The sequence below is a fragment of the Dermochelys coriacea genome, chromosome 26, assembly GCF_009764565.3.
Source record: "Dermochelys coriacea isolate rDerCor1 chromosome 26, rDerCor1.pri.v4, whole genome shotgun sequence".
Classification (NCBI taxonomy): Eukaryota; Metazoa; Chordata; order Testudines; family Dermochelyidae; genus Dermochelys; species Dermochelys coriacea.
The window spans coordinates 3,249,618-3,393,796 of NC_050093.1; the positions used below are offsets into that span (position 1 = coordinate 3,249,618).

The following is a 144,179-nucleotide window of genomic DNA, read 5'->3' on the forward strand; positions in this document are numbered from 1 at the left end:
AGACTTATGGAAAGGCTACAAATTCTCCTGCTTCTAGGCTTAAGCCAAACTCTAATTGATGGGGGTTGGGAAGAAACTTCCTCATTGGGATGGTTTTCTGGTAGTTGCCTACTGACGGGTTTCTCTGTTACACCATCTTCTAAACATCAAGGCCAAGAAAGGTACCAGGGAAGGTATTTAGTTTTTCCAGGTGTCTGGGTGGGGGCTCGAGCCAGATTTATTTTGTAATTTTAAGAGGAACCCCTAGATATTGAACCCAGCCCTTGCTGCTGCCAACAACAGCTGGCAGAAGGGTTACATTTTTGGAAGTTAGGATCTGGGCCCTAGTACTGGTCTCTGTGAGACACAGAATAGTGTCTAGATAAACCACTGGTCTGATTTACCATGCTAATTGTCATGGTCTTCAAAGTCCTCAATGGGTTGGATCCCCTCTATCCCCTGCCATACCAGCTCTCTTTATTGGATGCTGAAGCTGACAGTGCCAAGGGTGAAACTTGCACAAGCAGGGATTTCTCAGAGTCTGGCCAACTGCTGAGGAATGCCTTCCAACAGCAATCAGAAAGACCTGACCATTTCTGGAGAGAAACATAAGCCATGTCTCTTTCAAATAGCTTTGCCACAATAACAAACTTATAGATCTTCCCTGAAGATAGTAAACACTCTTAATGCAAAGTAATTATAATAATATTCACCTGAACATACTTTCATAATATGGGGAGGGGGAATGGCATAATATGAGGGAAGGGTGAAGAACACAGACTTTCGGATTTATTGTGAGCTTTGCAAACGTTGATGCTAGGATACCTTAGTCTGTGATTTGTGCATTAGAAACGCATTGATTGGTGGTTGAGTGTATATGGCAATAGATAGATGTACAAATTAACCATTACATTTACTCTGCCTGAGCACATGGAGCAAAATCATCCCCTGCTGCTTTATATTGCTGAGAGCTGGGTGTTTTCCTCAGGGTTTAGATGAAGTCATGGCTCTGGGTGTGGGCAGAGAGAGATTAATTGACCAGCCAATCAGCCATGACTAATACTCTTGGTGGTCATCTTCAGAAATAGCATCTTTCTGAGGGGTTTGAGAGAGGGTGGCGGAGTGGACAGGGGTATCTGTGTCAGGGAATATGCTCCAGTGAGAAAGTGGCTGTGGTGGGAGTGGGTCCTACACCCAGAACCCCTGGCCTGCTTGCAGGATGTTTGGTCCTGAATCAGTAGTTTTCCGAATTGGATCATGCCTGGATATTTAAAAAAACAAAGGACACCCGAACTTTCCAGTCACTCAGCATATTATGCGGTCTTGGCTCTACATTATAATTTGTTCCAATTTGCTAACGAAGACTAATTATCCAAATAATTCAGCATGACTATCTGTTCCTGACCACTGCACATTGCCCCGCTGTTCCTCAAAGCCCTGTTTGTTCCCTTTCCCTTCTCTTATTTTAAACCCCTGACTGTTCTGAGTGCCTTTTATTTAAAGAAAAATTGGATACCTATTGTGTAAATTTCTGCAGGGAGCCCTTTAATGTAGACTGTTGCAATTTTCGCCAGGAATATGCTAATAATTACGACTAGGGACTTGGACTTTGTTATTTGAGGGAGGAAAAACACTGAAGAGAATGATAAAAAAGGTTATTTGTTAAAGTACATGCAGGAAATATAAAATAAGATTAGAGAAGGTGATGTGTCCATGGGGCCTTCCTCAGGCGATGGGCACAGGAGGGGGGAGAAGGGGAGGAGGGCCAGAACACAAATCAGAGAAGAAAGGAAACAGAGGTAGAAGATTATCCAGTTCACTGCTCATGGAAAAGCATCTCTGCAGCTGGGTGGAGCGTCCATCTTGGTGAGCTGGGACTAACCACAAGGCAAATAAAAAGAACCCCAAATGTATTTTTTTTAAAAAAATCTCATCATTTTAAGCCAGTCTAATGCTGTTTTGTGCCCTGACTCATGATTTTTGAATGCTTGGGGTTTCCAATGCTGCATTAAGTTGGAGCCCCGTATACAGCATTGAGAAAGGATCCAGGTGGTATCAAGGGTGAAATTCCATCTGTCTGTCAGTCTAGGTTTGCTGTCTGCCCATCATTGTGGCATCTGACACCTCAATAAACCAAAAGAAATGTTTTTTTTTAAACATGACTGCCTGCAGCAAAAAGAGTCTGGTTCTGCAGTTTGCCAGAATGTTCTGTCATTCATGCCATATTCTTGGTATCAGACCAGACAATTCCTGGGACAGAATATGCAGCTCAGTTTACAGGACTATCTTCTGCGGTTTAGGATATTGTAGCATGGCTTATCCCAGGTTACCAAAAAGCATGAATCGGGCCTGCCAAAAATCACAGGATTGGCTTAAAAATCATGTGATTTTTTAACAATAATACAGGTAGGGTTCTTTTCATTTGCATTCCGGATATTTGAGCCTTTAGGGTTCACATTTTCAAACTTTTCTCTGCTACTGTAATGGCTACAAACTGAAATGAAGGCTGAGATTCAGGACTCCGGAAATTGAGGCTGTAAGGAAACTCAGTTACGTGAGCTTCCTGATAAAATCATGAGAGTGGCTAAGGGTTTAAATCCTACAGGACTGGAACTCATTCTCTGTTCTAACACTGCAAAGGAATAACAGGTGGGGCAATATTCACTCCTGTCCACGGGGCCTGGGTTCAATCTCATTCCAGGAGCAGCTGCAGTAGAAGTTACTCTTATCTCTCTGTGTGTGAGCAAGCTATTGCTGAAAGCATAATGACACTCATGTCTGCTTGCACAGTAACTGTACTGTCAGAGCCCTACACTTGGCTTTGGAATAACTTGAGCCTGGACAGAGTATTAGAAAACCAATGTCTCTTCAAATCTCACACAGATAAATGCTTATGTTCGAAAGAATCTCAAGTTCTACCTTTATTGGAAGGTAGGTATCTGACAGCTGGTAATTTAGGTGCTTTCCTGAATCTGAACCAATCTATCCAAGCCTCCAGAGTCTGCCAAGGGGAAATGGCATGAGTATGGCCTTTTGTGAACTATCCTATTGGGAAGCAGTGGAAAATGTTGAATACCCTTGAACAGTTCAACATGAGTTAGATTGTAAGCTTCTTATTTTGTGTTTGTGCAGTGCCTGATAATAATGAGCTCCTGTCCCTGCACACTCCTGTAATGTTGTTATTCCTGGTACTTGTTTTATAGTAGTGCTTACACATCTCAACTGAGAGCAGCAGTGCATTGTACTAGGTGCTGTAAATATACATTGTGAGAGACTGTCCCTGCCCTAAAAAATTCATGGTGTAAACAGACAAGACAGATGAGGGAAAACAGAGTTAAAGTAACTTAACCAAGGCCAGACAACTTGTTATTAGCAAAGTTGGAGCTAGAACCCAGCTCTGCTGTACCTTAGACTACTGCCTTAATCACTAGACAGCACTCCCTCTCTGACATAGTGCACCTTAAATTGATCTCAGCTATGTGAGCCTCAGATCTCAGCTATAAACTTCAGGTCCTCTTCAATGACTCAGCAAATCTAGCATTATGAAGGCACATACAAACAATTGGCAGGGAAAGGGTTAACATACATATTCTCTGACTAGCAGAAAGCCCACAGCTGCCTCCACTTAGAGCAGGGAATGTAGGGGCAGCAAGGCTAAACTAGCTGTTGTTAATTAAGTAATTAGCCCAGCACTCTTTGAGGAAGGTGCTTTGGAGGAAGAGGGGGAAGTATATCCTTTAGGTAGGAAATGCTTCTTTTTGCTAGCTATGTATCTTGGGTGTATCTTTTGAGCTGCTTGTTTGCTCCCTGATTTTGGAGATGCAGTTTGTTCATTTGACTAGGGTTTTGAATTGACCTGGGAAAACCCTGAGGCTGGGAAATTATTTTGAATGGATTTAAAAAAGTTATGTGAACCTCTGATATCTCCTCTCAAGCCTGGCTCCTGCTCGCTTGACTCCTGCTACTGGGGGGAAATCCAGGGGAAAAACAGTATGAGAAAAATGGAGCATAGTGAAAAACAAAAGTGAGGCACAGAAATGAATAGAAAAACACATCCAGTCTCTGTATTGTATTCAGGGCCTCCTATAGGTGCAAAATGAGATTAACAGAGGGTGGGATCTTCTCTCTTCAATTTAGCATAGTTTTCTTGACAAAAGAAAACCTATGTTAAACAAAAATGGATAGAATCAGCGTTGGGGGGGGGGGGAGAGACAGAAATTAATTTAGTGAAATGGCTCATGAATTCTTCCAAGATGCGTCAATCTCAGTAAAAGTGTGGTAGGGTTTCCACCTCCAGAACCCTGCTAAGGTTTCTCATCCGATCCAAAGCCTGGAAGTGCATAGGGTGCCCAAACCAGTGTGATCTGAACATTTAAACGTAGGGCCTTTGAAATGTACCCAGTACGTTTTCATTCCAGATCTGGGAAAGGGGTCAGTGCTGGGATGAGCATATTACTGGTTAAGCCGTGACTGGGACTGGAGAGATCTTGATTCAAGTCCTAGCTTGGTCACAAACTTCCTGTGTGACCAAGTCACTTTGGCTATTGTCTACACTGCCACTTTCAGCTCTAAAACTTTTTAGTCATTCAAGGGTGTGAAAAAACACCGTCCTGAGCAACAAAAGTTTGTAGTGCCAAAAGCACCAATATAGACAGCGCTTTATCAGCACTCATTCATGGTGTTTTTTTTAAATCGCTGGGCGAGCGCTGTAATGTGGGCAGCGTAGACATACCCTTTATCTCTCTGGGAAGCAGCTCCCCATCTGTAAATGGGGGAAACTAATCCCTCCTATGTCTGCCTTGTCTATTTAAATTATTAACTCTTCAGAGCAGTAAAGGTTACCACATTCATGTACGGCATCTAGCACAATGGGGCCCTGATTTTGGGCAGGCCCTCTAGGCATGCCTGTAATATAGAAGAGAATGGATATGTTTATGAAACCCGGTTCAGGATTTTGGTATTCCATCACAGCTTTAAAGGAGCTTGTGTGTGTGTAGCAGGATAGAGGTGGATATTTGGCAGTGAGTGAAGTCTGGTTTTGGCACAGGCAGCTTTAGAGGACATACGAACCAACAAAGCTGTGTTGATGACCTGTCTTTTATTTACTGTAACAGCCATAATGCATTCATTTATTTTGCAAGAACAGTGCTGCCTGACAATGTGTACAATTATTGGGAGCAGGAGAGATGAGAGCGGAAACACTGATTTCTGTCCCACTTTGTAATTCTAACTGGTATTCATTTTTATGTGACTAATTTAAAAAAAAATAGAAAAATGTTATAAAAGCAAAATGGGGCAATAAATTGGGATTGACTCATATTCAGCTGAAAATCTCCACAATTTTAACACCAAAGCCCAACAGAGCCATGTTCTCTCACATGAAAATTACAGCTACCTCCCCAAATTAATCATAGGGTCTATCACATTTCAGATATTCTGAACCTTTTGTGGTTAGAAGCAGCTTCTTCAAAAGGTGCCTGAGTATTAAACAGTGACTGTATTAAGCTCTGCAGTGAAGACATAACCTAACTCAAATTATCTATACTCCAGTTACTCCTTCTGAGTTAGCCTAACTTGAGTGAAAGCAGACAGCCTGCAATGCTGGAGCGGCACAAAAGTGCAGCGTAGACATAGCTTTAGGCAGCTGCTCGGTTTATTTGGTTAAACATCCTGCTTCCCTATTGTTTCTGTCTGGAAAAAACATTCATGTTTTATTGGTATTAATGCTATTCAATAACACCCTTAATTACATTGTAAGCGGGGGAATAGTCCCGCTATTGTGGGGAACTTTCCTGGCTTCTGCACTACCTGGGTGAAGTAGGCTAGCAAAAGATCTGAGTCATCACTCTCACTTACTTTACCCAGTGGCCTCCCTGCCCTCAAGGACTCCCCTTTCGCTCTCCTGCCTGGCAGAGTCCTTGAAACCCCAACAAAACTGGGCCCGGGATTCTTTGGGGGCTCAACACCCAACCCTGCTGTGGTCACCTAGGACAGAGGCTAGGGTGTCCCCACTCCGGGGTACCCTCTCTGCACTGGGCGCTTCTCTTACCCACTGACCATTACATACAAGTTAAAGAAAATGCAAGTTATTTAATTAACAATTAATTTTAAAAGAATAAGGAAAAATGGGAAAGGTTAAAGGAAACACGTCAGCCTGCTCTGTGGCAGGGAACATCACAGACAGCGTCTCTGGAACGGCCGGGCACTTCACAGTCTGCTCCTTGTCAGTCCCAGGCCTCCTGCTCCGGCCCTGGCTGGGCTGCAGGGATGCTGCGGGTTGGACACTCGCTCTGGTGGTGGCCACACGCTCTCAGGCTCTAAGTGGCAGGACCCTTCTGCCCAGTCTCACCCCCGCACTGTCGGGGTTATGATCCAAGCCTGGCCTGCAGAGCCCTTGGCTGAGGCGTCTCCCTGTGCTGGGCCTGCTGCCCAGGGTCTCCCTCGGTCCCCCCAGCTGCTCACGACACCGGGCCCCAGACTGCTCCAGCTCCACCATTATGTCTCAGCACTGCTGCTGCTGCTCTGCCTCCACCTCCCTGGGCTGCTTCTTTGGCCCCGGTTGCTGCAGGTCTGCTCTGCAGGCTGCTTCTGTGACTCTGCTCCCAGCACTGCCCTGCTTCCTGGGCTGCTTTTCTGGCCCCTCTGGCTCTGGTGGCTGCAGCTCTGCTCCTAGGCCAAGTCTGCTCTCTCTCGGCTGGGCCTCTGGCTTTGGGGCTGCAGCTCTGCTGCCAGGACAGGGTCTGCTCCTCAGCTCAGCTCAGGCCCCGCTTTCTCCTTAGCGCAGCTCCACTTTGTCTCACCCAGGCAATTCCAGCTCACATGGAGGACGGGACCTCCCTGACTTCCTGATTAGCCTGCCCGCCCTGTCATTCAGGCTGACTGGGAGCACTGGCCTCTCCGCATTGTTCCTGGGGACTATCAGTCTCGGGGCCCTGATTCCCTTTTGACTCTTCCCCCTTTTTAGTACTGGGAGCTAGCAACTAAAACACCCCCACTGAATATTAGTAAGGGGGCAACAGTCCCCTTACAACATTATCACATGTGTCATAGTCCCTCTACCGCTCCTTGCCTCATCCCCTGGGATAAATGCTTTCATCACCAAACCGCAGTTGAGCTAAAGGAGAAATGGTAGCAGTGAAAGGCTTTTCTCCTCTATGTCGGCCAGCCACTAAAGGGAAACTTGATAACACAAACACTTAGGTGTCACGCATTCCCCAACATTAAGGTAAGCTCCGAAGTCCACAGCAATTGAAATACACATCCACAGCACCATGTTGTAAAGAAATACATCCACACCTCACCCTGCCACAACTTGGCTTTCTTTCTGAACTAAGGGTCTGATTCAGGAAGGCATATGAGCACACGCTTAGCTTTAAACATGTGTTTGAAGTCCCATTCGCTTCCAAGCACCTGCTCAAAGTTAACAATGTGGTTAAGTGCTTTTCTAAACAGGGATTCTTCCCCAAATTATGGCTCAAAAGCACAAACCCCAAGCACTTGAGCTAGCAGAGTAACTTGGCTGGTTGAACAGCAGTAGGTTCTTACCCACTATGTGGCTTATGCTCAAACACATTTGTCCAGTGGGAAGTAAATGTTTGCAGGATCAGGCCCTGTATTTGCAATTCAGTCATTTTTCCTCTGCCATAAAGAACCTGTATTTCAGCTTTAGTGGTGGTAAATGTATCATCTGAGTTTCTCTGTTCCTGGGCCCCTTGCATGCTTTGTGAGTTCTGTTCTAAGCAGTTCTTTTTCATGTATTCTCTAGTGCTGCTGAAGATTGCCCGTAACTGGCAAGAACCTATCTTCTTCTTATTACCCATGGAAGCTCTGAAATTAGGGTAAGTTAATTGTCACACTGTAGTTGAACAGTAAAATAAGAAGAAAAAATCTACCTTGGGAAGCTCTGAATTGGTTTGTGTGGGTGTATGTGGGGGGATAATGTAATGATGAGCCAAATGCGTGGCTAAAAGAAGATTTAACAAGTTTCCCTTTCAAAGAGGGATAACAGACTCATCCCGCTAACTCTCTGTGAAGAGAAACTCCAGAGATATTCCCAACAGAGACAGCTGCAGGCCCCTTCTGCTAGAAAAAGGCAGTGCAGCAGATTTGTCACTGAACCGATTCTGTGAGCTCTCCTGTTTTATTTTATATTATGCAAATAGGACTTCTCATCTATTCTAGTTTTTTTACTCGAGGCTTGTCACTTAATACTTATAAAAAAAAATTTCAAACCTCCGTAATATGCTGCATATATGTAATAAAAGGAAAGGACTGGCAGAACTGAGACCCAATTTCCAATGATTTTTTCCAGTGCAATAAGGAATTAAAGAATAATATTCACCGAGTAATGCCATGATTAGCAACAACATGCATGTTAACAAATAGATAATTTGGCTCCCTGTGTCTGTGTGTAGGGGTTCTTTCACAGCACTGCTGCATATGGGCTCTCCTGAGCTGTTATATTTAGTCTGCCCTGTCTGTCATTCAGTTCCCTTCCGGGCAGCCATTAATCTTACTCCTTTTGCATGTTTCTTTGGCTACCTCTGAAGTGCACACTCTATCTCATGTGTGCTGAATTATCGATTCACTTTGCCACTAGCCCCAGCAAATGCTGGCGTCTTTGCAGTCAATTGGATCCCCTGAGATATCAATCCATCATGTTGGGGCTTTTCTTTCCCTTAGGTATCAACCCATTTTAGGTGCCTTGTAGTTTCCTATTTATCAACTTTGCACCAAAGGAGGGTCTTGGGATTCTTCCAAAGTGCATATTCAGCAGAGTGGGAAGGAGCAAGCCAGAGGGAAGGAGAAGGCACTAGCTGGATTTTCATTTCAAGGAGCTGAATAAACAAATGTAAAAACCAGCATTTTAAACAAAGGGCCCTCTGAGACCTGCATCTGAAACAACCCTTCAGAATCCTCTGTATTAGACATCAGGAATAACACTACAAGGAACAAGAGAGCGAGTAGGGAAACAACCTCTGAAAAGCGCTCCGACAGCTCAGTGATGATTGCAGTATACAAACTGAGAGAGATGGATGGATAGACAGTAAAATGTGTTTCCAATAAAACACACTTATCAGACCAAAACAAAGGAGTTTAGGAGACTGCATAGTTTGTTGACCATATCTGATGCTTCCATCATTCACTGTATGGTCCTGTTCTTAGTCCAAGTAACTGTCCCCAATAACATGATTCTTCTTTGTTACACTAGTAATTAGGAGTAACTCCAGTGAAGTCAACAGAATGGATATATGGAAGAGCAGAATCAGCCCTGAATGCCTTTTGAATTAGAGCCTCTCAGTGTACAAACACCTCTATACGTACTTGCCCAATTTTTCATTCCTGTTAGCCCCACAGAGTCAGCACAGCGATGGGAGAATGACCTGAATTCCTTTGGCTATGTCTTCACCAGAAAATATTGGGTTTTTTTGTTTTGTTTTTTAACATCAAGATAGCTATCCCAATGTATAATCATAGTGGAGATAAGGCACTCTAGGATTTTACCTTGATGTAGCCAGTTGAGGTGAACCTCAGGCGGGAGGCACAGGGTTGACCTTACTTAATTACACCACCGTAAAAACTACCCAGGCCTTGTCTCCACTAACAAATTTATTTGAGCATAAGCTTTCGTGAGCTACAGCTCACTTCATCGGATGCATTGCATCGGATGAAGTGAGCTGTAGCTCACAAAAGCTTATGCTCAAATAAATTTGTTAGTCTCTAAGGTGCCACAAGTACTCCTTTTCTTTTTTGCGAATACAGACTAACACGGCTGCTACTCTGAAACTTGTCTCCACTAGGATTTTATGTTGACAACTATTTCAATAAAAAGGAGGACTTGTGACACCTTAGAGACTAACAAATTTATTTGAGCATAAGCTTTTGTGAGCTCAGACTACACAGATGCTACTCTGAAAACTATTTCAATGTAAAAGTGCACCTATATTTTACAGTGAAGCCGTAACCTTTGTGCATTATCAGCAGAATCAACACCTTGGTTCTAACTAATGAATATGTCCGTTCTGGTTGTGATATCAGAGACAAAATGAAAAAGTCATCTTGGTTTTCAGATCCCAAAGAGAGTTTGTGATGGCAGAACTTTGGAAAGTCTTCTGGTTTTATTTGTTTGTTTTTAAATCATGCCAACTGAGCTAACAGGATCTGGACATCCCAGAGAGAGAATAATTATGGGATCATTTTTGTAGAGTCGTATTTTCTTTGTGTCTGCCAGATCTTTCGCTGGCTATTTTTGCCTGTCTGTGTTATGCACTTAGGGCAGGCTAGTGACCTGCCCTTATGGTGAGTCATGCAGAAGAGTAAAGGGATACTGCATGAGCTACTCATGCCACACAGCACTGCATGAGGAGGAGAGTCGCTTCATTAGGGCAGCTACTCCCCCTCCTCAGCAGTTGGGTAGTGAATGGTCAGGCAGGGTGGGGGAAATGGGTGAATGTTTGGCTGAGCAGGGTGGGGTTGGTGGAATACTCTGCTACGGAGAAGAACAATTAGCAGTTTACTATTCCTCTGATGCGAGGGAGCAACCAGAGTTGTGGGTGTGACTCTGGGAATCAAAATGTCTACCCTGGTCTGGCACAGCTATTGTAGTGTCTCAGTCTGGCTCTTGGGCCCAGCACCAAGGGTCCTATATACTGAACAGGTCCTCTAGGTTCCATTGTAATACAACTAAAATAATAACTTCCCTGGCCTTCTATACACTTAAAAAGGAAAACAATCTGAGAGGCTCCTCTCCAAACATTCATGTGGTGCTATATTGTGGGAAGAAGGGAGCATTTTAGGGGAAAAGTTAATAAGAACCACAATCAATAATTCTGACCACTACAAAAGTGTCTTGGGTTGTAGGTTGATGGACAGAGAAATATGATTTTGAGATTATATACAATTTCATTTCTTTTGATTCCTAATCCATCCTCCGTCTGGGGCATTTTAGGTTCAGTAGCATATCTGGCTTTATAATCCTATCTCTTCAGGGGATCCCACGGAGGGCTTTTTAAGTAGGTGTTTTGGAAATAAAAAGGGTATAGTGATCTTCCAGAAAGGTTGGCTCCAAATCGCACCCAGCGCAGATGCCCAGAGAAGCAGAGACCAAAGCCAACCCCTATTCGTACTCGTCAAAGTTTAATTTTGAGAACGTTGGGTTTTAATTTGGCACACAGCATGCTTCCCAACCACAGAATGAAAGTCTGGGCAGGGGACTCAAGTCTCAGCTGGCATCTGTAGCTTCTCAGCTGTGGAAGCAAAAAAATAAAATGCAGAATGGAAGAGACAGGAAGAGAAGCACTTTAGTGCTGAATTTCCAAGTCTGTTCTGCTTTCTAATCCCATAGTTTAAGGGGCTTCTAAATACTTTGAAGCTTCTGCCTGTTGAGTGTTTTCCTTTTGTGGTTTCAGAGATTTGAGGCTTTTATTTGAATATATAACTAGAGATCTTATTTTGTTATGTGCAAGAACTTGTAACTTGAGTTCAATCAGAGGTAGGTTTAGTGCATGCCTGAAATCTGAAAATTCTTTCAATGATCTTCTCATTGAAGGAAGACAGATCGAGGATGTAATTAGGTCCTCGTCCTGCAAGATGACTTGGCAAGGGTGGGAAGGGATCATTATAACCATGCAGATACCCTTTGAAACAAGTAGGTGGCTCTTCACAGATGCCTGCATGGATCAGCTTGCAGGATCAGGGCCTGTATATATAGCACCTTTATTCTGATATTCTTTTGTGCCAGACTTTGTGCACCGTCTCTTATAGCACCTGCTGAAAATTTTGCTCAGGTGTTCAATTAGTTATTGGATTTAGAAGAGTCAATATCAGAGACAAAGTCCAGCATTGAGATGCTAATATGTTCTGAAGACAGCAGAGTCTGGACACCTTGAAAAGTCACTTTGTGTGGGACACCAAGGAGAGACTAGAAAGATCAGAGGTGTGCATTTTTTCCTCGTCCCCTCCCAGTGGAAGTGCCTATTCCCCGAAATTAATTGCAAACTGTGGGAGAATACAGAGTGTGATCGTAATGTGTTCCCTGCATGGAACACCACTTAATATTAATAGTAATTAATTAGCAACAGAGACATGCAAACAGTTTTAATTTAATAGTAGTGCCTGCCTTCTTCTGGTTAAGGGCTTGTCAGGGTTTATTACTTTAATTAAGCGAATATAATGCTGCTGGCAGGTATTGGATTGACAGCTCTGCTGAATGGAACCCTCTGTTTATCCGTCAAACAAGCAGCAGTAACAGCATGGATGTCATAGACACTCTACTACCTTTAAAGCCCATTGGACAGGGGCAAACCTCCAGCTGGAGTTTTTGGATAGGAATGTGGGCTGCAGATTTTAAACATTAATTTCAAAGAAGTATTCATAGTAGGGATAGTCACACTTGTTTTATAGGGTGTGGTTTAATGGATAGAGCACTGGACTGGGACACAGGAGACCTGAATCCACCTGCATTTTATTTCCAGTTCTGCCACTGACCTGTTGGTCACCTTGGCCAAGTCATTTCGGCTCTCTGTGCCTTAGTTTCCCCATGTGTAAAATGAGGATAATGATACTGACATCCTTTGTGGAGCACTTTGAGATCTACTGATGAAAAGCGCTCTATCAGAGGTGGTGGTATTATTATAAGACTCACATTTTAAAGTCAGGGTAATGAAGTGTTGGAACAACGTACTAGGGAGTAGTGGATCTGCTATCAGCTGAAGTCTTTAGATCAAGACTGAATGTCTTTCTAAAAGGTATATGAGGGGTCAAACAGAAGCTATGCAGGAATTACCGAGAGAAGTTCTGTGGCTTGTGTTGTGCAAGAGGTCAGACTAGATGATCATAATGGTCCACTATAGCCTTCAAATCTATTAATCTAATTATCAACTCAAGTGCAAACCGTTTCAAAAGTTGGACTGGGACATAAAGTCTTGGTACTTATATGGACCCTTATTTTTATAGTATCCAAGTACCTCATTTATGCATTTACTTTTACAGTAGGGAAGGATTATAATCTGCATTATATGGAGAAATAGCAAAATTAAGTGATTTTCCCAAGGTCAGACAGAGAGACTGTTATAGAGCCAAGAACTGGACCTAAATCTTCTCAGTACTAGTCCAATACTTTGACCACAAGATCATCCTTCCTTGGATTCTCATTCTGTTTTGGAAGGACAGTGAAGAAAGGAGCAGAAATAAAAATTCTCAAGAAAAAAATAAATACATCTATATATCTTATACTGTGGTCCAACTTGTACTAGCGGGGCATCTTTTGGACTTTGTTACCCTATAGTTCTGGGATGTGTTTAGCAAACTGAATCACCCTTGGAGGGAAAAACTGGGTTTAAATTAGAGAATGAGGGGCTAAAAAAAGGTTCATGGACATACTCTAATGCTGCAGACCTAATTCTTCTCACCCCCAAAAAAACCAACCCAAACAAACAGCTGGAACTTCCGTGAGGTTCAGCCATGCCTAGAGAAGTTCCAAATGTGTACAATCAGAGGCAGACTTGGAGGCTGCTGGAACAAGAAGAAATGTGTCATTATTTATGGTGACAGGTTAGGAAGTAAAACAAAGAAAAGAGGACAGCCTGTCACTGTGTGTCTGGGCACTTGTACTGTCACTCATCAGTTTCTTATCTGTCACTTCTCCGTTCTCTGGGTTGATGTAGTACCAGGGGACTGAAACAGAGTTCATGTCTTTTAGCAAAGGAAGTTGTTGAGGGTCCTTTGTAAAGCAAATGAGGGAAGGAGCTTGAGAGGCCTTGTAGTGTCGTGCACAGGACTACGATACCTGCTTTCTGTTCCTGGCTGTTCCACTGACCTGCTGTGTGACCTTGGGCAAGTCACTTCTCTGTGCTTGTTTCCTCTCATCTATTTAGATGATAAGCACCACGGGGAAGAGTCTGTCTCTTACTAGGGTATTTTATAGCACAATGGTGCCCTGATCTTGACTGAAGCCCCTAGATCAGTGGTTCTCAAACTTTTGTACTAGAGATCTCTTTCACATAGCAAGCCTCTGAGTGTGACTCCCCCTTATAAATTTAAAACACTTTTTAATATATTTAACACCATTATAAATGGTGGCTGCAAAGCGGGGTTTGGGGTGGAGGCTGACAGCTCATGACCCCCCCATGTAATAATCTCGGAACTCCATAAGGGGGTCCCGACTCCCATTTTGAGAACCCTTGCCCTAGATGCTATTGTAATTCAAATAATGATAAATAGGAGTGGGGGGAAGAAAGGGACAGGTGGGGCTGAGACAGGAGCAGCTTTAGCAGAAATAGTGTAGAAGAGACTCTTAAAACATGTATTTAGATCAGCTGGTTCATTCTGTCTCCCAACCTAAGGAGGAAATGGGACAGCATGGTGGAGGGGGAGTTTAAAGTGAAATGCTTTCTGTGAGTGCATTGTCATGCCTCCCTAACAGGCAGTGCCGGGGAGATGGGAGGAGACCCAGTTGAGGGACTGATGGATGGCATTTGACTGAAGGACGGAGAGAGAAGGCACTGCGTGTTTTCCCTTTGTAGCAGTTACATGCCTAGAGGGGAAAAGGTGCCTCTCAAGCCCACCACTGCTGCAACTGCCTCCATCAGGAGAATGCTCTCTCGTGCCTCATCTAGGAGGCAGTGCAGTCTAGGGCTTTGTTGTCACTAGGAAGAAAGGTTTGTGTGTACTACACGTTAGCTAGTGCATGGTAAAATGCTGATGTGGACAAGGCAGCTGTAGTTTTCACATATTAGCTGGTTGAGTTAAATCCACAATACCAGTCTGGGTAAGGTGTCAGCAGCAGGAATCAAACTCAGGACTTCTGTATCTAAAACTATGAGTCACTATGTTTTGAGCTAAAGACCCAGCTCTGTAAGCACCAAGACTGCATGGGGGCGGCAAGAAGCCACACCAGGTAAGCATGGGTTACGCTATCAATGCCCTGATGATGTTCCATTCAGTAATTTCCTGAGTCTCAGTCTTGTTCCCTGTTGAAGAGTAGCCACATCACATCATAATCGCCACCTGTGGTAACTTTGCTGGCAGTCTACAGACAAGCCAAGGATTGAAAAAGTCAAGGAGACTGAACTCTTCTCTAGCCCCTGCAAGTCAGGGTTGATACTAATTGATGGCATGCCTTCAGAGGGACATGCACCTTCACTGCCCATGCTGTGAGTGTTCTGTGTATGGAGAACTTCCATCTGCATGGCTGTCATTTGACAGCTTCCCTGAGCATTAATGGGGGAAAACTCAGTAGAGGGCCAGTATAAGATCTATACACTACTAAATGTTCACTTAACCCTGGGAGTTAGTGTTTCATAGACTTTCCATTGAATCTTTGCATAGGAGGAAATGGTATCACCAATTCGTATTTAAAAGTTTGCAATATTTTTAAAAGGAAAAGGGATAGCCCATTACAAACTCTCTACAAAGGCATAAGCACAGAATAAAAGCATGAAGAGGCTGATAATGATTGCAGGAAGCTGCCCATTTGCAGCACTGTTTTGCTTTACAACTAAGGGAGCATGAGCAGAAGATTTGCATTGTTGTTGTTCTTATTGAAACAGATTAAAAGGAGGGAAAGAAACACCATCTTTTCATTAAAATAAAAAGAAAATATGTTTGTAAATGACCTCAAAACCACCTCACCTCCCGATTTCCCTATCAGCACCAATGTTTTGTTGTTTCCGTGACTGTAACTAAATCCATTTGCTAATTTGCACTCCAGGTAATACTCAAGATGCCCTGGCAGCTGTAAGTTCTACACATGAAAGGCTTCACATTTTCATTTAGATGCAGCTTACGTGTTTAGGAGAAAGTCTTTCTCCTGTAGTAGCCAATTCTGGCCTCCCTTTTTTAATCACTTCTCCACGTAATCATTGGTGAATAGTGCAGGTGATTATGTGCATAATCTCCCCGCACATGAATCTCCCCGCTCTCTTGAATAACACTGTCCGCTTTCGCTTGGTGCTTGTCATCCCAGATGTGGCAGAGTTAGACTCATGTTTAATTAAAAAATGGGGTGCCATAGCCTATCCCCAAAGCAAACTTTATCTCTCTCTTGGATACATTGTCTTCTTTGATAATGCATTTCCATTCCATATGTATATATTCAGACTCACCTTTGCTTTCCCATAGTTTTTAAAGAGGATTGCGGTGGAGGAGAATAGGCACTGCATATAGAAAGGAATCTCATAATTCTGGGGGAAGAAATAGCTGTGGAGACAACTTCTGTGGCAGTTAGGGTCCCTTTTTTTGCGAATACAGACTAACACGGCTGCTATTCTGAAACCAGTCCCTTTTGGGTACTGTATGCATCTGCTGTTAATTCAGTGGACAATGGTATGTCAGCAGTAACGGATTGATACTTTCAGTCATCCTGGTCTGAGGCTACATCTGTTGGCCTTTATCCTTGTCCCCCTGCTCTAAGGGCAGGGAGTATAACACTTGCCCTCATACCTTGTAGGCTGCCTGGGATACTGATGCTAATTTGGCAAACAGTGGAACAGAATGGAGCACAGGGAAAGGAAGATGGGACAGATGAGAGGGGAGGTGGAGCGGAGAGAGGATGCTACCATACTTACCATATAATTCAGAAGAACTCCTGAGTTTTAAAGCGACAGTGATGGACGGTTTTAAGAATACGTGACTTTCTTGGCCTAAGTAGGGTGAGGACACAACCTTTAACCTTCCGTTCTGCTATTACAAATAGGTGTAATCATCACCTCTCCCAGTGTCTGTTTTAAAACCTGATGGCTCAACCACCTTCCAGAGACAGCTACTTTTGATAACAAAGCCAGACTAGAGATGAGAACATTGGATTTGGCCTCTGAGATCTGGGACAGGCTATTAGAACTCTACAACATACATTTTCCAATGAGAATGCATTTTAAAATCTGGCATTGTTGTTATGATCATTTCCATTTTCTCTCCTGTCTTTTTGGAAGAAAGAACAAACACTCAGTTTTAAATAATGAATGAGGGTATTTGATGCAAAATGAGGAATGACTGAAGCCTGTTGCTATGTCATAGCCCTTCAGAACTGCTCCTGGTCAGCATGTGTACTCTTATCACTCCCTGTTGATTTTCCCCATAGTAGATGCAATTAAAAATTCATCATTCCCTTATTACTATTAATAATTATATGTGCTGTGGTAGAACCTAAAGGCCCCCCAAAAGGCCAGGGCCCCATTCCACTAAATATGGTTCATATACATTGTAGTAGACAGTCCCTGCCTCAGAGAATTTACACTCCAATTAGGTAAGACGAACAAAGGAAATATTCTCCCCATTTTACATCCTGGAGACTGAGGCAGAGAAAGATAAAAGTCTGAGGGAGTCGCTCTGATCATCTGCGTCAGAGCTGGAAACAGTATCCAGATCTCCTGAGCTTTAGTGCAGTGTCTCAACTGCAAGACTATCCTTTGTCTCAACATTTGTTGTTCTTGGGTGCCTCTCAGTAACCTTATTTGTGCTTATCCTGGGAAGGTACCGTAGTCACTGTAAAGCAGCAAAATAGTCATTACCATGGAAAATTCAGCATTACATTACCCAATACTTAGCATTACGCCTGGTCAAAAATGCGGAATATTTTTCATGAAAATATTTGATGTTTTTTTTAAAAACAAAATTTAGAATTTTCAAAAAAATGTTCAACCAGCTCTAAAATGGCCCCAAAACAACAACAATGACAAAATTTGAAAAATTCTGGTCAGCTCCAGTAGCCCCAGAATGGCAGCTGAGGTGGCACATATGGTCTCTCCTTTTGTATGGAATGGGAAATAATTCCAGAATGGTAATGATTTTTCAGTGGTGTCCGGTGTCTGTGTCGCTCCACTCAAGCCTGGTCTACATTTTAAAGTTTTACCTGAATAACTATTTGGGTGAGGGGGGCCATTTATTTATTTATACCAAAATAATTATATCTGTACAATCCCTGATGTGTCTTCAACTACAACCATATAAAGCTGATTTATACAAGTAAAATTAATCCTTCTCTTATATGGGAATAATTATACCCAGATAAATCACCTTTATACCAACATAACTGCATGCACACTAGGAGGCTGTACTGCTTTAGTTGCATCAGGAAAGTGCTACAACTTTTCAGTGTAGACAATCCTTCAGTTGAATTCTGACTGAAAGGGTCACACACCATCCCTTGAAAACTTTACAGTTTTGCTAACTTCTTGGAGAACAATCATCCCAACCCCATCTCAGGGTTGAGATTAGAGGGCTCTTCTTTGCAAAACATTCCAGATAGCCTGCTTTTGTTTTTATAGCACCTTTTTCATCTCCGATCTAAAAGTCTGTCATAACAAGGCTCTATAAATTACTGCCAGTGCCTGCCACTTACCACCTACAGTCTTTCTGTAATGATATATGGCCCATAAATCTTACTGACACCCTGTTTCCACTGCTGTCTCTAATATGCTCTTTCTCTCTACTTCCCTCTCCCTCAAACTAAGAAGTCTGGTGTTTCCACGAAAATGAAAAAAGGGATACAATGGCATGTAATCAAATGTAATCAGAACTCGTGCGGAACCCAAATATTGTAAGTCAATCAGCATTGGCTGTGGAGTTCTGCTTCTTTAAGTACTTCACATCTTAAGAATTGCTGAAAGATTGGCCAGTTGACGCATGACGCATTCTTTAACAAAATGTATGCAGCAAAGATGATTCTGGGAGCTCTCACAGTCCTGTTCACTGTGTATTCTCCTTGTTGTTGGATTTGTATCTTGGGGAGGTGGTCGCTTCAGTCTGAATCAGATTCAACACTGGATTAACTGGGTGTTGCAAGAGCTGCACTTGGTTATGATAGCAATGAATCTGACTCTGTAGATCTATTTCAAGTTCAGAACATACACACTATAGACACACACAAAAGTATATGAAAATTAATTTTATTGCACAATACATACTGTAAAAATTACTGAATGAAAGATATTCTCTTAGCAGGAAAAAATTACACAGAAATGATTTGTACAATAATTACCCAAGGTGTCTTCTCATTAATTAGCCTCTGTCACTTATTTTTTATTTATTTTACTTTTTTGTTCTTTTTCATTTTTTCTATTTTGACAGCAAATGCCTCTGCTGGCTGCAGCTAGATCAGTACCTAAGGCAGGATCTAAACTTAAGTTTTACCAGAATTACTATGCCAATATTTTTTACCAAAATAAAAATATTGGGATAAGCCCTGGTGTGGCTGCAGTTATACTGATATAAAGGTGACTTAGGCCAGGCCCAGACTAGAAACACTTTACCAGTATAGGATTACTAGTGTGCTATACCAGAAAAGCCCTCCTAGTGTGGACACAGCTGTACCAACAAAGCTGCACTTTATACCAGTGTGGTAAAACTACCCCCATGAGTGAAATAAACTGGACAAGTAAAAGTGCAATACCCTATGCTACACTACCCTGGGGACTGCTGCCAGAGCAGCCATGTCCATCAGAGATAACCCTTTATCATGCCTCTGACCAGCGTAGCTAAACTGGGACCATCACAGCTACAACAATGCTGCATACAATATAGCTAAACTGTCAGAAGTCTGTAGTGCATCCATAGCCTCATATTGGTATAATTATTTCCCCTTCCCATACAAGAATAGCTATACCAATATAAAGCACATTTATACTGATATATCTGATCACATGATGGGCATTGTGCCACTTTAACTACATTTGGATACTTTTTTTGTTCTCCGTTCAACTTCTTGTAAATTCAACTTGGTGCGAAGAAAAACGAAAACAGAAACAAGATCTTCAAAACTCTGAAAATCCAGTTTGCTCAAATTCATTCCAGGATAATTCCATCCCCAGGGCTTTAGTCTCCAAGAAGTAAGATCAATTCATGGTAATCACACCTACTTTATTTGCATTGGTGCACTAGTAAAAGACTCCTATTGTATTGAACAAAAAATGCCATTTGGGGAACTTGCCTGAAGAAGATAGAATCAATAGCTCAGTAAGATGCTGAATTGCTGTTAGTCAAAATGTACACTGGATTAATTTAACCCTTTACAATCTGCAGCAGCCAGTAATAATAAATCTTAGTCTGAACCACCTTGATATAGCAACAATAGTTTTGCCATGCTGTTCCCTGAAATGTAGAAATAACAAAGCCCAAAATAGTGCAGCAGGAAGTTGATCATCCTCTTTTATACAACCCCTGTTAGACGTCACCTGGAATACTGCATTCTATCTTGCATACCTCAATACCAGAAAGACACAGACTAAATGAGAGCAGTTGACATAGGAGGAATCAGTTATTTGAGACACATTAAAGGTACTTAATATGTATAACTTGGCTAAGGAACAACAAAGGAGTTGGAAGGGCTTAGAGAATATAACCAGACTCGGAAGCTGCAGAAGGGAGTAAAGAGGAGTAAGGCATCATCTCAACCCAATGCCCAGAGTATGCGACTCATGGGTACCAGTGTATGGAGGAGGGCAGCTTGCATGGGGCTCCTACATTCCCCACCACCTGTGCAAATGGACTGGAGTCAAGACTTTTTCTCACAGCAGGCATAGCTAGACTGGTGTGCTGGGGTATGTATGCTATACAGATATAGGCTCACCTCAAGGTACTACTGTATTAATTTAGATGGAATAAAGGGGTACAGAGAGTCAACAGTGTAAATATGACCTTGAAACTGTTCAACATTAAACAGTGTTAAACAAGTTTCAGTATACAGAGACCTCACTCTGCTTAATACCATGGCAAACGCACCCACTAAAAATCCTTGTAACCCTTTATTAAAGGTATAGGAAAGCAGTGAAAACAGTTAAAGCATTTGAAATGTAAAGTATTAATTAAGGCTTTCACTGTAACAACACCCCTTGTTTCCAATAGCTGTAGAGATTATTTTTGGGGGACAGGTGGAATCTTGTCTGACTGTCTCTTAGGTCATATTAAAGATGACAATAACTGTCCCTTTGGGGGGAAAAGAGAAGAGGCTAGTCAGATGGGTTGGAGGTGTTATTGTTAACGTCCAATCCCATTTCCTCGAAGACAAAACAAGACACACACACACAAAAGGAACAGACAGAAGAGCAGCAAAGATTGAAAATGCAGCATTTGTCTCTGGTGCTGACTTTCACTTGCAGCCTCACTTCTGGGAAAACACAGTGCAGGGACATGGTATATCAGCCACTTAATGCATCTGATGAAGTGAGCTGTAGGTCACGAAAGCTTATGCTCAAATAAATTTGTTAGTCTCTAAGGTGCCACAAGTACTCCTTTTCTTTTTGAGAATACAGACTAACACGGCTGCTACTCTGAAACCTTTCAAGACTTGACAAACTTTTACCAGCATCAGCCTTTTTAGGGCATTGTGTTTAGCTCTCTCTTTCCTGTTACAGGCTTATAGCAGTGTTGCAAAATATAAAGACTTGGCTGGCTAGGCCAGACTTTTAGTAGACAGAAGGAAAAAGGAGAGGCATAGGAAAGAGATTAAATAAAATGGGGAAGCAAAAAGTACCTGCTAGGTGGAGCTGGGGTGTGACAAAGTCTCACATCCAAGGCAGTTTTAGGGATTTGGCTGAAGCCAGTAGAGACGGCAATGTCATCTGGCTCCCTCTCGCTGGCCCAGTATGCTCAGCACATCTCTTAGGATTAGGATGAAGATGGTCTGGCATCTAGGAGACAATGGGGATGATATCCATGATGGTGAAGCTTCCTCATTCCCCTTGTCTTGTCTTTCAGTCAGCCAGCATTTTGGTCACCATCTCCTCATTTCCCCAAAACGACTCTTCTGTAAGGACCCCAAAAGGGAGTGATGGGTGGAAGAGCCTATCCTTTCACTATTTTGTCCATTATCTCTGACACCAATTTTGGTCTCCTTGATTTCTAGTCCCCCATATATTTTGATTACGGGCATACAATCCTTAATGCAATCCTTGAGTTATATCTGGAGGCCTCTTTATTTGGACTAATTCAGTCTTCTTTTTGTCTTTGTTTTGCACCTTTTCCCATCAGTGTCTATCGTGATAGGTTATTGTGGCATTTTCTGAACTTTTATTCCGTTTTTACAGTGGAGCTCACAATTAGGGTAAATTTGTAGGTCCAGTTATCACAACAGCACTTACCCCATGAAGCAGAGATTCAGAGACATAGTGTGCTTCCCAGGCTGCTCCTGGGGCAGCACAATAACACACTCCCCCTTATCTGGCACTCATGGTAAAGCCATGATGGAGCAAAAAAGATAGGGAGGAATTTTTTAGGGTGACATGAGGGTGGAACTAGGAGGGATGGACTTAAACTAAGGTAAGGAAAAATATAACCTGACTGGGGAGAACTTCCCAAGTGTCAGAGTAGCAGCCGTGTTAGTCTGTATTCACAAAAAGAAAAGGAGTACTTGTGGCACCTTAGAGACTAACACATTTATTTTCCCAAGTGTGAAATCTATCTGAGCGTGAAAGTCTCCCAAGTGAAACAGTGGAAGCCACATGATTTGAGAAACTGAAAAGAGATGAATATACTATGAGAACAATCTTGCAGTGAGACTTGAGATGGAATCATGGATCTCTATAGCTCTGTAATAGGTTGGCAGGATTTTCCTGCTGCAGGTGCTGGAGCCCTGCAAGGAGCTGAGGAGTAATTGTCAGCTGATTGGGAGCAGGTGTGGGACATTGTGGCTGGGTGAAAGGGGATGGATCACTTGCTGATTACCTGTTTATTCCCTCTGAAGCACCTGGCATTGGCCCCTGTCAGAAGACAGGATATTGGGCTAGAAGGACCTTTGTTCTGATCCAGTATGGCCATTCCTATGTTCATTAGACTGTCTAGAAGGTGGAAGTAGCTCTCCGTCAGAGGAGAGTCTCTGGGACTGCTCTGGCAGTGGAAAGAGAATTGAAAGTGGAAAGGCCCCTTTACCCTGCAAGAATAGAGTAAAGGGGCCTGTCAAAAATATAAAAGGAAGGGTAACCACCTTTCCGTATAAAGAACTATATGGAAATAAGCTTATGGAGGAGATGATATGATGGGATAACATGATTTTGGTAATTAATTGATCTTTAAATATTCATGGTAAATAGGCCCAACGGCCTGTGATGGGATGTTAGATGAGGTGGGATCTGAGTTACTACAGAGAATTCTTTCCTGGATATCTGGCTGGTGAATCTTGCCCATATGCTCAGGGTTTAGCTGATCGCCATATTTGGGGTCGGGAAGGAATTTTCCTCCAGGGCAGATTGGAAGAGGCCCTGGAGGTTTTTCGCCTTCCTCTGTAGCATGGGGCATGGGTAACTTGCTGGAGGATTCTCTACTCCTTGAAGTCTTTAAACCACGATTTGAGGACTTCAATAGCTCAGATAAAGGTGAGAGGTTTGTCGCAGGAGTGGGTGGGTGAGATTCTGTGGCCTGTGTTGTGCAGGAGGCCAGACTAGATGATCATAATGGTCCCTTCTGACCTTAGAATCTATGAATCTATGAATCTATAAAATCCCTCCTGGCCAGAGGCAAAACCCTTTCACCTGTAAACGGTTAAGAAGCTAAGATAACCTCACTGGCACCTGACCAAAACAACCAATGAGGAGACAAGATACTTTCAAAGCTGGAGGGGGGAGAAACAAAGGTTCTCTCTGTCTGTGTGATGCTTTGCTGGGAACAGAAAAGAAATGGAGTCTTAGAACTTAGTAAGTAATCTAGCTAGAGATGCGTTAGATTCTGTTTTGTTTAAATGGCTGATAAAATAAGCTGTGCTGAATGGAATGTATATTCCTGTTTTTTGTCTTTTTGTAACTTAAGGTTTTGCCTAGAGAGATTCTCTGTTTTGAATCTGATTACCATGTAAGGTATTTACCATCCTGATTTTACAGAGGTGATTCTTTTACTTTTTCTTTAATTAAAATTTCTTCTTTTAAGAACCTGATTGCTTTTTCATTGTTGTTAAGATCCAAGGGTTTGAATCTGTGTTCACCTATGCAAATTGGTGAGGATTTTTATTAAGCCTTCCCCAGGAAATGGGGTGTAAGGCTTGGGGGGATATTTTGGGGATAAGACGTCTCCAAGTGGGCTCTTTCCCTGTTCTTTGTTTAACACGCTTGGTGGTGGCAGCATAGGATTCAAGGACAAGGCAAAATTTGCACCTTGAGGAAGTTTTTAACCTAAGCTGGTAAGAATAAGTTTAGGGGGTCTTTTATGCAGGTCCCCACATCTGTACCCTAGAGTTCAGAGTGGGGAAGGAACCTTGACAGGGCCTCAGGGTATGTCTACACTTGGAGCTTAGGGTGTGGTTTCTAGCTCGTGTAGACATACTTGTGCTAGCTGTCATCGAGGCCGCACGCTAAAAATAGCAGTGTAGCCGAGAGCAACACAGGCAGTGGCAAGCAGAAGCACAGGCTAGCCACGCGAAGAACAAGACTGCCTGAATCTTATGAGTATATACCCAGCATGGCTGAACCATGCCTCTGCTTCCAGTGATACTGTGGCCACGCTGCTGTCTGTTAGCATGCCAGCTTGATGAGAGCTCGCGTGCGGATGCCTACGCGAACTGGGAATCACACCCCCAGCTCCCACTGTAGGCATACTTACAATACACCTGAGACTCTGGCTCACAGATCCTTAGGGATGGATCCCTAGAAGCAGCCAGGCATGGGGAAAAGACTGAGGGTAGATCTACACATAAAACATCACAGTGGCACAGCTGCAGCACTTCAGTGAAGACTCTATCTATGCGGATGGGAAGCCTTCTCCCATTGGTGTAGATACTCTACCTCCCCAAGAGGCGATAGCTATGTCAACAGGAGAACTCTCCCATTGATTTAGCGTTGTCTACACCAGGGGCTAGGTCAGTTTAACTGAGTTGCTCAGGGATGTGATTTTTTACACCCCTGAGTGACATAGTTATACCAACCTAGTTTCCGAGTGTAGTCCCGGTCCTAAGCTGGGGGGTTGCGTCATGTTAATTTTCAATTACTTTTTAAAAAATCAAATCAGATCCTGATCAAGATGTGTGACAGAAGGTTCTGCAGAGATTTTATTTCCTTTTTTTTTTTAAATCAAGTTTATAGTTCCTAAAGAAAAATCTATTACAGGGCTGCATTGTATATTTTAACCAATCATCTGGAGGGACACAAATAGGGGAGCACAAAATTCAAATCCATCATTGTCAATGGCTGGAAAAAATGTGACCATTCTTGATTTCTTCCTGAGTAACTTGAAAAGTTAAGTGGATTCCAAGCAGAGCAATTAATGGGGTTGATGTGACTGCGATAAAAAGTAGCCAATTCCCGTAAAAGAAATGGACTATTGTTAACAATTAATAAATAAATAAAGGACTCTAGAATGGTCCTTATGGGAAAATCAATTCAAGGGAATAATACCAGCGTAGGCGCCAGGAGAAACTATTAAATTAATTGATGCCTAATTTTATAAATAATTCATGACCTGGAAACTGGACAGCAAAAGGGAGGTTCACAATTCCTAATTTAAAAATCATCTAGAGCATTTCTGGATTGTTGTGTTGACTAGCCAGCTAGCTGAGCAAGCAACATACAGGATGGGAGTTCTGTGTAAAACCTTTCTGAACCTGCAATGAAAGGATCCTGTGTGTTGGTGGGAAAATCCACATATTAGCTGTGGTCGTTTGGCAGCTTCCTAGCAGCAGTTCTCTGTTTATTTTGTTGTGAATTAGCATGACTAAATCAGCACCGCAGTATAATTAAAGTGGTACAATGCCCTATATTGCCGGTGTAGCTACAGTTATATTTGTGTTTTATACTATATAAAACATGGTATTAAAAATAAAGCTGGTTGAAATTTCCCAAATTTCCAGTTTTCAATCATTTTTCTGGTCAAAAATTTGATTATTGACCAAAAAAACCTCCAAACCCAGGAAGGTGTTCAGGCTAATTGAGAATAAGGGGCCATCACATACAGATGTCCTTACTGTCCTTCTCTGACACACACAAGCTTTTTCCCCCTCCCCTCATCTCTCCCCAGATAGATTTACAGCAACTCTCTGCATTTTACTTTAGCCCGTTTGGTCTCGGCATGGAGAAATCTGTGTTTCAGTTTTTAACAAACGATGCTGTAAATTGATGTGATATTAATCTTGAGGCAATTAAGAGGCACAATGATCATGCTTAGTGCTACCCATGTCTTGGTGAGAACCAAAATTCAGGTACCCCAAAATTATTAAAAGAGAAGATGTCTATGCAAGTTTAAAGCACCTTTTCAATTGACTGCAGACTGGACACATTCATATTGCTAACATTGACTGGTCTTTTAAATCTCCATTCCTTACCAATGGGAAACAAAATTCTAATGCCATTTTGAGTGATATTTCTTTGAACTATACAAACCCTGTTCATTCTGATGAGAGCATAGTCAGTTGATCTGGCAAACGCTGGGTGTCATGATTAATCTAACCGCAGAGCTATTTTTGTTACTGTTGTTGCCCCGAACAGTTAATCAAAGTTCAGAGCACTGGGGATGTTTCAGTTGTGAGTAGAAATTGATAATAGTATCTGGTATTTTCTTTGATGCAATCTTGTTTATTTACAAGGAATATACAAAGTCCTGCTGCCGTGAATGCAGACAGAACCCAAACCAAAATAAAGTTGTTTCTTTACTTGCATCTCCAATTCTGTTTAGCCAGCACCAGACCCAAAAGTTCTCTGTCTAGCTTCTTCCAGGTTTATACACCAGACTGCTGCTTGGCTTTCCTTCTCTGCCCCTGAGTCTGTTTCTTTTCTGCCCGGCACACCCCAACAGGAGTCTTCCACACCCACAGACACACACACACAGCTGGTCAGAACAATACCCGGTGGAATACTCCACCTAGATATTGATAGTTTTGAGGCAGACTCCATTATGCCTCGTCTTAGGTGTGGCCCCATATTTTTCTCTTTTTTTTTTTAATAACTGTCTTAAAAGAAGGACGTGGTCATACCTCTGTTGCAACAAGGTTATAACTCAACCAATAACAAAGTTTAACCTAGCTCACAACAATACAATGCCCAGAGTAGAGTAAGGGAAAGCAAGTACTTAAATGTTTAACATTATTTTAAGCAAAGGAGCATTAGCTGGGCAATGAACGCATTATAGATCTCTCTCTGAAGTTTGTGCACATATAGCAATGGAAAATGTTTAGCAGGAGGTTGTATAGCATAATCCTTTGCATATTTGGGGGAAATTACAGGGTTTTCTCCTTCCTTTTTTTCTGGAGCTCTGGGGGTGGGGATGGGGACTTGGGAATCATATTTACTTTTATTTTGCGACTGAGGCAGGGGGGACACCTGATAAGTCTTCAAATATGTTAGGGGCTGTTATAAAGAGGACTGCGACGGATTGTTCTCTATGTCCACTGAGGGTAGATGAGGAAGTCAAGGGCTTAATCTGCAGCAAGGGAGATTTAGGTTAGATGTGAGAAAAACTTTCTAACTCTAAGAATAGTTAAGTTCAGAAATAGGTTATCAAAGGAAGTTGTAGAATCCCCATCATTGGAGTTTGTCTAACCTGTTCTTAAAAACCACCTGTCACAGATGGCGTCAGTTTATTTAGCTCTGCCTAAGTGCAAAGGGCTGGACTAAATGACTTCTTGAGGTCCCTTCCAGCCCTCCATTTCTATGCTTCTTTGATTTAGAAAATGGCAACATTCTAGCTTGTCAGATAAAGAAGAGCAAGATTACATGGAAAAATTGCCACAACATCCTGTCTGTGAGAGTTAAAGCAGTTTGCACTCGTATCACTGATTTTTTTAATTCACTTTGTTCAAACGCTCACATTTTTTTGCCTGTTACCACTCTTTACTTGTAAAGAGAGAGGTGCCGTTGTCCACTGGCCTACATAGAGTTCAGGAGCTCTGGCTCTAGACTGTGTCCTTGAGTAAGTCACTTACCCCCTGAGTTTCTCAACCTTCTTTGAATCATGCCCCACATTAGGTTTTTTTTAAAAAAATTTTACATGAAGCCCACGCCCCCTTACAGTAGTGAGAGGGATACTGGCACATAACATTACCAATGTGTCTGTTCTGGAAACACAGTGCAAATCACTCAAAAAGCAAGTCAAATGGTACAACAAAAACACGTGACCTATATTAATGCTGCCAATGTCAGTCAGTGAGAGAATTGACTGCATGGCTTTGCAGCCTGGCACTTGGCTGGCCACTTTTACTATAATTACAGAATTATCAGAAGGTGCACCATGCCCCCCTAGAAAGTTTGAGGCTCCTCCAGTTGAGACCTCTGACTTAACTTCTTTGTTTCCTTATATGTAAAATGTGGACAACAACCCAAATGTTCAAAAGTGACTTGTCATTTTGGGTTCCTCAGTCAATGGGTGGCCACCTTAAAGGAACTTGGTTTCCAAAGGGCAGATGCCCTAATTAGGCACCCAAAATGACAAGTCACTTTTGAAAATGTAGACCGACAAATAAATTCGATCTATCCTCATATGGCACCCAGTACTGTAGCATCTAAGCACCTCACTATCTTTGATATATTTAACTTCACAATCTCCCTGTGAAGTAGAGAAATACTATGGGAGAGAGAATAAGTGAGCTTAATTGGTTAATGTTTTCAAAACACATTGAGAGTGAAAAGTGCTGAGGAGTATTATTAAATCCTTTCTAAGAACCATCTGTTCTCACTGCACTCTGATGTCCACTGCTCTGCACCAGTGAATTAAACAGGAGTTTGTGATTACTCACTCAGCTTTATGGCATGTTTTTGGTTTGATGTTTTTAGTAGTATTATGTTGCTTTATTTAAATTCTTCAGACTCTCTCAGTGCCAAATTTGTAGCTCTTAGGGTCTTCTTCAGATTATCAAATTTAAACAAATAAATTAAGTGCCTACCCCAAGTACTAGGCATTATTTAGGATTAAAATCCACAACCAGATAAATGTCTTAGCAGAAGGACTATATATCCAAACACTGCAGAACAGAGCCTATCTAATAGTATTACAATAGTATGTGATTCCTAGATTCGAAGGCTAGAAGGTGATCCAGGTAGTCTGACCTCCTGTATAATACAGGCCACAGAACTTCCCCAAAATAATTCTTAAAGCTGATCTTTTAGAAAAACATCAATCTTGATTTTAAAATTGTCAGTGATAGAGTATCCAACATCACCCTTGATAAGTTGTTCCAATGGTTAATTACACTCCCTGTTAAAAGTGTATGCCTTATTTCCAGTCTGAATTTCTCTAGCTTCAACTTCCAGCCAGTGGATCATGTTATACCTTTCTAGGTGAGGTTGAAGAGGCCATTTTAAAATATTTGCTCCCCACATAAGTACTCTGTAAACTATAATTAAGTCACCCCTTAACCTTCTCTATACTAAACTAAATAGATTGAGCTCCTGGACTCTCTGACTCTGAGGCAGGTTTTCTAATCCTTTAATGATGTTTAAGGCTCTTCTCTGAACCCTCTTCAGTTTATCAACATTCTTCCTGACTTCTGCTCTGAGGAATGAAAATGGTGAGCTATATGGATGGAAATTCATTGTAATGCTACATCTACAAATGCAAAGAGAAAGTAAAGATGTGGTCTACACTTAAAACTTACAGTGGCATAGATGTATTGGCCAGACCCCCTACCCAACACATCTATGGCGAGAAAATCCCCAGTGTAGATGCTGCTATGCCAACAGAACAGTGCTTCTGTTGGCATAACTAATGTTGTTTGGGGAGGTGGTGTTCCTACACTGGTAGAAAAACTCCTTTTGTTGTTGGGAGGTTGCATTTACACTAGGAGACCATATTGGAATCGCTATGCCAACGTAACTATGCCAGCATAGGCTCTGTGGTGTAGACATAACCTATTAAGAGTCACTAGTTAGTCTCAAAGGTGCCACAAGTACTCCTTTTCTTTTTGAGTTGCCTTAGACCACCACTCCAGGACCTTCTGCTGAGATCATTAAGGGTCAAATTGTGGCTCTTACTACATTCCTGCAGCAAAAAAACATGCATGTAAGGAGTCCCTTTATTTCTCTGCATGGGCTACCTGCAGCATAAGTAGAAGCTGGGGGTGGAGGGAAGGATGGGGGAAGCAGCCACAGCTGGGCCTGCTGCTTCCCCTCCCATACAGGTGGGCAGGAAATGGGATGTCAGGGAGTCGGCAAAATCTTGGCACTGTCCCTACCAACATGCTGTTGTGTGAACAATTTGATCTCTACCCAGCTCCTGTATTTAATGGGGAGGAAAATCTGCTGGGCTCTGACTGCAACTCAATGCCAAGAACACATGAAGGGAGCCAAGGCCACTCTGAGACTCGAATAGGATGGCAAATAAATACCCCCCTTGTTCAGAGAGTGAAATGAGCAGAGAGTTTAGAGTGAAACTAATGGGAAGGCCAGGAAAGAAAAGCACCAATTGCCGTTGCCATGACAAATAATGACAAAAATGACTGAAGTATTTTAAAAGTAACGTTGCAATAACAAAATATCCTGTGAGTCACTTGGCTATAATCAGACTGAGCCCTGTTAGTGCTTGTTAGAGCTGAGAGCAAGCGCTCCATAGCCACATGAGCAATGTGTGCACTGCGTGATTTATAGAGAGGGCGGTAGAGTTCTTGCAAAAAAAGGGAGAGAGAGAGAGGTATTTAATTCCTGTCAATATCATAAGGACAGGCTGTGGAGGCTAGTGGTTAAAGCAGGTGGCTCCGAATCAGGACTCCTGTGTTCCATCCCTGGCACTGAGAGAGGAGTTAGGTCTAATAGTTAGAACAGGTGGCTAGAAATGAGGATACCTGTGTCTTTTCCTGGCTCTGCCCTTAACTTGCTACATGGTCCTAGTTGATCACTTTACCTTGCTGCTTCTTAGTTTTACCCTGCCATAAAATGTAACACTACTACTTTGAAATCCTGGGATGAAAGGTTCCAGGAACGGGAAAGGTCATTTCCTATCCAGTGCTTTTCTAATGTACACAATGCACAGCACACGTTTACCTACCTCATAGTCATGGGGATGAATTGGATAATGTGAAAATATGACTTGCGTGTGTCCAAAAACTCAAAAGCAAAAGGTAAATAAAAAGTATTATTGGTATTATTTTTCAACTTTCATGATTTGAAAGTCAATCTCATGCTTTTTCGGGACTTGACTCATGATTTTTTTAATACTTGGGTTTGCCAATATTGTGTTTGTTTATTTTGTGGTGCTTTCTCTAGTTCGCCCAGGGGACAGGACTTCAGTTGTCTAATCCATAAGTAGCTAGCAATCAATCTCATGTCTGACTAAGTCAGGGTCCATCGGAGAAATGCAGGCTTCTTCTCTGGTCCCATGAATCTTAGACTGAACTAACTGATTCTATCACTTTCCTCTATTTCTGATCTGCTTTTTAAACTCAAATCCTGACTGGCAACTACACAGTTAGGACATAAAGACCTTCAAAGGTTAATTTCTAGGTTTGGAGCTAGATTATTCGTAGATACTTGAACCAGTGCTCAAAGAAATAAATAATAAAGTGCAGATAACTAAGCACCACATCTGCTTCCTGACCCAGAAATATCTCACCAATTGCAGGGATCCATAATGCTTTGAACTAGTTCTTATAAGAGCATGTTCAATTTCAGAAAAGCTCCGTATCTTGTATGTGTGTGCTTTTTTGAATGTGGAGGTTGCTGCTTGTAATATATGGGGTGGGAGGAGGAACCACATTGTGGGTTGTTTTTTTTTTTACAGTCATGCTTGATTGCATTCTACCTAAATAAGTGCAATCCAGCCAGACACTATAAAACTGAAATCCTGCAGTGTAGTAGATTTTTATTCATGAACATACAAGTAGCTGTCAGAAATGAAATCTCCAGGTAGTTTATAACAGAGACATGAAGAGAAGCTAAGGTTGGCCAAGTGTGCAGTTATAGAAAGCTGCAAAAATCTTGCATTAGATCCAGTGAGTGTGGGAGCATCCATCTTCAGGAGGAAAACATGGAGCGAGAAAAAAGACAAACCTTTCTAATTAACTGTGTGTTGTAAGCTGAAAAGTGGGATTAAGTGGCCAAGTTGTTGTCCTATGACTATTCTGTTTTTTTTAAGTGTTTCATGATGCTGCTGGGATAGAGAAAAAAATACAGAAAAATCCAGTTTTGCTGGCTCACCCTACACCATCCCATTTCGGGATGGAAATCCTTATATCTAGAAAATGGCTGTAAAAAGTTCCCTAAATAGCTGTGGGGTTTTTTTTTGCCATATGTCATGTCTTGCTGATGATGTTATGGGGGGGCACTCATCTGCTTATCTCGATAGCCCCTATGGTGTTGATGAGCGGTATTAATACAGCCAAGACTTGTAATCCACAAAATGCAAATATTGCAAGTAGAGATGGTCCAAAACCAAATCACTGCATCTGAAAGTCTCCAAACTCTAGCAAATCCAGATCCAAACTTCATATTGCTATGAACACTTTTTGAAATTTTGGGGAAATTCAGGTCCAGAACAGAATTCTGGACTTGTATACATTAGATCCAGCTCTAGTCTTGTGGTTTCCTGTAATACAGGTCAATCCAAATTTGCAGTCAGAATGGTCGATAACTGTTGTGACTGCTTTTGAAAGTTTTTGGGAAGAATTAACTCTGACCACCAAAGTTCATCAAAGTCCTCTTCATTTCTTATCATTTGGCAAATCATTTCTCATAAAGTGATGTGTGTACACTACTAACTAGAGGTTATCTGGATCTTCAAGATAGGGTTGTCTGTGGGTTGATAGACAATGATGTGAGGTAGCCAATACGTATTCTAAATCAAACATGCCAGTTAGTGAGTGGCCTGAATGGTAAATTATTCTAATATCCATAGACTGAAACAATCCTGCATATCTCTATGCAATCTTTCTTCTTCCATCATCCTAAATGACTGCAAAAAAGTGGAGTGTACCTTCAAATGGGCTGGCACATGGCTAGTTTTTAAATGCTGTACACAGAATCATAACCAATAGTAGCTCATTATGCACTCTAGAAAGTCTCAGTCTTTTCTCAGTTAAGACCAACACAGCCATCCATAAGAGCACGCAGAATGAGTAAGAGCCAGTTTCAATGGGGAAAAAAATCCAGTAGGATAGAAAGTACATAATTTTTAATGTGCCTCCAAGTGCTCTCACTGGCCTGTGGTGTGACCACAGACTGTCTGAATGCAATAATTCTAACATGGCATCACTTTAGAGCAATAACATTATATGTGGAGGCATCAAACATTCATGACCACATCTGAGGTTTTTCCAGTCCATAAACCTTCTCTGAACTCAAGTAATAGAATTATCAGAAAAATAGAGCAAATGCTCATCATAAATCAAATATATTCATAGCCATCATGAAGTGCTGCAGTCAGTATTGGAATCCTGTGGTTTATTGTGTAATAGATTAACTGAAAACCCACAAAACTAGACTTTTGGCTCTGATAATAAGCACCTTATCCAATGAAACTTCCTTTCTGATCCCTCAGGTATTTAGAACAGTGTCTCGTCCACTTTTTGCCACCTTGATTGAAAGCTGGATCCAGTCAGTTTTTCCTGTCTCCTCGGTTCCAGAGTCTTTAACATAACCTATGTGCCCTCTATGTACGTGGACTGATTAAGTCCATAACATATTGGCCATAGGTAGCTGTTGGTCTCCCTTCAGTTAAAGTGCAGCTTTTCTTAAAAATATTCCTTTTTTTAAAGCAATGGACTGTTTGAAGCATTGAAGTTTCTGTGGAAAGTTCAGCATTCAAAGTCATGTGGAGCTTTCTCCATGTTCCCAGTGGGTGAAATTCATATGCATAATTTTAAGTCTCACTTAAATCTGAAGTGGGACTTGACTGGAACATCTGCCCGCTCCTGCACAGGGGTGACTTTCACATACAGTACATTACATTCTACCCTGAAATGTACGCTACACAAGTGAGCTGGAACATGGGCAGGTATGCAAGTATTTCTGATACAAATTTAAGGTCATCCTATAAAATGGGATCTTGTCTCATAAAGAGTCAGATCCACAGCCCATTGACGTCCATGGAATGGGTGGATTTCCTTTGATTTCCATGGACTTTCATGCCTGTCATCAAACATGCCAATTACTGTGTTACAATTTGTTTTCAACCAACAAGACATTTCAACAACTCTCCAGATGACCTTGAACAAGACTCATGAGTAAGAAAGGTCAAATTAAAACACAATGCAGAGTTTTGATCTGGGATGACTTCTTCTTTTCTCCTCCCCTTTTACATGCTGAGCATTCAAAGAACTGAGGAACCCCTGCTGAAACAGTTGCCTAATTGAGTCTCCGATCTTCACAGAAAGGGATGACAGAGTCACTTAAAAGAGAATCAAATTCAAAAACCTTCTTAGTTCAGAGAGGTCCCTCCAAAAACACTACTAACAAGTTGTCAGAAATCATGATGAAGAACCGATAGAAAGTATTTATAGTATATATTTTCATTTCGGCTCAAGGGCCCCAGCACTTCAAATAAAAATCCCTGTTGCTGAGCTATGTTTAAGAGAATATTATGTCTAAAATTTCACTTTTATTTCTCATATTTTCTGGGTTTTTTTCATAATGTATTTTATGCACACACTCAAAATTAACATGGTTCTGGGTAGATTCTATTCTATTCTGTTCATAGCTGGCAGAAAAATGGGTTGGAATTTCTGTGAAAATTTTCATTGAAAATTATTACCCTTTTTTTCTATGAAATTTTGAAAAGACAATTCAGTTGACTCCAATTGTACTTTATTGCATGATAGTCTTCCAGCCCAGATAGCCAGCCCAGATAGTGATAGGCATTTTTCATAGGTGATGGCTTCATAGAGCCATTGTCATCCAGTCTGGGGTCAGTCAGTATTTACCTTCTCTTGTGGCTTTAGCATAAGGCTGAACAATTTCACTTGCCTAAAGTGAGAAGAGTGTTACGGATGTTCAAAATGGATTATTTGGCATCCATCCTAGTTTTGTGTTTAGAGATAAAGACTACAACTGTGGATACGTGGACTGTCTCTTGACTCCATGTCTTACTGGTGCTTTCCATTATAGTAAATGAGTATACACACACATAATAGGCCAGAATCTGTTCAGCACCCTTTATGGAAAAGTCTTACAGAACTGAAGAAAGATTAAACTAATCGAGTTTCTATAGAAACCATTCTATAAGCCCACAGAAGTTAATAGAAAATAACATAATTGCAAACCAAGTGAACTGAACCTCTGTTTAATGTACATTTGCCAGCTTGTTTTACTGTTACTTCCTCCTCATCTTTTCCCTACCTCCTTCTCTGTCTCGTTCACCTTTTGCATCTTTCCATAACTTCAATTGCGAACTCTTTGGGCCAGGAATTTATTTTTTACTGTGTGTCTGTACAGTGCAGAGCACAATGGGGCCTCGATCTTTATTTGGTGCCTGCAGGCCCTAAGTATATGGAAATTATCTGACAGAATCAAAAGTGGTGATACCTCTAGCCCAGCACCAATTGCTTCAGAGGGAAGGTACAAGAAACCCTGCAGTAGCAACTATAGAATATCTTGCCCTTGGGGAAAGCTTTTTTTCCTGTTGATTCAAAATAAATAATAGATAAATAATAGTCATTTCATTTAACCATGCTGTAACATCCTATAGCAGGGACACAATTCTCTGATAGTTTATTAAATTTCTGAAGACTTTCCCATAAGAGGCTGAGTACCCTCAGCTATTGGTGTGGAGAGCTGAGGATGCTCAGCGCTCGGGAGGATCAGGCCCTGTAGTGGTAATAGCTCTGAATCTCAGCATCAGTGAACCAATGTAGCTGGATAGCCACCGTTCTGAGCCAGCTGCAGTAACTGAGCAAGAGGTTCTATTGATCAGGATGGTTAAAAGGTCACTACGACCTAGTGAACATTGAACACACTTGGCTGTAGTGAGGTGTCCTCAAGTTGCCATTGTTTTGCGATAATATTTTGCTAGTCTCTCCAGAATGCTGGGAGCAGGTGCTCTCTATGTGCCTATCTGGCATTACAAGTTGCAAGAGAGGGAGGTGGCAAATGGCTTTTCATTGTTCTCACTAGAGAAAATGTATAACAAAACATTTCAGTGAGGCTCACCTGACCTTCCTATTGAATCACCGAATGAACAAACATAAATCAAAGTGGACACAGTTGAGTCTCTCTCTTCAGAGCTTTGAAAATAATAATCTATCATCCCCATAACAATACAGCATCCTCTTCCATTCTCTCCCCCTCAAACATGCACCGATTTTTTGGTGTCTTCTCAGCAAAAGAGTGTACTATCAACCAAACCAGCCAAACAAACAGGAAAAAACAGATCCTCATTATACAAGTTTAAGTGAAATTCAGGGAGAAAAAACAACAAAAAAGTGTGTGTGTGTGTGTGCGGGAAGTTCACATGAAAGATGTTATTTTATAAGTCTCGTAGGGATCATTATATGCAACAACCCAACTGCTGACGGTTTTAATACAAAAAATGAACTTCATATCTGGATATCTACTAAAAATATTTTGAACAAACTAATATGACGTCCTGTTCCAAACCTTCCGATTTCGGAGACTTTCCCTGTGGGCACGATTGTAACTCTGCATTCCAGCCGGGACAAGGGGCAGCACATAGTCACAGTTCTTTCCTTGCTTTCCCCGGCCCATTGGGAGAAATGAGCTGCACAAGGCTCTCTCATTTCAGTTGCCCGGAGCCGTTTTCGCAGAGATGAGAAGTCGTGCAGCCAATTCCCCCCTCAAAGCTTTCAGTCTTCTACTGTTTGCTCTTTTAGGCTTGCAATGATGAACCAGATGAAATACGCCCCAGTGAACTGCTGAGCCTTTGGGGAAACTTCAGACTCTCCAGGCATGTGAGGCAATTCCCCCGTGGGAGCCATAAGATCATCAGTTTGATCTGCTCCAGGTATAGGAGCACTTTTTATTGTTGCTGAGAAAGCCAAGAAGAGAAAAGGGTCAGAGGTGGGGGGAAATGGACTGAGGAACCTAAAAATCTTATTTAAAAATGTCTTTTCACATTAAATGGTTTGTTCGTTTGTTTTGTAAAATTCCTTCCTCCTTCGTGGGCCAAATTCAGCCCTGAAAAAATCAGGTGCAATTCCCACTGAATCTTTCTGACCAGAGAGAGGGCAAAGGTAGCTTGTGAATCTAAACCAGAACTTGTAGAGAGGGACTGAAAGATTCCTTGGATTTAGTTTCAGAGTAGCAGCCGTGTTAGTCTGTATTCGCAAAAAGAAAAGGAGTACTTGTGGCACCTTAGAGACTAACAAATTTATTAGAGCATAAGCTTTCGTGAGCTACAGCTCACTTCATCGGATGCATTACGATGCAGTGAGCTGTAGCTCACGAAAGCTTATGCTCTAATAAATTTGTTAGTCTCTAAGGTGCCACAAGTACTCCTTTTCTTCTTACAGTGTGTATGATAAACCCATTGTTTCATGTTCTCTGTGTGTGTGTGTATATAAATCTCTCCTCTGTTTTTTCCACCAAATGCATCCGATGAAGTGAGCTGTAGCTCACGAAAGCTTATGCTCTAATAAATTTGTTAGTCTCTAAGGTGCCACAAGTACTCCTTTTCTTCTTGGATTTAGTGGTTCAAGCGTGAAATTTGAAGCCATGACTCTGTGTGTGACTTGAGTAAGCTGCTTCAATGTCCTGAGTCTGTAAAATGTGTATGGATAATCATTCTGCCTGTCTCCTTGGTGTATTGTCAGGCTCCATCCGAGTTTGCAAACCTATCTGAGATCCTGTGTTGGGAGGTGCTATGGAAGGGTGGAATTTTATTATTCCATGAATGAAGCTGTTTGTAATTAAAAGGGTAAACAAAATCCTATTGCACATTCAAGCTGTCTTTCACACCACTTCAGGGATTTGGCAACTGCTTTTCAGTGTAGTTGAGTACTTACAGCTCCGATTAACATCAGCTGGACTGGTGGGGGTTTAGCATTTCTGGAAATCAAAGCTAACATACCCAAGTTGGGTATCTAAAAACAGAGGCACTCAGAATCAGGGGCCACTTGTGTAACCATTGGCTATAAAGTAGAGAGAGATAGATGTCCTCTGTCTCCAGACTGGATTCCCCATTACCTGTTCAGTAAAGTTTTTGTGTTTTATAAAAAAAATCCTAACTCCAAAGAGTAGAAAATAATCATCTTTCACAATGACAAATTACCCCCCCCCATAATTTCCAGGCTGAGTGATATCTTTATATTCAACTCAAGAACTCAAATGCAGCTCTCAAGTCATAACATTCAAATGATGGAGACTATTTGCAAACAATTGGGCTTCTTGACCAAAGGTTAATTTAGCAATTGTAACTCCATGGGAAGGGACATTAAAGGTGGTTAAAAATCTTACAAGTCACTCTGAGGTGCCTCCTTCAATATGTTGTATGGACATGCGTTGACAGAATTAAATTTTAGCTCCATTTGCCATGTCCTGAGCAACTCCCCATAGTGAGACATCATTGTGAATCCAAGTTATTTTCTGAATACTTATTTTTATTTGACAAAAAAGGAAGGAAAAGGGGTGTAAGAAGCACACGCGCTAAACCCAACAATGGGTCTGCATTGAGCCAGCACTGTCATTTGCTCCCGCATTGCTTGATTAGTTCATGTTTTTTATTAATGTAAGGAAACAGATTCTGAATGCCCTGTCCTCTTCATTAAACACCTCCTTTTTCTCCCTGGGTGCCTTGTCTAGCAGTGAGCATGCCTCCTTTTACATCTCTGATAAAAAGCACCTACCTTTTGTCCGGGAGGTCTTTCCTTTGGCTTAGCTAAATTGCATAGGATTTCCCACTGGCTTCAAAGGGATGAAAGTGTGTAACCTGTGGGCCATGCTTTCAGCTGTTTTGTTTTGTTTTTAAACAAAATTTCTGAGGCAGCAAAGCCAAAACTATAAAGATACAGAAGAGTTTTAAAAAAAATCAATCAAATGTATTTTCTTATGTCTTGACTCCAGAAGATATGGCTGTTATTTTACCCACTTTTGCATATTTTAGAATGCTAATTACCACATTTATGTACCAAAGATGCAAACATTAGCACCACAAGCCACTGGTAAGGCAGCTACATAAAGATAATTCCAATTGTCTCTCTCAGAGGCAGGTCAGCTGGTGGGCTGAGATGCCCTGCAAATTGCAGAGCAGATGGGTTGCAACATCCCGTTTTGTTATATGAAAAAAGGCAAGGGTTTTTGTTTTGTCCTTTTTTTTTTCCATTTGACAAGCAAAGTCTGGAAAAGGCTGAGGAAATAAAAGGACTAAGCTTGGAAACAAAAGGATTAATGATCATTTATTTTTTGTAATTAATTATTTTATTATTGTGGTGGTGCCTGAGGCTCCAGCAGCTTGTGCTAGGGAGTGCACACACGTATAACAAATTTCAGAGTAGCAGCCGTGTTAGTCTGTATTCGCAAAAAGAAAAGGAGTACTTGTGGCACCTTAGAGACTAACAAATTTATTTGAGCATAAGCTTTCGTGAGCTACAGCTCACTTCGTCGGATGCCTTCGATGGAAAATACAGTGGGGAGAGTTATATACACACACAGAGAACATGAAACAATGGGTTTTATCATACACACTGTAAGGAGAGTGATCACTTAAGATGAGCCATCACCAGCAGCGAGGGGTGGGGGGAGGAGGAAAACCTTTCTTGGTGACAAGCAAGGTAAGCCATTTCCAGCAGTTAACAAGAACATCTGAGGAACAGTGGGGGGTGGGGATGAGGGGAGAAATAACATGGGGAAATAGTTTTACTTTGTGTAATGACTCATCCCTTCCCAGTCTCTATTCAAGCCTAAGTTAATTGTATCCAGTTTGCAAATTAATTCCAATAAAGCAGTCTCTCGCTGGAGTCTGTTTTTGAAGTTTTTTTGTTGAAGGATAGCCACTCTCAGGTCTGTAATCGAGTGACTGGAGAGATTGAAGTGTTCTCCGACTGGTTTTTGAATGTTGGAATTCTTGACGTCTGATTTGTGTCCATTTATTCTTTTACGTAGAGACTGTCCAGTTTGACCAATGTACATGGCAGAGGGGCATTGCTGGCACATGATGCCATATATTACATTGGTAGATGTGGAGGTGAATGAGCCTCTGATAGTGTGGCTGATGTGATTAGGCCCTATGATGGTGTCCCCTTTATAGATATGTGGAAAGAGTTGGCAATGGGCTTTATTGCAAGGATAGGTTCCTGGGTTAGTGGTTCTGTTGTGCGGTGTGTGGTTGCTGGTGAGTATTTGCTTCAGGTTGGGGGCTGTCTGTAAGCAAGGACTGGCCTGTCTCCCAAGATCTGTGAGAGTGATGGGTTGTCCTTCAGGATAGGTTGTAGATCCTTGATGATGCGTTGGAGAGATTTTAGTTGGGGGCTGAAGGTGATGGCTAGTGGCGTTCTGTTATTTTCTTTGTTGGGCCTGTCCTGTAGTAGGTGACTTCTGGGTACTCTTCTGGCTCTGTCAATCTGTTTCTTCACTTCAGCAGGTGGGTATTGTAGTTGTAAGAATGCATGATAGAGATCTTGTAGGTGTTTGTCTCTGTCTGAGGGGTTGGAGCAAATGCGGTTATATCTTAGAGCTTGGCTGTAGACAATGGATCGTGTGATGTGATCTGGATGAAAGCTAGAGGCATGTAGGTAGGAATAGTGGTCAGTAGGTTTCCGATGTAGAGTGGTGTTCATGTGACCATCGCTTATTAGCACCGTAATGTCCAGGAAGTGGATCTCTTGTGTGGACTGGTCCAGGCTGAGGTTAATGGTGGGATGGAAATTGTTGAAATCATGGTGGAATTCCTCAAGGGCTTCTTTTCCATGGGTCCAGATGATGAAGATGTCATCAATGTAGCGCAAGTAGAGTAGGGGCATTAGGGGATGAGAGCTGAGGAAGCGTTGTTCTAAGTCAGCCATAAAAATGTTAGTCTCTAAGGTGCCACAAGTACTCCTTTTCTTTTTTCATAAAAATGTTGGCATACTGTGGGGCCATGCGGGTACCCACCCAGTGATTTGAAAGTATACATTGTCCCCAAATGTGAAATAGTTATGGGTGAGGACAAAGTCACAAAGTTCAGCCACCAGGTTAGCTATGACGTTATCGGGGATACTGTTCCTGACGGCTTGTGGTCCATCTTTGTGTGGAATGTTGGTGTAGAGGCTTCTACATCCATAGTGGCTAGGATGGTGTTTTCAGGAAGATCACCGATGGATTGTAGTTTTCTCAGGAAGTCAGTGGTGTGTCGAAGATAGCTGGGAGTGCTGGTAACCTAGGGCCTGAGGAGGAGTCTACATAGCCAGACAATCCTGCTGTCAGGGTGCCAGTGCCTGAGATGATGGGGCGTCCAGGATTTCCAGGTTTATGGATCTTGGGTAGCAGATAGAATACCCCAGGTCGGGGTTCCAGGGGTGTGTCTGTGTCGATTTGTTCTTGTGCTTTTTCAGGGAGTTTCTTGAGCAAATGCTGTAGTTTCTTTTGGTAACCCTCAGTGGGATCAGAGGGTAGTGGCTTGTAGAAAGTGGTGTTGGAGAGCTGCCTAGTAGCCTCTTGTATGTATTCCGACCTATTCATGATGACGACAGCACCTCCTTTGTCAGCCTTTTTGATTATGATGTCAGAGTTGTTTCTGAGGCTGTGGATGGCATTGTGTTCTGCATGGCTGAGGTTATGGGGCAAGTGATGCTGCTTTTCCACAATTTCAGCCCGTGCACGTCGGTGGAAGCACTCTATGTAGAAGTCCAGTCTGCTGTTTCGATCTTCATGAGGAGTCCACCCAGAATGTTTCTTTTTCTAGTGTTGGTAGGAAGGTCTCTGTGGGTTAATATGTTGGTCAGAGGTGTGTTGGAAATATTCCTTGAGTCGGAGACGTTGAAAATAGGATTCTAGGTCGCCACAGAACTGTATCATGTTAGTGGGGTTATATAACCACATTTGCTCCAACCCCTCAGACAGAGACAAACACCTACAAGATCTCTATCATGCATTCTTACAACTACAATACCCACCTGCTGAAGTGAAGAAACAGACTGACAGAGCCAGAAGAGTACCCAGAAGTCACCTACTACAGGACAGGCCCAACAAAGAAAATAACAGAACGCCACTAGCCATCACCTTCAGCCCCCAACTAAAATCTCTCCAACGCATCATCAAGGATCTACAACCTATCCTGAAGGACAACCCATCACTCTCACAGATCTTGGGAGACAGGCCAGTCCTTGCTTACAGACAGCCCCCGCCCAACCTGAAGCAGATACTCACCAGCAACCACACAACAGAACCACTAACCCAGGAACCTATCCTTGCAACAAAGCCCGTTGCCAACTGTGTCCACATATCTATTCAGGGGACACCATCATAGGGCCTAATCATATCAGCCACACGATCAGAGGCTCGTTCACCTGCACATCTACCAATGTGATATATGCCATCATGTGCCAGCAATGCCCCTCTGCCATGTACATTGGCCAAACTGGACAGTCTCTACGTAAAAGAATAAATGGACACAAATCAGACGTCAAGAATTCTAACATTCAAAAACCAGTCGGAGAACACTTCAATCTCTCCGGTCACTCGATTACAGACCTGAGGGTGGCTATCCTTCAACAAAAAAACTTCAAAAACAGACTCCAGCGAGAGACTGCTTTATTGGAATTAATTTGCAAACTGGATACAATTAATTTAGGCTTGAATAGAGACTGGGAAGGGATGAGTCATTACACAAAGTAAAACTATTTCCTCATGTTATTTCTCCCCCCCACTCCACCCCCCATTGTTCCTCAGACATCCTTGTTAACTGCTGGAAATGGCCCACCTTGATTATCACCACAAAAGGTTTTCCTCCTCCCCTGCCCCTCCTGCTGGTGGTGGCTCATCTTAAGTGATCACTCTCCTTACAGTGTGTATGATAAAAACCATTGTTTCATGTTCTCTCTCTCTCTCTCTCTGTGTGTGTGTGTGTGTGTGTGTGTGTGTGTGTGTGTGTGTGTGTACATAAATCTCCCCACTGTATTTTCCACCGAATGTATCCGATGAAGTGAGCTGTAGCTCACGAAAGCTTGTGCTCAAATAAATTTTAGTCTCTAAGGTGCCACAAGTACATATAACAAAGAGACAATCTAAAGGATTCAATCTGATTATAGATTAGCATGTCATGGTGGACTGTAAGGAAGAGCAAGAATGTAAATGTTTTTTTATCCATATTTCTGAACCAATTGTGCCAGATACTCAGCTGGTATATATCAGTGTAGCTCTGTTCACTTCATTGGGATTATGCTGATTTACACTGGCTGGCATCTCTTTGACGTCAATAGAGTTACAACCCCTGGGGATGTTGACCATTGGTTTCAATTGAGTTATGTTGATTTACACAAGTTGGAGATCTGACCTATTGATTTCAATGAAACTGCTCCAGTTTAAACCAGCTAAGTATCTAGAACATGGACTTCAATGGAGTTACTTTGGGAATTTGGCCCTTTGTCTGTTATAATGGGCTAATGGCTTCAATGAAAGTGGCTATTTGAAAAACAAAACAAACAAACAAAAAGCTACTCTACAGAACCACTGGAAAAAGTCATCTAAAACAAAATAAACTTCAACTTCTTTCCTTTCTGTAATATTAAAACAGTGAGGGTTTTTTTGTTTTAACATGAGAATAATAATAAAAAAATGTTCCCCAGCAGAATCTTTGATGTGTATCAGATTTCAGCTTCAAAGCCAATTTCTATGACCGAGTAATAAATCCTTGAAAACACGATTGTGCGGTAAATTGCTGATACAGAACAATCTTAACTATAGCTATGCTAGCCAATGTGCCGATAATCCGGATCACGAAGGTCCACTAATGAAAATCCCACGTTCTCCACATTGGAATCATCTATCCAGTTAGGGGCAGATTTTCCACAGAGCACAGTAGCCAGTGTGCTCCCCACATGCTAAGCCTGCTCAGAAGTCCAGCCCCTTACTTTAGTGCATAAATGGGAGCTGAACTCTTCTGGTACCAATGATGGGTGCTCACCTCTTTTGAAAATCTGTCTGCAACAAAATATGATTTATATGCTCAACTTCCAAGATTATATGGGAAAAGGGAGTGGTTTTTGGTCAAGTACCAAGGAGAGAGAATCGAGTGGATCCCTCATGTATAGGGCCTTGCAAGGTGCAGGAATCTGGGAATGTAAGGCACCTGTACTTTGCTTTGTTCTAGGAAGTACCAGGATCATGGGATCAAGGCATTGCAAAAGCAGGCATCTTACTAGGGAAGCTGCTGAGAGACCAAGTAGGAGAAAGAGATTCAGGTAGCTTAAAGTTCACACTGGTCTTGTTTGCAGAATTTAATTTTTTAAATGTAATAGTTTCTTCCCCCTGTTTAACTGCATCTGTAGCTATATCTATATTTTACTTGGTAAGAACACGGGGAGTTCTGCTGGTTGTGATGTTAGGACTTCAGAAGAATGTTACTCTCCCATACTAAGGCAAACTCTAGTCATTTCTAGGCCCACCCCTAGGGTTCCAGGACATGGGTAAGTGTTACACTGGGCTGCATTTATCAGAGATGTTTCCATTTTTGTCCATACAATCCAATAAATCAGATTTCATATGAATTAGAACATATCTACTAGGGATGGAGGGGAAATATGTATTTTCTGTGAAATTGTTTTGTTCAGAATCTAACACTGAATTTGTTGCTTTGTCAATTAAATGAAACCAACTGAAATTAATTTTTTAAATATTTTTTTCAATTTCTTATCTCTTTCCCAATCCCATTTTTCTCTGCTTTTTTCCTCAATGAAAAAGGAGGGGAAAATTTAAAGAAAGGTCAAGAAAAGAACTGGGCAGTGTGGGGAGAAGAATCGCCAAAAGTGAACAATGCAGTATTTTTTTCCAATATTTCAACAAAAAGCTTTCAGTGAATATTCTCAATTTAGTCAAAAATAGCTTTTTCACAGAAAAAAAATGCTTTGACAGACAACATTTTGACTAGCTTTAATATCTGCTGACTACTTCTAGAGTAGTCAGTAGGAATCCTTCCATTGACTTCAGCTGGTGCTGGATAAGGGCCAGGCCTCTCTAATTAGACTAGCAAAAGGCAAATGAATATCACACTGGTTCTAGTTGAATGCTTTTTAGAGGGCATAGGTTGAAGGGCTTCACTAGAAGAATCACCGCCAACTTTTAAACGTTTAGAGTAAGCATCACACTTAATGACCCATTCTACAGTTCTATGCTGGTTCCTTTAACCGCAGACAATGACACCTTTACTGTTCCTCTGGAAAGGCCAGTCCTGAAGGGAGGCTTGTACTCTGAAGCCACTGAGGAACAGAGACAGTTACATATAACAAGCATTGCCCTTGGCAAGTCATTTCCTAACTCTTTCCTTTGCTGCCAATGTTCTTTCTGATACAGTATTTGGGTTTGAGCACACAAGGCCTTTCTTTTCCCCAGGTAACCTGGCATCTCCTCCTGATGGCTTTGAGAGGGAAAAGTGCCAATGTTTTGCAATATACCCGAGAGTTTCAACCTTTCCCATCTTGTGACCCCCATCTTACAACAAAAAAAAGTTTCAGCACACCCTTCTGATAAGTTTTGGAACAGAACCCCCACCCCAACTTCCATGTAGACTAACGAAAAGGAGGGTGGTCTTGATCCCCAAGTTGAGAACTGTGCCGTAAGTAGTCCCATATTATGGGAAACTCAGCTACTTTGAGGGACAAGATAGAAATTAAAGCAGCTGAATTTTCTGCAAAAGTTTTAGGGATCTATCAGCCTCTTACATGGAAGAAACTTTTGCTGTTTCTACAGACCAACAAAGATTTGTGGCTTTGCTTTCATTTTTTTAAACAACACTCATGACAATGGGTCATGAAGTGGCTTTTTGCACTTAGATGAATTTTCAAAAATTGAAAAGGGGGACTGAGTCATCTATCTGCCGCCCTGACCGGGAAAACCGAGAAGTCTGCTGCTTGCCAGGGGCTAAGATTCGTGATGTGACGGAGAGACTGCCGAGACTCATCAAGCCCTCGGATCGCTACCCCTTCCTGCTTCTCCACGTGGGCACCAATGATACTGCCAAGAATGACCTTGAGCGGATCACTGCGGACTACGTGGCTCTGGGAAGAAGGATAAAGGAGTTGGAGGCGCAAGTGGTGTTCTCGTCCATCCTCCCCGTGGAAGGAAAAGGCCTGGGTAGGGACCGTCGAATCGTGGAGGTCAACGAATGGCTACGCAGGTGGTGTCGGAGAGAAGGCTTTGGATTCTTTGACCATGGGATGGTGTTCCATGAAGGAGGAGTGCTGGGCAGAGACGGGCTCCATCTTACGAAGAGAGGGAAGAACATCTTTGCCAGCAGGCTGGCTAACCTAGTGAGGAGGGCTTTAAACTAGGTTCACCGGGGGAAGGAGACCAAAGCCCTGAGGTAAGTGGGAAAGCGGGATACCGGGAGGAAGCACAGGCAGGAATGTCTGTGAGGGGAGGGCTCCTGCCTCATACTGGGAATGAGGGGCGATCAACAGGTTATCTCAAGTGCTTATATACAAATGCACAAAGCCTTGGAAACAAGCAGGGAGAACTGGAGGTCCTGGTGATGTCAAGGAATTATGACGTGATTGGAATAACAGAGACTTGGTGGGATAACTCACATGACTGGAGTACAGTCATGGATGGTTATAAACTGTTCAGGAAGGACAGGCAGGGCAGAAAAGGTGGGGGAGTAGCACTGTATGTAAGGGAGCAGTATGACTGCTCAGAGCTCCGGTACGAAACTGTGGAAAAACCTGAGTGTCTCTGGATTAAGTTTAGAAGTGTGTGCAACAAGAGTGATGTCATGGTGGGAGTCTGTTATAGACCACCGGACCAGGGGGATGAGGTGGATGAGGCTTTCTTCCGGCAACTCACGGAAGCTACTAGATCGCATGCCCTGATTCTCATGGGTGACTTTAATTTTCCTGATATCTGCTGGGAGAGCAATACAGCGGTGCATAGACAATCCAGGAAGTTTTTGGAAAGCGTAGGGGACAATTTCCTGGTGCAAGTGCTAGGGGAGCCAACTAGGGGGAGCGCTTTTCTTGACCTGCTGCTCACAAACCGGGTAGAATTAGTGGGGGAAGCAAAAGTGGATGGGAATCTGGGAGGCAGTGACCATGAGTTGGTTGAGTTCAGGATCCTGACGCAGGGAAGAAAGGTAAGCAGCAGGATACGGACCCTGGACTTCAGGAAAGCAGACTTTGACTCCCTCAGGGAACAGATGGCCAGGATCCCCTGGGGGACTAACATGAAAGGGAAGGGAGTCCAGGAGAGCTGGCTGTATTTCAAGGAATCCCTGTTGAGGTTACAGGGACAAACCATCCCGATGAGTCGAAAGAATAGTAAATATGGCAGGCGACCAGCTTGGCTTAATGGTGAAATCCTAGCGGATCTTAAACATAAAAAAGAAGCTTACAAGAAGTGGAAGGTTGGACATATGACCAGGGAAGAGTATAAAAATATTGCTCGGGCATGTAGGAAAGATATCAGGAGGGCCAAATCGCACCTGGAGCTGCAGCTAGCAAGAGATGTCAAGAGTAACAAGAAGGGTTTCTTCAGGTATGTTGGCAACAAGAAGAAAGCCAAGGAAAGTGTGGGCCCCTTACTGAATGAGGGAGGCAAGCTAGTGACAGAGGATGTGGAAAAAGCTAATGTACTCAATGCTTTTTTTGCCTCTGTTTTCACTAACAAGGTCAGCTCCCAGACTGCTGTGCTGGGCATCACAAAATGGGGAAGAGATGGCCAGCCCTCTGTAGAGATAGAGGTGGTTAGGGACTATTTAGAAAAGCTGGACGTGCACAAGTCCATGGGGCCGGACGAATTGCATCCGAGAGTGCTGAAGGAATTGGCGGCTGTGATTGCAGAGCCCTTGGCCATTATCTTTGAAAACTCGTGGCGAACGGGGGAAGTCCCGGATGACTGGAAAAAGGCTAATGTAGTGCCCATCTTTAAAAAAGGGAAGAAGGAGGATCCTGGGAACTACAGGCCAGTCAGCCTCACCTCAGTCCCTGGAAAAATCATGGAGCAGGTCCTCAAAGAATCAATCCTGAAGCACTTAGAGGAGAGGAAAGTGATCAGGAACAGTCAGCATGGATTCACCAAGGGAAGGTCATGCCTGACTAATCTAATCGCCTTTTATGATGAGATTACTGGTTCTGTGGATGAAGGGAAAGCAGTGGATGTATTGTTTCTTGACTTTAGCAAAGCTTTTGACACGGTCTCCCACAGCATTCTTGTCAGCAAGTTAAGGAAGTATGGGCCGGATGAATGCACTATAAGGTGGGTAGAAAGCTGGCTAGATTGTCGGGCTCAACGGGTAGTGATCAATGGCTCCATGTCTAGTTGGCAGCCGGTGTCAAGTGGAGTGCCCCAGGGGTCGGTCCTGGGGCCCGTTTTGTTCAATATCTTCATAAATGATCTGGAGGATGGTGTGGATTGCACTCTCAGCAAATTTGCGGATAATACTAAACTGGGAGGAGTGGTAGATACGCTGGAGGGGAGGGATAGGATACAGAAGGACCTAGACAAATTGGAGGATTGGGCCAAAAGAAATCTAATGAGGTTCAATAAGGATAAGTGCAGGGTCCTGCACTTAGGATGGAAGAATCCAATGCACCGCTACAGACTAGGGACCGAATGGCTCGGCAGCAGTTCTGCGGAAAAGGACCTAGGGGTGACAGTGGATGAGAAGCTGGATATGAGTCAGCAGTGTGCCCTTGTTGCCAAGAAGGCCAATGGCATTTTGGGATGTATAAGTAGGGGCATAGCGAGCAGATCGAGGGACGTGATCGTTCCCCTCTATTCGACACTGGTGAGGCCTCATCTGGAGTACTGTGTCCAGTTTTGGGCCCCACACTACAAGAAGGATGTGGATAAATTGGAAAGAGTACAGCGAAGGGCAACAAAAATGATTAGGGGTCTAGAGCACATGACTTATGAGGAGAGGCTGAGGGAGCTGGGATTGTTTAGTCTGCAGAAGAGAAGAATGAGGGGGGATTTGATAGCTGCTTTCAACTACCTGAAAGGGGGTTTCAAAGAGGATGGCTCTAGACTGTTCTCAATGGTAGCAGATGACAGAACGAGGAGTAATGGTCTCAAGTTGCAATGGGGGAGGTTTAGATTGGATATTAGGAAAAACTTTTTCACTAAGAGGGTGGTGAAACACTGGAATGCGTTACCTAGGGAGGTGGTAGAATCTCCTTCCTTAGAGGTTTTTAAGGTCAGGCTTGACAAAGCCCTGGCTGGGATGATTTAACTGGGACTTGGTCCTGCTTTGAGCAGGGGGTTGGACTAGATGACCTTCTGGGGTCCCTTCCAACCCTGATATTCTATGATTCTATGATTCTATGTACAGTGGAAGACCCAAAGAAACACCCTTTTTTCCTCAGTCCCCTTCATAGTACTTGTAAGCCTATTTCTGAGCTTCATGGTCTTACAGTTAGAAAGTTTTTCATAATAGCTAACCTAAATCTTCCTAGCTGCAGATTAAGTCCATTACTTCTTGTCCAACCTTCAGTGGACATGGAGAACAATTGATTGCTGTCCTCTTTACAAACGCTCTTAACATATTTGAAGACTGTTATCTGGTTTGCTATCAGTCTTCTCTTCAGAAAAACTAAACATGCCGAGATCTTTTATCCTTTCATCACTGGTCAGGTTTTCTAAACCTTTTATCATTTTGGTTGCTCTCCTCTGGGCTCTCTACAATTTCTCCACATGTTTCCTAAAGTGTGCTGCCCAGAATTGGATGCAGTAGCTGAACCTGGTACCGCTTGACACAGAATTAAGTGATCAGTGAGCAAAGTTGTGCCTTGTGAAATGCTCCCCAGAAGAAGGCCGAAGGGAGATGAATATAGCATGCAGCTTCAGCTTGTCACACCTTTCAACTCTGTCCAACCAGGCTAAAAACGGGCTGTCAGGACTTACAGGTTTGTCTTGTGGGGTTTTGTCTTTGCTTACAAAAAACCCCCCAACCCTGTGCTTTTTTCGTTGGTTGAGCTAACTCGAGACAACTATCTTGATGTAAAATCCTGGTGGATACAAGGCACTGTGGTTTTTACCTTGATGTAGCTGAGAGAATCCCCATTTGAAGAGTGTAAGATTGACCTCAACTACCTAAATCAAGGTTAAAAATTACCTGTGTCTTGTCTGCAATGGGATTTTACACTGTTAGCTACCATAATACAACTACGTCAATGTAAAAACACACTTCTTTTTGCAGCGAAGACATAGCCTGTCTTTAAAGACCCAGCCCAGAAAAGCTCTTGCATACTAACCTTCAGCATCACAGCAATCCCATTGATCTGGCTGCTTAAAGTTAAGCATGTGAGTAAATCTCTGGCTGGATTGGTGTCAAAACATGTCCATGATAAGCAATCCAAATGGAAATATTATTTGTTTTCATCTCCAGTTTTTGGAATCCAGCAGGGGTAATAAAGCCCTAGAGGCATTGACTTTTACCAGGAGAACTGCGGTTGTGTGGAGTAATCAGAGTTTGTAACCAGCCATTGGGGAACAGTAACATTAGTTAGAAGTAAAAGCATCAGGCTCTTACTGTCTGAGCTGCCAAGGGCCCTTGGAAAGAGAACAGAGTCTCTTTCAGCTCATCGGTGAACTCATTTGCCGTACCAAGGTATATGTAACTGACAGAGGCGACACGTGGGGGGCACACAGGTTCACATGTGAACACACACACACCTCCCTGCCCCCGATTTTTGCCAGGGTTTAGATGCTCTGCCCTGAACCCTGCTGTATATCACCAGAACCTTTTAAATTGTGCCTTTCCCCTATCAACAGTTACGTGTCATCTCTGGTAATTGATTTGCCTGCTCTAAAGACTTGATAGCTGGCATAGGTTGTCACAACATTGAGAAACTGCATGGCACATGGGCGAAATAAGCAAAAGTCCAGCTTGAAAAAAACAGGATGAGATGAAGCTTTTTCTGTTTCCCAGAGCTCTAATCATCACCCTCCTGACACCTATTGTCTCAGTAAACTAAGCCTGTAATAAAGTAAGCCTTCTTCTGGTATTCTAATAGGTGCTCCCAGGATGGAGGTGCATACACCACATAAATGCATATAGGGTTTGGTCTCCCCCAACCCCCCCAATGGAGGATTTGTGCCATCTCCAAGGGAGCAGGGAATGGGTATCCCCTTGGAGAAAATCATTACCTGCCAGTCACCGGAAGAAGAGTGTGAGTATCACTTGTGGAAACTGCAAATTGAAGTGCAAGCAAAGCCACAATCTGGAGAAATAAATAATCCAAAGATCCAGAAACTTGTTAGATCTAGTCCTGATTCTCAATGCCTTACACCTGGTACAGCAATTTACACTTTTGAGAAAAAGGGCTAGATCCTCAGCGAGTATAAACTGGAGAAGCTCTGATGATGATGATGCTAGCTGCAGGAATATAAAGTGGGAATAGAATGCTACCATATCACAAAGGCAGCATTTTACACTCATTTTTGCACAAATGCAAGCAACTGTGCAAGATGGAAGCCCTTGGGGTATCTGACCCTCTGTGTGTTTCTGGAGGAGGAGAAAGGAGATTGCAGGTCTCCCAAATTTGATTTGCCTAGTTATCTCTGCAAAAACGGCTTAGAGCGAGACCTTTGAGGTGCAAGGAATGGTCAAGAGCGGTTCCTGTAATTTCATAATTCACAAAGCCAATTGGTTCCAGGGACATTATAAAGATAATTATCATCATATTGACCTAAGATGACTAGTCATAACCCGTTAGTCAGAAGACACCATTTAAAAAGTGAGTTTACTTGCCACTATTGATGCAGTTTGTTTACAACTTGCACTTCATTCAACTCGGACACTGGAATTAACATGTGCAATTTCATTTTTTGCTTCTGGCCCCTTTCACTTCCCAGTTTTTTTCATTAGCACAATGCTGCTGTGGTTGGGTATACAGTGCTGCAAGAGGAGGTTTACATTTTTAAAAAGTTTTAACTGAAATAAAAATCAAGTTATAAAAAAATTTCTGTTCATGTTAGATTCTGCAAAATCCATTTTTAAGTACAAACACCTAACCTGAGGCTTGAGTTACATGGCAATGAGCCTTTAAGTGTAATAATAGGAACCTGTGTCTCTGATGTCTTCTGTTTAAGGCAGCACAATATCATGTTTGATATGGCAAGGTGCATACAGTGAAAGTATAACAGACTGGGTTAAACTTGCTTCCTCCTCTTCCTAGTGCCCTGGCACACCAGTGCCTACAGAAATATCCAGACACCTGGATAAAGCGGGACCTGGCTGACCTCTTGCAAAAGAGATTGAATAATAAAAAATAGAGCAGACTTGAAAATCCTACATTACAATCATGTGCACAGACGTCTATAAAGTGGTGCCTGCCATTTGAGGACCTCATCTCCTTGTACATATTTCTCTGTCTATTTTACAGTTAAAGAAAATGAGGTATACCCAGGTCACAGGACAAGTCAATGGCAGAATGGGAAATAGAGCCCAGGAGTTCTATTTCTTTGTTTCCTAGTGGTTAGAACAGAAGAAAGGATCTCCCCTGTCTAGGGGCGCTGGAACAATTTGTATAGTGGGGGTGCTGAGAACCATTGAAACAAACTGTAAACCCTGTATGTGATGGAAACCACTTCAAGCCAAGGGGTGCAGCAGTTCCCCCAGCACCCTTAGTTCCAGCACCTATGCCTCATCAGTAATTTATTAATTTCATTTAGTGTAGGAACACCTACAAACCCAATCAACAGTGGGGCAAACACAGTCTTTGTGGCAGACACAGTATAAGCACAAAGAAAAGGAGGACTTGTGGCACCTTAGAGACTAACAAATTTATGTGAGCATAAGCTTTCTTGAGCTACAGCTCACTTCATTGGATGCATTCGGTGGAAAATACAGTGGGGAGATTTATATACAAACACAGAGAACATGAAACAATGGGTTTTATCATACACACTGTAAGGAGAGTGATCACTTAAGATGAGCTATTGGAATTAATTTGCAAACTGGATACAATTAACTTAGGCTTGAATAGAGACTGGGAAGGGTGGGTCATTACACAAAGTAAAACTATTTTCCCCATGTTATTTCTCCTCCGCACCCCACCCCCCACTGTTCCTCAGACCTTCTTGTTAACTGCTGGAAATGGCCCACCTTGATTATCACCACAAAAGGTTTTCCTCCCCCGCTCCCCCCCCCCCCGCTGATAATAGCTCATCTTAAGTGATCACTCTCCTTACAGTGTGTATGGTAAAACCTACTGACCGCTATTCCTACCTACATGCCTCTAGCTTTCATCCAGATCACATCACACGATCCATTGTCTACAGCCAAGCTCTACGATATAACCGCATTTGCTCCAACCCCTCAGACAGAGACAAACACCTACAAGATCTCTATCAAGCATTCTTACAACCACAATACCCATCTGCTGAAGTGAAGAAACAGATTGACAGAGCCAGAAGGGTACCCAGAAGTCACCTACTACAGGACAGGCCCAACAAAGAAAATAACGAGAACGCCACTAGCCATCACCTTCAGCCCCCAACTAAAACTCTCCAACGCATCATCAAGGATCTACAACCTATCCTGAAAGACGACCCATCACTCTCACAGATCTTGGGAGACAGGCCAGTCCTTGCTTACAGACAGCCCCCAACCTGAAGCAAATACTCACCAGCAACTACACACCACACAACAGAATCACTAACCCAGGAACCTATCCTTGCAATAAAGCCCGTTGCCAACTGTGTCCACATATCTATTCAGGGGATACCATCATAGGGCCTAATCACATCAGCCACACTATCAGAGGCTCATTCACCTGCGCATCTACCAATGTGATATATGCCATCATGTGCCAGCAATGCCCCTCTACCATGTACATTGGTCAAACTGGACAGTCTCTACGTAAAAGAATAAATGGACACAAATCAGACGTGAAGAATTATAACATTCAAAAAACCAGTCGGAGAACACTTCAATCTCTCCGGTCACACGATTACAGACCTGAGAATGGCTATCCTTCAACAAAAAAACTTCAAAAACAGACTCCAACGAGAGACTGCCGAACTGGAATTAATTTGCAAACTGGATACAATTAATTTAGGCTTGAATAGAGACTGGGAGTGGATGGGTCATTACATAAAGTAAAACTATTTCCCCATGTTATTTCTCCCCCCACCCCATGCCCCACTCTTCCTTAGATGTTCTTGTTAACTGCTGGAAATGGCCAACCTTGTTTATCACCACAAAAGGTTTTCCTCCTTTCCTCCCCTCCTTCCTGCTGGTGGTGGCTCATCTTAAGTGATCACTCTCCTTACAGTGTGTATGATAAAACCCATTGTTTCATGTTCTCTCTGTGTGTGTATATATAAATCTTCCCACTGTATTTTCCACCGAATGCATCTGATGAAGTGAGCTGTAGCTCATGAAAGCTTATGCTCAAATAAATTTGGTAGTCTCTAAGGTATCACAAGTACTCCTTTTCTTTTTTGCGAATACAGACTAACACGGTTGCTACTCTGAAACCAGGTAAGGTGAGCTATTACCAGCAGGAGAGTGGGGTGGTGGGGGGCACCTTTTGTAGTGATAATCAAGGTGGGCCATTTCCAGCAGTTGACAAGAATGTATGAGGAACGGGGGGTGGGGGTGGGGGGGAATAAACAGGGGTAAATAGTTTTACTTTGTGTAACGACACATCCACTCCCAGTCTTTATTCAAGCCTAAGTTAATTGTATCCAGTTTGTAAATTGATTCCAATTCAGCAGTCTCTCATTGGAGTCTGTTTTTGACATTTTTCTGTTGAAGAATTGCCACTTTTAGGTCGAAATCTTCAAAAACAGCTGCAGTGCAAACATACTGTGTCCCAAAAAGCTTCCAAGCTCAGACAAAGGGTAGGAAGTAAAACGACTTGTCTGAGATCATATAGCAGGTCACTGGCAGAGCTTGGAATAGAACACAGATCCCCTGATTCCCACGCACTTGTCTTCTGCATGAAATCACATAGCCTTCCTTAGTTGAAAAGGAACATTTTGGGGATTTATGCCAGTTGTGTCCATTGTCATCTTGTGAAAATAGGTGATGCAGAAAGGAAAGTGACTTTCTGAGCAAGCCTCAAACCAGACAGACCAATTTCTCCCTGCCATTTCTGTGTCTAACACTGCAGATTTTTTCAGCATAGCTACCTTCCTTAGACATGTTTGCAGAGGCCATGAATCTACGATCTAAGCATGGTGCTTGAAATCCTTCTTTGAGTGCCATTATGCTATGGTTTTAAACCTAATACTAGCCCTAATTTTCCATGAGATGCTTTGCAATGATGTTGAGTATCTAATTTCACAGATGTTGTATGCAGTATAGTTGTAGCCATGTTAGTCCCAGGATATTAGAGACAAGAGAAGTTGGTCTAAAAAAAGAGATTCCCTCACACAAATTGTCTCTACAATTTCACAGAATCCTTTGGGTTGGAAAAAACTTATAGTGGATCATACAGTCAGTCCCTCCTGCCTCATGAGGTGAGTCATAGAATCATAGAAGATTAGGGTTGGAAGAGACCTCAGGAGGTCATCTAGTCCAACATGCTGCTCGAAGCAGGACCAATCCCCAACTAAATCTAAAATCCATCTAATATTATCCATTTCATCCCATTGCTGATGGCCATCTGGAGGCCTCATCCGGCAACTTTTACAGATTTTGAGTAGTATCTTACTCCTGAAACCCAGTGAGTTCAATGGGATGAATTGAGCAAATAAATGTTGCTCAGTGTGAGTAAAGGTTCCAGAACTGTGTTGTTAGGAAGACAAGGCCTAATTCAGTGCCCAGGAAAAGACTCCCATTGAATTCAGTGGGCTTTGGATCAGGCCCCTAATCATTTTTGACTGGCAAAATTTCTACTTACAGAAATCCTCATTCCTGGTACAGAAACAAAATTATGCATTAGTGCTAATTACTCTGTAATAAGTGCACTGGGAGAAGCAACATATTTGACACAGTTGATGCCAAACTCCATTGAATCTGATATGATTAATGATCCATCATTTCAGTTTAATTATGAACCAAGAGAAAACTGGTCAAAATAGCTTACGTCAGAGATGATTTTTACCTTCAAAAGACTTTTCTGCGGATGCCATTGGGGTTTTTTAAGTCACTGGTGTTTTTTGTTCATTTGTTTTATAAATATCTCAAAATCAAACGGTGACAAAATCTGAAGGCAAAAATAAACAACATAATAAAGTAATTATCCCTTACAGTGCAAAAACCCTCAAAGGAGGAATTTTGTCTTTTGGGAGGAAAAATGAGAACAAAATCTTGAAATACTTTTCTTTTTGTGGACTAAACACAAATCTCTAAACATTTGGCATAACACGTTTCGTTTGCTGCTTAGCTTTTTCAATGGCCACTTGGGGGAAAAGCTGGCCCCAATCATTCATAAAGTTTCATTTCATTCATAGTTTGAATTGATAGCTATGAAGCTAGACTACATATCTGAATCCTAGCATCCAACTATCAATCCCACTTTCACTGTTAAAGACGCATTATTTACACTGAAAGAAAAGGAGTACTTGTGGCACCTTAGAGACTAACAAATTTATTTGAGCATAAGCTTTCGTGAGCTACAGCTCACTTCATCGGATGCATTTACACTGTAGGCCTAATCTCTTATTGACACAGAGAGTCCTTCAAACCAGCCTAATCATATTTGGTTTGATCATTTTCAAGTGTTATCAAATTTGCAAATCACGCAATCAACACTGTGCAAATCTGTTAGAGGGAAACTCAGTGTCCATAAAAGGAAAATCTACTTTTAGATAAGTACCAAGTTGCTACATGCATATTCAAGTATCATTGCAGAAAGCAATGTCTTAAGAAACTAAAGCCACATAGCATTAATGTGGGGATTTTCAAAGATGCTAGAGGATTTGGATTCCTGATTCCTTTTAGAAACGAGAGGTTTTGAAAATTATATATGGAGTCTGTATAGATTTCCCATGCATAGGTCAGACAGCAAAGAATATCAGGCTGATGTTCCCTGGAAGGCTCCATTTAATATTAAAGCACTCTGCTGACAGGTACATGAATGAAGAACAAACAGTTATTTAGCTGGGCATAGAGAAGAAGCAGCCAGATTTAGATTAAGTTAAACTGGTTTTAAAAGCAGAGTTGGTGTAAATCATGTCCTCAGAGCACATTTTATGGCACCCCCCCAAAAAAAGGCTTTTGGATCAAAATATTTGTGAAATTATTTAATTTTGTTTGAAATTTTCCAGAAACCAAAAATAATGATTTCCTAAAAATGATTTTTGAAAACTGAAAATCTGTGAAACATTTTTGTGGGAAGTTAAAAAAAAACCCATTATTTTTTAAAATGTCTGAAACATAAAAAATAACTGGCATTTTTCAATTAACTCTACCTTTTTGATTGACACATTATTATTCATTTTGGAAAGTGGGAGTCCGGAGAGGGTTCTGTTCCTGGCTCTGCAGTGTCCCAGTGAGAACTTAAATCTCTCTTGGTGAAATCCTAGCCCCGCTAAAGTCAGTGGGGGAAACTCCCAGTGACTTCAAAAAAGCCTGGATTTCACCATTTGTGTCTTTGTTTTCCCTCTTATTGTTCCTTGTCTATTTAGGCTTCAAGGTCTTCTGGTCTTAATGCAGTTTTAAATGGAAGTAGATTAAAACTCAGTAGGGAACTTTTAGTACATGGTAGCAGGGTCCATATGGTCAGTTAGCACAAAGCCTGCTAGTGCATTTCAGATTTACACTGCAGCTTGCCATGCACTAACTTTCCATCTTTCTATCTAGACAATCCCAGAGTATATGTATAGGTCCTAGTGGAAGAAGGGGAAGTATATTGACCCTGTCTGGGAGGTTCACTGCCATGGGCTGTGTAGACAGATGGTAACTGCTACTATTATTATAATAAAAAGAAAAGGAGTACTTGTGGCACCTTAGAGACTAACAAATTTATTAGAGCATAAGCTTTCGTGAGCTACAGCTCACTTCATCGGATGAAGTGAGCTGTAGCTCACAAAAGCTTATGCTCTAATAAATTTGTTAGTCTCTAAGGTGCCACAAGTACTCCTTTTCTTTTTGCGAATACAGACTAACACGGCTGCTACTCTGAAACCTATTATTATAATAATAATGATGATAATAGTTTTGAAATACATAGTAGCAATTTTGAGGACAATATGGCCTTTCTCTTGTAAAGCCATATGCACGTGCTTACCATTAACTATGATATCAGAGAGTATCCTAAAAGGTCATAAAGTTCAACACATGCATAAATCTTGGTGGGATTTAGGGCCTGTCTCCCCAGTTTTTGCATACGTGGTGCATTTGCACTTTCCACATTTTTACATGGTAATAGTGTAACTCGCAAGCATTTTGGAGAACAGGCTTCATCTAAAGCATTGGTTGACTGCTAGAGAATTAGAGGCATAGCTGTTTTCATGTCATGTGCCGAGCAACTTCTTGTTGCATATAATTGTAGTGCTTTTTGTGGATTTCATTAAATATTTCACCCTCTTTGTGTCTAAACATCTAAGCATTACAGTTTCTAGACTGTGCATGTAAATAATTTATGAAAAACATTGTATGGGTTTTAAGCCTTACACCTTTGGCTTCTGCCTTTTTATCTCTGAACATTACTTGTGATTAAGGCCTGTGCTAAATCAGCTATTCAGTGTGTTGGTTATGGTGGATTTTTAGGGGGAAGCTGTAGTAGCTGTTGTTCATGCAAATATGCAAAACTTTGCTGGTAACAAACTAGAAAAAAGAGCTAATTAGTGTAATTACCATCATTATAATTTTAATTTAACTGCATAGACTTGCACTGCAGTAGCATCAGAGCTGTCACATTTGCAAACTGCATAATTATATGTATTATGTTCTGTCTCTGTTGCACCCAGTATATAAAATGGGCTGTTACCTTAAACCGCTATACCCCCCACGAAAAAAGTTAAAATGTCATTAAAGGTCTGACTTAATCAGACAAAATCAAGGAAATTGCCAATAATAGGTGAAACATAAAGTTTTCCTTTAAAAACAAATGCTCAAAAATCAGTGCTAGAAGACAGGCTTAAAAATGACAAACATTTATTGTTTGCATTTACTTGAACTGCTGCTTTTTACTGGATGGAATCAGAACTGTTTGACAGTGTGTCAGAAATCCTATACTGAAAACAGCCCTGGAAGAGTCTCCTTTAGGGTGACTGGTAGGAGCTTGTGCTTTTGGAACAAGAGGATAACCTCTCTGAGATTCTGACAGGCCATAGTGTGCAGCATAGTGACAAACATGAAATTCTAAGTGGTCATGGATTTGTTGCATTTTATAACAAATATGAAAAAGTATATGGAATAGAATGGAAATGTAGTTTTGTGAACTAAATTAGCAGCCTCAGTCCATTCCCTACAGGGGTCCATCTCATAAAATTGACCAGCAAGATTGATATTCTAGCTGGTAATCACACCCCTTGGAGAAGCCAGAGGTTAACAGAGAATAGTGCCTGACTATAGAAAGTAAGTAGGTAAAAGGGCCAGAACATACAGATCTTGGGAATTCTTTGGTGGTGGTGGTGGACAATCTAAACACATGCTCAGCTACACATGCTTTAACTGCATCCTCACTACAAAGTGAGCAGGTAAGAGCATGCCTTAAAGTGAAAAATGGGCCATATCCTGTACCCCCAGCTGTGTAAGCAAGCATGGGTTCAAAAGCACATGTGAGCATATGCTGAAAGGATGTGCATGGATGGTAGAGGGGTTTAGTCTAAAACACATGTACGAATGTGGAGTGTAGACATATCCTAAGAGGTGGTACTTGAAGAAAAAAGTTGGGGCACATTGGCATGGCAGTTGCGGGTGCAGGAAAATTGGATTGCTATGGCCCATGCCATACATAAGGCCCTATTTCAGCAAAGCACTTAAGCACATTCTTAACTTTAGGCATGCACTTAAGTGCTTTTGCTGAACTGTGGGTGAAATAGAAGATATCTGCTTTCAAGACTGACGATCCAGGACCTTTCACCAGCACAAAAGGAAAGAAAAATGTACTTTTGAAAACAAGTGCATAAAAATAATGCTAATGAAATGCAGTTAACTTTAGAGTCCTAATAGCTGATTTAATGACAATTAACATTTATAAGTGATTGTTGTGCTTTGGATATCAAATGTGCTTCAAGGGTTGTCATATCCTGGATGGGATTGAACATCATGATTGCTGGGGCATAATGGCACCATTAGGTGACAACCCAAGGAGCATGAATTACATCTGGTGCTTTAGCTGTTGTGTGGTTCCTCAATCTGTATCAATCCAGTGTCAGTTTGTCTCGAGTCGTCCTCATTAAAAGAAAATGCATCAAAATGCCAATGCAAATTGGAACTAAATTCACCTGTTTAATAGAGCTGGGTGAGATCTGTGGTTACATTTCACTGTTCTATTCTGGAGATGCTAGATAGGTATTTCTCTCAGTTTCTAAATTGAGAAATATTACACTGCATAGGGACTACTCGTAATTTGAAATTCATTAGCTGGTAATGTTCATTTTGTGAAAATGAATGGTACATATATATTCTCATGAGATTTTCATACTCAAACTTCTATTAACATAATAGGGATGCTAATCCTGTTGTATGTTGTTTGAATGATTCTGTTCTCTTGTACCTTGGTCTTTATATTGCACCCATCACTATAATAACTGTGAACTGTGTTATCTCCCCCCCCATATCACAGTTGGGGAACCTTATGTCCTGAGAAATTAAGGCCAAAAACTTGCTCTATTTTAGAGTGTCTCATTTTTTGAGACATTGGGCCCCTGAGTTTTGGAGATGTTGAACATCTGCAGCTTCCATTGAGACACACACACACACACACACACACACCATCCGCCCCAAGTGGAGTTATGTCTGAAAAATCTGACCCAAATTTTCTAGGAACCCAGGAACCCAGAAATGTGTCTTTAACCATATACCCAAGTTCACCCAGTAAGTCAGTGGAAGAGCCAGGAATAAAACCTGAGTCTCTTGACTGCCCCATGTTGTATCAGCCAGACTGCACTTCCTCTTGCATCCACTGCCTGCTACATACTGATATACACTGCACCACTGAAATGCATTCAGTTCCAGTTTGGAGGTTAGTAACTAACTTGTGTAGCAACTGAAAGGGAGATTTTTGTCTAAGGACATCCAGACAAACCCTAATTTTTATATGAAGTGCCATGGGGCCTTTGATGTTCATGTGCTGGTTTTTAAAGCACTTAATAGATTGGGTTACAGACACTTTTCTGAACATCTGTCTCCCTCATAGATGTAAGAGGGGTTGAAGTTCTTGAACAGTGGAGTTGTAAGGGCTGTGTGGATATGTGTATTGCATCTTTAAATGAAGAAGGAGGTAGGGAAGGTTCCCTATTGAAGCTCTGCAGTGAAGCAGAAAGAGAGAGTGTAGCTTTTGGAGCAATACTGATTTCCTTGTTTTAAGCAACTTTGTTGTTCAATGTTAGATGAAAATGGCTATCATTTTAGTAGGGGTACTCTACATATCTTTTCCTTAATGGCCTCAGAGCTATGAAATAGCTTACCCTGTCAGTCTGTGAAAAATCATGGAAGTTCTTCCTGGGTTGTTACGCTTGACCCAAACCCATACCCTTATTAATGTAGGTTAAAAAAACTATTTGTTTCAGGCATGATGTGGTCATATTTTCATGGTTTTATGCTTGTTTTAATAATTGGCTTCATCTTACTTGTTTTCAGTATTCTGCATTTTCAGATGTTTTGGTAAATAGTCCCACATTAATAACATGTATGATAGTGAGTGTTAAAAGAAGACAAATAAAGAAGTCCTTTTTAGATTTAGATTCTGTTTAATTTTTTCAGAATAATCCATGGAGCTAGAAACAAGCAAAGAAAAGCAGTAGAAAATGTTCTGTTGCAGAAGGCTAGATTAAAGCATAGGTAATATAGGCGAATTCCTCATGCCCGTTTCTGGAGACACATGATGAATTTTAGCTTCCATTAAAAATGTTTTTTGTAGCTTCCATGGTTGTGAAGAAAAGCTTTAAGATGTGACCCAAATATAACTAATGCAGCATCTGCCTGAGTCTGCAGACACTTTGATACAATAACTGAGAGGTATGAACTCCCCATGCAGCTCAATGAGGTATTAACTGCAAGACTCACTTCTCCAAGAAAGGTTTCAGAGTAGCAGCCGTGTTAGTCTGTATCCACAAAAAGAAAAGGAGTACTTGTGGCACCTTAGAGACTAACAAATTTATTTGAGCATAAGCTTTCGTGAGCTACAGCTCACTTCATCGGATGCTCAAATAAATTTGTTAGTCTCTAAAGTGCCACAAGTATTCCTTTTCTTTCTCCAAGAAAGTCCCATTAAAACAACCCCAGCTGAGGACTCTATGTGGGAGGTGGGGGAAAGTATGGGGTGTCTAGGCCACACAACCAAGTATATACATATCAGCTACTGGAGTAAGTACTAGGTTACCTCTCTGCTACCATGCCGGAGGAAAGAGAATCCCTTGCTGACAACCTTGATATCACAAAGGGAGGGGAGATCTTGCTGCTGCTCCTAATATGACAAAGGGACCCTCAAGTCATTGCCCTGGCCTTTCTGGGAGGGGGGAAGGACCCTGCCACTTGAACTCCAGATGTAGGTGTGGCCAAGGCATGGGCGCGGGACCATGGCACCATGTTGTCATGATCCAGGGGCCACAGATTACCTTAATCTGTCTTTACAGCCAGGAATAAACCTTCACTGTCCCCAGCAAAGAGGATGAATTTAATGCTTTCATAAGTGTTACCCATCTCCAGCTTCTGTAATTCCTTTCAAAACTGTTTTTTGATTCATTTACCAAACTTTCTGTACGTAACCCATTTCATGTGCACACACATCAGCGGTCCAGTTGCATAAACTCATGATTAAACCTCATAACTTGTGCTTTGATCTGTTCATTGCTGTAAATAAGCAATGTGCTTTTTCAGGTGAAGCTGTCGCAGACTCGGCTGATTGAGTTGCAATGTTTAGTAACAATGATGTACAGTTTACTCTCTGCTTTGTATGTGGCATTAGTGGTGAGGTGAATTTTGCCGATATAGTTCTTATTATTTTGGGACTTTGTCTTTGTTTTTGTTTTTTTAACTGCAGCTGCAGACTTTGCTGATCAAGTTGAATTTGCAGCTGAAGTTCCTTATACTTCACACATTAAACTGCACAATGGGTGAGATACCCTGCATGCAGATGGCCTGTGAGCAATTTAAAGCTAATTTAAATTCTCAAAACTGTGGTTCTTTGGCTTTGCACAACCACTCTGAAGAGAAGTCCACTAAGCACGAACTGTTTACTCCTATTTTTCTCTCTTAGTCGTAGAAGCCCCAGTCATAAGCCAGCGTGCATTCTTCATGTAACACAGCTCATCAGTGATAACTATGCAGTAGCTAGGGTTCATACTTGTGCTGCAAATAAAACACACTTTGCAGATCAAACCACAGGTGACATGCAAGTTCTGATTTATAAGATGCACTGCACATGTTACTTGTAGAGATGAATGCAGGGTGCTTGCTGAAATGTACAGAAGCAGCCCAAGTGACATCAGGAAGAATTCTGGAGTTTCACATTCATTTTAGTATTCAAAGAGTAAGTTCCCAGCCTTGCCCCCAGCAAGAGCTAAGTAATTTTCAACAGATGGCATTGCCCTTCAGGGTGTTGAGGTTTCTTTTCTTCTTTTTTTTAAAAACAACAACAACAACAACAAACTTTACTTTGTCCTCACCCATAACTATTTCACATTTGGGGACAATGTATACCTTCAAATCAGTGGCACTGCGATGGGTACCCGCATGGCCCCACAGTATGCCAACATTTTTATGGCTGACTTAGAACAACGCTTCCTCAGGTCTCGTCCCCTAATGCCCCTACTCTACTTGCGCTACATTGATGACATCTTCATCATCTGGACCCATGGAAAAGAAGCTCTTGAGGAATTCCACCATGATTTCAACAATTTCCATCCCACCATCAACCTCAGCCTGGACCAGTCCACACAAGAGATCCACTTCCTGGACACTACAGTGCTAATACGCGATGGTCACATAACCACCACCCTATATCGGAAACCTACTGACCGCTATTCCTACCTACATGCCTCTAGCTTTCATCCAGACCACACCACACGATCCATTGTCTACAGCCAAGCTCTATGATATAACTGCATTTGCTCCAACCCCTCAGACAGAGACAAACACCTACAAGATCTCTATCATGCAGTCTTACAACTACAATACCCATCTGCTGAAGTGAAGAAACAGATTGACAGAGCCAGAAGAGTACCCAGAAGTCACCTACTACAGGACAGGCCCAACAAAGAAAATAACGAGAACGCCACTAGCCATCACCTTCAGCCCCCAACTAAAACCTCTCCAACGCATCATCAAGGATCTACAACCTATCCTGAAGGACGACCCATCACTCTCACAGATCTTGGGAGACAGGCCAGTCCTTGCTTACAGACAGCCCCCAATCTGAAGCAAATACTCACCAGCAACCACACACCACACAACAGAACCACTAACCCAGGAACCTATCCTTGCAACAAAGCCCGTTGCCAACTGTGTCCACATATCTATTCAGGGGACACCATCATAGGACCTAATCACATCAGCCACACTATCAGAGGCTCATTCACCTGTGCATCTACCAATGTGATATATGCCATCATGTGCCAATAATGCCCCTCTGCCATGTACATAGGTCAAACTGGACAGTCTCTACGTAAAAGAATAAATGGACACAAATCAGACGTCAAAAATTCTAACATTCAAAATCCAGTCGGAGAACACTTCAATCTCTCCGGTCACTCGATTACAGACCTGAGAGTGGCTATCCTTCAACAAAAAAACTTCAAAAACAGACTCCAACGAGAGACTGCCAAACTGGAATTAATTTGCAAACTGGATACAATTAACTTAGGCTTGAATAGAGACTGGGAATGGATGAGTCATTACATAAAGTAAAACTATTTCCCCATGTTATTTCTCCCCCCACCCCACCCCCCACTGTTCCTCAGATGTTCTTGTTAACTGCTGGAAATGGCCAACCTTGATTATCACCATGAAAGGTTTTCCTCCTCCCCCCCCTCGCTGCTGGTGATGGCTCATCTTAAGTGATCACTCTCCTTACAATGTGTATGATAAAACCCATTGTTTCATGTTCTCTGTGTGTGTATATCAATCTCCCCTCTGTTTTTTCCACCAAATGCATCCGATGAAGTGAGCTGTAGCTGACGAAAGCTTATGCTCAAATAAATTTGTTAGTCTCTAAGGTGCCACAAGTACTCCTTTTCTTTTTGCGAATAGGCTGCTACTCTGAAACTTTACTTTGTAAAACTGTGTATTTCAAGAGTTGAATGAGCATGTACTTTGCTGAAAAATTTGCATGACTGTTGATTCTGATGAGGCTTTGTTTATCTGTCTGTCTGTCATTGTATAATTTGGGATTCAAATTTGGATGTTATCAATTTCAAACATTTAAAAACATCAACCAGACCCTCCAAAATAATGAGGTTTGACTTAAATTTCATGAGATATTTTTAAAAATATATTTTGGCTTCTCTTCCTTTACTGTCTGGTTTTTGAACCTTAAAGGTACACTCACCTCATATATCCAAGCTTTTCTCCACAACCACAAGGTCTAGTAACTTACTTTAAAAATAAATAAATAAATAAAAATTCTGAAGTTCTCATCTCCAGTAGGTGGGGCTTTAATGCATACACCAAATAATACAAGACTCATGATAAAATCAGGAGAGCTGGCAACGCTTCTGTGATCTCAGTACAGTACTGTACCTAAGCTGTATATGTTATTTAGTGCTGGGTTAAGTCTGTGTCCCATTTAGACAAATATACAAAAAGGGAATCCCAGACTGTGAAAATCTTTCTGGTCTAAAAACTCACAATTTTCTAGTACTTCCAACTCCATCCCAGGCAGATATGCTGTAAAACAGCTTCTCTCTCTCACTGTATTTCATGAGTTCATGTGGCTGGCCAAGCTTCAAAAGTTTGGCTTCTGTTTGGCTCTTCAATAGGCAAAGGTCTGGGCATGGTGGTGAAGGATTTTTGTTTCTGAACAACTCCACCCATCCCTGTTTAATGTGCATATCTTGCTAATAAAACACACACAGACCTTCCCCAAGACCTCAGATCCAAACAATCCTGAACTTTGAGGCTGTTAGATGAGCCAAATGAACCCCCCATATATGAACAATCCCAGGCACTGTCGTGTTCCAAATGCAGCTCTGGATCTGAATCTTGTTGCTTGATTTCATCTCTTGAGACCAATGCACTTTGCTGTTCCCTTTCCCAGACAGCAAAAGCACATCCTATGAGACTTCCTCATTTAATGTGTATTTATGCTTCTAAAGAACTCTTGACAATTTTTCCTCCCCTTCCTACATAAAAAAGAGTTGCTTTTGTACTGCTCAGCATCACATTATCAATATTAATCCTGGGGTATTTTTGTTATTCTAAGACCCCTTGTGTCCTTTGTAAGGAGAAAAACGGGGATATAATTAATCTCTTTGTTAATCTTGATATTTGCATGGAGCAAGTGAACCAAGCTGTTCCAACTACTCGTTTCAAGTCTTAAGTGTTTGCACTGTGGTTCAGAAGGAAACTAAAGGGCTTTTTATTTATTTATTTTCATCTCCTGAGATTCAAAACACACAGCAGGAGACAAACATCCTAATTCCCAGTGAGTTTTATCTGGCACAGCATAGGTGTCTGAAGGCATTTTGGAAGTGTCTGCAGCAGAAGGGTATGGAGATGCAATTATTTGAAAAGGCAGCTCGTTCAATAAAACATGTGGCCTGGCTTGCTGTGTATGGCTATGGCCTCCAAATGCATGGGGCTAAGCAAGCAATCACTCAAATGCATGTTAACCTCAAGCCTTGTGCTAAGCGGTGCTGAGCGCCTGCAGCAGCATTGAAGACAAAGGGAGCTGTGGATGCTCAGCACTGCAGAAAATCATATCCTCCCCCACCGGTGTCTGTCTGCATTATCTTAAGTGGGGAGATGTGTGCAGTTGGAGAAAGACTACAATATTCTGCAACCTTAACTGCAGAATCAGTGTATCTTGTGGTCTATGTACTGGACTGCACTCAGGAGATCTGGGTTTAAGTCTGGACTCTGCCACAGATGCTCTGTGTGACTTTAGGTCAGTGCCTTAATCTCTCAGTTCCTCATCTGTAAAAGGGAATAATATTCCCTGTGTCTGGTTTATCAATTTAGACTATAACTCTTTGTGGCATGGACTGTCTCTTACTATGGGTTTGTACAGAGCCTAGCACAAAGGAACCCCATTCTTGATTGGGTTTTGTAGGTGCTACTGGAATACAAATAACAATCACTAATGGTGCCATTGCTGGTGACTTCACTATACAGCCGAATGGGGGATTAAACAAGGCCATAAATGCTAAGGGTTAACCCTTGCTTCGTTTTTACGTGCAGAGGTCACCTGCCTACAGCAGAACCAGTGCTGTTCTGCAGTGCATTCTGGGATCTCTACATGGAATGTCTTGACTTGGTATATGAAATAGGATTTGTCCCTCCCAGGTCTTATACAATTTGTATATAGATTTGGCTTTCACTGTGCCAAGGGGAAATCAAGATTTGCGCAGCCTTATACAGAATTCTATAGCATACCAGTCAGCCATGCAGATAGAATTTAGAGATGTTCTGATACTGTATCAGTAAAGATCAAATTGTTGACTGCAGATATAGCATTTCTGCGCTGTGCAAAAAACAAGAAGAAATATTGAACAGTCTGCCAGCTCTGCCTAGCTCTGTATCCCAGCATTTAATTTATCAGGCTTAATTTTTCAAACCTGTGAAATCCAGAATGGTCAAAGTAAAACAAAACCAAAACCAACAATGAATCTAATAAGTGGTAGACTTTTATCACATGCTATCACTTCATTTGCAGGAACAAAAGGCTCCAATCAGATGCAATCTGGCAGATGTCCTGCCGTTGCAACTCTAATACGTTTTTTAACTTTATCCAGCAAAAGTTTTCCTCAAAAAATTCTTGGGCATACAGGCAAGGCCATTTTACTTCTGTAGGATCTGAACTGGGTTCCAAATTCTCCCTTGTAGCTGCATCTGCGGTTTTTATTATGATGATTTACATACAGTTGCAAGCATCCACTATGTGCTTGACACTTTACAATCAGTGCTGGGTCTTCAATAGGCACTTAAAAGTGTACTGAGCTGTGGCTACCTGAGAAAAGCTTGATTTATGTCTTGGTCAGCATCACAAAGGAACTCAGTGAGAAGCAGGGATAGAGTCTGGTTCTCCAGGGTGACATTCAACAGCCTTAACTGAGACAGACATCCTTTCTCTTCCTGCAGTTTACTACATCATTTACTGCACACCCTCCAACTTCTGCCAGAAATGAAGCAGAGGAGAGGTCCTACAAACAACAGCCTCATTCCTAAAGCACAGTCCATCTGGGGTACTGAATGAGGCAGGAGTCTTATGGAAACTACAGTATGTGATCATGCAATTAAAGATTGTATCATAATACATACTCCCAAGGAGGCTGAATTAAGGTTGCAGGAGCAACTTTAGTTCTGACATTTCTTTAGTGCTTGACCTTGCAAACTTAATGTTCTTTTAACATTTTTGATTTGGTTTGCTTTGGTTTTGTGATATGTAGATTAGATAGTTAGATTTTTATGCTAGAAAGTTATTTCCATAGGGGGAAGTGGTATAGAATAAGAGAGAAGCTCCAGTAGTATCCTTTCTAAAATATGTAAAGATACACCACTGGATCCCAGATCCACATCATGCATGCAAAAAGAGGATGAAATGTGGCATCTGGATAACCAGTATAATAAATAGCTGTAGTTTAAGTGGAAGATCAAGATTTATCTTAGATTGTATTAACAAGCGGTTTGTAAAAATGCTTCAAATGCCATGCAAATGTGAACAATACACAGTATCTGAAAACAGTTCATCAGTACAGTCCAACTGATAGCTTGTCTTTTGTGATCATTATTACATAGACTGGATCTTGATTTCTTAAGGCAAAGACTTAGTCTTACTGCAGCACTGTCTTGGCTGCTGTGTTACTGCCTTCTATAATGGACACAGCAGAGCTGTGGAAGAAATATCCGAGATATTTATGAATTTTTAATAAGCGTCACATAGTGCACAAGAATCTGAATTTGTTTGATCTTGTGTTGTTGAGCTCCTGTTGTTTTTAAAAGAGAGAGAGAGAAATGCTAATTAAATGGAGAGAAGGATCAGTGTGCTACTTAAATCAATATGGATCCTCACTGCCTTGAAAACAAACAGGATTATATGTGGCAGGCTGGAAAATTACTTTCTCCAAGGCTGAAATTAAAGACTCATTTCCTATACACAGAAACTAGAAGGAAAAAAAGTCCCTCGTCTCGACAGGGCCAGTATCCCGCCTGTGGCTGGGGCCGATATGTGTTGCTTCAAGAAAGTGAATAAGTCAATAATGAGTAGATGACTCCACCAGGGCTGGTAGGGGAGTTTGTATGCAGCACTTTAGCCACCAAAAGCATGAGTCTTTAGCATGTGAAGTAAAGCAGTGAATCTGTTCTTTAGTAGCTGTAGCAGATTCATAAACCTCTGTAGATCAGCTGGAGTGGGACATGTCACTTAAAATGAACCGTGGCGTTTAAATGCACCTGGCCAGTTGTATAATGCAGAGCTCGTCAATGGGGGGGGGGCGAGGGAAGAGGGGGAGGGGAGGGAGATCCTGAGCCCACAGCTTACCCCATGAGGCATCCTTCAGGACGGAGTGACTCCCCAGCAGCCCCGGAGGCAAGAGGAGAAGGCTAACCAGACCTTGTTCCCTGCCTCCACCACACTGGAGCCTGTATTTCGTGGACACATGTGATTGAATCCACTCCAGTCCCAGCAGCACGAAGGGGCTGAATCTGTTGAGAGGAAATAGGGTACCCAGGGCACATCAGTGAACAGTTGAGCCCAATGAGTGGGGCAGTGCAGAACTGGGGAATTAGCGATTAGAGCTTACTCTTTCAGGGTGCTGAGCATCCTTCAACTTTCACTGGTACCAAGTAGCATTAAGCCCTCCGAGATGTTCATGTCACCTCTTTTGCTTAAATCATGTATCTGAGTCATAATCCTCCCCAGAAGGACTACCAGGAGGGTAGTTGTGGGGGGCAGGACTAAAGAGTAGTGCAGATAGCCTGGTGTATAGCAGTAGAACTGGCTGGAAAACAAGAATTCTGTTTTGCAAAATAAATAAATACATTAAATAAAGGTTTTGTTCTGCATTGGGATGAAATTGATACCTTCCGTGGTTTTTCAGAAAAAACCAAAGAGAGAGAGAGAGAGACCGAGACCACCCCAGAATAGCCAATAGCCTTGTGGTTAGGGCACTCACCTAGGATGTAGGGGGATCCAGGTTTAAGTCCCTGTTCTGTCTGATTCTGTCCCCTAACCAGCAGGCTATAAAATCCATCCCTCTTCCTGGCCCAATAAATGATTTATATGCAGTGAACAGCTCCAGCAAGAGAGACTGAGAGAAGTCCATCACCAGAACAGCCTGATGGTTAGCGATGTGGAAGATGTAAAGCAGACAGGGCAGGGACTTGAATCTGAGTTTCCCACATCGCAGGTGAATGTCCTGATCACTGGGCAACTGTCTGTTCTGGGAGCGGGGAGGGGGTGTGTGTCTCTCATATGACCCAAAATTCCATCCTGGACCTGAGAAACCAGCCCATTGAAAGTTTCATCAAAACTGATACATTGCTGGGACATTTCACTTTCAATTAATAGATATTTTTCCACCAAAAAACCCAAAATACATTTTGCAAAAACTATTCCCGACCAGGCGCCATAGGAAATTGAGCCGAATTTGGGGAGGGAGGGAAAAGCCCTCAGATAAACCTGCTGCCTATTATATTTTTCTTGTAAAGTTACTTCCAAATAAGAGGTACATAAAATGTCCAAGTGTATTAAGGTAACTTACAAAATGGATTTCCCTTGCCTTGCACTGCTAATGTGATCTGCTCAGTAGATAGACATTATTTTAGTTCATTTCTCAGGGCTCCAGTACACACTGTCAATTCCAAAATGCCCTTATTAAATGAAGCCACAGCTCAAAAACTTGTGAAATTAAAGTATCTATCTTCCAGGAAACAGTTGGAATGTAATGCAACTGGAATCGGTCTTGAAAGTGGTATAATACCAGCATTGTGCTGGTATTTTACCCTGCTTAGTAGGAGAAAGGTAGAGTGGATGCCAGGTGATGAGGTGGGATCAAATCCTCTAAGATGTAGAAAATATCCTAGCATGGCTCAGACAAACAATGATGTGGCAATTAATTTGTAAGACTGGCTCAGTGCAGCTCCTACTTGTTGACCTATTCGGTGGATCTCTGTTGGATTTCCTCAGAGTGCTGCTGCCTATGGATTCTGGTGGATTCTTAGGTGCAGAAAATCCAGCTACTCAGTGGGAGATTCAAATAATGGGCTAAGTTCCACTCTACTGTGTGGCCACCAGTTGACAGCAATAAAACCATGCATTATACCCCACAATGCAGTATGATTAGTCGATGCTGTAAAGGAAGCTATTGTTTTTCTAAGACATCCTCTTTATATTGAAATCTAAGAGCCAAAGTTATCTCTGGTGTATCTCCACTGAATTTCAGTAGACTTACACCAAGGACACAAACCCTGCATCTGAAAAATAAATTAGACCAATATCGAAGCTTTGCTGGAGACAATAACCCTGCTTTGAAGGCTCCTGTTTTATGAAAGGTGCTTTGAAGGAATTCATTCACTCTGGAATGAATTCACACTATTCATCCTGCCACTCACAGAACAAGATATAATAGCAGTCAGTCATGATTGTTGTCATCTATCAACAGTTCATTACATACCCGTTAGACTAAGGGTAGCATTTGTGAAAAATATTACTCTGTGTGTGTTGAAAAGCAAAAGCAGCAACACAAAAGAAAGGAAAGATTTAGCTTGTTTTCCTACAAAACTGGATATGTAATATTTTGAATGTTGAGAGATTGGGGCCACTGAGGGTACATCTACATTGCGGTGTAAGCCCCGTGTTAGTAAACTTGAGTTATCTTGAATATCTAAACGCCAGGTTAGGAATTGTTGAACCCTGGGTCCCAATCTCAGGCGCCAGCATCTACACTTCATTATGCTGGCTGGAGTCCAACCACCTATATTCCAGTCTTCCTAGCCCCCTCCCAAAATGTAGCCCCTCCAGGCCTTTGCTTGTGGTGCACTATAGGAAAACCTGACTGTCCAGCAAACTTGACCATTCAGAGGACAAAGAAAGTTGGCTCATGGAATTGTGGGATACTTTTGGAAGACTCCCAGAACATGAGTCCAGTGGAGCTGTTTCTACACTGCAACGGAAGAGGACTTGAATCTTGGGTCCCAGCTTAACTCCGGCTCAGACCCTCCACCCTTGAAGGGTCCTGGGACTCTGAGTCTTAGGATATTACAATTTGTGTGTAAACAGAAGAGGGGTTAGGCTTGATCCTCTGTTCAAACCCTGGCCTTACATTGCAGTGTTAATACATCCTGACACACTGCTCCAGATCCTCACCTGTTGTAAATTGGTGCAGCTTCACTGACTTCTTCCATACCTGTGCAAAGAAGGTGAAACATGCTACCATATCAGACCAATAGGATTTAACACCCACTTTCCCCAAGTGCAAATGACTGCATGTGGCGAATCAGGGGCAATGTATCTATATGAGATGGAAGATTTTATACACACATACACTTGTAATCTCCCAGGGATGTGCCTACTGGATTTCTTACCAGGACTTTGGAATGATCAAAGAAGAGACTTCCCACTGGAGAACCAATCTCTTGTTTTATACTTAACCCATGGCACTTTGGGGGTCAGAGCCTCAGCTGGCATAAGTTAGCATCACTCCATTGAGCTCAATAGAGTGATGTGAATTTACACTGGACAAGGATCTGGATCAGAGAGTTTAGCTTGTAGTGCATGGGTAGTTGGGCAGTACAAGCATGACCAATAAAGCTGGAAGTTAGGTACGGCCCTATCGAGGCTAAACTCTGCAAGGTGCTTTGGCTACAGTGAGAGTTGAGGGTGTTTGAGAATGTTCAGGTTCAAGCCCTCAATGTCTTGATTTGAGGAGCTCTCTAAAACAACACAAAGAATCAAATGGCAGAGGGGAGTGAAAGAGACAGACACATGGAGAGAGTGAGTGAGACAAAAACAGAGAGAGAGTGGTGACGGAGTAACTATTATTCAGTCACTAGAGAGGAAGGATGGTCCAACGGTTCAAGTGTTGGCGTTGACTTTGGGAGATCCACATTCCATTTCCTGCTTCTCCACATATTTTCTGCGAGACCATAGGCAAATCACCTAGGATGTGTCTACACTGCATTGTAAACCTGGGTCTGTGGGACTGATGCTTCTGGAACTGGTGTTTCCAAGCCCGTGCTTGAGCGCCCACATTGCACTGGACGCTGGGTTTACAATTGCTGGACCTGGGTCTTTAGATTAAGGTAATGAAGAAAATTTGTATCATTGGAAGCTGCTGATTGTTCTTTTTGTTTAAAGGATTGGAGGGCAGGAGAGGGCCTGGGCCAATTCCCTGTTTTGCCTTCCCACAAGGTAAAGAACCAGTAACGCCAGCATTCCCAGGAAGAATATATCTTGTTTGGTTGTTTTGGCAGTACCCACTAACAGGACATGAATAATGTGCCTAAAGTGACTCCCATTGGGAGCTCAGAACTCTGGCATATGTACTTCAAATTGCTGGTATTTCTTTTCTGCTTCCACTTCATGGAGCCCAGCCAAATTCTCATTGTTTTTGCAGGGAGCTGGAACCTGCCAGTTAGCAATGTCTGTCATTTATTTACAAGGCAAGTTGGACTCCTCTTGCTGCTGAAATAACTGCTGCTTGGGGCTTTGTTTTGTACAAGGGCAATCATGGCTTGGTAGGGCCAGAAATTACAATATCCTTTTTTTGGGTCAAGGGTGGAAAGAAAGCATGATAGAAAGCTAGATGAACCTATCCAGATCATTACACAAAATCAAGACAAAAAGTCACCCCTACTAATATTGAGGCCAATTTTGCCACTCGTGGAGGAAAGTTCTACTCAACAGGAGTAAAGGTGGCAGGCAGGGCCGGCCTTACTGGTGGGCAATGTGGGCAACCGCCCAGGGCACTGTGGCTAGGCAGGCACTGTCTGAGTGCGGCAAGTTGGCAGGCCTGGGCTGCTGGAATGGAGTGAGAGTGGGCAAGGCCAAGGCTAGAGGCCCTGGCCAGCCGGGTGGGGGCCAGGCAATGCTGCCTGGGGCTGCCAGCCTGGAGGGGAGGCGCAGGCAGTAGGGTTCACCCCTGGGTCCTCCCTTCCTGCGGGCATGGGTGGTGGCTGGGCACCTGCTCTCCTCCTGCTAGGTGGTCAAGGGGAGTATAGCTGGGGGAGGCCCAGGCTCAGAAACTCCTCCCCGTGCAGCCTGGCTGCGCTCTGGGGCAGGAGCTGGTCCTCATGTCCTGCGCCCCACACTGCTGTTCTCAAACTAAAAGAAAGTTCGCCCAGGGCACCATTTTCTCTCAGTCTGGCCCATTGGGCCAAAAATTATAATCTCTTCGTATGTCTGCTTCCCTTTCTTGAAGAAGAGGGTTAATAATATTTCCTGCCACACAGGGATAACTCGAGGATGAAATCATTAATATATGTGAGGAGCCCAGATAGTATAGTGATGGGAGGGCGTAGAAAAGCCCGTGACTAAATAATAATAATACCAAACTTGTATAGTATTTTAATTAAAACTAATAGTATTTTTCTCATAGTACTAAGCAGATTTCTATATACCAAACCCCAAACTTTATTTATATGTTGGAGACTAACTGGGTTATGTTAACCCCTTTGGCCTATATATTCCATTTAATATAATACGACACTATACACTGTTCCCATAACTCCACCCGTTTTACTTGCACCCCTCCAAGAACAGTTAATTTGACTTATTACTTTTGTATGTAACAAGGCACACACTGAGAGGATGCTTTAGCATTTCATAGTGTAGCTAGACAGGTGAAGACAGGTGAACTGCTGGCAGGATATGTTAATATGCTTTCCCACCCAAGGTGGTGCTGAATTTTTACATTGTCATTGCTTTGAAACAGGTTCTCAACGCTAGAGTTAGAGACTTATTATTGCTCATCTGCTTTCAGATGCAGAAAACAGTGTGCTGTTTCCTTGAGAAACTAGGAAAGGAAGTGTTTCTGAGGAATTAGAGCACAGGACTAGGTGTTAGGGGTCCCGGGACCTGTTTTCAGCTCTGCCCCAATGCATTTTGGTCCAGATTTTCAGAAGTGCTCAGTATGCATAACTGGGGCTAGATTTTCTCAGCATATTGAGTACTGAGCTGTTTGGAAAATCTGGCCATGAATGTCGCAATGGATGATGTTGCGTACTGAGCACATCTAGGCCTTATTTTGCTCTGTAAAGGGGAGAAGAGCTCTTTGGACAAATCTGGTCCCAATTGTGAGTGCTGAGCACTTGAAAATCTGGTCATGTGTGACCTTTACATTTGTACCTCAGTTTCCCCATCTGCAAAACGGGGATAAAAATTAATCTACCTAACTTATGAGCCTTAATTAACTAACGTTTGTAAAACAGTTTTAGATCCTTAGATGCTACCTTCTCTCTAGAATAAAAGCGTATGCAAAATATTAATACACAGGCTATAATGGCTGTGAGTACAATTTCCCCCAACTCTCTGAAGAATAATTGAGTTAATAACTAGTTAACTACTTGCAAATGTATAATTTTCTCATTTTTACAACTAAATTGTAATGAACACATATGGCCTAAGGATACAAGCGGGGTAAAAAAAAATCTAATTTTCTCCTCTGTTTTTTCCCAAGTATGGATAGATTAAAATGTCCTGTTTGGGGGAATTACATTTTAATGAACATTAATATGCACAGATCCATTTAAAGACAGCTTTTTTTGTATCAGTTCTTTTAATTACAGGGATCCGCTTGAAGCAAAAGGACTTGAAAAGCTTTGCAACTCCTCCCCGCCACAAAAAAACCCACCCCTATATTTTGAAATAAAAGCCTACAGAAAGTGTTTTAACTTTATTTTTCTTTTGTTATACTTATGACAGAATTATACTTGCAATTACAATCTTTCAAATCAAAACTTAGACAATTCGCTAACCAATAGCTCATTAACAACATTGTGAGGCTTGCTAGGAAATATTTAAAGCTGGTGAGAAGAAAGAAAAATAAAACCCTCAAGAGGTTCTGATATGGTCCCAAAGATCATCTTTTATCTCAGAAGTTTTGAAGGAATCAAAACAGGATGATGTCCCATGATTAACAAAGGGCATTTTTTCCTCATGTTTTTTTCATTTCCAGGACTGAAATTGTATAAAACTGATTTAATTTGATCTTGAGTTGGGTTCTGATCTCTGTCAATTGAGATAATGCTGCAGATCTGTCTTGTTGTTCTATTAGAATGAAGGGTGAACCCCAACAAGAATCTCAGCTCAGGCTCAGCTGAGTTGGAGAGTTGCCAAGTTCAGATTTGTGATAAAAAGTTTGGAGCATATTTGAATGGGGTGTGGCGGGGTTAGTTCAGGCCATAGCTTGTATCTGGATCACAAAATTCAAGGATGTTTAGATCTGGGGGCTGTGGGTCAAGACTCTCTTTCTCGTTTTGAACCTTTAGGGTTGGTTATTTGGATTGGAATTTTTTGCAGGAGCAGGTTTCTTTCCATGATTTCCACTTCTTTCCTTGTTTGGGATGGGCCAGAATCTCCAGGACATAAATGTTCTATTTGTAGCATGACAGTATTTATGCATCCAGCCTGATCTGCCACCAGGAAGAGGCAGGTAGTGAAGCACAATAATTAAAACATGTTAAGCAAACGTTTAAAAATTTGTTGATCAGTTTGAGATTTGGGTTGGGGAGTGGGGTGGGGATTGTTTGTGTTTTGTTGTGTTTTACTTGATCTGTCCCTAGTTAGATTGTCTTGATCAGAAAGAGGGGTAGGAAGGATGGTGTAGTTTCCCCTTCTGTGAAATGGAGATAATGATACTGACTCCCTTTGAGATCTTCTGATGAAAAGCGCTATACAAGAGCTAGGTGGTAGTAGTAGTGGATAGGGCACTGGACTAGAACTCAGGGAGACCAGGAAACAATTCCTAGATCAGCTACAAATTACTTGTGTGATATTGGGGAAATCTATAGTTTCTTGTTTTTTTTTGGGGGGGGGGAGGATTAAACAAAACATTTTTTCAATGAAAAAAATTAGCTTTTTCATGAAAAATTTTGCATGAAAAAATCATATGTGATAACATACAGACTTTCCTCAAAAACCAAAAGTTTTGAGCATTCAGGTGATTAACAACTGAAAAAATAACTATTTTTTTCACATAGGAAAAAAGTGCTTTCCCAATCAACTCTAGTCAGTCATTTAATCTGCTTTGTGCCTCAGTTTCTTTATGTGTAAAATTAGGATAATGCTCCTACTTCACAGTATTAGTGTGAGGATAAAATCCATTAATGACTGTGAGATGCTGAGATACTACGAAGTACATAGGTAGAAAGGATATAATTTCACCTTTGGTACATGAAGATTGTTTTGCTTCTCTTCATAATACGGGCATTTGGTGAAGACAATGAGGGCAGCAAAGAATGAGTAGAGTACCTCAACAAGGCTTTGTTATATAGTAGTGCCATATCTCCTCAAGGTGAAGGTTAGAATCCGTTCTTTGTTTGGTAGTTGTTACCAGAGGACAGTTGTTTGACAACCACCCCCGCACCACACACACACCAGTTAACATTGTTTGGCGACTCTGTTTGACAGCCCTTGACAGAGAGACGATGGAAGAGGACTGACCCTGTCTCACCTGGAGCTATCATCCTTGTGTGTATGTTTACACTGAACACTAAGCCCAGGCTCTGACTCAGGTTTCAGCCTGGGTCTCACAGCCTGTAATCCCCCCTTCCGTCCACACACATCAGTCTGACTTGGCTCAACAAACCCTGAGGAACTGGTACTAGGACCCTGCTAAGGGTGTGTGTTAAAGCCTGAGTCTCCTTCTGACTCAGGTCCTAGCCCCGTCATTGTGCAATGTGGATGCAGGTCAAGCCACAAACCCAACTTGGAAGGTCTGTAAAGTGCAGTATGGATATGTTAGCATGGCTGTGAGACCCAGGTCCAGCAGTTGTAAGACAGCTTAACAATGCAGTGTGGATGCTCAAGTGCAGGCTTGGAAACACCAAGTCCACAAGCCTGGGTCTCACAGATCGGGGCTTAGTGTGCAGTGTAGACATACCCAGAGTAGAGTGGGGACACACTGAGGGGGGCAGGGGGCAGTGTGTAAAAGAAGCTAGCCTTGCTGCTCCCCTTGAGGTACCTCTGCTGTTGATAGAGAACTTCAGTCTCCGGAGTTTCCAGCCCAGCACCTTTTCTTCCCTATATGGAGCAATGGGTGCTGTCTGGAGTTCTTTGCTCAGTGTCCCCCTCTGGCAGTCTTCAATCACACCTTTGTTTCCATTCCTTTCCCTGCACATTTCATTTGTCCTCTGGAATTAGTTGACTCTGATTTCTTGTTGGTCCCTCCCGTCTTGTGAGATGGTAGCCATTGTTGTTCCTTGACAGGCACTCCCTCCCTTCACAAGAGGTTGAATGAGCTGGTACCTGTCGTACCCTCACCAGCTCCCTCCTGTTACCCTTCTGACCTGGCACTGTGTCTTCCCCACTTCCCTTGGCCCTTTAAGTTGACCTCAGTACTTTTGTGGTCCCTCTCATCTCCATCAGAGGCAGAAGCCATTGCTATTCCTCTGGAAAAGCCTTTTCAGCTACCTGCCTCTATACAGAACTCATATGAACCAGAAAGTGTCTCCATTATTGGATGGGAAGGAAGGATGGGTAGAGTTGGCTGTCTAGTATTGCTGTTTAGGCATTGGACAAGGACTCAGGAGACCAGGGTTCCGTCCACATCTCTGCTACAGATAGGTGCAACATAGAATAAATCACTTGGGGTTAGATTTGCAAAAGAACTGTGCATGCAGCTTTGAAAATCTAGCCCTTTTTAGGTGTCAAAATGGGAGCTGAGCTTTTCTGATAGGTGGCCCTCAGCGTGGATGCTAAGCACATGGAAATCTGTCCACACCTCTTAATGTACCTCAGTGCCTCATCTGTAAAATGGGGATAATAATGTGGATCTAGTTCTCGTGGGTGCTCTGGAGATAAACAGTGATTATGAGGTACTCCATACTATGGCAATGGGGGCAGTATATAAATCCAGTTAGACACATATTGTGTCTTCTCCTCCATCCCCTAATCCACCCTATCTCATTTCTCCGTTACAATGTTGTGACCACCTGTGGCCCTGGCCCTTGTCTCTTCTACAGCTGTTATGTGATGGATTTTGATGGGTGTCATATAGTCACACTGTCCCAGAAACAGCAAGGATTAATCCTGCAACCTCAGGGATGGTGAAATGGATTTTTCTTTAATGCACTCAACTGAATATGTGAAGAAAAAAACAATGTAATCCAGTGTAAATGACATAGCGAGAAGGCATCCTACTAAAGGATATTCGAAGAGCGGAGCCCATACATGAGACACTGGCACAGTATTTTTCCATCAATTTAAAAATCTATGTTTTACACACTCTTGCCTGTAATAACCACCTCCTGGGAGCATGAAATTGAAACCTTTCCCCCCCGCCTCTAATATCTCCTCCTTCCCCATCACATGCACACACACAGGCTTCTTGCATTAGTGTTGTTTGTGAGCACTGTGCTGCTGGCATTGATTTTTGTTTGTTTTTCTCTGAGTAAGAAGAGATCAGAAGGACACTTATTTTCAAAATAAAAACCACATCTGAAGGATTTATTCTGACTTTGCAAATAGATGAAAGGGGGAGGGAGGGAAGGAGGTTTGATATGAGGCCAACCCAGGCGGACTTAATGAGTGTTCAAAAAACAAAGGACTTTTTTAGGATTAGGATGAAGAAACAATTCCAGTAGCGTCCAGATTCTCATTGTCCTTGGTGCTGTATATACATGTAATAAGGGACAGTGCCTTCCCCAAAGTGTTTGTAATCTAAATAGACAAAGAAAGTATCATTATCCTCATTTCACAGATGTGGAATTGGAACACACAGATATTACCTGACTTGCTCAAGAATCTGCAGCAGTGCAGGGAAGTGAACCCAGATAGCCTAACTCCCAGTCCCGTGCCTTAAACACAAGGTGACACTCTCAGTTATGCATGTGTAGGGGCAGAGGTGCACTAGGGAAGAAAGAAGATGCAAAGCATCTAAGTAGTAGCTCGTTATGGGAGTGCTGGGAAGTGAGGGTGTGAGGTTTTCTTACCCCAGCACAGCTTTGGTGGTGTGCAGCAAGGTCCAGGCCATGACCCTCCCTCATCCCACCCGAGATGGCTTCTCTGCATCTGATGAAGTGAGCTGTAGCTCACGAAAGCTTATGCTCAAATAAATTTGTTAGTCTCTAAGGTGCCACAAGTACTCCTTTTCTTTTTGCGAATACAGACTAACACAGCTGCTACTCTGAAATCTGGGACCACCAAAGCTGGTAGTGTTTGCCAGCCTTGCTTTCCTTTTGCACCTATATTTCCCCATCCCCTAGTGCAATGGTTCTTAACTAGGGGAACTCGTACCCTTGGGGTATGCAGAGATCTTCCAGGGGGTCCATCAACTCATCTAGATATGTGCCTAGTTTTACAACAGGCGACATAGAAAGCACTAGTGAAGTCAGTGCAAATGAAAGTTTCATACAATGACTTGTTCATACTGCTCTGTATACTATACAATGAAATGGAAGTACAAGATTTATATTCCAATTGATTTATTTTATAATTATATAGTAAAAAGGAGAATCTCAGCAAATTTTCAGTAACAGTGTGGCTGTGACACTTTTATATTTTTATGTCTGATTTTGTAAGCAAGTCGTTTTGAAGTGGGGTGAAACTTGGGGGTAGGCAAGACAAATCAGACTCCTGAAAGGGGTCCAGTAGTCTGGAAAAGTTGAGTACCACTAGTGGTTAAGACCATAGAGTGGGATTCAAAAGATCTGGGTGCTATTCACCAGCTCAGCCACTGACCTGCTGTGAGACTTTGGGCCAGTCACTTCTCCTGCCTGGGGGAGTGCGGTGAAGTGATATTTGCAACTCCTGTACAACAGAGGTGAGGTTCTGCTTCCCCAGCGCAGCTTTAGTGGTGTGCAGCAGGATCCAGACCATGACTCTCCGTCATCCCACCCAGAGATGGCTTCTCTGGGACCACCAACACTGGTAGTGTTCGTCAACCCTAGCTGTCCTTTGCACATATCTTTCCCCATCCTCTAGTGCACCCATACTAGGGCTCCCCAAACACTTGTGCGTGGGAAATTAGAATCCATATTCCATTAGAAGAGAAGAGATTTAAACCAAGAAATCACATGGGGTTCTTGCACCTTTGTAGATAGAGCTAAATTGGAGAAACTTAGATGGAACCATATTCTGCTGGAATATGCATCTCTCTTGAAATGAAAATGCTTCCCCGAACTGGGTTTATTTCACTAGCATTTCATTTGGAGGGGGGGGGGGGAGTTCCAACAACGTCAAAAGTCCACATTTTGACACTTTTTAAACAATTGTTTAAAATTTCAAAATGACTTTTCATTTTGATTTTTTCATTTTGTTTTATAATATGTATTATAATGTAATACAAAATTTTACAAAGTCAAAATCATAACAAAGGACCTTTTGAAAAACCCAAAACATTTTTTTCCCCTAGAATTTTCCTTTGTGGGGAATTTTGAAATTTTTGATTTTTGCTCTGATTCAGAATGAAACCAGACTTCGAAACCTTGACCTCCTTTGTGAAATGGAACTTCTCTCTTCTGAAGAGCTCTGTTTGTTGGGTCTGCCTCCCCTCCACAACAACCCTACCTGCTGGGGAAAGTGAACTAGAGTGATGTTGACAGGTTTCAGAGTGTTAGTCTGATTCACAAAAAGAAAAGGAGGACTTGTGGCACCTTAGAGACTAACACATTTATTTGAGCATAAGCTTCCGTGAGCTACAGCTCACTTCATCGGATGCATTCAGTGTATCTTCCGATGAAGTGAACTCTAGCTCACGAAAGCTTATGCTCAAATAAATTTGTTAGTCTCTAAGGTGCCACAAGTACTCCTTTTCTTTTTAAAGTGATGTTGTTATTAGCTGGATTCACATCTGTTATCTAGCTAATAGTAACAGCTGATATTCAGTATCTGGCAGATCTGAATAAGGGGCTTTTGTCCTAGCACTTGTGTCAGCTTTGCAAGGAAGACAGTAGTGGAAACAGGAAAGCACCAAAGTTTTCCATTTCTTCCCATCCACCTGCTGCAGCGCAACCCTCGGGCAAGCAGTGATGGATACTCAGAGCAGGGAAGCCTCTGCCTATTGGATCACCAATACCACTTCTAAAAACAGCCCAGGTTCCTGTGTGATGTCTCCCATACAATCACTGACCCACCCTGTCTTACTTAGCTTTCTAGCCCTATACATACCACAATGCCTGGTGATCTCGCCAGTGTCACTACCCATCACTGCTTTGAAATAGTTCTGAGATGGAGATGCCTGCTGGCATGAAATTAGAAACCAGAATTCCCAGACACGTTGCAGCCAGATTGGCACAAAGCTTGTTCAGAATGGGTGTGGGCTTTCTCTAGGCTGTCAGTAACTGTAGACGGGTATCATAGGCCATACAGTGAAGTCTACACACTTCCTTGGGGTCTCAGATTCTGGACTCCAGCCTGAGCCCGAACATCTATACTGCACTTTTACAGCCCCAGCTGCTACTGACCAGCCGAGGATGTTTTATTGCTGTGTAGACATACCTAAAGGGCCCTCATCCTTGCTCAGCCACACTGCTGCAATGCCAGTGGGATCACAGCATTGTGAAAGAGGGTAGAATTTGGCTTAAACAGGGTTAATGGCTGCAGTGAACAGTTCTGCAGTAAAGTGGTCACAGGTGTAATCTTTAACTAGGAGTTAATGGAGAGGCAGGTGTGTATACATAAAAGCCACTGAGAGGGATGTGGTTTTGGCATGGAGGAGGAAGTAGCATGAGCCTGCATGCCGCTACTTCAGATAAGACAAACTTTAGGCTATGTCTACACTGCACACCTTACAGTGCCACTGCAGCTGCGCCCTTGTAAGGTTCACTGTGTGGCTGCTTTTTATTGCTGGGTGAGAGCTTTTCTGGCAACAATATAAAACCATCTCCAAGGGAGGCGGTAGCTTCATCACTGGGAGTGCGGCTCCCACCGACAAAGCACTGTCCACACTGGCGCTTATGGTTACTAAAACTTTTGACATTTGGGGGTGTTTTTTCACACCCCTGAGCGACAAAAGTGCCAGTGCAGATATAACCTAAGTCTCAGTTGCTTTTACTAAAAAGAAAAGGAGGACTTGTGGCACCTTAGAGACTAACAAATTTATTTGAGCATAAGCTTTCGTCAGCTACAGCTCACTTCATCGGATGCATTTGGTGGAAAATACAGTGGGGAAATTTATATACACACACAGAGAACATGAAACAATGGGTTTATCATACACACTGTAAGGAGAGTGATCACTTAAGATGAGCCATCACCAGCAGCGGGGGGGGGGGGGGGCGAAGGGGGGAAGGAGAAAAACCTTTCATGGTGACAAGCAAGGTGGGCCATTTCCAGCAGTTAACAAGAACATCTGAGGAACAGTGGGGGGTGGGGTGGGGCAGGGGGGAGAAATACCATGGGGAAATAGTTTTACTTTGTGTAATGACTCATCCATTCCCAGTCTCTATTCAAGCCTAAGTTAATTGTATCCAGTTTGCAAATTAATTCCAATTCAGCAGTCTCTCGTTTGAGTCTGTTTTTGAAGTTTTTTTTGTTGAAGGATAGCCACCCTCAGGTCTGTAATCAAGTGACCGGAGAGATTGAAGTATTCTCTGACTGGTTTTTGAATGTTATAATTCTTGACGTCTGATTTGTGTCCATTTATTCTTTTACGTAGACATTGTCCAGTTTGACCAATGTACATGGCAGAGGGGCATTGCTGGCACATGATGGCATATATCACATTGGTAGATGCGCAGGTGAATGAGCCTCTGATAGTGTGGCTGATGTGATTAGGCCCTATGATGGTGTCCCCCGAATATATATGTGGACAGAGTCGGCAACGGGCTTTGTTGCAAGGATAGGTTCCTGGGTTAGTGGTTCTGTTGTGTGTGGAATCGAGTGATTACAGACACACAACACAAGAGAACCACTAACCCAGGAACCTATGATTGTCACCATGAAAGGTTTTCCTCCTTTCTCCTCATCCAAATGCATCCGATGAAGTGAGCTGTAGCTCATGAAAGCTTATGCTCTAATAAATTTGTTAGTCTCTAAGGTGCCACAAGTACTCCTTTTCTTTTTGCGAATACAGACTAACACGGCTGCTACTCTGAAACCTGTAAGTAGGTCAGGTCTCCATTGTGTGAGGTGTTGTACAAAGAAAGAGTAAATGAAAATAATACCTGGCTCTTATATGGCGCTTTTCATCAGTAGATCTTAAAGTGCTTTACCAAGGCGGTTAGGGTCATATCCCCATTTTATATATGAGGAAACTTAGGCTTAGGGAGCCAAATTACTTGCTTAAGGTCACCCAGCAAAGCAGTCACAGAGCCAGGAATAGAACCAAGCTTCTGAATCCCCGTTGAGTGTTCAATCTACTAGGCTACCTGGCTCAGAGAGTTTACAGTCTAAACTGCTACTGTTTGACACCTACTTTGCTCTCAGCAGGCACTGAGATTTCACGTGGAGAGGAAGGCATGTGGCTAGACTGGTACTATGGGATGTTATTACAAAGAATGTCCAATGTAATTGGAGAAGGGAATATAATCCCCTCTAGTGCTGCAACATTTTAATGAGGCAAAACAGCATCATGTTGCAATGAAGTGCTCAGATTTTTACAGAGGGAAGCAAAGAGAGCAGCTTGACCTACAGAGATTACCTTGGTTTAAGGAAAGGGGTGGGTGTCATGGTGAGTGAGTTAACTAAATAGACTGCTGGACTGAGGTGGTAATGCTGTTTCAGGGACCTGTTCGTCAGGAGCTTTTGTACCCTCTAGTTTATACAAATCAGGAATCTGAAAATATGCACCTTGCCTCCTCTCATGCCAAGGCCTGGTCCAATCTCCGATAGCCTGATCTTCGTACAAGAACAGGCTGAGCTCTCCTGATTCCCAGTGATCGATGGACCAAGTGGGCATGGGATTCAGATATCATATTGGCTCTGCCAAAGTGCCCTCCTCTCCAGTCCTTGTTGTCCCAACTAGAACTATGCTTCCACCTTCCCTATTTCTTGCACTCATACTCACCTTAGTCATTTTCTGTAGGGCTTTCTAATCTCCTCCCTTCTAGTGATCAGACAGGGTGGCTGGCTGGACCTCACAGGATTGGCAGCACTCTGGTGCTGACTGAACAGTACCATGCTGTTTTGCAGATGCAGAATTTGATTCATCCACATTGCGAGATTTCCCAGTGACCCAGCTGAATTGGGTCACCCAAATGCAATTACTGGCTGAATTCTGGATAAAATAAATGGTCTATTGCATTTCCTTGATGAAAGTCCCTCTCCTCCAGCCAGCCTATTGATCAGTGAACATACACAGATTGTAATATCTTTTGAGTCCCCACCACAACATACACACACGTCACTATTTGGATAATATGCTCCATAACATAAGGCTGGAGTAGCTTGTTTGTAATGTCACCAGTCACCAGCAGGTGTCCCTTCAAGCTCACCAATTTTTTGCATTTCTTAAAGAGATGCCAGATGAAGCTATTATTAACATACAACACTGGGTGAAACTTCATGGTGCATAATATGCTTCACTGAGCTTCCAGTCTACAGAATGGCACAATATGAAAATGTGAGGTTTATAGCAGAAATCGGCCTCAAGCCAAACCCCATGGCTGAAAACCCCCAAATGCTGGAAAGGTTTCTATGCTTATGAGGAAAGAATGGTCTTGTGGTTAAGATAGTGCAGTGGGATATGGGAGAATCTGACTTCATTTCCCAGCTCTGCCATAAACTTTCTGTGTGACCTTAGGCAAGTCACTTTATCTGTGGGTGCTTCCCATCTGTAAAATGGAGAGAATCATTTCCTGCTTACAGGATACACTCATTCATTAATGATTGGGAAGGGTTCAGTCAAGATGATACCATAGCCATATAAATACCTAAACAGATTATTTTAAAAAGCCAAAGCCAAATACCCCCAAGATATTGGTGGTTTAAATTTGATTGCCAGTCCAGATTTTTATTTCTTATGGCTACAACTTGTAGAGCTGGTCAGGAAAAATTGGTGGTTCTTTTTCTCTATGAAAATGGACATTTTCCACAAAAATTCCCATTTTGTCAAAAAACTTTTTTTTTTTGCTAAAAAAAATTCTTGATGGAAAATTTTTGACCCGCTCTCAATTGCACGTGTTTAAGCTTATCAGTGGCATATCTGCAAAGCGTATTTCTGAAAAGACGCTTCCAACATCTACTTGTCGAGAACTGCCAGTTTTAAAACTAACAATCTTTGTAGCTGAGACTTAGCTAATGCATGAGATCAAATCTCTACTCTAACTTTTCTGGCATGTAGGAGGTTGCTTAGTTGATTTGGATATTTTTGTATATTATTATTTACTGAGCACCGCTACCGTGCTGGTGCCATACAAACATGGGGGCTCTATCATACATGGGCTATTGTATGGGGTCAGGGGGTCCACCTGTGTTGCATCTTGGTAGAAGAAGGGTCATAAAGGAAGACATGGTGCCTGCCGCTTCTTTGCATTGTAAAGCAGTTTGCTAATGATGCATCAGTTTCTCTGAAGTTTCTTTGGAGCTACCTTCTAGACTAGACAAATCAGGTAGACATCAGGTAGGATACAATCCTGCCTTGCCTGGAGGGATCATTCAATAACCTATCAGGCCTCTTCCAGCTGTCGTTTGTAGGGGGATGATTCTGAGCTCACACCAGCATTTATACTAATATGACTCAGTGGAACTGATTCTTTAAACAGATTAGTGTAAATCTGAACAGAGTCAGGCCCTGTGGTTCTATAGTACATCAGGCAAAACTCATCTCTCACTCTGTCTGTAATATATTTTATCCTTCCATGGCACCTTCCATTCACAAATCTTAAAATTCACTAAGGGACCAATCCTCACTGACTTCCCTTGAACTGAGGATCAGGTCCTTAACAAACTGAGCTTCATCGTAAGCCTGTGAGGTAGCTGTTTTCCTCCTTTTACAGAAGGAGAAATGGAGGCACAGAGAAATTAAAGGCAAAATTTTCAAAAGCTGGCTTCACCTTGAAAGGACCCGATTTTCAGAAAGTGCTCAGCACACACAGCACCTTTGACGATCCGGCACAGGTTGTCTTGATTTGGGCTCAAGTGGTGTCCTGTGAAAATGTTGTCCTTAGTGACTTGCCCAAGGTTACAGAGTGAATCTAATTCACATTCTCTGAGATCCCACGCCTGGGCTCTAAATATGAGGTGAAGGTTCCTCCGTTTTGGATAATTCCTCCAGTGGTAACAGATAAACTGGTTCATGTCACCCCTCTGAGGGTAATCATTGCTAATGAACTTCAATTACACTTAAGGCAATCACAGTCTGGGCCCATGGCATTAGCTGGGGATTAATGATCGCCTGCGAGAGCTGATCCCCGGTTACCTCCAGTTGGCTGTCAACTTCTTGGAAATGCCTTAAATCAAGGTCATTATTGCAACAATAAGCAGTAAATTCAGTGAAAGCAAAGGCAAAGAGAACTTTTACACCAGGTATTTTTATTCTCTTGTGCAACATGCCTGTACCAGTTGTTTTGGGGTTACATTTCTGGTGGCAGCAGCAGTTGTTTCCATGAATGCTACATACTGTGTGGGTAGCTTTATGCCACTTTGTTCTTCAAAATATGTAAATAAGTGCCTAGTTGCCAAGGTGATAGAATTTTATAATAGTCACTCAGATAAATAAATATCCCAGGTATTGCTAGGTAATTAAAGTTCCCTAAATTGGCCAATCTCAGTTTTAATTTCCATTCTTCATGTTCCTCTTAACATAGTGAGTGCATTAAACAGTCCTTATCACTCCGTTGCTTCCTACAGAAGCCTGTTTCTTCTCAGTCTTATCCTTGGTAAAACAAGAGATTGGCATCAGATAGCAGAACAGTGGCAAAGACAGAAGAACAAAGAAATTGCGATACTGGATCAGCCCCGAGGTCTTTCTTATTCATCAGCCCTTCTCCAACAGTGGCCAGGCCTAGATGCTTCAGGGGAAGATGCAAGAAATCCCCATAGTACACAGTTAGGGGATGACCTGCCCCAAACTGAAATTTTCTCTTAACTCCCATTAATTATAGATTGGTTTATGCTCTGATGTAGGAGGGATTTTTATAGGGTCTCAATAACACAAGTGATGATTTCCATTGGACATTTTGGGCTAGATTCACCTCTGACATCAATGTATTGATTTCTAGTTGTAGCCCTGTCTCAAGAGAAAACATCTACATGTTTATTTACTATGATGATGGGTGGCATTTAAACATCGATACATTTAATCAATGCTCCCTACTTCTCAAACACCTGTATCTGAACTCTTTCTTTGCTTTATTCTTTGAACTTACACACACCAGGGCAAGCTGATATCTCAGTATTGTTTGAGCTTGATTTTTGTTGAATCCTTATTTAGGGGTGTTGTGTTTCCTCTCTTACTTATGCTTTTCATGGTTTCCAGACTGCCCTCCATTCTAAACAGTGACTCATCCATATGATGCTGTCATTATCAGGCTTGCAATAAATTCTTACACAGATGGGCTCCGTTTCTCTCTTCCACCCAGAAAATGATGAATTTTCCCTCTGCTATTAATAAGCAAAATGTACAGAAAAGGAAAGTGAAAAACATATGATCAGTTGTTGCCTCTGTAGGCAATTTGTGGCCTCTTTTGTTGTGAGTTTAATCTGGCTATTGATTCATAACAAATTAGCAGCTGGCATTCTGAAATCTGATTTATGACGGAAGCACAGAGAAGTGAAGTGACTTGTACAAGGTCACACAACCGGTCAGCGACAGAGCCAGAAATAGAAGTCTGGTCTCCCAATCTTCTGCCTTATCAACTAGACCACATTCCCTCTCCTTAGGACATTTTAACATTCATCCGAAGCAAATATTGTACCCCTGTCCCCCCATTTCTTTCTGTTATCTCCACCCATTGTTTCTTGTCTTCAATTTGAAGGGCAAGGACAATAGCTTTGTTATGTTTTGTACGATGGCTATCACAATGCGACCATGCCCTCTTAAGTGCTACTGTAGTAGAAATAATAAATAACACATAACTCACGCACCAGTAGTCTGTTCTGCTCTGACAAATTCTTCCTTTGTACACAAGAAGCATTTACAAAGATTATTTAGGTCCCTAGAAATATTTGGGACATGTTCTTTACATGTTTAACTCCCCCCCCCCCAAAAAAAGAGGGAAATGTCATGTGATTTTCCTACTGCAGTTTTAAATTTATCCACCCCAAAATCAACAAGCCCAACTATCTTGAGACCTGCTTGTTGGGAAGCTTAGCTAAGTGCTGGAAATGTCAGTACTCAGTGGGTTTTGGTGACATTTGTGGATCTGCTGGGAGACAGATTCAGGCAGCTCCCCACGGAGGAATCTGGGCTGAATGTAGAAGGAGAGGCATTTTTAGAACAGCTTTTGCATAAGTTTGAACTGACTTAACTCGGCTAAGATAAACAATTTTGTTTGCTTGAAAAGATTAAAAAGAACTAGCAGCTCCGATCAGCACATCAATGCAGAGCTCTCGCCAGCTTGACAGGAAAAAATGAGGAATGTTAGGATGTTGTATTAAAATATGTAAATGAGACACTTTTACTTAATTTGAAATAATCCTGACCCCACTAGTTCAATGTAAGGGCTGTCAGCACACAGGTCTTGTCTACACCTGCTGCATCAGTTTCACTTCATTCTCTCTTTAAACCACTTCAGTAAAACTGGTACAAATGCCCCTCTCTTTCTTTTGGGTGGCTTATTTCAGTTTAGTTTAACTAATTCCTAATGAATTAAGCTAAACCAACATAAGCCCAGTTTAAATTGAAATAAGAATGTCCATTCAACATTTTGTACTGGTTTAACTAAATCTGTTTAAAATCACACCATTAGTAAAACTGGTGCATGGTGTGTGTTTACACCAGGCCTTTGAAACAGGGGCATGATTCACCCCTCCTTACCATTGGTGTAAATCGGGACTAAATCCACCGGATTTATACTGGTGTAAAACTTTTATGAGATAAAGCCTTACAGGTCTAGGAAATGGGACATTTATATGGGGGAAAGGATACAAGTTCCAAAATTGGGATGTTTAGTTAGAGAAAGGGATAGGAACATCCTGACAATTAAAACTACTTGGCCAACATGGGAAGATTAGAAATCACTGTACATCCCAAAAAACACCATCACAGTTGGCATCTTTGCTGACTGTCCTGGCAGAAAAGCTAGCATATTAAAGTTGTAGTCTCTCCCCTGGAGATGTGGGTTCAGACACTAGTCAGGGTCTTCTACACTACCAGGGAGATGAACTGTCTACCCAACTCAACCTTCTGTGTCTTGGTGATTGAATGGATCAGAATTAACTACCTCAGGGTCAGTGTGAAGTCATATTGGTGATGATAGCTTTTCCTGGGAAACATGGACTCCATACCAACTTAGACCCCATTCCTACAGACACCTTCACACACTTTTAACTTTACTCCCTTGAGTAGTCCCATGGAAATCAATGTAAAGTTAAACCCGTGCATAAGGGTTGGAGGATCTGGGCCTTAGAGAATGGAGATTAGAGCTGAGCAAATACAGCATGGACGTTCGTGTCAATAAAGCTCACCTGTTCACTTCCCTTGTATAGGCAACCCCTTTTATTCACTAACTCACAGACATCTGAGTGAGCAAAGAAACCCACCAGGAATGCTAATGCAGATAAATATTTGCAAGAATATTCACTCCAGAAGTGCTCTGTGATCATTTTGCAAAGCTCTTTTTATTATTCACATAAGAGATCTGTCAAAAAATTACAAATATTCAAGCATATTTTATGTACAGAAAAAGAGACTCCTGATTTAAAACCTAAAAAAGAACCAAAACCATGTGACCTTAGGTGGCCAAACTGACAGTTCAAGCAACAAATAGTGAACACTCACAGGCTTAAGCAGTGTGTGAACAAACCATTGGCAAAAGATTGTTTGCAAATAATAATTGAATAATTGAGATTAAATAAATTAGCAAAAAATCAATCAGTTCATATTTATTTTCAGAAAAAAAAGAGCTACACTCGTTAGATACATCATTCATAACAAATACTTCAGTCATCTCTAACAGGGAATATGTTAGAAATTTCAGCCATGCTACTGAGGTTGCATTTTGAATTAAATAAAAATTAGGCATTATATATGTTTAAGGAAAAATGGCTGGTATGTAATTAAATATCAGGGGATTGTTAAAAGTATTTTAGAAAATATAAGGAACTAAAGAGGGCTGCTATCATACCATACTTACACAAAATTACACAAGCTGCAAATGTGTAATTAGGGTGGAGAAATGTATATCCACGCACTATGGTGGCATAAAATTACAATGGTTACTCCAGTTATAGAAGGAATAGTGCCAGTAAACATGCTGTATATTTTGGTGTTATTAACACACACATGCAGAGTCTCCCTTCATTCTCTGAACAAAGTGACTTTAACATAACATTCCGAGCAGCAAAGAATAAGTTAAAGTTTGTTTTTATATTATGGGCCTGATCTTGGTCTCACGTTTACTTGCAAGAGCATGAGGAATAACTTCGGCCCCTTTAGAACTATGATGCTTAATATCACCTCCAAGAAAGTAGCACTGAGCAGGAAAATAATATATTTTAAATTTAATTTCATCCCTAAGGCAAATAATATGGATTTCAGCTGAAGCAAATGATGTAAAAAAAACAAAAAACCACAACCCTACGGAGAAAAAAAACAAGTAAAAATGCTAACGGCAGTTTAAATTTTTGCAAACATCTGATAAAGTACTTTGTAATATTTCTTTAAATATTTTTTTAAAAAAATGTTGATTCAAGGTAAAATATCCAACTTGATATTCTGGTACTTTTTTTTTTTTTTTTTTTAAATATAACATGTTTCAAAGTTACCCTCCTGTTTCAGTATGCATTCATTCAAGGCATATATTTGGTTCCTCTACCTCTCTGTAACACACGTTTGTAATGGCATATTGATTTCAAATCTAACTTTAAATGAAAGGAGAAAAGGAGTACTTGTGGCACCTTAGAGACTAACAAATTTATTTGAGCGTAAGCCTTCGTGAGCTACAGCTCACTTCATCGGATGCATTCAGTGGAAAATACAGTGGGGTGATTTATATACACAGAGAACATGAAACAATGGGTGTTACCATACACACTGTAAAGAGAGTGATCACTTAAGGTGAGCTATTACCAGCAGGAGAGCGCGGGGAGGTGGGGGATATTTTGTAGTGATAATCAAGGTGGGCCATTTCTAGCAGTTGACAAGAATATCTGAGGAACGGGGGGGGGGGGGGGGGGGGGGGGGGGGAGGAGGGGGGAGAAGGAAATAAACATGGGGAAATAGTTTTACTTTGTGTAATGACCATCCACTCCCAGTCTCTATTCAAGCCTAAGTTAATTGTATCCAGTTTGCAAATTAATTCCAATTCAGCAGTCTCTCATTGGAGTCTGTTTTTGAAGTTTTTGTTGTTGAAGAATTGCCACTCTTAGGTCTGTAATCGAGTGACCAGAGAGATTGAAGTGTTCTCCGACTGGTTTTTGAATGTTTTATAATTCTTGACGTCTGATTTGTGTCCATTTATTCTTTTATGTAGCGACTGTCCAGTTTGACCAATATACATGGCAGAGGGGCATTGTTGGCACATGATGGCATATATCACATTGGTAGATGTGCAGGTGAATGAGCCTCTGATAGTGTGGCTGATGTGATTAGGCCCTATGATGGTGTCCTCTGAATAGATATGTGGACACAGTTGGCAACGGGTTTCCCATGATCTGCCCCTTGGCTCGCAGTCAGTTGAGTTAGTACATTTTTCTTTCATGATGTTTGGCTGGGGGGAACTAAATTGCTTTTAAAATGGGAAAATGGAGACAGCTGAAGTGAAGATGAGCTTGTGCTATGGAAATATCTCCTTTATATAAGAAGCAGTGTCGTCTAGTAGAAAAGTTGCTGGCTTTGTATTCCGATTCTAACATTTATTTGATGTGTGGCCTTGTTACTTCACCTCTCTGTTTCTCCTCCCACTCTTTCTTTTGGTAATTTAAATTATATGCTCCACAGAGCAAGGGCTCTCTTATATTCTTTTTGCTGTTACACTGATATAAATTGGGGGTAACTCCCTTGAACTCTATGGTCCTGTTCTTCAGTGAGTGTAATCAGCATAGTTTCATTGGCCAACTTAACACCAGCTGAGCTCCAGGGACAAGGAGAGAAGGGACATCGGCTTTGTACTAAGCAAAATAAAGAGGCCCAGGCAAGGAGGAATTCCCTTCAGGAGTCTGACACAGGTGGGCGTGGTGGTGGGGGAAATGGCTTTCAGAGAGGAGAGACTAGTTTTTTCCGACACCACAAACCAAGCTGCCTTTGATCCTATCTAAACCCACTTACTCATTTACATTTTCTGGTAGTTAATCAGTCACTGATATTCCCCATTCATAGGCTGAGCTTTTAAAACAATCGGTAAATAAATATCCAGAACATGGCGGGAGATGGGGAAAGAAGATGCATTGTGGTATGTCCCCTCCACCCACCCCACTCCCCTGCCATTAGTCAGAAAGCCGGTATCAAAGGTATATCAAGAGATTTAGGTGTTGCTGCACTCAGCATCACAATACCTAAGTCTTATTTTCAAAAGTGACTTAGACTCCTAAATCCAACTGAAAGGTATAATGTGTTACAATGGCTGGAAGTTGAAGCTAGACAAATCCAGACTGAAAATAAGGCTTACATTTTTTGAGAATAATTAATTATTAGAACATTTGCCAAGGGCTGCGGTGGATTCTCCATCACTGACAATTTTTTAGTCAAGAATGGATGTTTTCTAAAGGATCTGCTCCAGGACTTATTTCAGGGAAGTTCTATGGCTTGTGCTATACACGAGGCAAACCAGATGATCAGATTAGTCCCTTCTGGTCTTGAAATCTCTGAATCTCTGAAAGTCAATAGGATCCTAGTGGATTTAGGTTCCTAAGTCAGTTAGGCATTTCAATGCTGAGCGAAGCAACGTCTAAATCCCTTTAAAAATCTGGGCCTAAGGCCACGTCTACACTACTTGCCAGATCGGCGGGTAGTGATTGATCCCCGATCGCTCTGCCATCGACTCCGGAACTCCACGAGGGCGAGAGGTGGAAGAGGAGTCTATGGGGGAGCGGCGGCTGTTGATCCCGCACCGCGAGGATGCGAAATAAGTGATTCTAAGTCGATCTAAGATATGTCGACTTCAGCTACGCTATTCTCGTAGCTGAAGTTTCGTATCTTAGATTGATCCCCTCCAGTGTAGACCAGGCCTTAGTCTCTTTGTGCTTCACATCCCCGTCAATGAAATAGGTTTAATAATACCCCTTTTAGTCTGTGTTGTCTATTTAAATTGGAAATCTTCCATGCAACCACTGTCTCTATTACCTGAATATACAGTGCATGGCACAGTTAGGCCTCTAGAAGCTATTGTAGTACAAATACATAATAATAATAATAATAATAAATAGTTTACTTTAGTGGGACAGAAGACTTAACTCTGTTCCCAAAAATAAATGCTCTACCAACCTCCCTCCCCCCAAAAAAACATTGATATGGTTCTAACTTCTTTTCCTTTTGTGAGCAAACCTCTGTGACAGTTGCAATGCATTCCACCTCCCTGGATCCCTAGGGCCACAGGAACTCATATCCCACGGAGTGGCTCCCACCCAAATTATTATTGTCCTGGATGCTGCATCGTTTTGTGGCCTAGTCCTGCTCTCATGTTTTCCTGGAACCCCAAAGAATGGATTTCCCATCCTATCCAAGCCCATTCATTACTGCAGTTTATGAGTTAGCTTTGCTTCACTCCACACAACTAGTTTGCCGCTTTCCTGCAGGCATCCTAATGCCTAATTTTCAGCAGTCAGCCTCCAAATGAAAATCACTATAAGTATGGTAAGCATTTGGAGTATTAGTATTGATTTATGCCTTGGGTGAAGAGGTTAATTAAATGTGAATTTTAAGCCGACAACATGATTAGGGGAGTGAGGAAACCTGAATTCATGAATACTTCCAGGGCTGTTAAAACCATTTAAAATGAACGACTGGAAAAAACCCGTCTGTTACCAGCAACTGGATTAATGCCATTCTGATGACTTTAAGAGAAATAACGCATTCTTTCTCAGATATTTAAGTCCAGCTGGGTTTTTTGTTTTGCATTTATATTGACATTAGCACTGAATTTCATACATTTTTATTTAAACTGCCCTTATAAATTCTGTTTTTGTTTCTCTTCTTTCTTTTTTTTCCCTTTAAAATTTAATCATAGAGTCATTAGTTCATCTGGATCTATCAAATTTGAGACCAAGGCTAGTCTCAGTCAATACATCCTTAAAGAGCCACTGAATGGCCTTCAATAGAAAACTTTGAACAACATTGGGCCAGATCCCCACCTGGTGTAAATCGACATGAGCCTATTGAAGTCAATGGAGGGACATCAATTTACACTTGCCTATTCCCTTTAGAAATTATTGGATTCATAGAGTAGCACTTGATCCAACTCCCTCTGAAGTCAGCGATAAGACTCTCATTGATTTCAGTAGGCGATCAGGATGTATTTATGATACTATAGGGTGCTAAAACACCCCATAGAGGTTCTGAGCATCCCTCCCCTCCCATTTACCTCAGAGAGAAATTAAGGCACTTGGAATTTCCAGTAGCTGCGTATCACCTTGCAATTTGGTATGTCTCGCATAGATTTTTCTTCCCTCTTGCATAGGGTCATTTGCATGAAACCGGGATCTTTTTTAGGTAGAATTTCATCACATTTATGTGAACAAAAAAGAAAATGAAATTCAGGTTGGGAAAATGGAAGACAATATATAGCAGAAGGGTGAGGGTGAATGGAGAAAAAAAAACCCTAATGGGCATATATATTCAAATTGAAGGGAAAAGAAAAAGGGCTTCAGTGTTTGAAAGGCTTGGTGGAAGATTTCAGCAAAGCTGGGGCTTCAGAGACTCTTTGTGAGAAACCTAGAGTGGAAATTAATTTGGAGCCTGGGAAGACAAGTGAGATTCAAAAAGTTTTGAGGGATGGAGGAAGAATAAGATAAAAGGACAGAAAATGTATAGAAGGTGGGATTTTTTAAAACAATAGGCCAGATTCATCCCTGGTTTAACTCCATTGAAATCAATAGAATGTGATCAGGAATGAATTTGCCCCAGTAAACTGGGGAAAAGAAAATTTTGTTTTGCATTTTGCCTCAAGCAGAAACCTGATATTTGGTAGATGATCCTTTTCCTGGGCTAAACTTTGGGGTGTCAAAAAGAGAAGGGATTTCCCCTCTCAGAATGCCTCTGCTAAAAAACCAAGCAGAATGATGTTATTGAACGGACCTTAAAATCCGACTTGATCTATTCCTGAAGGCTGGATGGCCCCTGAAATAATAACTAATGATAATTGAATAAATAATTAGTACCCAGCTGATGTTTAATTAGAGGCTGAGGTATTAGAATGAGGCAGTTTAGTGAGAGGCGTTGGGTTTCATTACCTGCTGTAGTCAGTTTTCCTTTCTCATGAAGAGTTCACATCTCTCAGTGCCAGAAATATGAACAGCAACCAACAGGGTCTGTTTTGGTGGCTCAATACATGGCAAATGAGCTGCCAATCGCTCCTGCGGCCCTAATACATGTGAACCATGATTCAGCAGGGAACTCAGCCACATGCCTCACTTTAAGTATGTGGCATATGCTTGAGTACCTTAATGAACTGGGGCCTTAGATACTAAAGTAATGGGTGATATACTGGAAAACCCTATGGCAGTACAATGCACATGACTATCTCTGGAGTCAATGAGAGTTTTGCCTGCGTTAGGACTGTAGAATATGGGAGAGAATATAACGGCTAGACAAAAGAAGTTGAGATTTGACATAAATCTCATTGCCTTACCTTCCTTGCCTTTGCCAAGCCCTCCTGGTTAACAAGAAAGTTGCTAATTTTTTTTGGTAACCTTTGGGAGGAGGATGAGTTTGTTCCAACATGATCCTGTTGAGTCTAAAGATGTTAAGAATAAAAAAAAATGAGTGTTAGTTCCTACACCAGGGGTATCATTGGTCTCATATTTTTACCAAGAATGCAGATGGATAATCCCATAGCAATTCAATGATCCTGTTGGGTCCATCATGGTAAAAAATATCTATATTTGAGGGGGAATTTTTCAAAGGCCTGAGGCTCAGCTGTCTGGTTTTTTTCAGGTATCATTTACACCCACAAATGTGTGACCTTGTATTTTGCAGCAGGTGCAAATTGGAGTAGTTGCACCTTTAACTACCTGATTTATACCCATTCTTCCCCTGGAAGCTAGTGGTTGGTATATCTTCAATGGAATTGTTAACTAAAGACCCAGTTCAGCAAAGCTCTTAGTCTTGTGTTTAGTGTTAGGCAGGCTCTTAAGTGCTTTGCTGATGCTGGGCCTAAGTTACCTGCAGGCAAAAATTATGTCATCAATATTAGCTCTGTGACCTGCCTGATTATAATGGGGTTGCATGAGCATGACTGAAGGCAAAATGTGATGCATACAAAGGATCATATTCTGTTTTGCGTTACCCCGGTTTTTAACCTCCATTGAAGTCAGGGAATTCCAGTATAGAACTAGAGCAATGCAATGGAGAATCAGATTGAGAATGGTTATTACTTGTACTGACATTTAGATTAGAAAGAACACTGCTTGACTTTAAAATCCCAAGTTGAGTTTGCATGGGTGACTGATACGGGGGGAAAAACTGAGCCCATCTTTTTACTTGTAAGCTGAGCAAATTTTAAGTGGAGTCATTGCGAGAAGATAAATGTGGAACCTCACAATGCTTTTTTTACCAAGTCACTCTGCAGAGTACAACTGTATTCCAAACCCATTAACTTTCTGTTCTGCCCTAGTTGGCCAATAATAATTATTAGCCCCTCTGCTTCTTATTGTCTCTCTTTATGTGCTAGTAGACTGCTAACCTATCTTCCCTCGGTTTTCTTTAGCCTGAACAGAAGGTACACAGCAGTTTTAAGAGCCTAGAGATTGGAGCTTTTAAATATCCCTTAATCTTTCCTCTTCAAGTGAACACAAATGGACATATGCTGTAGTGGGCTGAATTTAAAAAAAAAAAAAGTGAAGTAGTTGGTGCTAATACATCTAGATAAAAACCCACACAAATTTCATGTCAAATCCAGCTAGAATCAATACAATGTTTCTGTTGCATTCATGCAGCAAAAAGAAAAGAGTTTGGTGAATGGAGACCTGCTCTTTTACTTTAATGAGTCTCTTCTTTCCAGCACCCGAAAGGTCATTTGTAGACTAAAGCCTATATTCTACCATTTCAGCGCATAATGACAAGGTGCTTCCAAGCTCAAAGAACAGCAGTTAGGATCTTGTTTCCCTGGGTAAGGGAGTTATAATGTACTGTAATAGATTCTGTTTTGAAAGCATTTCTTGCTGAGACAACCTTGCCAGGTATGCTGCTCATGTAGTGACTCTTTATAGCTTATATAAGCAGAGTCGTGCATATTAAGGTTTTGTTGTTGTTTTAACTTGAGCACCAAAGTCTACTTTGTTTCCATGTTACTTTAAAGTTTATCTGTTTCTTGATAAATGTTAGAAGAAGCCTGGCAATTATTTCTGAAAATGAAAAATCCTGTAAGAGGTAAAGGGCAAAAATCTGTAATGGTCAATTGATGAATATTCTGGTATATTTCACACAAACATATTCCCTTCCTCCACAACTACACGGTGGAAAAAAGAGAGAAAATTCAATTAAAAGGTCCATTTAAAAAAAGACATCTGAGTGTGAATTATTAGAGGGAGGTGCAGAATTTCATATAAAAGATACTTACTCCCCTTTCTGAGATTTAGGAGCCTGAAAAAATAGATTTAGTTTTTGCAAAGAGAGGCAATTTCTTTTAACATTCTGAAAAGAGAATAGATTCTCTTTGACAGCAATATTACCATACTGCTGTCAAATAGTTTAACACACTGTTAAGGAAAGAATAAATGGCATTAAATAATAATCATAGCACTGTGCTGGAAAAATCCAGTGCCTAGGAAAAACAGAGGAATTGCTGACAGAAAAAGTTTGGAGATATTATTCTAAAAGTTTGGAGGCACCACCTCATTTGCAGTGTCTCATGCTGAAGGATGGTCTTGTGGTTAAAGAAAGCACTGACTGGGACTTAACAGATTTGCATCCATTTCTGGGTTCTCTATTTGATCATGGGCAAGTCACTGATTTCTGCTGTGGCCTCAGTTCCTCATCTGTAAAATGGGGATAATAAGAATTCCTTTTTCATTGTCTGTCTTGTTTCTGAGGGGACCTGGGTTCTATTCCTGAACCTGTCAGTGAATTGCTGTGTGACTTCAGCAAGCCACTTCTCCATCCACCTACTCTTTGCCTTGTATATTTAGATGGTAAGTACTTTGGGCCAGGGACTGTTTTTTATCGTATGTGTGTACATCACCTAGTATAATGGGGCTCCAAATCTTATTTGGGCCTTCTATCCTCTGTCATAACCCAAATAATAAATAATAATGCTGCAGAATATTCCTTGAGCAAATTAATGTTTCTTCACTAGCCTAATTCTCTAGGCTCAGTGTGTAACGAAATCATGTGCAACAGATAACAGACATAGTTATAATAATGACACTTGCATACACAACCACTGGGGAACCAGGACTAGGACTCTGCTCTTTCAAAAGACACAGCCCTCTACTTCCTGCGCTAAACAAGAATTACTTGAATAACTGACACTAGTGATCTCACATCATCCTTGTGGGCTAGGCACAATAAGGTGACATCATTCACTGACTTAGTTATGTAAAGCCAGGACATTACAGACTGGCTCTCCGATCAGAATGTGTTGAAGATCAAGGATCTTAGAACAATTGTTGTGAACATTAATTAATTAAACCATACAAAGACAGGTTTCAGAGTAGCAGCCGTGTTAGTCTGTATTCACAAAAAGAACAGGAGGACTTGTGGCACCTTAGAGACTAACAAATTTATCTGAGCATAAGCTTTCGTGAGCTATAGTTCTTATGCTCAAATAAATTTGTTAGTCTCTAAGGTGCCACAAGTACTCCTTTTCTTCATACAAAGACAATGGCAGGTAGGTAGAGCAAGAAAATATTAATATACAGCAACACCCACTGTGCGAGTGGTAAATTGAGGCACAAAGAGATTAAGTATCTAAAGTTTATGCAACAAGACTGTACCAGTGCCAGGCATTGAACCAAGTCTCCTGATTCCCCATCCTAAACTCTAACCACTAGAATGTGCAATTAGGTTTATTTACAATAGGCAGAGACATGCAGACGTGATGAGAGAGTAGGTAGGGGTCACTCAGAAAGCAGATAACAAATAACCCTCATTCTAGTTATCACTCACATGCAGGATAAATTTGAGGGTTCTGCTGGAGCTTCCTTTATGTGCTTGCAGCTGCTAAGCAGCACAATGCCTTCATGAATGCTAGCCATCACTTCAGGCTCTATTTCAGCTTGTCACATCCCATTTATAAGCTGGGGTCTTTAGTGGAGAGAAGTAGTCGCTGAAGAAAGAAGACCTCAGAAAATAAATAAAATAAAAATTGAGGAAGTCAGTGATCATTAAAGATGACACCATCTTACTTGTTTATTAATTATGGATCTGTTTAGAAAAAGAGCTTTGTGAAATTGCTGACAGGTGCATTCAGTGTATTTCTGGGAAGCTCTTTGCCCAACTCATCATCTTTTGAGTACTGGGAACCCAAAAGCCTAGATTTCAATGTTTTAAAGTGAAATTCACCACTGTGCTAGAAGCCAGACCAAGGCCTATGCTTCCATTTAACCACTAAGGCTGAAATCCTGGCCCCATAGAAGTCAATGGCAAAACCCTCTTCTGACTTCAGGGGGGACAGGAATTCAGCCTGGAGAGGGTGAATAGGATATAAGTGATGCATAGATGTTGTGCTGGCCCCTGTACAGGGTAGCTTTCACTGTACTAAAAAAACCTAGAAATCTTGTGGCCGCCTTTTGTAGGCTAGGGAAGAGTGCTCCAGATTAACAAAGCTGAGTTCCTATCTTTATTCCCATTGCAGCTACAGAATGACCAGTATCAAGACATGCTTCCTCCCAGCAACTCTCCGCCAACATGCTCCTTCAACCCTGTCCTCCATAGATAAAAGAGAGACCTCTACATATGAAAGAAAAGTTCCACAGCCCATGCCATTCTGGGCCTCTCTGCAGTGCGTACCAATAGTGGTTCCAGCTGTAATGTTGGTTTCCATAATAAGTCCCATCTCCCTGGGATTTGAGCTGAGACTCTCTAACCCATTTGACATAGACACCTGCACAGTCAACAGGCAGCTTTCTTAGTTACTGCTGACCTGAGTTGTATGTAAGCCAGTGACCTAGAGGTGAATACCAGTGCATTCCATTACTAATCACATCCTCCTGAAGAAAGCCTTCAGTTTGGCAGATGATGCGCATCAAAGCAGATTTTTCAAAAAACTGGGTCCTGTTCACTGTTCTTTTCCCCTTACTTTTTAAGCACAATGTTCCCCACTTTTTTCTTCATTGTTTCCCCTCTCTTGAATCCCAGAGACTTTTTTAGGGTTCATTTTAAATTGTTCATGAAAGCTCCAGTGAACTCTAGACTCCTACTGATTGACTTCTTCTATGGCCGAGCAGGCTCAGAAGAGCATGGCATCAATACTCAAGTCTTTTAAATGACGTACTGAAACCCATGTAAAAAAAAAAAAAAGATAAGGGAAGATACCTGTGAAACCACAAACCCGAGGCCATGTCTACACGACAAAATTACGTTGACCTAACTTAAATTGGCATATAGCCATCGCAGTTATTAAATCGCTTGTGTTTGTGCACACTTGGCTGCTTGTGTTGGTGGTGCATGTTCTCACCAGGAGTACTTGTATCAATTGCATTGTCAGTTTGGGGCACTGTGTGACATCTCCTGAAAACCAGTAACAGTCAACATAAGCAATGCAGGGTCTACACCGGTACTGCGTTGACCTAACTATATTGACCATGGCTCTATGCTGTTTGGGGAGGTGGTGTTATTAAGTCAGTGTAGCAGGGCAGTTACATCAGCAGGAGTGAAAATAAAGGGTAGACGCATCCACAGTTCAGCTGATGTAAACTGTCTTGCATCAACCTAGTAATGTAGTACAGATCAGGCCTGAGTAGCCTTGAAGTGAACTTCCAGAGTTCAACAGCAGACAGACACTTCTGCTTTTCCATAGGCTACCTAGGACTTTAATAAGAAAGTTTCATGAAGTTTTATTTTATCCTCTTGGTTATCAGTTGAATGAATATCAGTGACCTCAGCAATATTTTAATATCATCCTTAACAAAAATAAGCACAGATGAAATACCTTCTTATCACAGAGGCAGTTATTAATTCCATTGACTGCTCTTCTTTGAGGAGGGACAAAAACAAAGCAGATCCTGATTCTCCACTGCCTGGCACTTTGTCTTCATTCAGACTGACTGCAAAGTGGGTGTCAAATAATGTTTTAATGGGGGTGGCATTTTACATCCTCTTTGTACTGGTGTAAATGACAGCATGAGTTACTGGGCCAGAGAGACTCAGGCCACAGTGTACAGGGAAAGAAAGGGAGTGTTGGAATTTTAATCTGAGATTTTCCTAAAGCCTGAAATCTAAAGCATTTATTTGCTGTGTATTATGCATCTGAATCTCTTACGCCAATTGGGAAATCTCAGTCTTAGCTTTTACACATGGGTTAGAGTTACTCTCCAGTAGTTATAGGTTATTTCCCCCCTCTGGAGATGGGCCAGTCTACTGGGGAAAAATCTTGGTGACAGCTGAAAATGGGGCTTTTTCTGGTACGTACACACACACACACACACACAAAGTACATTAAGGAAGGCATGGATATTGCATTTCTCTGGCACTCTTGACGGTATTTTATGGGTCCTCTCACCAGCCCTTCTCTACTCTTTTCCATACTGGCAGCTGCAAGATCCTCAAAGAGCAATTTCAGGCTTAGATAAGCCATGTGCATTTCCCACTAGCTCCCAACAGGAGGCTCTCCTGCAGCCCATGGACTACAAGCAACCCAGTCTGAGTTTGTAGGACAGAAAGATGCAGCCAGTCCATCCGGATGGCAGGCTCCACTAATTGATTAATTACATTCGGAATGTCACCAGATGCCCTGCCTGACAGATGATGTTCCCCTTTAACAGCTGTCTTTCTGACCCCGAATATAAGACGCATTACAAATAATAACTTTGTAATTACCTTTCTTAAACAAAGGCAGAAGCTGAAAAGTAGCCAGCTGAAAACCAGGGGGAGCATTTGGGACAGATTTTTCCATTAAGTGAGTTTAAGTGTTCCCGTGCTGTGCAGCTCAGGATGCATGCCAGCAGAGAAGGAAAAGCTGCCTAAACACGCACCCAGCCATAAATCTTCCAGACCCCATGATAAACAAATGAGTCCAGCATCTGTACAACCAGCTGATGAGTAGTTGAGAAACAGACAAAATGAGACTTAGAACGTAGAATTTTCCAGCATGTTAGAACTCTCACAAGTGCCTAAATATGCGAAGCTTTATAAAAAAAAGTAGGTCTAGAGTTAAGATCCTAATTTCATGGGAGTTATTAGGTGCTTTTGAAAATTAGGTCATTTTCTTAGGTGCCTAAATATGGATTAGGAGCCTAAGCGCTACACTACAAGCAGAATTGCAGTGGCTTAACGTAAAGTGTGTTTTTAAACCAGTTTGGTTACATCAGTGCAAAAGGCTGTATGGACACTTAATTAAGTTAAACTGGAATTTGGCACTCTTATTTGGAAAGGAGTGTGCACATAATAGAGATTTTCAGGAACAGCTATTCAGGAATACCTCCATGTGTGGACAAGCCTCAAAAGTGTCCACACAGTGGTTTCATTAAACCAATTTTACTACTATTACAAGTTTGTGTGTAGATGAGGTCTAACTTTAGGCATTCATTTTTCATTTTCTTGGCCCATATACAAACGTTTTTATAATGTACCTCTCCCTCCCTCAGCTCCCCTCCCACCTAGATTAATTGAAACAGTAAAGACAAGACATTGCCAACTTGGGCCAGATCTGGTACAGTCTCTGTTCTGAATCCTTTGAGCCACCCCATTTTTCCTTTTCTGCTTCTCTCAAGGGCAACTGGAGGACTCCCTGAAGCCTGGACCAAATGCCAATCTATAGCATAAACTAGCACAGGGTACTCTGTGTCTATGCTGCAGCTGCTGACTGATCCTGGGGCACTTTGTTGGTGACCTCTGCAATATGCACTGTCTCCACAGCTCTTGCGAAAGGAGCCTCAGGTAAGCTGCCATATGGCTTTGCTTGTTGGCCTCGTATGCTGCTTCCAGCCCATTGAGATATCTAGAAATAATTCATACTATACGTCCCGTACTTGCCTTCAGGTGCCCTGTATCTCATTCCCAGGCATCTCCTCTTCATCTGCATTGACTGTTGAAAACTGCTTAGTTAAACATTTTTTGCCTTGTTAGCAAAAAGTTTCTCTTGATGCTATTATTTTGCAGCTTCCTCACTCCCAGGCTAACTGCTACATTGGGACTGCCATGTCCTCAGAGTCAGCATTATCTCAATCATCAGGAAGGAGCAATTTTTCTTGATGTAGTAACAAACAACAATACTTTGCAACTTGTATAGCATCTTTCAGCTGAGGACAATGAAAACGTTTAAAACATTAAACCTCGTGACTAGAGCTGGCTGGGAATGGTAATGGAACTTTTTGTTGTTGTTCTTGGAAAATACCTATTTTTCAAAAGCAAAACTTTTCACAGAAATGTGTTAGTTTTGATTAATCTTTTGTTGGGAAGGTTTCTCACACCCAGGATGGAATTTCTCAAGAGAAAGAGAAACACCTCAGAATACCCTGAGGATTATGGCAGTCATCTGGGATGTGTGGAGAGCCAGGATAAAGTCCCTCATCTCCTGCAGGGACTTGAACCAGGATCTCCCATATCGGAGGTGCATGCTCTATTTACTAGGCTATAAGGTATTCTGGTAGCAGCATATGTTCTCTCTCTCACATATATTGGTGAACAATTTTGAGAGGTCTTGGTTTCATCCCCCACTGGACTAAAAACAGGTTGAAAACCCTTGACATTTTCCAGAAAACAGATTTCTTGTTTTCTGCCCAGCCCTAAACATGATGCACCAAGGAGATGGAGACATTGTTATTCCAACTATGTGAACGGATAATTAAACCTACAGGTGGTGCAAGTGGCCCAAAGCCACACAGTGAGCCATTTGACAGGTTTCAGAGTAGCAGCCACAGTGAGCCATTGATAGAGTTGAGACTAAAACTCAGGGATCCTCACTCCTAGCCCCTCCCACACTCTCACACTAGCTACTATGACTCAGAATCCTTTCAGAGCTGGGCATAGAGTCCAGGAGTCCCCACCTCTCTAGATACAATAACCTAGAACCCTTCCAGGACTGGAAATAGAATTCAGGATTCCTGACTTTGTCCTCACCAGATGATTTTCTTCTATCCCAGAGCAGGGAATGTAACTCAGGAGTCCTGATTTTCACTTTCTTAATCCCCTATAGATCCTCCCTACACCATCTTAAAATCTCCCTGTTCACGGGACTCAGTATCACACAGTGCTGAATTCCTCCTGAACAGTGCCAAGGACCCTCAACTACCATTGCCTCACAGAGTTGTGCCTATAGTTTAAATTGCCAATAAATTCTTCAACCATAAACTTTCAGGTAGTGTTGGAGGAAAACAAAAATCAGAAAGAAGTTATTAATTGCTGAAATTATTTAAGAATTTCTACATTGGGTTATTGTACTGTGTTTAACCACAGCACATGGTGCAGTAAATGAATTTGGATTTAGTTGCATATACTCTCAACAATTCATCTGCATATTTAAGTGTTACCGTTCAATTACAAAACAAAAGTATTCTGCAATTTAAACATTCTTATTGGTAATTACATTTTGATTGCAAAGACATTATCAGGGCATTTTTCAAGCCTTGATTAATGCAAACCTAATTCTCCCTTAATACCAACCCCAAGAGGAGTTTAAGAATACTGAGATTTATCTTCAAGCTCCTTGATAATGTCAAATGCCTTCTTGTTAAATGTTCATATTAGGTGTATGTGTGCATGTAAGTGTGGTCAGTGGAGCTGCATTGATTTATACCACCTGAGGCCATGGCCATAAAGTTCCTACTACAATGAAGTTCTAATGTTGGTTGAGGTCTTTAGGTGCCACATTTGATACTACTACTCATAAAAAATAAAAGAAGAACCAAATAACTAACAGACATTTCTTGACTTACACTTTTGTGCTTAAATACTGCTTGAGTATCAGGTTAGTGCATAGTACTGCATACTTCATGGTCTGTGCCACATTACCCTATCATAATGGGGCAGTGTTAACTTTTAATTTATTTCCTATTGTCAGGATTCAGTTTTTGTGTGCTTGCGGTGCTTTGATATACCCTTATTGTGAGTATAAAAATTAAATGTGCATAGAAGTGAGCGTTGCATATTTCACTCAAGTTATAGATTTCATTAATATCACAGGACTTCTTTTTTATGGGTGTCCATGAAATAAAAAAAGGAATAAAATTTGTATCTGGTTTAAAATTTTATAACTGAAGTTTCACTGAACATTAAGTAGATGCTTACTAATACTGCAAAAGCATAGCAGCAAAAATATTGATGTGCACTGCTTCGGTGAAGTTGGAGAGATCTGTATCAAGTTTATGTGGCTCTCCCAAGTAGCCTCCTCCAAACTAAAATGATTTTTAAATTGCCAATGAACCAAAAGATTCATCAATTCTAGTTATGTTATGAGATCTCAGAAAAAAACGTTTAGAAATGCTAAATGTTATATTTTTATTATTATTTATTATTATACTAATATCTACACAGAAATGTTTCTGACAGAGAAAAAGTTTGTCTTTACGATGGGATATCTATTATGTGCACCTCACTTTGCTTTGGAAGATTTTCATGATATTTTAATTAGGTCTCTACTTCCTACTGTCAGTCTATAGTTACTGGTGTATTTGGCTACTGGAGCTCAAAATATCCTTGTCTTCGTCTCAGGACTGCTGGGAGCTGTAGAAGCATCAGGCTATAAGAAAATTAATTAAGTAATAATTTCCTAGCACCTTCCAGTGATCTTAAAGGTATTTATAAATATGAATTAAATCTTGCAGCAGCTTCTGAGGTAGACAGGGGTTATCCCCATTTTACAGATGGGGAAAGTGAGGCTCAGGAAGGTGGAATGAATTACCTAGGCTGTCACCGCAATTCATTAGCAGAGCCTGGGAGCCCTGACTGCTGGTCTTCTGCTTGTACGGTTAGAATGCAGTTCCTGTAGGGGTAGATTTTCAAGGCACAAAGGTCTTTTAGGTGCCCCAAACTCACTGAATGTCAGAGCTAGTTAGGTGCCTAACTCCCATTTATTGCTTTGAAAATCAACCCTTTAATATGCTCCCTCACGAGCTCTCAGATCCTGAGTAGGCCCTGTTAGAAAAAGCTCTTGGACTCTCCCTCAGGATATTTGGGTTTTTTGAATTTCAGATTCATGGCTTGCATTTGGAAAAATAATTGGGTTTTGGAAGCAGCAAGCCACTAAATTAATGTTACATTTACAGCATACCATCTTAGGGTGCTACGGCCTGGTTCTTCTGATCTTAAATGGAAGTACCTTCCAGGAGGTGCTTACTACTGCTTGACAGCTGGAGTCCACATATAACAATGCCTCCCTTTGGAGATAATTAGACCCACTGTCTATCTCACTGCTGAACTTTGATTCATCAGTTTAGATTAGCTGAGAGCCCAAATCCATCCCTAGCCAATATGCAACGTCCTTTGCATCAGCTTAACACCTTGACAGAACTTTCCTTGGATGACAGGATGCGTTTCTCATGCAGAATAAAGCATATGTTGCCGTTTTCAAGTGGTCTTATGATTCAATCATGTCAGTCTTAAACAGCCTTGTCAGAAATTCAGAGATGGTTGAGAACCAGTTCAAATTAAAACAAGGCTCCTATTTCCACAAATCAATCTTTCGTCCATCAGCCAGCGCCTAGGGAAGATTGTGTATAATAGGGAAATGATAAGTAATTGTGCAAGAGTACAAGGTTGGCCCAGGAGGTTAATTCTGAGCATCAACCAAAGGAGAAACAAAGTACTAGATGCCTTATTCTCATTGACATTAAGGCTCCACACCACTCTGGCTGTGATGGGGAGCCTGCCACACACAAGGCCTGAGTAGACAGAAAGGGCCATTTAACCCTGTGACAGGCTGCACCTGGAGGAGAGTCCATGTGGATAAGCTTTTAATTGATGGTGAAGCCCACCTGGGCAAGGGGCAGGCTAAACTGCTATAAAATCAAGAAGCAGTACATAAGAAAGGGAGCTGTAGTCATTCTCTAGGTTTAGTGATGGAAAGGGGAAAACGAGAGGGAGAAAACAAGTTCTGAGATCCTGGTTTTGAGGGAAGGGCATACCCAGAGGAGGATGGAGAAGGAGCTTTTGACAGAGGCAAAGAAGGAAGCAGACCAGGGAAAGAGCAGCAAGGTTGGAGATGGTGTAACTCTTGACTGCAGGTTGTAGGGTCTCTGGGGTGGAACCCTTAATAGAAGGTAGGTCTGAGTTCCCCTATCAATCATAGAGGAAGTGGCATCGTCTGCACAATGAATGGGAAGACTGCCTCAGTCAGTTTATGTGGAGAGACTTTAATATTCTAGAAGGAATAAAACACATAGGAACCTGGCTGGAGGGCCAAGCCAGGAATTGAGTTACAAAGAGAGAGAGCCCCTGAGTTGCAGGGAAGAGAGAGAGAGAGAGAGAGAGAGGCTGTGGGGTTTGTAAAGGAGAGAAGGAAGGGGGTGTCAGACCTGGGCAGAGCTAATCCCTAGAGCAGCTGGGAGGAGCTACGCTAGTAGTGAGTGAACCCCATGACACTGTCATTATAGATTGAACTTTAAGTGAATGTACATGCACAGTAAGACTCCTTTATGCTTCCAGGGCAGTATGAAGGGACCTCTTAGTGTCAATGAGAATAAAGACCTTCCTCTTAAGGCTCACATCTTTGGGCACAGATGCTCTCTCCTCTGGCAACATTCTAAAGGGTTAGGAGCAAGACTTTCCGTAGCTTGGTCCAAAGAGGAGATTTCAGTGCCAGTCATAGACAGACAGGCTGCAGCTTGAGCAAACCAAAGTAAAGACCAAATAAATAATCTTAATGAGAACTATTCTGGTAAGACTCAAACAGTCCATCTCCAGGGATCTTCAAGTAATGGCATGCTCTGGGAGCCTCTTGGCTCTGTTCTCTCGTACGCTAGGAGAATAGCAAGGGAGATCATTTCCTTCTCTCCTCTGAGAGCCCTCAATTTACTTATCATTTATATTACTATAGGACCAACAGGCTTCAAGTGCCACTGTTGATTCATTGAGCTATTTGGGGCCCCTTCTAGATTACGTTTATTGAAGCTCCATAGAGCTGACTGCCACTGTTCCTGGGAGGCAGCGATCACCTCTATTGTTCTCACAGAAGGCAAGCTAATGAAACCCCACAAGCTATCTTTCAACAGAATTCAGCTGCTTCTACCAAGTCACAGTTTTGTTTGCAAGAGTGGCTTAGAGAAATTGTATTGAGAAAAAAATCAATATTTTTTTTATGATCCGGAAAGGTGAACGTCTTATGAAATGGAATGAGTGTAGACACATGGGCATGCACACACATGCTTGATTCTACATCCAACATGGCTGTAGAAGGCAGCGCAACAAAGCTGGGTTTACAGAGTGGGATGAAAGAGTATATTGTGACTTAAAATTTTCATTCTCCTCTTAATTGAGTGGGACTCCACTAATTCCAAAAGCCTGAGGAGTCAGAAGAGGAGAGATTTTTGGAATTGAGCAGGGTTAAGGAGGCAGCTTTATGGTTCAGGATTACCAGAATGCCAGTGATATATGGCAAAACATTGACAACTGTTTCCTGAATTTTGCTTACATAAAATTTGGTGGGGATGAGAACTGTAAAAACCTGATCCAGCTGTAGAATTTATTTATCACTGTCCTTCCAAGCATTTTCTAAAGTATGCTGGTATTGAACAATGGAACACTTTTCTTGTGCTCAGTCAATTATCTCCCCCCGTTTTTATTAAATTTGGAGTTTAAATCCAAGATTAAATCCAGATTTGTAGCTGATTCCTTCATATAGATAGGTTTGCAGTTATATAGCAGATCTTAATACAGAAATAATTATATATTCCACAAGAAGTTTCCTAATTTTTAGAAGCATTTGAAGAGAATAGGCAGGTACCCTGTCACATACTGGTATATTCTTTCAGTATCAATAGGGAAATACGAACATCCTGGTTCTTATCTAAAATAAGGTCCCTTTGTGCCACTTTGACAGTGTAAAGGGACCTGAAAGTGCATGTAACTAGTACATATTTACAAATTAACAGTACATAGGTACCATAGTGGCGTAAAGGGACTTCAATGTAAATGAGAATCAGGCCTGAAGACTTTACAAATCACTGACTCATCAGTTTATCGTAACTGTTATACTTGCCCTTCAGAAGAGGTTACCAGTGGGTGAAAAAACCTGCAGGGACAGTCAAGCATCAACAAAGCAGAGGTCTGGAGCAATCTCTCAGCTCATGGTCGTCTGTAATGAAACCTTGGATGTGGGTCTTTAGAAGATGGCTGAGAATAGCAGTCCTTTGTGCATGAGTTGTGGTGATTATGAAAAGGTGATGGGATCTCAGAAGCACTACAAGGGAAGAAGAATAGCTACATAGAAGAAACCCTTAACCACATCTAGCACGATGTGATTAGTACAGCGCATTTAGAACTTTAAAAAAAGAATCAGAAAAGAGCAAGCTAAAACCTAAAGCTAGTAAAAGCAAAATTATCATATTAAAACCTTTCCTTTGCTGCCTGGAGAAGATATACAAAAACCTTGAGTAGGATTAAGAAAGGGCATCAAGATGAATGGAGTGCAGCTAAATCTGCTAGGGGTCTTGCAGATGGCATCACTCCCTTTCATGGAAATCCTTTTAGACCTTAAAATAACATTCAGACAGCTCAGCATGAAACAGAAAGGAATGTGGACTCCAGAGGATGAATATGCAGGAGGAAATATTATAGGTAGGGTGACCAGATGTCCCATTTTTAAAGGGACAGTCCAATTTTTGGCACCTATTACCCCTACCTCCATCCCATTTTTTTTACAGTTGCTATCTGGTCACCCTAATGATAGGCCATGCTAAAGAGAAAATCTTTTTTTGGGGGGCGACTGGATTTCAGGCTGACGAAAGCATCCTTATTCCAATGTTGCCAACTCTCAAGAGTCTAGCAACATTGCATGCTTTTCTTAACGTACCAGCTCCTGGATTCAGGTAGCTACATGAGAATCTCAGATTATATTTTTTTTTAAATGTAAGTTTCTAGCCTTCATGGTTGCAGAGGAAAGCTTGAAAATGTGACCCCTAATGACAACAATACCAGAAGATAAATAAAATCTCCATATTTATTATTTTTAAAAAGATTGATTTCTTTTTTAGCCCCTCTCATTATCTTTGGGAGCCTGACTCATGATTTGTCACTGCCTGGGAGTGGCAATACTCATTTAAACATGTGCTTAAGTGCTTATCTGAATAGGGGTGGATGAAAACACTTGCCTAAATGCTTTTCTGAACCAGGGCCTTAACGAGTATCAGAAACCATCTAAGCAACATGGATTCTCAATGAGCACAGTATAAAAACATTGTATATATATATATATATACGTGTGTGTGTGTGTGTGTGTGTGTGTAAAACCATCAAAATGAATGTGGTCACTTCCCAAATGGCCACATAATCATATGGTCCTTGCCTGACCATTTCCCTATCTGTGTGGATTTTTCCCCCCGTTGATCTCATCTTCATTTAGACCCCCCATCCTGCATTGCACAATCCCATTGGGGTTGCTGGGCACAGGGTCTGTGGGAGCAGATTTTGAAGTAGTATCAAGGCATTAGTTCTGTAAGCTTGTCTTAGCAGATAATTCAACTTCATTTGCTTTGTAAAGCAAAATGCACATTGGCACTATACTATTACAAGATTAAATAACATTTTTATGATAATTTATTATTTGTATTATCATTGCACCTAGGAGCACTAGTCATGTACCATGTCCACATTGTGTTAGGAGCTGTACAAACAGAGAACAAAAAGATAGTGCTTCATTTCCATGTAATATGCCATAGTCCCCTTTTATCTCCTTTGTCATATGCTTGCTTCAATAGCTCAGCCTCATACTTTCTTTTTCTGGTTCCACATTATTATTAAAAATCATGTCCACTATTTTTATTATTATTTAGTGAACAATGTTGCTGCACTCTGCTATGTATAGCATATCTCAACAGTCGTAGTCCTTCCTCTTGTGGCATTTACAATCTAAGGCCCCCATCCTGCAAACATTTGCACTTGTATATAACTTTGTACCTGAGAGCAGCTCCTTCTAACTGAATTGGGCCTCTCCCCTGAGTAAAATTATGCAAGCGTTTGCGAGAATGGCACCTTGCTGAGAGACAAATAAAAGCAGTTTAAATGCAAGAGGACATGGAGACATTGCTGGTGAGATCAGCACAGGGGGGTTTTGTGGAAGAAATGTGGTGGAAAGAGAGGACAGAAGAGACTTCAGCACGTGAACAGTGGGCAGGTATTTCCAAGGACAAGGTGTGATGTGAAAGAAGGTACACGTCAAGTACCAGATCCACAATAGTACAAAATGAAACTTTCAGACACCTCCTCTGGAACATGCAGATTTTGAAAAAATTTATCTGTACACAGTCATCAAAAACCCCAGTGACAGCCTTAAATGCAAGGCCTGAATTATTTCCCATTTAATTCCTAAGAGGGAATATTGACTCACTTGGTTTCTCTTCCCCCACTCCCCCCTTCTTTTAGTGTCACTCAGTCACAAGATTCTTAAACACAGCTTGCTACCAAACATTATTTATGCTCCTTTTCCAAGCTGTACCTAATAACTGCTAATTAAGTCTTTTGTAGCCTGACTCTGAACTAATTAGGGTTAATTGAGCCTGTTTGTACATTAGCTACTCCAGCACTTGCCCTGATAATCAGGGGGTTTGGAGCAGATTGAATATGTTGTCATTAGGTAGCCTAGAAATCACATACTCACCAGTTTCTCCATGGCCTTTAGGATTATTCTAATAGCCAACAGGAATCTCCCTTTGCTAACTTCTTTTTATGCCAAAACAACAAGATGGCGGGAATTATGGGTCAGGACCACTGGCTTAACCTCAGTCCACCTTATGGTGATAGTAGTGACATAAGTACCTAGGCTTCAGATTTCCAAAGGTATTTAGGCACCTAAAAATGCAGATGTTGTAAAGAGCCTAGTTGCCTAACGAATATTGATTTTCTTTAATCCAGAATATTGCATTTACAGCAGCACCCAGCACTGTGCAGGGGACTAATTAAGTACTGGCTGAGAGGGAAGAATGTCACCTACTGAATCCCTGCCATTATTTACTGCAGCACAATGTGTTTTGTTCCCCATTGGAGGCGTCCCATCCCAGTCCTTGGCCCAGTCTGACCATGCCTGGCTTTGTTGAGAGCACCGCCAGAGTTGAACATGAAGTGGCCAGTTTTATTTGTGGTTAATGACAGGTAGGATGGTGGGATTCTCATCATGCTATCCAAGACCCTTTACATTCACCAGGTTACGGCTGACAATGCAAACCTCTGTCTGTAGAAATGATGTTGCAGCTGTAATTCTAACCTAAAAGCATCCCCCCTCCCCTCCCGCCCCATATACTTTTAGCTGCTGGGAGCATTGCATTTGCAAACTTGGTGCATAGTGTCAGACATACCCTATTGCAATTCACATGTGCTTCAATAAACATGTATATGCGTGAAAAGTGGTGGCATTGCTTCATACTGAGATGATGACAGAGGAGATGAACAGTGTAATTCAGGTTTCAGAGTGGTAGCTGTGTTAGTCTGTATCAGCAGAAAGAACAGGAGTACTTGTGGCACCTTAGAGACTAACAAATTTATTTGAGCATAAGCTTTCGTGGGCTAAAGCCCACTTCATAGATGCATGTCATGGAAAATACAGTAGAAGTGTGTATATATATATATATATATATATATATATATATATACACACACACACAGAACATGAAAAAATGGGGGTTGCCGTACCAGCTCTAACGAGACTAATCGATTAAGGGGGGCTATTATCAGCATGAGAAGTTTTTTTACAAAAGTTTTTTTTTCTCCTGCTGATAATAGCCCCCCTTTATTGATTGGTCTCATTTACCAATCCATGAGAGAACCTTCCCTCTTATCTATACACTGTATTCACTGGATCCCCCTTGTTCACATGCTTGTTGACCTCTCAAAGAATTCTAGTAGATTGGTGAGGCATGATTTCCCTTTACAAAAAACATGTTGACTATTCCCCAACAAATTATGTTCATCTATGTATCTGTGAATTTTGTTCTTTACTATTGTTTGCCCGGTACTGAAGTTAAGCTTACCAGCCTGTAATTGCCAGGATCACCTTTGGAGCCCTTTTGAAAAATTGGCATCACATTAGCTATCTTCCAGTCATTTGGTACAGAAGATGATTTAAATGATAGGTTACGAACCACAATTAGTAGTCCTGCAATTCCACATTTGAGTTCCTTCAGAACTCTTGGGTGATACCATCTGGCCCTGGTGACTTATTACTATTTAGTTTATCAATTTGTTCCAAAACCACCTCTAATGACACCTTAATCTGGGACGGTTCCTCAGATTTGTCACCTAAAAAGAATGGCTCTGGTTTAGCAAACTCCCTCACATCCTCAGCCGTTAAGACCAATGAAAATAATTCATTTAGTTTCTCTGCAAGGGCCCTATCATCCTTGATTGCTCCTTTAGCATCTCGATTGTCCAGTGGCCCCACTGGTTGTTTAGCATGCTTCCTGCTTCTGGTGTACTTAAAAACAAATTGCTATTCCTTTTTGAGTCTTTGGCTAGCTGTTCTTCAAAATCTTTATTGGCCTTCCTAATTGTATTTTTACATTTCATTTGCCAGAATTTATGATCCTTTCCATTTTCCTCACTAGGATTTAACTTCTACTTTTTAAAGGATGCCTTTTTGCCTCTCGCTGCTTCTTTTACTTTGTTTAGACATGGTGGCTCTTTTTTGGTTCTCTTACTTGGTTTTTTAATTTGGGGTATACATTTAAGTTGAGCTTCTATTATGGTGTCTTTAAAAAGTTTCCATGCAGCTTGCAGGGATTTTACTTTTGGTGCTGTACCTTTTAATTTCTGTTTAACTAACCTCCTCATTTCTGAAATTAAATGCTACAATGCTGGGCCGCCTTGGTGTTGTCCCTGCTACAGGGATGTTAAATTTAATTATATTATGGTCACTGTTACCAGGCTGTCCGGGTCTTGGACCTGATCCTGTTCTCCACTTAGGACTAAATCAAGAATTGCCTCTCCTCTTGTGGGTTCCAGGACTAACTGCACCAAAAAGCAGTCATTTAAGATTTCAAGAAACTTTATCTCTGCATCCCTTCCTGAGGTGACATGTATCCAGTCAATAAGGGGATAGCTGAAATCCTCCCATTATTATTGAGTTTTTTTAAATTTTAGTAGCCTCTGTAATTTTCCTGAGCATTTCACAGTCACTATCACCATCCTAGTCATGTGGTAGATAATATATCCCTACTGCTATATTCTTACTATTCAAGCATGGAATTACTATCCATAGAGAGTCTATGGTACAGTTTGGTTCATTTAAGATTTTTACTTCATTTGATTCTACACTTTCTTTCACATATAGTGCCACTCCTCCAGGGGTGAAAGGAAGTTGGTATGGGCCAGTACTGTGTACCAGTAAGAAGCGACCGCCGGTACCGGCCCGTACACAACTGATATTAAAGTGCTGCTGTGGCAGCGCTTTAACATCACTGCCCCTTTTGCACCCCACCGTTGGTGGCCCTGCCAGTAGGGACCCTACCAGCAAGACTGCCAACGGGGGGATAAAAGGGGAAGCTGCCCCAAGACTCGGCAGCGATTTAAAATGGCCTGGGGCTCCCAGCCGCCACTGCTGCTGTCATGGCAGTGGCTGGAGCCCCAGGCCCTTTTAAATAGTTGCCGGAGCCCCAAGTGGTGCAGGCCAGGCAGTGCGGATGGGCGGGCTGGGGGAGGCTGACCCCCAGTTCTGCCTGAGGCCCCATCCCTTTTGCCCAAGGCCTCGCCCCTTCCGGGGGCTCTGAGCTGGACCCCCGAATCGGAAAGTATTTTATTTTACTTTTACCCCCTGCACTCCCCCACCAGCACAACCTGTTCTGTCCTTCCTATATATTTTGTACCCTGGTATTACTGTGTCTCATTGATTATCCTCATTCTACCAAGTTTCTGTGATGCTTGTTATATCAATATCCTCATTTAATAAGAAGAAAAGGAGTACTTGTGGCACCTTAGAGACTAACAAATTTATTAGAGCATAAGCTTTCGTGAGCTACAGCTCACTTCATCGGATGCAGTGAGCTGTAGCTCACGAAAGCTTATGCTCTAATAAATTTGTTAGTCTCTAAGGTGCCACAAGTACTCCTTTTCTTTTTGCGAATACAGACTAACACGGCTGCTACTCTGAAACCATTTAATAAGAGGCACTCCATTTCACCCATCTTGTTATTTAGACTCCTAGCATTGGTACAGAAGCATTTTAAAAACATGACACTTTTTAGCTGCCTGCCATTACCCGACATAACTGAATGGGACTTTTGTTTTTTATTTGACTCTTTTTCATGAGATCCTACCTGTATTTTATCATCTTCCATCCTCTCCTCCTTATTAGGACATAGGGAATCTCCATTTAAAGACTCTCCCATAAGGGATGTCTGAACCACTTGCTCCTCTGTACCTGTCGGCTTTCCCCCAGCCCTTAGTTTAAAAACTGTTCTATGACCTTTTCAGTTTTAAGCGCCAGCAATCTGGTTCCATTCTGGTTTAGGAGGAGCCCATCTTTCCTGTATAGGATCCCCCTTTCCCAAAAGTTTCCCCAGTTTCTAATAAATCTAAACCCCTCCTCCCTACAGCATCGTCTCATCCACACATTGAGACCCTGCAGTTCTGCCTGTCTGACTGGCCCTGCGCGTGGAACTGGAAGCATTTCAGAGAATGCTACCATGGAGGTCCTGGACTTCAATCTCTTACCTAGCAGCCTAAACTGGGCCTCCAGGATCTCTCTCCTATCTTTCCCTGTGTCATCGGTACCTACATGTACCACAACCACCGGCTCCTCCCAGCACTATACATGAGTCTATCTAGACATCTCGAGAGATCCGCAACCTTCCCATCAGGCAGGCAAGTCACCATGTGGTTCCCCAGTCATCACAAACCTATGTTTCTAATGATCGAGTTGCCCATTACTAATACCTGTCTGTTCTTAATAACTGGAGTTCCCTCCCTTGGAGAGGTATCCTCAGTGCAAGAGGATACTACATCATCATCTGGGAGGAGGGTCCCAACTATGGGATTGTTTTCCCTGCTCCAGTTGGATGTTCTCCTTCCCTGAGGCTTTCATCCTCCTCCACAGCACAGAGGCTGTCAGACGGGCGGGGGGGGGGGGGGAACCATTCTACTATGTCCCAGAAAGTCTCTCTCTCCCTTAGCTCCTCCAGCTCAGTCACTCTGGTCTCCAAAGCCCGTACATGGTCTCTGAGGGCCAGGAGCTCCTTGCACCGAATGCACACATACGCCACCCACCCACAGGGCAGGTAATCATACATGCTGCCTTGGGTGCAATAAACTGGATAGCCCCCACTCTGTTGCTGGACTTCTGCCTGCATTCTCTTTATACTCCTGCTGCTGGTTCCTTTGTTGTTGTTTTGTTTTTATCAGGGGGTGGTTTTTAGCTTAAGTTTAAAGAAGTTTAAGGAATGTTAAGTGTATATAGGCCCCCTCCTCATACTCCCCCTATAAACTCCCTCGCAAAACTCCCCTGTTCGCTAGCTCCTCTGGTCGCTTAGGAGTGGGCTTTTTAAAGACGTGGTCTTCCTGAGTAGCCCCATCCGCTGGTAAGGGTTGATGGGTGCTAAATGGCTTAGAACCAAAGCCTCATTAAGAAGCTCTCAGCCTTGCCTAGCAGGCCGCTAGGCTCAGCACCCATGTGGTCAGCACATGGTCCCTCAAACAAACAGACCACACAATATATTTCAGTCCAGCAGCAAATACACCACAACAAACACAAGCACACACAGAACAGACAACAAACTTACCCCAACGGTCATGTAATTGCTCCTGCTTCACCTGGAGAAGTCCCTCGCAAAACTCCCCTGTGAGCCACTCCGGTTCGCTAGCTCAGACTGTTCATGATAATAAGCACAATGCTGGCAAATAACCTTACTGGGTCATTCCTGCCTAGAAATGGGTGGACTAATGCTAAGCAAATAAACTGACCTTCCATCCTAGCGAAGCCAGGCAAGTACTGAAAAGCTTGTGAGCATGCTATTGCATGGTCCCCATAGCCTATTCAGCTCTTCTCCTCTTTGCAGAGATTCCCAACAAGCGTGTCAGTTATGACGGTTGTTTTTAGGTAATAGGTAGGTTCCTACCTTGGAACTTACATAGATCCTCACAGTTCATTCCACACAGGCCACTTAACCAACATAATGAATGTATTTGAATGGTGAACAAAGGAGAAAGACTCCATATCCCACTGGCACAAACAAGGGGCATTTGCTCCAAGGTTTCCTCAAGAAAGAAGAGTTTTCAAGTGTGGACAGAGCTCTGTTGGAGGAATAGGCTGTGGATTCTGGCATATCCCAAGGCTGAATCAAACTCACCAAGTAATCTTTCCATCTAGCTACTCAAGATAATCTATATAAGGTATCTATCCATCTTCATACATATAGCCCTACCTATCTGCTTACCTATCTAAGCTATTTCCGTACATATTTCTTTATCTATCCATCCATCCACTCAATGGTCATATCCTTAAAATATATTTTCCATCCCCTTTAGATTTTAACCTCACCAGAACTAGGACCTTGCTTCCTTTTTCTGTTTGGAGACCACCTAGGGCACTTGGTCATTACCTGGAATATGTAATCATAATGATAATTTGTGAATACAATGTTATTTGCCAGCACTGACAAACTATTAATATTTAAAACAGTTATGCATAGTGTAACAAAAAGGAAATGTCATCTGGAATGGTTCATTATGTAAATGAAGCTTCAAAATTATATTTTTTTATGGAAATCAATATCCTATATGTATTACCCAGCTGCAAGCCTAAAATTGATGCCATGTCAATTAGAAAACATAACTGATAAAATCTTGATGAACACTATAACAATGCATCTAAATTACTAATACTCTGATTAAACAAGGTGATATATGGTAGGGAAGAAAGCTAACTTCTCTGGCTTCTCCTGAATGCTGGTTATGCTCCATCTTATCCTAACATGCCCCAAAACAATCAATGGAAAGTAAACAGACAAGCTGTTTATGACACTTCCTATTTCAGTAAACACACTGCCGGAGGGTGGGGGAAGGATCTGGGCTTCTGTCCTGAAAGTTAAATATCAAATCCTGGGAAGCTCACGTTACTGAATGTGGCAACACTTCAAATGTTGCAATCAATGTAATGTTTAGCTAGGCAGGAGGCTGGAAGAGAAGCAGAATTCATTATTGGATGCTGGACTTTTAATTCAGTCACCATCCGCTCTCCTTCCACCTACTGCCATACATATACGTTTCTATCTAAATGTCTCAGGCTTTAAGGAGGCATATGACTGAATTGCAGGAGTAGAATAAAAATTTCCTGTGAAAGGCAAAAATGACAGCACTTTGCCTTTCTCTTGGATATTTCCTCTGATGGTCTTAAAGCACTTTGCATCTGTCAAAAGGGTATCATTATTAGACCCACTGTTCAGATGGAAAAACTGAGGACAGAAAGGGGCAGATAATTGCCTGAGGTCACATAGTGACAGATTCTCAGTTCCTTGCTCTAACTAGCAGTCGACACACACACACTGTCAATCCCAAGAATGTTCTTTCAACTTTTGAAACCCCTGACCCATTTGAAGTTCACCTATTGCTACTTTTAATGTTTTTTACAAGCCTTAAATGAAGCCTGATATTGCTGAATGCGATATTAAATGAGAAATCAAGCTGCTTTCTGCAGAGAGCAATTTAATTACTCTTTCAGCTGTAACATGTATGGAGAGAAAAATCAAGTAACTACTTTCATTGCCATTCCAGCCACATTTTATAAACATTTCTATTTTCAGTATAAGTTTGTTTACATTAGAAATCAAGGCAACTGGAGTTCACAGAGCTAGACCTGATGCTAGTGAGTTCATTTACTCATCCTAGTACCATTGCATTGAGAACAACTCGTTTGCTGTTTGCATCAAGACAAAGTTCTGGAAATGCAAAAAGCAGCCAGTTTGGGGATTGGATAAGCCGGGACTGCTCAGAACACTTTTCACTGATTTGATTTCTAACCATGTTGGCAACGAATAGAAGTTGCTGCTTCTAGGCTGTTTCAATTCGGGGTGAGATTTCAATTTGGTAGTAATTTTGCCTGAGAAAGGTAGGATTGCCAATTTTAGTTGGACATATTCCTGGAGGAAGAAAAGGAGTACTTGTGGCACCTTAGAGACTAACAAATTTATTAGAGCATAAGCTTTCGTGAGTTACAGCTCACTTAAAGTGAGCTGTAGCTCACGAAAGCTTATGCTCTAATAAATTTGTTAGTCTCTAAGGTGCCACAAGTACTCCTTTTCTTTTTGCGAATACAGACTAACACGGCTGCTACTCTGAAACCTGTGATATTCCTGGAGGTTTCATCAAATGACATAATCTTTAATTGAAGATCACTCTTTAATTCCTGGAGACTCCAGGATAATCCTGGAGGGTGGGCAACCTTAGTAAAAGGACTAAGTGAAACTGAAATTGAAGAAGAACGTCAGGATCGGACCCTGTAGGGATGGATCTGACCCTTGTAGGAAATTAAATGGTGATCTTAGCCTATTTCCTAGAGAGCAGGTTTCCACATTACAAAACCACCACTGAAGCTGGCTCTACTTGATGCTTTTAGCCAAAGGTTCCATGACACTGAACAATGCTCTGGCTCCTGAAAGGGGTCACTCCGGAAGTGGGTGCAATACAGTGGTAGCGACACCTGCATTTCGGAAGGTAGAAGGTTGTGAGAGGAACTTTCCCTGCTGCTGCCTATGATGTCCAGTTCTGGAGGAGATCAGAAGACTTCTGTCTCCAGAATTAGGAAGGTACCTTTCACCAGCATGAAATTCACTTAAAAGAAAAAAAAGTGTGGGGGAGGGAACGCATGAAGCTCCAATGACACCCCTCAGCTGCTGGCAGTATGCTGTGATTCTCATTCAGACTATACAATGGAAGAGAAACAAACGCTTGCATCATGTGTTCACTGGCTTAAAATATGTTGATGGTTGTGAGACATAAAGACTGTCTCTCGCTGGGGAAACCATGAGAGAAAGAACAGCCCTCCTATGACAGATGTTGGTCATATTGTTCAGTGCACTACTGGAAGGTGCTCAGACACCCCCATGGTGAAGGTGGGATACGAACCAGAAAAGAATAGAATAATCCTGTCACACTGCTCATCAGAGATGCCTAAGACAATGACACCCTCCACGTGGATGCTGGGGACAGACCAGTTTGAATGATGAGTTATAAATTGTGGAATTTATTCCCACCGGCAACGAGGAAGAATCACCATTTTTAGGATGGTTAAGCCACAATGGAAAGGACATCTCTTTGTGAAGGCTTTCCAAAATTGATACAGTAGAGAGAACAACCCTGCTGTGCCTTCTAGGGAAGGAAGCAGGAAGGAATATGAATGAATCCAGCTAGACAGCAGATTCTGTTAAACTATATTTTTTCTCCTGGGGATCCTAAAATATTGTATCCAGTATCCAGGAATCACAGTAATTGGCAAGAAGGGGGTACTACGCAGTTGAAGTTAAAACAGAAACAAATACAAGGAGTTTCAGATAGCACTTTCTTTTGACTGTCTTGAAAGAAAACTAATTTTTCTTCTGAAGGAATTATCTGTTGGTCAGCTAAGAATATCCATTTATCTGGGTCAGGCTGGGTCCATACTGCATTATTCCCTGTGGGGAGCCGGGGGAACAATACAACCAGTAGCACTGACACAAGTGCGCACAGTTTCCTATTGTCCATCCATCGCAAGACTCTTTATTGGCTCTTTTGCATTGATGATGTTAATGTATTGTGTGGGGTCCTTGAAGCAAAAATTAAATAAATTTATTAAGGAGTGGCAAAGCAGTTCTCACTGGTGTGTGTGCACAGCCGATAGATGCAGTGGGATGCTTTGTAAAATAGGCTATAGCCTTCACAGCATGCCCATCGTCTCTTCTTTTTTTCACTTTAACTTCTACTAAAGGTCAGGAACTATATTTATCACAACCAAACATACACTGGAGAGGGGAGGCGAGCTTCTTTTTACAACGTTGTTCTGAAGTGGGGACAAAATCTATTTACTTGTGTTTCTTGATTATCGGAGCTAAAATCTATAAACATTAAAACATATTTTCCACTTCTCTGGAGCCTTTTATCCAAGGGTCTCAAAGTACTTTACTGACCCTGATAAATTCTGTCCTGGAGATGAGCAATCTAATTGCTCTGCAGAAGGGAAAGTGACTCATTGGAGGTGAGGGGGTTGTCAGGACTCTCATTTTCAAAAGCAGCATCTAATTTTGGGTGCATCCCACTTTTAGGTGCAGAATTTCAGGTGTATAGGGCCTGATTTTCAGAGGTGCTCTGAACTCCTGAGTCCAAGCAGAATTAACGAGGCAGCTAAAGGGAAAAGTGAGCCTTCAAATATATTGTGAGATCAAAACATTTTTAAAGTGTTGAAAAAAATGAAATTAGATTAAACAGTGGAAATATCACCTCCCCAAGAAAGCCCATGAAATAGACACTCAAATCAAAATCTGTAAAGCCACCACCTTATCTCCTTCAAGTCATTCCTTACAACTCATCTCTGCCATAATGCTTACAGAAAACTGTCATCTGACGATGGCTAGGCAGGTGGTGAGATGTGATTACTGGGGTTACTGCTACTGATTGGCTAGGAGTTGTGCACACAGCTAGTCTATGCTAAATCATCCCATTAGTTGATTACCCTGTACTCCTTTTCCCCCTTACCCACTTGTTTGTTTCATCCATCTTTGCCAGGCTTGTTTATTTAGAATATATGGTCTTTGGGGCAGGAAGTGTCTCTTACTAGGCTGTTCCTGAACTGAAACCTTTGTTTGTTTCATCCAACAAAGAAAAGAGCACTTAGGAACTACTAGGTTAAAGTAAAAAGTATAGCGTTATAATAATAAGCTATAACTCCTTTATTGCACACCGACTATAAGGGGCAAATTAATTTATCAATCCGGAGCGAGTTCTGAACACTGACTTATATAGAGGTTAAAGTCTCTGTATTCCCTTCCCAGTACCCTTAGCCAACCATTCCCCATTACTAAAGAATAATTTAAGATTTGCATCTATTTGGATTAAGTATTTTGGTTTGCTTCTAAAACATGTTCACCCTCCTCATCCTTTGGGAGATGGGGGAAATTATTTTCAGTTGTTGCATAGATATTTAAATTAAGCTTTTTCAGAAAACTAAAGATCGAAAACAAAATTCCATAGATGTGGAATTAATTGTTGGATCTGCTTCGAATCACCAAGAGACATGATTTTATTTCTGTGTCATAGCCAAAAGTGCTCCATCAGTAGGAATTCATGTGGAGAAAAACCAAGCATGTCCCACTTATTTCAATATGCCTGAGATGTTTAATTATTTTGTGATTAATTCATTTAACATTTAACTCGTCAAGGACTTTAACGTATTCAGCACTGCATGGTTTGCCGCTATACACACCTTCAGCTCTTATTTAAATCCACCTTGTGGTTTTTACCTGCAGCTGTTGTGAATGAATTAGCTTTTCAATTCTAAGCTACCTTCATTACCCTGAAGAAATGCATGGATACACACTGGAGCCTGAGATGATCTGAGACATCTGTGGTTAAATTTAATGTAACATAACCCACATTTTCAAGGATAAAATATCCTTTTGGTTAAAGGGTTGGGGTTGGTTAAAACATATGTCAGGCATTAATCGTTTGGAAACATTATTTTTTTCTTTATTGTGCATTTTAATGTGAGTTTAATATATGCTGAAAGGTGGTAAATTAACATATGTAGAGACTAAAACCCACAAATTAGCCAAAATATACTCACAGGCATAATGCAGAGACAGCAGCAGTACAAACCACTCCTGACTCTCTTTTCAGTATATACCAGCCCTGACCAAGAGACAGTGAAGGATGCAAGATCTCTTCCATTCACCCTTCAGCCACTCTGTTGAGACTGCCAGCTACCTTGCTAAGCTGCCATGGCTGTTCTTATTTATTTGTATTGTGGTACCATCTAGGAGCCCCAGTCATGGACCAATCTAATTAACAAAGGCCTTAGTGACAATTAGGTGGTGGTGTCTCTTTCTGGGGATATTTGTCTGCCCTTGGAACTAGATGGAGAAGTAGGCTACCGAAGAGCCATCAAGTTGGGACTACTTTAAATCACTGCTGATCGGGGTTGGGTTGTAAGCAAAAAGAGGGTCTATCGCCCGACTCTTACATTTTTACATGCTGACATAACGTTAGTGCTTGTGATAGATTATAAATTCCTTACCCAATCTGTCCCCTATTATTATTATTTTTGGTAATGTGCTGACAGTCAGGAACCTTAAATATTCTTGGGACCGATTGTGCTAGGTGCTATGCAGACATATAGGTTAAGGAGACACAGTATAATCTTGCACCAAGTGATGGTTCTCATTTGTAAATGCCTCAGCAATTAACCTACTCCAACAAGTACAAGCAGCTAGAGCATGTGAGGAATCTTATTTGACTGTATTCATTATGATCATAATGTGGGCACAATATTTACGATGATCTGTTTTATACGTTACTCTACTATGGATGACAGGACTGCTCAGGGCTTTGGGAACAGGCTAAAGAGGCTTTCACAGTAGGTTACAGGTAGATAGCAACTGCCAGCTTTCAACTAAAATGTCAACCCAGTGAAAGATTAGTCATCAGGCAGCTTGGTGATCTGTTTGAAAGGAGCTGATGGGTCTTAGTCTAGTCCACAAAATTGTCTATATGATAAAAATGTTGTTGGTAGTCTCAGTAGAGGGGCCTGGAGACTTAATTCCAAGGTGATTCATCCAGTTCAGGGCTGATGCACATTGAAAGGGTACTGGATTGCACTGAGGTCACCAATTCTGGTTTTTTTTGGACTCCAGTCTCCAGAGCTATCAGTCAAACAACTCTGAGGAACAACATATTTTACAGACATGCAAACACAGACAAAATCAGCATTCATAAATTTTAAAAAAGCAGAAATTAAATCAGCAACTTCTGACAATACAAATCTGAACATTACTGAATAAAAATATATGTCCCTTTTCAGCATAACCAGCCAGGCATACCTATGCCAAGATAACCCCTGTAGGCCTTGTTTGGAATTATGAATACTCACAAATACTCCGTTGCTAATTGCTAAGAGTAATTCTGCAAAGTATCCCTTAATACCTTGCATATTATGCATCATTAGTGTGAGCTATTCTTCTTTATTTATTAAGGCTAAAATGTATATATTTTAAGGTCTTGGCTTGTTTTCCAACTGGATTTCTAGGGAAGAAATTTATACCACAAGACACCATTAAGATTATGAGACAAACTAAGACTATCAAAGATATGATGCCTGGGTAAAGAAATCAAACCTCACTTTTGAGACCCAGACATAACCGAAAGAGGAAGGTATGCAGAGAGAGCCTAAGAATTGCATGCCCTGTTGCCTCCAACTTTTCATTTCAGCATTCATTTCAAAATTGCCCTTTGATTTCTCAATACCCCTGGACTCACAGCAGCCCAGCTCTGAGACCGTTGTTGCTTTTTAGTGCCTTCTGAGCTCCCTTTGCATACCTAGCACCACCCACTTTCTCCTCACTTCTCAAAGGCTTACCACTTATGCCACAACAGCTTTGTCCTCTGCAGCCTCCCTTAGCCTTGCATCTCTTAATCAGCTTGCCGGATTTCCTGTTGCCCAGCATTTTATGTCATCATTTACACCAGCACAAGATGAGTGATAAAGGGTCTGCCTCTCATTTACACTAAAGCCAATTTACATGACTCAGTGTAAAGGGGCCTTATAGCAAATGTGAATTATATTACACATACACTGCCAGAGTGGCATAAAGGACCTCATTGTAAATGAGACTTGCATTTTACACTCATTTTGCATTAGTTTAAATCACTACGGAACGTGCAGGGCAATGGAGCGTCAGGCTCGCTTTCTTCTCAAGTCTCATCTCAGAACAAATCTTTCTGCTTTCTGCAGTTATTGTTGTTAATTTTAACTCTGTCATCTGTACCACAATAAAGTGCTGTGTGCACAGAGTGCATACAAATGGCTAGTGAAAGTCAAGAAGCATTTGTAATGAAGTCTGCAAAGCCAGCAGACATTCAGCATGAGGAGAGATATCTTCAGTGAAAATTTTATAAATCAGGAAGGGCTGTGCTACAGAAATTACCATAAAGGCAGGGCTTAGCAGCGCCAAATGGTGTCCGCTCAAAGTCTCACAAAGCAGCATGCCAAGGCACAAACAGAAACCACAGGATATCTTTATATTTATTGGGGGCTTATTAATGAGGGTGCAGCTGTCCACTTAATTTGTGGAGGTTGGCTTCTATTTTTTTTAATCTCCCTTTTCATGATCCATGTCAACTATATGAAGATTTTCATAGGTATCTTTTTCTAAAAGAAGGTGTTACTGGGTTATGTGTAGCATCCCCCATGATTCTGAGTTGGATTGCATGAAACACTGTCTGTTATCTTCTGCATCCAGAGAAATCTGGCAGCTAGCACTTTTGCCAATGCCCATTAATGCCTAGCAGTTGCTGCCTGCAATATTCGTACATGTTGTCTTGCAGCAATACCCCTACCCCAGACCTTAGCACCGGGTAGTAGCTGTGAAAGTCTGCACCCCCCTGAGCACAGAAGTTGGAGGCCCAGCTTGGAGGTATTTCAATGGTTTTGGTGCAATGTTAGACGTAGCTGGTCTTTCTAAATCTTTCCCTTCGTGAGCCCAGAGAACTACATTTTGTATACCACTCGTTAGCTGTGCAAACCTGCACGCACACCACAATACAGCGATTACACTACCAGAATATACAAATAGGCCATTAAGTCACTTGTGTGGTACCTCCAGTGCGGCATATCCTAGCACAGGGGTTCTCAAACTTCATTGCACCGCGACCCCCTTCTGACCACAAAAATTACTACACAACCCCAAGGAGGGAGGACTGAAGTCTGAGCCCTCCCAAGCCCCACTGTCCCAGGCAGGGGGCCAAAGCCAAAGAGCTTCAGCCCTGGGCAGGAGGCCTGTAACCTGAGCCTCACTGCCCTTTGGGCTTCAGCTTTGGCCCCAGGCAGTAGGGCTTGGGCTTCATTCCCGGGCCCCAGCAAGTCTAAGCCAGCCTTGGTGACCCCATTTGAATGCCTTGGTGACCACTTTGGGGTCCCAACCCACAGTTTGAGAACCACTGCCCTAGAGGAAGACATAAACCCCACCAACATCCTTCCCTAAGTGAAACTGAGGATCTGACTGAGTGTCCTACTGTGGCTCCTCTCACAGCGGATATCTGCAGCTTTCAATGAGGAACTAGCTCTTGGGTGAAAAACTTTCAACTGCCATGTGTGGGTTTTAGAATCATAGAATCATAGAATATCAGGGTTGGAAGGGACCCCAGAAGGTCATCTAGTCCAACCCCCTGCTCAAAGCAGGACCAAGTCCCAGTTAAATCATCCCAGCCAGGGCTTTGTCAAGCCTGACCTTAAAAACCTCTAAGGAAGGAGATTCTACCACCTCCCTAGGTAACGCATTCCAGTGTTTCACCACCCTCTTAGTGAAAAAGTTTTTCCTAATATCCAATCTAAACCTCCCCCATTGCAACTTGAGACCATTACTCCTCGTTCTGTCATCTGCTACCATTGAGAACAGTCTAGAGCCATCCTCTTTGAAACCCCCTTTCAGGTAGTTGAAAGCAGCTATCAAATCCCCCCTCATTCTTCTCTTCTGCAGACTAAACAATCCCAGCTCCCTCAGCCTCTCCTCATAAGTCATGTGCTCTAGACCCCTAATCATTTTTGTTGCCCTTCGTTGTACTCTTTCCAATTTATCCACATCCTTCCTGTAGTGTGGGGCCCAAAACTGGACACAGTACTCCAGATGAGGCCTCACCAGTGTCGAATAGAGGGGAACGATCACGTCCCTCGATCTGCTCGCTATGCCCCTACTTATACAACCCAAAATGCCATTGGCCTTCTTGGCAACAAGGGCACACTGCTGACTCATATCCAGCTTCTCGTCCACTGTCACCCCTAGGTCCTTTTCCGCAGAACTGCTGCCGAGCCATTCGGTCCCTAGTCTGTAGCGGTGCATTGGATTCTTCCATCCTAAGTGCAGGACCCTGCATTTATCCTTATTGAACCTCATTAGATTTCTTTTGGCCCAATCCTCCAATTTGTCTAGGTCCTTCTGTATCCTATCCCTCCCCTCCAGCGTATCTACCACTCCTCCCAGTTTAGTATCATCCGCAAATTTGCTGAGAGTGCAATCCACACCATCCTCCAGATCATTTATGAAGATATTGAACAAAACGGGCCCCAGGACCGACCCCTGGGGCACTCCACTTGACACCGGCTGCCAACTAGACATGGAGCCATTGATCACTACCCGTTGAGCCCGACAATCTAGCCAGCTTTCTACCCACCTTATAGTGCATTCATCCAGCCCATACTTCCTTAACTTGCTGACAAGAATGCTGTGAGAGACCGTGTCAAAAGCTTTGCTAAAGTCAAGAAACAATACATCCACTGCTTTCCCTTCATCCACAGAACCAGTAATCTCATCATAAAAGGCGATTAGATTAGTCAGGCATGACCTTCCCTTGGTGAATCCATGCTGACTGTTCCTGATCACTTTCCTCTCCTCTAAGTGCTTCAGGATTGATTCTTTGAGGACCTGCTCCATGATTTTTCCAGGGACTGAGGTGAGGCTGACCGGCCTGTAGTTCCCAGGATCCTCCTTCTTCCCTTTTTTAAAGATGGGCACTACATTAGCCTTTTTCCAGTCATCCGGGACTTCCCCCGTTCGCCACGAGTTTTCAAAGATAATGGCCAAGGGCTCTGCAATCACAGCGCCAATTCCCTCAGCACTCTCGGATGCAATTCGTCCGACCCCATGGACTTGTGCACGTCCAGCTTTTCTAAATAGTCCCTAACCACCTCTATCTCTACAGAGGGCTGGCCATCTCTTCCCCATTTTGTGATGCCCAGCACAGCAGTCTGGGAGCTGACCTTGTTAGTGAAAACAGAGGCAAAAAAAGCATTGAGTACATTAGCTTTTTCCACATCCTCTGTCACTAGCTTGCCTCCCTCATTCAGTAAGGGGCCCACACTTTCCTTGGCTTTCTTCTTGTTGCCAACATACCTGAAGAAACCCTTCTTGTTACTCTTGACATCTCTTGCTAGCTGCAGCTCCAGGTGCGATTTGGCCCTCCTGATATCTTTCCTACATGCCCGAGCAATATTTTTATACTCTTCCCTGGTCATATGTCCAACCTTCCACTTCTTGTAAGCTTCTTTTTTATGTTTAAGATCCGCTAGGATTTCACCAGGATTTTCTGGCAGGAATCTATGTACTGAGCCCTGCCAAAATTGGTTGAGGTATGTATGTGTACATACTGGGCCAATTTTGGAAGGCTTTATAGCAGCTAGGGATGAGGATAACGATTGATTGAAGAATAGGAAGGATGTATACATTTTGGATAATAATAATAATAATACCTAGCTCTACCATAGCACTTTTCATCAGCAGATCTCAAAGATCTTTTAATGGAGGAAATCAGCAGCATTATTAGAGCTGGTTGGGAATTTTTCAACAAAATTATTTTTTTAAAATGCTGATTCATCAAAAGCAGAACTGCCTTGACAAATTTCCTGACTTCAAAATATGTTTTTGAAATTGTCAAAAGTCCCATTTGACATTTTTAAAACATAAAGGTTTGTTCAGTCTGAAATTACTTTTCATTTTAACTAAATCTACATTTTAAAAAAGGCAAAATCAAAATTAAACACTTCAAAATTATCAAAACATTTTGTTTTATTAACCATTTTGATTAATATTGATTTTTGTTTCAGTTTGAGGAAATTTTCAAATTTGTAGCTTTTTATCCTGATTTGGAATGGGAATTTTTTTTCAAAATCTCAAAAATTCTCATGGGATAGAAAAAATGTTTCCCATCTAGCCCTAAACATTATTTTTATTTTACAGATGAGGAAATTGAGGCACAAGAAAGGGAAGTGACTTTCCCGAAGTAACTTAGCAAACAGTGGCAGAGCCCAATTCACCTATTCCCAGCCAATTCACCTGTCTTATGCTAATTTGCATCTGTGTTTTTTGCTCACCAAATGAGTTGGAGGTGCAAATCCATGTGCATGAACATAGTTTTTGTGCTGCCATACAGTGAGAAAAGCAAGTCTCCCAGATTCTGGTTTTGTTCAGATGAGGGTGATAGTTCCATCTCTAATACAGATACAAATATCTTCTCTCCTGAAGTATGGTATTGTATTTATTTATAAGATGTCGATAAATTAATACTGGACTCATGTCTCAGAAACGCTCTTGGCCATCTGTCTATCAGTCTAAAATGCTGGATTGGTGGGGAAAGGTTTATAATTACTGCAGTCATAAAGTTTAATAAAATGTTTTGATTATATTAGCTAATTTAATTTAGATGATAAACTGCCAGGAAATGACAGCTTTAATAAATCCTTATAAAAAGGCTCTGGGAGCCACCAGCTGTGAAGGAATAGTACTGTGTTTCCTAGTAAGTGGTGGAGAGGGATACCTTGTTCTTTGAACATCTCGGATGTATAGGCACTCAGATACTATGGTAATATGCATGGCATAAGAAACTAGACAGAAAGTTCTGCTGTGTAATATCGAAAAACAAGACGTGAGGTGCTAGAAGCAAAGGAATCAGAAATCCATTCTCCTGTCCTGACAGTGGCCAGTATTAGATGTTCCAGAGGAAGGTGAAAGAAAAACCCGATAAATGGCTATTATAGAATAATTAGCCACTTGGGAATTAGAGGTTGGTTTTTGCTCTGAAGCATAAGGGCTTATATCCCTGTTGTTTCCAGATCATGTGATGTAATTGTCCCTGATCTCATTATACTTATAAATCTGCAACACTTTTTTATGTAATGCTGCTTAGCTCTTGACTTAAGTGATATTTTGTGGCAGTGAGTTCCACAGATTGTGTCGTGCAAAAAAGTATTTATCTTTGTTCGGGTTAAAATGTTTGTTTTTCAACTTCATTGAATGTTTCCTTGCTCTTGTGTGATAAGCAAGTGTAAATAGGAGTGACTGAGCTAATTCCTTTATACCATTCATTATGCTCCCTCTGTCATGCCCCCTTTTTTCTACTTCTCTTCTCTAAATGAATCACAGTCTTTTCAACATTTCCTCATACAGAAGTCTCCCCAGTACTCTGATCATTTCCATCCCCTGTCTCTGGACATCTCCTCTATAGCTTTTCTTTAAGGTAGAGTGGCCATATCTGAACACAGTGTTCCAGGTGAGGGTGCCTGACCACTATATTTTCACTATTATTTTCTAGGCCTTTCTTTACATCTAGGAATAGAGGCTCAATAATGAAATGATGTTTGCAACTCATAAAGAGTGACACTTATCCTCATTTCTTGATTTATGACCTGATTCAACGAGGCATTAAGGCACATGTTTAACTTTCAGTGTGTGAGTAGTCCCATCTACTTCAATAGGACCGCATCTGCTTAGAGAGAAGCTTGAATACTTTGTTGAATCAGGGCCTTATGTTCAGGACTTTTAAAATTATAACTGCTGCCAAGGTAAGCAAAGTTTGCCACTTCTGATCAGCTCTACTCTCAGGAAGTAGAGTCTAGTTCTTTTCACGCTATCTTAGATGGTCAAATTGTTCCAAGGAAAGAAACACCAAAGGCTATGTGAAATGGTAACTATGAAGCTAGTATAGAGACCTTCTAAATATTAGCTGCCGTTGTCAAATGAGACCAGACACACAAGGCCTTTGCTGAATGCTTAGTAGCTCCTGGGTGTAAAAAACAGAATTAACTTTTGCTTAGAGCGAATTCCATTAACAAATGCAAAGCCCATCATCAAGCAAAAAACTACAGTGAAATATGTTCTGCTTTTTCGCCATTGACTCAATTAATCATAGAAACTTGTTTCTTTTAATTAACCTACATCCCCTGTTCCCTCAAGATGAAAATCATTATTGGCTGCAAAGTGCTCTGATTCCTGGAAACAGTCTGATGTGCATCAAGTCAGCTGGGAGCTTCAGAGAAATCCAGTTGCCAACATGTTCCAGAAAGTTGAGTACAGCCTTAGGTTTGTCTTCCATTCTCGTGCCAAAGAATGGAGATAATGGATGGGTGACTTCATTAACTTTTAAGCCCCTGTAGCTGGAGGTTCACAGTCTTTGTGAAAGGATGTGGTCTGTTCTGAATTTATTGCAGTGACTGCCAAGCACCTTCCCCACTGAAATGAAAACTCTGCTTGGGTCTAGATAATTACCACAGAACCCTGCCAAGCCCAGACATCCTCCTCCGTGGACCAGCTCTATGGGGTTTGAAATTTACATTTATAATCATTTGCTTTGAATAGAACTGTCTTATGGGCCAAATCTCAGACACACATCTTGGGGTTACACTTGGCTGCAGCCTGAGGCGTGACTGCCACATCTGTAAAGGAAAATCAGTGTTTATAGATGCTTCTTTGCACTCAGAAATAGTTTGAGCTTCATTCTCCATTTCCTTGAACTTTTTGCAGCCATTTATCCCCATGCAAAGTGAGTATAAATCACTACTCTTCTGATTAGTATTTCAAATCTACTTGGCATGTAAATGACTGCACAAGGTGCAGAGCACTGGAAAGTCAGGCCCTTCATGTTTAAATTTAAGCTATACTATGTGGCAGGAGGCTGAACATTATGTAAGATGCTGTTATTCTTGTATTTCTTGCCCAGACCAGCAGCGACTGACCTAGAAAATTCACAGGCATACTTCTCTAGGAGCCTCACTTCTAGGGACGTTACTGAGTGTTGTTCCAAAACTCCCTACAGTCCACACACAGATTTGATGGTCTCTCCTCCCTTTTATTGCTGAAAATTACTTACATCAGAAATAAAGAGTCATAGGACAGAAGTTAAAGAAAGAGCTGTTTTCATTAAAGGAATGAATCCCAACTGCATTTTCAGTTTTCATAGATTTTAAGGCCAGGTGGGACTCCAGGATCATCTAGTCTGACCTCTTGCATAATACAGGCCAGCGAACCTCACTCAGCAATTCTTGCACAAATTCCAGCTGAGTTACAACATATCTTTCCTTCATGAATATTATTTTTGTATGCTTTATTCTGGGACTTTAGCCACACATTGCATCCAATATTTGGACCTTGGCAGTCTGAGAGATATGTCCACGAGACAGCTTGTTCTTGTGAGATTTCCAGCTCATTTCTGAAATCGTCAGAGGATTTTGATAAACATTTGAATTTTGGGGTGTTTTACCAAATTAAATCCAAGCTCTGAAGGTCAGATCTTCAGCTGGTATGAATCGGAATAGCTCCACTGATGTCAAGAGAGCTATGCCGATTTACACCAGCATGGGATTTGGTCCTGAAAATGTTGAGGTTCTCCCATTACTAAATAAGAGTAAGGATTTCACTGACAGGTCTACCCGTGGCTAAACCTGTCAGTTTTCAGAGTAGCAGCCGTGTTAGTCTGTATTCACAAAAAGAAAAGGAGTACCCGTGGCACCTTAGAGACTAACAAATTTATTAGAGCATAAGCTTTCGTGAGCTACAGCTCACTTCATTGGATGCATTTGGTGGAAAAAGCAGAGGAGTGAGCTGTAGCTCACGAAAGCTTATGCTCTAATAAATTTGTTAGTCTCTAAGGTGCCACGGGTACTCCTTTTCTTTTTGTGAATACAGACTAACACGGCTGCTACTCTGAAAACTGACAGGTCTGACAGACCCAGACCAGTGGGGTACAGGAGTCTGGTAGAAGGCAAATATACTGGCCACTGGATGAATAGTTTTCTGTTCCCTGAGTGACCAGAGTAGGGGCTGCACTAGAGCAATCAAGAACCTATTAGAACCAATTAAGACAGGCAAGCTAATTAAGACACCTGGAGCCAATTAAGAACATACTAGTATCAAATATGGCAGGCAGACTCATCAGGACACCTGGTTTAAAAAGGACTTCCCATCAGTTAGGGGAGGGTGAGCAGGGAGTGAGAAGGCGTGCTGCTGGAGGACTGAGGAGTACAAGCATGATCAGGCTTCAGGAGGAAGATCCTGCAATGATGGTAAAGAAGGTGTTAGGAGGAGGCCATGAGGAAGTAGCCCAGGGAGTTGTAACTGTCACAGCTACTGTAGACAGCTGCAATTCACAGGGCCCTGGCCTGGAACCCGGAGTAGAGGGCGGGCCTGGGTTCCTCCCATTCCCCTCAACTTCCTATTTGAGACAAAAGGAGGTGACCTGGACTATGGGTCCCACTAGAGGGGAAGGTCCCTGGCCTATCCCCCAACCCACTAGGTGGGTCAGCAGAGACTGCGGGGATTGTTCTCCTCCCTTTCCCCATGCTGGCCAGCGATGAGGTTAGGTTAGTTGAGCCACTAGCAAAAGTGGCCAAACTGAGGGCTGCTGTGAATCTCTGAGGCGAGCAAATCCGCCAATAAACGCAGGATCCACCAAGGCAGAGGAGGACCTTTGTCACACAGGGAATAAATGAGGCTTATAAGAAGAAATGGAGCCTTGAATGGAAAATACAATGGGGCTCCACTAAGTTGGGCGACACAAACTGAGATAAGTATCTAACATAAAAGAATGAATAAGCACATTTAAACTATAATACATGGTGTTTATATGGCATTTTCCATCCATAGAGCTCACAGAGCTTTACATCACTGGGAACAAAATATCTTTATCCCTTACAGAGGGGGAATGATACAGAGGGGGAAAATGAAACACAGAAAGGTGATCTGACCAACACCTCTCTCTGAAGTGTTTGATAATGAGTCCTGTCTGAGACGGGATACTGGGCAAATGGATGTCATATGTGACTCAACATGGCAATTCCTATGTTCCCATGAATCAATTGGAAGGATTAGAACTCCCAACTTGTAGTCTCATACTCAATATACTAGATCAAGCAAATGGATTAAATATGCCTCTCACTTTCTTGAGCAGTTTGCCAGAGACAAGAGTCATCTATTGTTGCTGGAAATCATCAGGAATATTACATCCTCAATACCCGGTTATTGTTCATATCCATGAACTAGGATTCCAAACCAGATCTGAAATTTGAACTACGCTGTGAAATCCGGGGTTTTGGTTCAGCACACTAACTAAATAGAATGAACTGGGGAAATACCAGCCTGAGTTCAAATTTGAAAATCCTTCTGAAAGGTTGAGGTGAACTGGGGGTTTTGTTCTGTGTGTGAGAGAGTGTTTTTTTCAAAGTAGCCTTCACTTCTCAGTCTGATAACATGTACACCAGTGTAAATCAGGAACAATTTCATTCAACTCTGTGTAGTGACATCGGTGTAAAACTCTTATAACTGAGAGCCACATCAGACCCACTGTATAAGGGAGTGAAGACTTTCTTCTGAACCGTCATAATATCAAACTCTGCAACTCAACCCCTAATGCAACAAAACCATTGATTTATTTCCTTTTTTTGAAGAGGCATCAAATTTTCGATGCATGCTCCTTGGGCTATGTCAAGAAAATAAAAGCAACCCTAATTCCATGTGAAGCCTGATCTGTGTCAAGTCAGACAACTACGGAGAGGGACACTCCCAGGAATTCTCACTAACTCCCATTCTGATTCCCAGTGGCTTAGATGCCACTCACCTCACTGCTGCTCTTTCCTATCTGAGAATCCATTCAGAAGAGATTGTGACAAGGACAATATATTCCTGACAAATTTTGAGAGAATGTTAGGAAACCTCATTCCAACTGTTAGAGTCAATGAGCGAAACTGTGAGTCTTGTCAAGTCCTTTTGCTTCTTCACAGCATAAAACTGTCACTTCGTTAATCTGATGAGCCTGTTGCTACTAGGCTCCGGCACGAACATCATTCATCCCTGATCTTTGTTAATTTCTTGCAATAGAGCTGCAATTTAATAATCCCCCCTTGCACATTAGCAATCGTTTTATGGTAGAATTTCAGTTTCCTGATGATGCACTTGATTAATCAGTCTGGGGAGGACAAGAATAGATATATTAGGAAGCCTAATTAAAAGGCAGAAAACTAAAAAGCATGCTGGAAGAAGAGTATTATAGATGCAAGTTCCTTTTCATGCATTACAGTAGTTCTATACACCCAGATTGCCGGCTGCAGCTTGGGAACACACAGCACAGCTTGGAGGGGGACCAGTGTGCGATTGTGCCTCCCTGATACTAGGCTGCACACTGGGAAGGTGCCTCATCTTAAATTAAAGTAGTTTAAGTATGCTATAAAGTAGCATAAGTATAAGCTGTCATGGGATAAGAGGGAAGGTCCTCTCATGGATCAGTAACTGGTTAAAAGGTAGGTTTCAAATTAGCAGCCATGTTAGTCTGTATCCACAAAAAGAAAAGGAGGACTTGTGGCACCTTAGAGACTAACAAATTTATTTGAGCATAAGCTTTCGTGAGCTACAGCTCACTTCATCGGATGCATTCAGTGGAAAATACAGTGGGGATATTTATATACACAAAGAACATGAAACAATGTTTTCTTTTTGTGATTAAAAGATAGGAAATAAAGGGTAGGAATAAATGGTCAGTTTTCAGAATGGAGAGAGGTAAATAGTGGGTCCCCCAGAGGTCTGTACTGGGCCCAGTCCTATTCAACATATTCATAAATGATCTGGAAAAAGGGTAAACAGTGAGGTGGCAAAATTTGCACATGATACAAAACTACCCAAGATAGTTAAGTCTGAAGCAGACTGGGAAGAGCTACAAAAGGATCTCTCAAAACTGGGTGACTGGGCAACAAAATGGCAGATGAAATTCAATGTTGATAAATGCAAAGTAATGCACATTGGAAAACATAATCCCAACTATACATATAAAATGATGGGGTCTAAATTAGCTGTTACTACTCAAGAAAGAGATCTTGGAGTTGTGGATAGTTCTCTGAAACCATCCACTCAATGTGCAGCAGCAGTCAGAAAAGCCAACAGAATGTTGGGAATCATTAAGAAAAGGATCGATAATAAGACAGAAAATATCACATTGCCTCAGTATAAAGGCTTGGTACGCCCACATCTTGAATAGTGCGTACAGATGTGGTTGCACCATCTCAAAAAGATACACTGGACTTGGAAAAGGTTCAGAAAAGGGAAACAAAATGATTAGGGTTATGGAACGGTTGCCAGATGAGGAGAGATTAATAAAACTGGGATTTTTTAGTTTGATAAAGAGACAACTAAGGAGGACATATGATAGAGGTCTATAAAATTATGACTGGTGTGGAGAAAGTAAATAAGGAACTGTTATTTACTCCTTCTCATAACACAAGAACTAGGGGTCACCAAATGAAATTAATAGGCAGCAGGTTTAAAACAAACAAAAGGAAGTATTTTTTCACACAATGCACAGTCAACCTGTGGAACTCGTTGCCAGAGGATGTTGTGAAGGCCAAGACTATAACAAGGTTCAAAAAAGAGCTAGATGAATTCATGGAGGATAGGTCCATCAATGGCTAATAGCCAGGATGGGCAGGGATGGTGTCCCTGGCCTCTGTTTGCCCAAAGATGGGAATGGGCGATGTGATGGTTCACCTGATGATTACCTGTTCTGTTCATTCCCTTTGGGGCATGTGGCACTGGCCACTGTTGGAAGACAGGATCTTGGTCTAGATGGACCTTTGGTCTGACCCAGTATGGCTGTTCTTATGTTCTTATTCTATTTGTGAAAAGCCCCAAGAAGCCACAATAGTGCATACCTACTTTTTTCCGAGCCACAACATCTATGCTGGCTGCAAGGGTGGGCATGTGACATAGAAACAGCTACACTGGCTTTGTGTCCATGGAGGATTCCCCATGCTGGGTTGAAGCTCACATAATTACAGTCCAGCAATAATTCAGGCTGCAAATAAACACAGAAAACACTAATGAGCTTCCTAGATACGACTCTAAAGGACAAGGACCCTATGATGGAGGCAAAAACTACCCCTTTCTCTAATAATAAAAATGACCACCCACTTTCAGCCAACACTTGATGATTCACAGAAAGAATTTCCCTTGCAGACCAGATGATCAACCAATAGATCAGCTGGGGCCTTCTCTACACTGGGGATTTGCACTGATTCCATCTACTGATGTCGCTGAAGGAGTGTAAGCACCAAGTGCAGGCAAAGCTGCTATTTGCACATGCAGATCTTACCTTGGCTATTTTCACCAGTGAAAACTATGGATTTCCTATCTACAGTAGGAGTTTGCACCATTACAACTGCACCAGTAGCTGGAATCAGGGCAAATCCCCAATGTAGACAAGTCCACGGCTTCTAAAATCACCATTCAGATATTGTTTATTTCCAGATGTGAACTGAGGACATAAGACCAAATCCTTTGCCAGCATAAATTGGCAAAGCTCCATTGACATTAAAGGCATGGTGAAGATTTCCACCAGCAGAGAATTTGGTCCACAGGCATAAGTAAAACAATATGTAAAAAATAAATAAATAAAATTGGTGTCGATGCTGTGGACTCATCAGCACATACTTTGCTGCTTTTCATACTGACTGTTGCTCTCAGATGCCCCAGATTATAGCAGTCACCAATATTTTATACAAGCAGTTACTTAGCAAGTGTGAAAGAGGGGGGATATTGTATCAACTCGATCAGTAACATCCATTAGAGCTTGCTGACCCTGATTTCAGTTTTGTTTGTTTATTTCTCTTTCCCTGTCTCTTTATGAAAAACAAATCAAAGCACTGAAGAGCGGTAGAGAAATATGTGAAAACAGATACCATAGACAGGTGGCAATGGAATTATGTAAACACAGAACAAAAGAAGGGAGAGGTGGTAAATTGAGACTTAAAAAGCTGCACATTGGGACCATGCTCTAAGGTCAAGTGGGAAAGCATTACCCAGACAGTCAGTTCTTCAGGCCAAGGCTAAGCCACCCAGAAGTGGATCTCAGTTGTTCCTTAGAACTCAGTACTACATTTAATAGCCCAACAGGCACTTCATTCACAAGTAGCTGCCACAGTAGTTATCTATCCATTACAGCCTAAGAGGGTCCAGCTTTCTTACACCATAATCAGTCCAGCTGTAAATATCAGTGATTCCATGCATTGTCACTTTGGGTTTGCTCCTGCCATGTGCTGCGCATCCCCAGTTCTCACTGAGATATTTTTTCCTGTACTGTGGGTGCTTAACGTGTCTCAGGAGATGCTGAGCACCTTGCAGGACTATGCTGTGTATAAGCTAGGCAGGCTGCTATAGGGTGGTAACAAGAGAGGGGTTCATTTCTAAATACGTGAAGTGTTGTCTCTGGTCAGAGGCTTACACAACAGTTATATTTACCTCTTCAGCTCTGCAAATTTGTGCTGGAAACTTCATGAGAACAGACTTTCTCATGGAAGGTTCTGTGATCAAATGGAAAAGGCTTCTGTTCCCAGGTCTGCCAAACAGCGCCTGTGTAACCTTGACCTGACTACTACAACTGCTACTACTTTTTTCTTGCCACCTCGCTATCCTGGCTTGGCTATTTTTATAGTCTTCTTCCAAAACTCATGATTGTATGCCTGGCTAGCATGCAAATTGGTATCTTTAAGCTCTGCTCATATTTGGTTCCCCCTTTTGGTTGTCTTCTGTCCATTATCATTACCAGGGCCACCCCACCAATATAACTCTCAGGTCTTGGCTGGACATGTCCATACCATTGTAGCTTAGCCTCCCTCCATTTATCTTCAACTGGAGCAACCTTCATTAGGCCCCTTGCCAGCCTCATTTTGTTTCTTATCATGGAGTGTCCAGCCATTTGACCATCTCAACATCTTCATTTCCATTTTCCCTCAGATCCTTCTTGTCAGTTATAGAGTTCGTGATAGGCCAGATTTTTAGCTGTCACAACACTTCCTTTGGACTTTTTTTGCCTCCATATATGCCAACTTCTCACTGCTCAAGCTACTAGCTTGCCATTTTTTAAAAGTTACTTTTTTCTTCTCAACAGATACTTTAACTTGAGGACTTCACAACCAAGTCTCCCTTCTTATCCTTTTCGGCACAGCTAGGACTTCATGTGATGTTTCCAGCAATGGTAATTTTAGTTTCTACCAGTTATCCTCCACACATTGTTTTGTGCAATCAGGAATTCTACCAATTACTTTTTGTTTAAAGATTGTTTTCATTCACATCTTCAAGTTTCCACCACTTAGGACTTTCTGGTGCCCAGAGGTTCAGATGTTTCAGTTTCTTGGCTAGATTTCATGTGTCACCATTTAGCCTCTCTGTGCCTCAGTTTCCTTACCTATAAAAATGGAAATGATACTTGCCTTTCTCTGAAAATCCCTTTGCAATTTTTCATATGAAAAGTATTACATGAGCGCTAATTATTATTATTTTAGCAATCTGATTTCAATCTTGGCCAAAAACTTGAAGTGTAACAACCCAATTGCTTACTTGAACGTTTTAGAACCTCAGAAAAGGCTTTGTTCAAAACTGGTTTTAAGCAAAAGTTGAGGGAAGAAGAAATTCCTGGAGGTCACTGACATTTTTTAAATTGCAAAATTTAAAATTTGGGTGAAAAAGGAGAGGGGAAAAAACTTAAAAACAATTTGTGAATATTTTTTCTGCCTTTTGATCATCCCTAGGTCTTTTCCTATATCCGAACCACTTCATTCATCCCTCTGGATACAACTGACAAATGATGTAAATACTGGGTCAAATTGTGCATATATAAACCTATAGAAATTTCACTTAGGTCAATAAACAGTGCAACTCAGAGAAAAAATTGGTAATAATGAAAAGATTACAAAACTTGGCAGAGAAAAATAATATCCAACCAAATTCAATGCAAGTGTTTTTTTGAAATATTTGAAATAAAGATGGGCTAACTCAAAACACCCAACACTATTGAAAAATTTGGATATGGAACCAAACTTCCTGGCTGAACCTGATCTGATCTTGAACTTGAGGAAAGTTTAGACCCTCACCCATCGTTGTGAGTGTTCTCTGTAAACAAAATAAAGTCTTGACTCATAGAGTTGATGGGAAATTTTTCATCAAAAATAACTTTACATTAAAAATGTGATTTTGACAAAACCTACATTTATTTGGAAACTGTATAAAGACTGATGAAACATCACTATGGAAAAATTGCTGGGGAAAATGTTTCAAAAAAGGTGCAAATATCCCATTTCACTCTGTTGGGGAATGAAAAGCTTTGATTTTTTTGTTTTGAACTGACTTTTCATTTTTAAATTTACTTTATTCTGTATTTTAAAAAGTAAAAATAAAATGAAGTATTTCAAATTTATCAAAACAAAACATTTTAATTCACCCAAAACAGAATTTTTTCCAGCATTTCAGTTGGTAAAAAGAATTCAAAATTTTTGCTTTTTGTCCCGCTTCAGGATCTGTGTCTAAATATTGGAGTTTTTTTGTTTCGTTTTGTTTTTTGTGGGATGGAAAATCCATTTTTTAGTCAGCTCTACTGCTCCTAAGCTTACTGAAGTCAAAAGCATTATTTTCATTGACTTCAATGTTAATACAAGTTTTCAAATGCATAGTGTATTGTTTATCAGAATGTTAACAGCCAGTGAAAGAGCAGTGACAACTGTAGTCCAGCAGTGCCTAAGTTATGCCAACATCCTCACAATCATGATTCAGGCTCGGCCACAGCATAGTAATGGCTTTTGAAGTGCTGATAGATGACCTTCTCATGGCTATGGATAGAGGCCAAACCTCAGATGGATAGATAAGACTTTTGTGTCAGAAAGTCAATGAATGAGAAATATTTACTCATAGTAAAAAGAAAAGGAATACTTGTGGCACCTTAGAGACTAACAAATTTATTAGAGCATAAGCTTTCGTGAGCTACAGCTCACTTCATGGGATCACGAAAGCTTATGCTCTAATAAATTTGTTAGTCTCTAAGGTGCCACAAGTACTCCTTTTCTTTTTGCGAATACAGACTAACACGGCTGCTACTCTGAAACTTACTCATAGTAGTCATTCCAGTCCATTCTAAGTTACACTATAATTGCGAGACATCTGCATAGCTACGGAAGTTGGCCATGGAAGGAAAAGGGAGAAAATAGAAGGCAAGTATGAATCCTCCACTGGCAAACACAAAATGAAGTGAGCAAAGAAGTGAGGCAGAAAAAAGGGAGTCACTATTAATTGTCTGGTGAATCAGGGTATAATTAAAAAAAGCAAATGAAAGGAAAAGAGATAAAATGAATTTTTGAATCGTGATCAAAGCAACACAGTTCTGAATTTTCTGTCCAGAAGGTGGGATTTTATATTGTCCATGTCCCTATCTCAAAGTGCTTACAATCTAAACAAACAAGATGGATAGGAAAACACAGGCATAGACAGGAGAAGTGACCTGAGCAGAGTAGGTCAGCAGCAGAGCTGGGAATAGAAAGCAGGTCTCCTGACTCTTAGTTCAGTGCCTTATCAACCAGAGCACACCACTTTGGCTCTCATTAGTACACTAGCTACTCACATTTCACGAGAATGGGTGAAGATCACTTTCCTACTGTACCAGCAGCCCCTCCTTGGAGCGTTCTACTAACAAGAATCAAGAGATCAATCCACCTAAGACACTATTAATTTTATTTTCTCTTGGGCACTTAAACTCCAGCTTTGTGTTCCTCCACAGCTTTTGATTGTGTCATAGTAAAGTAATTCTTTGCTCAGTAGAAGGGATGCTTTCATCATGACACCATTAAAGGGCAGAAAAGGACTCAAAGCCAGGTTTATTTAGACACGTCACTCCATATAAATGTCATAAGCTCTGCTGTGTTATAGCCAGAATGGAGCCAATAAGCTGTGAATATTTTAGCATGTAGTACAGAAGCAAAACCTGAAGCAGTGCTTTGATCAAGAACAGATGAAAGCACAAAAACATGAAGAATATTGTTCAATCAATTAGCAGAATAGAGTTAAACACTCAAGTCTATCTCTAGGTTGAAAAATAAACAGCTGTCCAGAGGGGAAGAGTGTTGGAATTCTGTATGAATGCTTTTACACAGACAGACTTATGTTGCTTGTTGCCTCTTGTCTTATACTTAATCCTCTTCAAAAGTGTTGCCTGACCCTTTTGAAAGTTAATAATATTTGGACTGATGGCCAATTGATCTGGCTGTGATAAGGTTCTTCCCCCAGAATCAGGCTACACAGAATTAACACTACAGAGTTCAATATCTTGTGGGCAGTCTTGCGGGGGATGACAAGGACACTCACACTGAGGGCAAAGTAAAATCTTTTGAATCTTTATTAAAATAATGAATAAAGCTAGAAAAGACCCAAACCACATAACAAGATAGAGATAATACAAGTATTGGGGTTATCTGCGGTATTATTCTATGCATAAGCTCCTAGAATTGCATACTCACATCCTTAGTTGAGGACCTCATGGTAAGAGACAAAAGGATCAGCTCTGGTCTGGCATGCCACAGTGACAGATAGTCCAAGTTCCTTAATGAGTTGAAGGGTCAAGTAG

At 41.7% G+C, this 144,179-nt stretch overlaps 1 long non-coding RNA gene across 2 annotated transcripts; it reads left to right on the plus strand.

Annotated features, from left to right (window-relative positions):
• Positions 1-3,729: 3,729 nt before the first annotated feature.
• LOC122457565 lies at positions 3,730-68,874 on the plus strand. Of its 2 annotated transcripts, XR_006277167.1 has the most exons (5): positions 3,730-4,003; positions 7,745-7,817; positions 44,044-44,134; positions 50,080-50,183; positions 50,897-51,635. It is a non-coding gene; the product is annotated as an uncharacterized LOC122457565 (long non-coding RNA). The 2 variants fall into 2 exon arrangements; XR_006277166.1 differs by lacking the exons at positions 50,080-50,183; positions 50,897-51,635 and adding an exon at positions 68,245-68,874.
• Positions 68,875-144,179: the final 75,305 nt, after the last annotated feature.